This window comes from Lepidochelys kempii, chromosome 23, assembly GCF_965140265.1.
Source record: "Lepidochelys kempii isolate rLepKem1 chromosome 23, rLepKem1.hap2, whole genome shotgun sequence".
Lineage (NCBI taxonomy): Eukaryota > Metazoa > Chordata > Testudines > Cheloniidae > Lepidochelys > Lepidochelys kempii.
The window spans coordinates 2,745,601-2,867,496 of NC_133278.1; the positions used below are offsets into that span (position 1 = coordinate 2,745,601).

The 121,896-nt window shown below is 59.2% G+C and overlaps 7 protein-coding genes across 14 annotated transcripts; 2 read left to right on the top strand and 5 right to left on the bottom strand.

The window, feature by feature from the left end:
- Positions 1 to 6,527: 6,527 nt before the first annotated feature.
- Positions 6,528 to 14,977, bottom strand: LOC140901963 (ADP-ribosylation factor 6-like). The gene is made up of 2 exons (XM_073321469.1): positions 14,631 to 14,977; positions 6,528 to 10,957 (listed from the first exon to the last, which is right to left on the bottom strand). The coding sequence occupies exon 2, from the start codon at positions 10,923 to 10,925 to the stop codon at positions 10,398 to 10,400; it is 528 nt and encodes a 175-aa protein (XP_073177570.1). The 5' UTR covers positions 10,926 to 10,957; positions 14,631 to 14,977; the 3' UTR covers positions 6,528 to 10,397.
- Positions 14,978 to 25,557: 10,580 nt separating this feature from the next.
- On the bottom strand, positions 25,558 to 31,355 carry LOC140902373 (SPARC-related modular calcium-binding protein 1-like; the record flags this gene model as incomplete). Its single annotated transcript, XM_073322390.1, has 7 exons — positions 31,348 to 31,355; positions 30,960 to 31,075; positions 30,244 to 30,321; positions 29,412 to 29,604; positions 27,973 to 28,055; positions 26,883 to 26,982; positions 25,558 to 25,669 (listed from the first exon to the last, which is right to left on the bottom strand). Coding segments are annotated over exons 1-7 (690 nt in total), but the record flags the coding sequence as incomplete, so codon positions are not given.
- Positions 31,356 to 55,784: 24,429 nt separating this feature from the next.
- Positions 55,785 to 76,256, bottom strand: RINL (Ras and Rab interactor like). Of its 5 annotated transcripts, none has more exons than XM_073321330.1 (12): positions 75,156 to 76,256; positions 70,310 to 70,463; positions 68,312 to 68,477; positions 66,568 to 66,685; positions 63,443 to 63,515; positions 62,569 to 62,657; positions 61,781 to 62,143; positions 60,696 to 61,322; positions 58,661 to 58,975; positions 57,918 to 58,046; positions 57,311 to 57,474; positions 55,785 to 57,062 (listed from the first exon to the last, which is right to left on the bottom strand). In XM_073321330.1, exons 2-12 carry the CDS (start codon positions 70,369 to 70,371, stop codon positions 56,745 to 56,747), a joined length of 2,424 nt encoding a protein of 807 aa, XP_073177431.1. In that variant the 5' UTR covers positions 70,372 to 70,463; positions 75,156 to 76,256; the 3' UTR covers positions 55,785 to 56,744. The 5 variants fall into 5 exon arrangements, with proteins under 5 accessions (XP_073177431.1, XP_073177433.1, XP_073177434.1 ...); XM_073321332.1 differs by lacking the exon at positions 75,156 to 76,256 and adding an exon at positions 72,213 to 72,729 and having other exon boundaries at positions 61,781 to 62,140; XM_073321333.1 differs by lacking the exon at positions 75,156 to 76,256 and adding an exon at positions 72,213 to 72,729 and having other exon boundaries at positions 60,696 to 61,319.
- A 74-nt stretch (positions 76,257 to 76,330) lies between these two features.
- On the bottom strand, positions 76,331 to 88,830 carry SIRT2 (sirtuin 2). Of its 3 annotated transcripts, none has more exons than XM_073321335.1 (16): positions 88,733 to 88,830; positions 88,164 to 88,210; positions 87,404 to 87,452; positions 86,106 to 86,222; positions 85,247 to 85,288; positions 84,013 to 84,119; positions 83,232 to 83,288; positions 82,334 to 82,402; positions 81,800 to 81,929; positions 80,942 to 81,001; positions 79,486 to 79,541; positions 79,007 to 79,083; positions 78,872 to 78,923; positions 78,411 to 78,478; positions 77,703 to 77,769; positions 76,331 to 77,071 (listed from the first exon to the last, which is right to left on the bottom strand). In XM_073321335.1, exons 1-16 carry the CDS (start codon positions 88,746 to 88,748, stop codon positions 76,886 to 76,888), a joined length of 1,200 nt encoding a protein of 399 aa, XP_073177436.1. In that variant the 5' UTR covers positions 88,749 to 88,830; the 3' UTR covers positions 76,331 to 76,885. The 3 variants fall into 3 exon arrangements, with proteins under 3 accessions (XP_073177436.1, XP_073177437.1, XP_073177438.1); XM_073321337.1 differs by lacking the exon at positions 76,331 to 77,071 and adding an exon at positions 77,083 to 77,272; XM_073321336.1 differs by lacking the exon at positions 88,733 to 88,830 and having other exon boundaries at positions 88,125 to 88,164.
- A 201-nt stretch (positions 88,831 to 89,031) lies between these two features.
- Positions 89,032 to 97,058, top strand: NFKBIB (NFKB inhibitor beta). The gene is made up of 6 exons (XM_073321961.1): positions 89,032 to 89,595; positions 90,338 to 90,443; positions 91,330 to 91,558; positions 92,194 to 92,282; positions 92,404 to 92,637; positions 93,760 to 97,058. Exons 1-6 carry the CDS (start codon positions 89,198 to 89,200, stop codon positions 93,805 to 93,807), a joined length of 1,104 nt encoding a protein of 367 aa, XP_073178062.1. The 5' UTR covers positions 89,032 to 89,197; the 3' UTR covers positions 93,808 to 97,058.
- LOC140902176 (proteasome subunit alpha type-6-like) lies at positions 95,559 to 104,916 on the bottom strand. 2 transcript variants are annotated; one of them, XM_073321962.1, is made up of 7 exons: positions 104,761 to 104,916; positions 103,416 to 103,510; positions 101,376 to 101,457; positions 100,227 to 100,382; positions 99,616 to 99,791; positions 99,138 to 99,232; positions 95,559 to 99,053 (listed from the first exon to the last, which is right to left on the bottom strand). In XM_073321962.1, the coding sequence occupies exons 1-7, from the start codon at positions 104,834 to 104,836 to the stop codon at positions 98,996 to 98,998; spliced, it is 738 nt and encodes a 245-aa protein (XP_073178063.1). In that variant the 5' UTR covers positions 104,837 to 104,916; the 3' UTR covers positions 95,559 to 98,995. The 2 variants fall into 2 exon arrangements, with proteins under 2 accessions (XP_073178063.1, XP_073178064.1); XM_073321963.1 differs by having other exon boundaries at positions 104,765 to 104,831.
- Positions 104,917 to 107,887: 2,971 nt separating this feature from the next.
- On the top strand, positions 107,888 to 121,682 carry LOC140902374 (inositol-tetrakisphosphate 1-kinase-like). Its single transcript, XM_073322391.1, has 10 exons — positions 107,888 to 107,982; positions 112,936 to 112,960; positions 116,001 to 116,123; positions 116,921 to 117,032; positions 117,662 to 117,760; positions 118,552 to 118,592; positions 119,803 to 119,968; positions 120,525 to 120,592; positions 120,969 to 121,131; positions 121,408 to 121,682. Exons 1-10 carry the CDS (start codon positions 107,888 to 107,890, stop codon positions 121,680 to 121,682), a joined length of 1,167 nt encoding a protein of 388 aa, XP_073178492.1.
- The last annotated feature ends 214 nt before the right edge of the window (positions 121,683 to 121,896 follow it).

The following is a 121,896-nucleotide window of genomic DNA, read 5'->3' on the forward strand; positions in this document are numbered from 1 at the left end:
TAGCTCAGTTGTTCCCAGGGGGGCTTTGCCATCCCCACCAGGGGAGGGGGGGGGGAGCTACAGGACATCTGAGAATCAGCATGGGTTTAACGAGATCAGAACCTTTTCCTGTTCTTTTCGAAAGACGCCCGGCTGCTCCCCTCCCTGCAAACACCCAGCTCGTCCGCCACCGATTTCTGGCACGAGACTGGCTAGGTTCAAAGACTGCCCGGGCAGGCGTGTTCCTGGAAAACACGGCAGGTTCACGGGCAGGGACTTGGATTGCTGGGTTTAAACCGTCACTGCAGAGGTAGGCTAGCAGGTCATCTCCCTGATCAGCCGTGCTGGCCTTTTATTCTGCAGGTGGCTCTTTCCTAAATGACGGGCTCCGTTGCAAAACATTGCGAATGACTTTGAATCCCCCTCCTCCCCACCCACCCCTCAAACCTCCATCCGGAGCGACGAGGTGCAGTCTACAGGTTTGGCTTATCCCCTCATGCCCGGGTCTTTCCAGTCTTGCATTATCTCCACTCAAGTCCCCAGCAAAACACAACCGCCCCGCAACTCCTAGAGCTTTACAAACGTTAAAAGAGTAGGCTGCAAGCAGGGATGGTGGGGCAGGGTGTGTGGGGAGTGCTGGGGGGGTGTGTCGAGAGCATCAGCAGGGAGGGGTGTAAAGGGAACCCAGGCAGGGCTGTGGGGCGGGCTTGTGGCAGATCAGCAGGGCTGGCTGGGGTGGGGAATCCTGGGCTGGAAGAACATAGGGAGTTGCAAGTCAGGAGCAAGAGGCCGCAAGGGCCCTGAATGGGAACAGCAGGACACACAGGGGCATCGTTGCCCTCAGAGATCAGTGCCTTTCCGTCACTGGATTCAGCACCCTACAGCTGAGATCAGCATCTCCCATGACTGATCCCCCTCTCCTCCAGCCCCTGCTCCCCTTGCTGCCTCGCTCAGAGATTTCCTCTGCCTTTTGCAAACGCTGCTCTGACCTTTCACTTCACCCTAGCCTTGCTGAACAAGGGGAATCAGCTGTTCTGTAGGACAAAGGACAGTTCAGAGACTGAGATTCCCCCCCACACACACACACCTAATATTTGAGTTGGATCCACCCCAGCGGGACCAGAGCACACATCTGGCAGAGCAAACACCTTTCACATGGCTGCCAGCCCTGCTCTGGGGCCCTGCAATCTCAGGGCTCTTCAGCCGGGTGTCAGGCTACTGCTGCCCGGCTAGGGACTAGCAACTCTGCAGGGGGACACAGGGTCACCCCGACCAGCTGAAACGAGCGTATCCCGCAAGCCAAAGAACCGATTCAATAGGGCTTGTCCAGAAAGGCAGAACAGACACAAACACCCGCCAGGATCTGGTCCTAAGCACCTAACTCCATTGATTTCAGCAGATTGCAGGATCTGTGCCTTAGCCCTCTACTCCTGTTGCCAACGCATTACCGTTGGCTCACGTGTGAGAGGAGTTGGGCCGGTTTCAGCTCACACCCTGGCACAAGTGCCCCCCCCCCCGATTCCCTCCCCTCCCCGTTGGTGCTCGGCAGCCCCTTGACTGGCAACTTCGGCACAATGGCCAAGAAGCAAACGAGCCTGCCTCCTGGGTAGGAGCTGCCCATTCTGCATCTGGCCATGCAGCTTTCCACCTGCTGGGATCATCTATACTGCAACATAAGCCCCAGGTTCAAACTCGGGCTCAAGCTTCACCCCACTTCTGCCTACGCACAAATTGCACTGGTCCCGGGTCCCAGGACCCCATAGGGCCAGAGCATCTGAGCCGGAGTCAAGCCCCAACCCAGGGCTCAAGCCCTGTTGCTTTGCAGTGTAGACGCAGCCCCCCTCCCCGGACTCTGGTAGGCCCTCTGGCCAGTCAAGGTTGCCCACCCTACACCACAAACACAGGAGGTTTGGGATTCAGCTGATTGGACTCAGGCTGACGTAATGCAGTGTGGACGCTGGTGCCGCAGGGTTCAACGCGTCCTAACCTGGTCACAAGCACGGGCAAGACGCTCAGGCCCTAGGTTAACACACACAGAAGCTGCTAACTTGAATCCGACTAACCCTGGGCTTAGTTTGCAGGGGAGACGTTTCTAACGCGGGGCCAGAAAAGCAGGCTAGGGGAGCGTGGCGGGTAGGCCAGCGGGAAGCTTCGAGCACTCAGTCCTACAAAGCCCAGGGTCCCACGGTGAGGAAGGACGCCCCCCGCTGCTTCCCAAAGCCGCCCTGCTCGGTGGCGTGCGGCGAGAGGACTTTCCAAGCCTTGCCCAGCATCTGAAAAGGCAGCAGTGGGGGTGCGGGCGGGGGGCAGGCAAACCCAGCGGAGAAGATTCTGCTAATGGGGGGGTGCGAACTCACGCTTCCCCTGCAGAAGCCGGCTCCGGGGCACGGGAGGGTTTAAACGAGCGTAAATGGCAGATTCTCGGTCACTCGAGGACGTCCGAAACTCAGCCAGAGGTCAGGGCTCTGTTACAGGAGTGGGTGGGGGAGGTTCTGTGGCCTGCAAGGGGCAGGAGGTCAGACCAGATGATCACAATGGCCCCTTCTGACCAAGAGGGCCTGAGGAACCAGAGCCATTCCCCACCCTGAGCCTACGTAATCGGTCGCCCCCTCAGCTCTAGATCTTCTGGGAAGAGAAGCTGGGGCCAGAGCGAACGTGATAACCGCACGAGTGGCCGTGGGGAAGGGCGGCCCCTATTCACCAGTCGGTCTTGGAGCAGCCTTCACTTGGGAGGGCGTCCTGCAGACACGGCGAAGGGCGTCGGCCCTCGCGGCAGGCAGCCGCAACCCGAGAATGCTTGAAAGACAAAAGGGGGAAGGAGGATCGCTGGAGGGGGCCTGCCAGGCTGCCGTTTAAACTGGAGCAAAACAAAAACAAAAAGGGGGGAGGGCTGTTACAAATAGGGAACAAAAGGGGGACTGGGGGTCAAGGAATGGGATATGGGGCCTTTCCCCTTTAGGGGGCACTGGTTCGAATCCCGCCCCAGATCAGGGGGACTGGTGAGCTCAGGAAGGTCAAGGAATGGGGTACAAGGCTTTTCACCTCCAATCCAGGCCCAGGTAGGGGGGACTGGCAGGCTTGGTGGAACAGGAAACGGGATAGGGGGCCTTCCCCACAAGGGACTGGCTCTAATCTAACCTATATTAGCAAAGTCAATGACTATCCAACATCCAGTGATTCGTGTGGAGCAGGCTGCTAGGTTTGAGTCTCGTTCCCGGTGGAGCAGCCCCCCCAGCACCCCACACATCCCAGCAGGGAGGGCCAGGAGTAACCAGGACCCCAGAGACCGAGCCTGCTGGGCAACTGGCTGGGGGTAATGATTTGGGGGGGCAGACCTGTGCTGTACCTATGTGGGGGGTACACAGAGCCCCTCGTTCTCCAGGGCTGTTTGTGCAGCAGAACCCAAGTGCATGAAGAACGGGAGGCACAGGTGAAATGAGTTGTCCGGTCTCAATTCAGCGACTGCAGCTTGGCGGCTTTAACAGACCACAGTCCCCACCCCCAGATGTGCCGTTTGGATCCAAAGATGTGAACACAATAGACAGAGGGCTCCTCCGGGGAGAGCGCCCCGGCTGGCTAACCGCAGAGACAGGAAGCGGATGAGCGCAGAGGTACCAGCTGGCTCAGCCCAGGAAACGCAGCGGCTTGCTCGGCCCAGGCTGCTGCAACTCACTTCCAGCGAGCGGGGGCCTTGGCTTACCCCTCCCACCTGCCAGCTTTCCCCTTTCCACCATCTCCCAGTGGGGCACGCTGCCGACAGCCCCCCGTGCAGCTCCGAGCTGCACCCGTCCCAGGCGTGCAAAGCACACAGTGCCCGCCTTGGCGCCTGTAGAGAGGATCTCGGTCAAGTGGCAAGGGGATGGCAGGCGGGAGGCTGAGAGGTGGGGCAGCGGGTTACAGAACCTTCTCCGGTTCAAATCCCACTCCGGGCTAGGAGGGACCAAACATTCTCACCTGAGGCCGTTCGGTCTCCCAAGTGGAGTGAGTTGGAAGGTCTCAGCCTTGGTCCTGGTGGAGGAACGTCTCCCTCCCGAAAGCTGCCCCCTGTGCTGACTGCCTCAGAGTGGTCACTGGGCAGCAGCTTCAGAGATGTTAAGGGCAGACCCGCTGTGGGCACGAAGCATCCCTTCCTGTAGCACCCAGGCCAGAGTTCAGGAGGGGAGGAAGGACAGTCGAAAGCCCCCAAGACGGGGAGTGGGAACAGCTGGGTTCCCAATTCCCAGCTCAGCCCCAAACTTCCTGTGTGAACCTGGGCCCCTTGCTGATCCCTGGGGCCTCCCTTCTCCCGCCTTAAGAGGGATGATGGAGCAGGGACTCAAGTACCTTCCCAGGGGGAACGCAGCAGCTACTAAAGACCTCCTTAATCTAGCAGAGAAAGGCCCAAAGCCAGACCCAACAAGGCACTGGTTTTGAAGAGCGTGGGCAATTAACCCCAAGAACCAACCCCCAAAGGGAGAGCCGGATGCGGTCTCTTGACATCTTCAGATCCAGAGTGGCGTGTCTGGAAGAGCATGGGCCTGGCCCAGAGAAACCAGGGTGAAATTCTCCAGTCGCACATAGGCTGAAGATGCCCTTATGTTGCCTTCTGGCCTTAGAAGTCTACGGGCATGTCTATGCTGCCATAAAAAAAACCCATGGCTCCCAATCCCAGCGCCTGGGCCAGCCATGGGTCCTTGATTGCAGACATTCCCTACTTCCGGGGGACATCTGTCCATTGTGAGGCACTCCCTACCTTGGACAGCTCAGACTCAGACTGCCATCAATGGAGGGAAGTGGGGGAGGGGGGGGGCACAATGCAGGGCTCTGCTCCCAGGCCCTGGCAAAGCCTGTCCCGTCACCAAGCTGAAGGCTTTTGCCAGCGCGGAGACCTGCCTCTCTCCTTCATGGACCTGTGTGGTGGGGTGCAGGTGGAAGGGGAGTTTGGGTCTAAAAGGTTTGATCTCTCATTGGCCTGGAACAGCATGGCCTCAAGCAGCTCCCCTGCACTGGCCTTCCCCACTCAGCCCAGGATAATGCTCCCTACTGCTGCATAACCCCACGCATGGGGATATGAGGGGTGCAAATGAGAGAGATTCAAGAAACAACCTAAATATTCATACTCAGGTTGGGCCCAAAACCAGGGCAGGGTTGCAATGCTAAAAATGGGGGAATGGAGTCTAATGGATAGAGCAAGGGGCTGATAGAACCCAGGAGTCCTGGGTCTATTCCCAGCTTTGAGAATACAGTGGGGTCTAGTGGTTAGAGGAGCTGGGGGCTGGGAGCTAGGACTCCTGGGTTGTTCCCAGCCCTTCCATGGACTCTCTCACTTTAGGCAAGTCACTTGACCTGTTTCCCCATTTTCAAAACAGCCCCCAAGGATTGGCTTAGATTTCTGTCCCACTCCTTATGCACAGAGGGAGCAGTTCCCCTCTTCCCCCACCCCCTCTAGAACACAGAGGAGCCCACCTAGCAAAGAGGGAAAGTATAGCTCGGTTTTCAAAAGGGCCCAAGCCTGCTTTTGAGAATTTCTTGAGCCCCTCCCCCAGGTTGGGTTGGCAGCGAGAGGGGCCGCAAACTCCAAGATCAAACCCCTACTTGAGAGCTGAGCCTGGAACCCAGGAGTCCTGACTTCTAGGTCCCTGCTCAGTAGTTCTGCAGGAAACAAGCGAGGCAGTGAAAAGCAGAAGGACCCGCTGTACAGAGAGGAGGTGGTTGGCTTAGTGGGTTAGGTGCGGGGGGGGGGAGGGGTGTCACATGAGTGCCCAGACGTTGGTGCAATGAGATCAGCTGCCTCCAACACCTCCTGCGCCTGCTTCCACTCCCGAGTCACAGCCAAGCTTCGCCTCTCAAAAGAGGAACCGAAATGCTCAGTAAGACACCAGCCACTCAGTGCTTCCAACTGGCCCCCCGCAGCACGCTGTGAGAACCTCAGCCCCAGCTCAGCAAACCGAGCCAGAGAAGGGGGAGCCATACGGGGACAGAACTGCGCTCAGAGCCCACCTTTCGGGGGCCTGCTTGACCCCACAGGCCCTGTAGGTACCCAGGGGTCCCGTCATCTTAAAAAGAAGGGATGCTTAACCAACCATGCTTGCTCTGAAACCTTGGGCCTGGTTCACTGATGCTTTGCACCTGCTGCACCCTTGCAAAATCACCCCCATTCTGAGGCCGTCGTTTTGTACCCCCAACTCCACCCAGTGCCAGCCCCTCCGCAAGGCATAGGACATTGGGCTCAGGCCTTCGTTTGAGAACCACAGAGCGCTGCTATGGCAGCGTTGGGCTTAGCTGTGACATGGCCCTTTTCAGCCCCCGGATCCCACCGTGCTTTACAAGAGACGGGTCACAGCCCCCTTTTAAACAGGTGAAGAAACTCCAGCGGCCAGCGGGGAAAGCGGTCAAAGTGACAGAGCCGGAAACAGACCCCGAACTGCAGTGGCCCTGTCCAGAGCTCTAACCACTGTCCCATGCTGCCTTGTTAGAGACACTTGTGGGGAGGGAATAAAAAACCAGGCCCTTTTATAGAGGGAAATCTCTGCATGAAAGTGAGAAATAAAGCACAGGACGGCAGCCAATACGATTTTTAAAAAAGATTTTCATTTGCATAAAGATTAGAAAGAAAAAAAACCCCTTAAAAAAAACCCCTCACACAGTTTGAATGTCATGAGCCCTTTGAAACACACTGCACTTGCAGCCTCCTCTGGCTGCAGGGAGAAATTTACCAACGAAAAATGGGAAATGCTAAATCTTCCCAGGTTACATGTACAGTAGAGAATACTTCCCCTGTGTAGCATCTCCCCAAGTAGATTACAGCCCCCAGGGGTTTCCAGCACATCTTACAGCTGGCTCTTAAAGTACCTTCGTTTTCCTTTTCGCAACAGTGGTACTCCAGTAAAGGCACAAGAGTCTCCAATTCTCTCCCCTTCAGGAGGAAGGTTTTAGACAGCCCCACTTCACACAGGGAAGGTAAACACTCCACCAACTCTGGATCAGAACCAAACCTGACGCAGGATTACGGAGGCGGCCACCCACCGCGCAGCAGGATCAGCTCCCACACCAGCGTACGCTCTTGAGATGAACATCTGTGTAATGAGGAGACGCTTATTTCACAGCCCCAGCTCAGCCCGCTCCAGGGAGCGGAAACAGCCCTAGGACGCCCCCTTGCAGCAGCAGCTTCTGCTAAAGCCCTAGGGCCGGTGCGGCCCCCCCCCACGCAGCGAGGGTTGTGCCTCGGGAATGCAGGCTGGGAAAGCCGGCACGGACCGTTAACATGGCCGATCAGCTGAGTTTGGAGGAAGAGTACATGGGACTCATGCTCTGCAGCCACCCCTACGGTAGAAGCTGCTTGTGCCAGACGCATGCCCAGACTTAAGTGCTTTGGCCTGCTCACCCTGTACAAGATGCAGGAGCAGGGGGGTGGAAGGGGGGGAAAAAACCCGAGCCCGTTTCTATTTTCTGCAGGAAGAGGAGCCTGCCCAAAGAATCACAGCTGTCCCGCAGTAAACAATAAACAAGAGCCGCAGTCTCATCAATTCCAGCTTCATTTCAGCAGGGAGCAGGAGCAAACTGGGCCCCCTGTGCCAGAGGGGGAATTTTGGAAGGGGGTGGGGGGGAAGCAAAAGGAAAGAGACATGTACCAAACTGGAATGTTCGAGGAAATCTGCTCCTAAATCTGCCCATCACCCACTCGCCTCTAGCCCTGTGATGGAACCGGCACTGCCCTGTGCCTCGCTTCTACCGCATCACGGGGTTTCTCGCCAGCCAAAACGTGCGTCAGATGGGGGGGGGAATTGGCACACCTGCACCTTTAAGGGCTAGTCCACAGGGCAAGTGCCCCCGCCAAGAAAGGTAATGCTGGAAGGCTTAAGGACAGAGGCAGCATCAGGACACCGGCTAGTCTCCCCTCGGAGTCAGGGCACGTCCTGTGCCCTGCTCCGCACGGCCGAGCCGGGTTCGAGCGAGAGGCAGGGACAAAGTTTACAAGGCCAAGCCCCGGGGAGAGGCGGCATTTGCAGAGTGGGTGGCACCGGGGCTGCCAGGAGCCGGCTTGCAACAAAAAGGGGCGTTGACTCCTCGGTAATTAGACACTCGGACACCTGAGGGGGGAAGGCACTGCCCCTTTTCCTAGTTATGATTCATTCTCTCCCAGGGGGGCATGCCCAGGGAGTAGGTTGGGAGCCCGGCTGCAGGGATGGGAGTGTGGGATTTCCCTCAAGCGTTGCCCCCAGGACTCAGAAATAAGGAGGGGATGTGAGGACATGGCTCTAGGGAGACTCCTTCCCAGACCAGTCCCTGCTCAAAGCCCCAGCAGCTGGATCTTGGCAGGATGGGACGGCACATCTTAGTGGATGTGTGTGGCAGGCGGAAAGGGTGGGGTGCGAACAGGCCTCGGGCGGGGCAGGCAGAGGCCAGGCAAAACTCATTCCAGCACTGGGTTCGGTTGGAGCAGCACCCACGCAGGGGAGGAAAAAGGGAGTTTAATCCACTCCCTTGTCTAGCAGGTTTCGCAAGGTGGCAGCTTTGCCTTGCCCGCCTCCCCGACGAGCGAGAAAAAGGCCCACGAACCAGGGGCTGGGCGCGAGCCGCCTGAAATCAGAGGGGGCCCCAAGGGGGAAGCGCTGTGTGTGTGAGGGTTAAGAGGGAAGGGGAACAGCTCCAGTTTGGCATGGCCGCTTTGCACCCTCCCTCCAAGGAAGGGCAGGGCTCCCACCAAACGGTGCTACCCCCCCCCCCCATTGCTCCTCCCCTTCCACCAGGATCATCAGCCTCTGCTGGATGCAGTTTCCTTGGCAACAGCCCCTGCCACCTTGTGGGCATTGGAGGAGGATGCTAAGAGGACAGAGCGGGGAGGAGCTGGGGGGCAGAGCCTGTCACCCCATAGGAAGAGGGGCTGGGCCAACAGCTGCAAGCCAGTGCCACTTCCACTCCTCCCAGCAGAAACTGGGAACAGGACTTTCCCTAGCCATGGGGCCCCCCCCCAATGTGGTGGGGTCCTCTCTCTAAACACACTGGCCCCCCCATCCCTTTGCCCTGGGAATACCCCACCAATAGGAAGCGAAGTCATATCCCAGAGACTAAAGGGGTCCCTTCCCCCAAACATTCCCATCAGGACCCCCTTGCTTGGCTTCAGCAGATCCTTGGGGTATTGGCAGCCCATGCCTGGCCTGGTCACAGACTGGGAGGCCTCTATGGGCAGATGGCCTGGAGCCAATGCAGGGGGAAACCTGTACCCCAATTGATAAGCTGGGGGGGGAGGAGATGGACGCGAGGCATTTACCAGGGAACCCCCTGCCTCACCCCACCCAGGTCCCAGCCTGCAGCTCAGCAAAGGACAGAGCTTTGGAGGAGTCCCAGGGAAGGGGTGCGGCCACACCCACAGGTTAACTACGATCCCAGCTGGGCCTGATCCAAGGCCCACTGACATCCCAGGAGACGGACGCCCCCTGGATTTCCACCAGCCCCGTGGCCGCATTCCCCACAAACAGGAATGTAAGCCAGCAAGGACAGGTAGCCCCAGGATTCAGGGGAGAGCCACTCCTCTACGGCGGCTCTGATGAATGGGCTCTTTGATTCCCACCACCCACGTGCTGGGGAAACTGGTTTGGGTGGAGACATGTGGGCGTGTTTGCGTCTCCCTAGGACGCCAGCTCTCCTCCTGCCAGGGTAAGCTAGTCACCAAGGCGTGCACGGCCCAGTCCCCTCCCACACGTGGGACAGCCCTCACACCTCACCCGGGCTGGGTCACTGGCAGAGAAGAATGGCAGGGCAGGGGGATAAATAAGGATCATCCAAGATTGAGTTTGATCAGGGCACGCAGCTGTCACTCCCAACAGGCAAGGACATTCTTATATTCGTGGATTATTGGGCAGCTGGACGGGGGACCCCCATAAGCTGCTCCCATGAACCTGCCACTCCAATGCAAAAATCTTAAGTGCCTAGTATGAGAGATCTCCAACACTCCCACCGCCCCCCAGTTGGTTCTGCAGACCACCAGGACATAAGGAACGGGATGGATTCTGTGAACCACAGGTGAGAAGGGCTGCTGTCGAGGGCACCCCAATAGCACCAGATGATCTGCCCCTGTTAACATAGCTGCGGGGGAGGAGAAGGAGAGAGTCTACACCCATCCCCTGCTTCCCAATTAAATAATAAAACTACAGGATTTACAATCAGAAACGAGAAAAAAAACTGGCTTGCATTCAGATCTAAAGAGCCACCTCCCCCCCAAGCCCGCAGCATTCACAACACCCCAGGCCCCCCCATTTTAGAGGGCGGGTGCCAAGGTACCATAGCAGGGATCCAATCCCACCCCACCAGCAATTCTGAGACAGAGAGAGAGAGAGAAACAGACAAGTGGGGGAGGATGGGGTTATGGGGTGGGGATGGGGAAATAAAGTTTCATTGGTTAGAGACTCGTGCGCGGGCTCGGGTACAAAAAGCCAGGATTAGGATTTGTAATTGGACGTCAGCCACATCAGACCTTCGCAGAGTCCTTCCCCGGACGTCGCGCACGAGGGCTGGACATACCAATTCCTGTCCCTAATACGCGTCAGTCCCAATTTCTCCTGGATTTCGTGGGGCTTCATGGCATCGGGCAGGTCCTGCTTGTTGGCGAAGATGAGGATGATGGCGTCACGCATCTCCCGGTCGTTGATGATGCGGTGCAGCTCCTGCCGGCCTTCGTCGATCCGGTCGCGATCGGCGCAGTCCACCACGAAGATGAGCCCCTGGGTACCTGTGTAGTAATGTCTCCAGAGGGGCCGGATCTTGTCCTGGCCCCCCACGTCCCAGACGTTGAACTTGACATTCTTGTAGGTCACCGTCTCCACGTTGAAGCCCACGGTGGGGATAGTGGTGACCGACTGGCCCAGCTTCAGCTTGTAAAGGATGGTGGTCTTGCCGGCTGCATCCAGCCCTAGCATCAGAATCCGCATCTCCTTATTGCCGAAAATCTTGGACAGCATTTTCCCCATGGCTGCAGGCAAGCAGCAAAGTCCATACAAGGCTGGAGAAGGAACACAGAGAGATGAAGTGCAAGGCAAGGGCCTGTGATCTGCCTAGCCTCGGGCCCCCTTCCTGCACTCCACCCCACCCCACCCCGAGGCAGGTCACTGCAAGGCACCAGTACTCAGAAGGTGGATGGGCCGGGATGCAGGAGATCTGGGCTCATATCCCAGCCCTGCCACCAATTCCCACTTGAGCTCTCAAGGCCTCAGTCTTGCCCATCTGTAAAATGGGGAAAACACTGTCTCCCCACCCTTTGTCTGCTTAAATGGGAAGCTCCTTGGGGCAGAGGAAGAAGCAGGCCAATACGTCACAGCACCTAGGTGCTACTGGTAGCCATGAATCTAACACAGAAACCGAGGCCCTCCAAAGCATTCAGGCTTGGTCTAGCATAGTAACATTTCGCCCACCTGGATCACAGAGGATCTCAAAGCTCTTTAACTCCTCCCCCATTCCACAGGTGGGCAAAACCAGAGGCAGAGAGGACACAGCAGGTCACACAACAATCAAGGTCTTGTTCCTACAGTCCCACCTCCCAGTCCCCTGTTCCAACCTCTAGCCCTCACTCCCCTCCCAAAGCTGGGAATAAAAGCCAGGAGTCCTGACTCCCAATCCCTCCTCTCCTAGGAGCGGAACCCAGGAGTCCTGACTCCCAATCCCTCCTCTCCTAGGAGCGGAACCCAGGAGTCCTGAGCCACCCCCATCCTCACCACCACTCCTCATAAGGAGCCAGATATTAACAGCAAACCAGGAATGGATCCCACACCTCTGAGGACAGAAGCAGACCTGTAACTAGTTTAGCCAAACGCAAAAGCTTGGGGAAATGTCACACCATTACTGAGGTCTCTGGCCCAGATCCTCAAGAGGAATTTAAGCACTTGCTCACACTGAAATCAGCGGCGGTTTGGCCTTGCTGCAAAGAAGCCAGGATTACCCCAGAAGTACAGGCAGGGCAGCTCCTAACACCAGCTGTTCATTGCTACCCTAGGGGAAGGGGCCAATTTCTCCACAAAGTCCCTGGGGAGCAGAGCCTCCCTCCCCACATGGGATCCTGCTAAGCCAGCATCTGATTAGACAGAGAACAAGCCCAGAGCAGCCTTGAAGGTCAAACTCGAGGGAAAGTTTCCAGGAGATGGAAAATACCCATCATCTGGGCTGGGCTGCCTCACCCCCAGGGCACAGCAGCTCCAGCCGGCATCTGGCCCCCCTTTGTCCCACCCCGAACAGTTCTTCTCCTCGTCCGTCTGTCCTTCCCAAGCTATGGGAGGTGAAAGACTCCTTTCACCAAAAAGGAACCGGGGTAGGAAGGCAACAAACTCTGAGCCCAATTACCTCCAGAAGGTCAGAACACACAGTAGCAATCTCAGTGTCTCAAAATTCCACCTTGACGCCACACCAATCTGCACCCTTTTCGTTAAACTGGTTTAACGGGACACCCCCCTCCCCTTCACCTCCCATGTGGGCGACTCTCACGACACTTTAAGAGCATCTTATTTTGGTTTAGCGGGCCCCTGTCCCTTGTTTGCCTTGAACCGAAATCAGGCCATCAGAAATAGCTTTAGGCAAGCCCCTAACTAAGCTGTTACTCAGCACCTGAAATCCGAGTACCTGCCCAGGGGGCTGCTCCCAATTTAACTGGCTTCGTGAAACTGAGGCAAGTTTGTTGAGGTCCCCCAGCATGGCCCCTCCAAACCCCCTCTTCCCTGCATGGGGACCCGTAGGAACCCAGTCAAGAAAGGCACCGAGTCCCTTTCCCGTCTTACTGTCGGTCGCCCCATCACAGAATCCCACCCATAAACGGCTCAAATTCCAGCCGAAAGCCAGTTAGGTTGTTTGTCCCCACAGCCCCTGCTGGGGTGCTCTTCCAAAGCACCCCCCTCACTCTGATTGGTAGAAACCTTCTGACTTCCAGCCTCGGATTTCCTCCCAGCCAGTTTATCCCCATTCGTTCTTGTACCAACTCTGTCCTTGAGCTTTATCTGCTCCTCCCCCCCACCCCCCGACGTATTCCTGGCTCTGCCTCAGGCCTGCTGAGTTGCTGCCTCCTCTGTGCCTCAGTTTCCCCAGCTTGACACAGGGATAACGATACCGTCCTCTTTCAGAAAGGGCTTTGAGATGGGCTGATGAAAAGCTCTAGATCGATAAAAGCTATAGATTATCATACCCCATGTAGAACGCATACCAGTCCCCTGAACAAAATAAGTCATACCAACCACAGGGGGGGGGGGGGAGGTGCAGCGTAACTGTGTCTACACTAGGGCTTTTGCTGGTCTAAAAAAGTCCTTCAAACCCTGCTAGCTGATTTTGCTGTACTGGCAAAAATTTCAAGCGTAGACCTGACCTTTGAGCCACAGAAATTGCTCAATGAGGGTCCAACTCTCCAGCAACTGTCCCACCCCCAGCATGGTACAGCAGAAGGGACCTGCTTTGCGAGCTCCAAAATGGCCCCCACAAGGGGCCAGAGGGAATCCCGACCCACCTGTCAAGCCAGACCCAACCCAACTTTTATAGGTTCCCTGGCTCAAGCAAGCTCTTCCACCCTGCAAAGTGAGCTCAAAAGGCTGGCTGCCCAGTTCTGCACATGTGGCTTCCCCCCCACCCCCAGAAGCTTCTGTCCCCAGCAAGCGGGACAGCTGGGCCGAGGGTTGGAGGAAGACTGGATTTAATTTTTTTTAAACCTCCAGTAAGACACTGGAGAGAACTGGGGACAGGTGCGCCGTGCTGCCGGCAAACTCAGACAAATCACTGATTCTAGCAAGAGTCTCTCTGGGACTACATTTTAAACCCAGGCCAAGGAGAGAGACTCAGGACCCCCCCCCCCCCGAATTTGGTTGGGAAAAGGAAAAAAACATATCCCCTCCCCAATCAGCAGAGCAGCTGGTTGCTACCGGCACCCAAGTCAGCACTGGAAGGAAAAAAAAATCGACCACTTCCCCTTTCTTCCTGCCCCCACCCACAGCAAGCAAGTTCGGGTTTTTTCCGGGGGTGGGGTGGGGGGGGGGTGCATGTGCTGCTGTTTCCGGACAGGGAGTCGTTTCTAGGGCTCTTCCTGGCCGTTTTAATTCAAACCCCGCAGATCCACCCAAGCAGTTTCAACCCTTGGGCACACACACGCCTGTTCCTCCTCCGGGATGCGCTGGGAAAATATTTCACACCAAGGGGGGAAGGGGGGGGGGCAGAAGAAGAGACCAGGACACCCCTTTAATCGGATCACTTCCCCCTCCCCTTCCAAACTTGAATTCAACCCCCCCCCCAGCCCCACCCGTGAGAAGTTTCAAGCCTTCCCCCGTCAGACTGGAGTTCAAATCTTCCCCTCTCCCCCGACCACATGCGCCCATCAGAAGTTCACACTCGCCTCCACACCCCCCCCCCGCCTCACCCCTTAATGTGTGTGGGGGGGGTATTTTCAAAGCAAGAAGCCGGCGGGGGGGGGGAAGAGGAAGGAAACCCTTTAATTTGATCGTTTTCTCCCCCGCCCCATTCGAGGGCTGGTATTTAGGTTTTCACTAAGCGATCAATGCATATCCCGCCCCCGCCCGCCCCCCCCCACTGCACTGTATATGGGGGGGGCGGGGGGGTCCACCCCCTCGGTACGCGAAGCGGAAGGGGGTTTCCAGGGGGTACCCCCGCCCCAAGCCCCACTCCGGTTCCCGGCCGCGCCCAGCCCCACTCACCCGAGCGGGGCGGAGGTCAGCGGCTCCCCGCGGCGGGCTCCGCCGCGCCCCGGCGTCGTGGCCGCTTCCCACTTCCGAACGCGATGTAACAATTTTCAGCGTCTCGACGTTCCAAAGCGGGGCTGCCCGGCCGCGGCCGCCCGCGGGCTGCTCGGCATCGCCCCGGCCCCGAGGCGCGGCGGATCCGGGGGTGGGGGGGGGCGCTGCAGGGAGGCCCCGGCTGCAGGATCCACCGGCCGCCGTGTGGCCCCGCTCCGGCTCTCCGGTCCCGGCCTCTGCCTCCAGCCGGCGCCGCGCTCTGCCCGCCTGGGCGTCCCGGAATGGAAAGGGCGCGGACTGGGGAAGGGGGGGGGGGCGCCCCGCCCTTTTGACAGCCGTGCGCATGCTCCGGAGCTCTTAAAGGGACCCGACCTCTTCCCCCCCCCCCCTTCCCGCTGTTTCCACCCAGACGAGGGTGGTTAATGGGGGGCGGGGGGGGGGGGTTTCTGGTCAGTTTTCCTGTAGAGAACGGGGAGCATCGGGGATTTGCTGGGCTGCTAGGTGAATACGTGTGTATGTCTGTGTGTGTAGGGCTGCTGGGCGAATACACGAGTGTGTGGGTGCATCGGGCTGCTGGGTTAATGCACCCACACCTGTGTGTGTGTAGGGCTGCTAGGTGAATACATGAGTGTGTGTGTGTAAGGCTGCTGGGTGACATGACGTGTGTGTGTGGGGCAATGAGCAGAAGCAGCTGAAGCCAATAAGCAATTGATTAAGACTCCGAGCAGCTCATGGGGCCCTGATTTTGTTGTACCCCCCAGACCACCCATCTTACTGACCGTGGCAAGGAGAGTCTTGGCATGTGTTAGGCTGGGATATTGTTTGGTTTGTGGCAATAATGCAGGGAGTATTTTTAGGGGATTGGTGAGGGATTGGGGGGAGCCCAAACCATCCCTGCTCAGCCCCCACCCCTCCGGGGTAGCCCCCCCTGTGTGTGTGTTGCATTGTCCTTTAAGCTGTATTTCCCTTGATTAAAAAGAACGACCGAAAGAAAGAAAGGACCCATGAGAGGCTGGGGCTTTGCATGAATGAAAGTCGAATGTGACATGCAGAAGGACGAGTTACACACCAGGGTGGGGCTCAGGCTCCAGCCACTTACAGAGCAAGTGTGTGACACGAACATTGAGACTCGTCATACACCAGAGGTAGGGTGAGGGGGTGAGTCAGCTACAAGCCAGCTACCCTGTGACGGGTGTGTGACTCCAGCCTTTGGACGAGTTATACGCTCGGGACAGGGTGTGTCGTGTGTGTGACACTAGCATTTGGAATAGTTCTCCGCTGGCAGCGGGACTGGCTCTTGAACTAGCTGCAGACTCTTGGTCGAGTTACTTGTGCATGACACTAGTGCTTGGGCGGTGCACTGAATTGCCCGGTGCCTCAATTTCCCCACTTGTAAGATAAGGATAGTGATTCTTCCTTTACCTCATTTCTCTAGGCTGTAAAATGTTGGGGGCAAAGATTGTTTCTCACGATGAGTCTGGGCAGCATCCGGCACAATGGGGCCCTGATCTCAGTTGGGCCTGTCTCTGAGTTCTAGGATAATAACAACACAGGTAACAAGACGACTCTGAAGAGAAACTCAGATTCTCAAGGTGGGGGCAGGGGTGTGGGAGCAGGAGGATTCCCCTCCACATGCCCCCCTCTCAGTTTCTCACACACACGTGCACTGAGCTGGGGAGCTTGAAAGCAAATTCTCCAAGCCATGAGGCTGCAGTAACTGAAGGGCTGTTCGCGGAGGGTGGGGTGGCGAGGAGAAAAGGGAAGTAGAAGAGGCAGGTGCCGGTCTTGCATTTGCACATATTTCCTTCCACCACGCCCCAAACAAAACCGAGACGATCTTGCTGATGTCACTTCATTTTGCATCCGGAGGAAAGGCGGCGGGGAAGGTCCAATAAGACCAGCCAAGTGAGCTGAAGATTGTTTTAAAACTAAAAGGAGATAAGACCATGCACTAGGTACTGCACCTGGGTGCTAGGATGAGATAGATTCGATAGATGATTAGATTAGATAGAGGGGGTGTGTGGGGACAGATAGGTAGAGGGGGTGGATGGGGATGGATAGATAGATATAGATGATGGAGTATATGGGGATGGATAGATAGATAAGCTCCAGATGTACATGGGGATAGACAGCCTCAGCCGTATCATCCTTATATGCAATGGCTGGGAGTTGAAGCCAGACAAATTCAGACTGGAAGGAAGGCACGTGCACCGTTTTAACGGTGAGAGTAATTGACCATTGGAACAATTGACCAAGGGGCATGGTGGATTTTCCCTCACTGGCTGTTTTTCAATCAAGCTGGGATGTTTTTCTAACAGATCTGCTCTAGGAATTATTCAGGGGCAGGTCTCTGGCCAGTGCTGTTCCGGACTTGGAACCTACGAATCTGTGATGGATTCTGCTTGTCCATTGCACCGTGAAGTCCGTATGTAATTGGCTTGTTCACCATTCCATTTGGAGGCCTCCTCCCGTCAGCACCCCTCTCTGGGCCCAGAACGAGCCAGACTTGTTTTTACTCTCCTGCCACTTCAGATTGGTCAACCAGAGGTTGGCAGCTGGATTAGAGGAAGGCATCCAGCTGGTTGGTCTCTCTTCCCGGAGATCCAGCGCTCCTGCTGTTCAGGGCCAGCAAGTTAACCAGCCTCTGCGCTGAGTTGTATGATGTCACTCCCACGACATACCATTGAGGATCTGGGCCAAGCTAGGTATAGCTTAGTCCCCGTCTCACTCGGGAATAGGTAGGCCAGCAGAAAGTGTGTATAACGCTGGCTTGCAATGAATGGGAATTAAATACCCACACACCTTTAAAAATCTGGCCCTATGTTCACACGCAGGGGAGTTGTGTCATGACTTTCTAGTGTAGACAAGACCTTCTATTGGAAGCGCTTTGGGGCGGGGGCCAACTCTTTGTTCTGTGTTTGTGCAGTGCCAGAAGGGCCTGACCCATGACTGGGACACCTGGGTGCTACCGTATTACCCATAATAGCAATAAAAACATACCATACTTGGTACAATGGGGGCCTGGGCCATGAGCAGGGCTCTTAGGCACTGCCATAATACACCTAATAAATGACAATAGTAACTATAAGATTTGTTCAGGTTATGAAATCCCAGCAGCTGAGATCTCACTCTGGTAACTGACGAGGCACATTCCTCCTGGGATTTGCAGGCTAGGGTGGTGGGAGTGGGGAGCGGCAGGCTGGAGGGATCCCGAGATAACCCCGCTGGGCTCAGTCCCTCCCTTTGTACCTGGGTCTGCGGCTCAGTGTAAAAGGGGCAGCATTGATAAGGGTGCTGCGACCATGGGTTGACCCAGCCAGGCCAGCGTATGTGAACGGGAGGTCAGGCTCCTGCTCTCTGCTAGTTCCCTCGAAGTAACAATCCCCCACCTCCTGGGCCAGGAATAGAACCCAGGAGTCCTGGTTCCCAGCCCTGCCCTGCTCGAACCACTACATCCCACTCCTTTTCCTGAGCAAGCTTTACGAAATAAAAGACACGAACAGGCTGAACCGGAAAGTTTCTCTCCAAGTGGGGACAACAAATAACATTTTTGTAGAACACAACTGGTGCCCGTGTGAAGGAAACAGCTCAGCTCCTTGGCTAGGCAAGCCTTGGGGACGTGGAATAGCCATTATGCGGGGCCCTGGGGTTTGCCTTCCCCGTTAGCAGAGGGTCACTGTGCCCACCCCCACACATGCACGCCTCAGACCTCGCACGCACACTCCAAGTCCCACCATGCGTCACCCCGTCGCCATGCGACTCTGTCTCACACATACATCACAAACACACACACAGACTTACCATGCATGACACACGCACTCACATGTACCATGCAACACACACCCGCACCAGCTGTGCGTAACGCACATGCCCACACACCCGCCATGCATCTCTCTCTTTCTTACACATGCTCATACACGCACACAACCCTGCCACGCAAATGTGCGTATAACTTTTTACCCTCCCCTGCTCACTGGGGCTCGGCTCCTCATCACCTGTCTCTCTGGCTGCAGCAGGCGTCGCCAGGCAGCACCGTCACACACGTGCTGACCGAGTCTTTACTTAGCAGTTGGGCAGATGTTTCCTCTCTGAACAAACACTGCGGCTGGGATGAATGTAGCTGGTGCCGCCTGGTTGTGGGGGGAGCTGTTGCAAGCAGCAGGAGCCTCTCCATTCTGCTTTCCTCCATTTTTGATGCAAAGTCGCCCCCTGGGAATGGCGCACAGAAGTCGGGCTCCGATCCCTGCCGGAGGGGACTGGGCGCGTGTCGTTTGCGACCGCCTCTGCTCCAGGACTGGTGCATACAGTGTCAATGAACAAATGGCATTAAGAAAGTACCCAGGCTGCACGGCACTTTTCTCTCCTTCCTCAGGACCTGCCAAGCCCTGAAATCGGTGATTGTGCAGCGGGGGTGGGTGGGTGCAGAACTGCTCTGCTGTGTGTCCTAGACCCCTACATTGCTTACAGCTGAGGGTGATCCCCTTTAGCGCTATGCCCATGTTTAGGCCCGAGAGGGGCTAAGCCACTGCTGCTGCGAGGTAGCAAAGCACCGGCTGGTTACAGCTTTGCTGGCTGCTCACGTGGCTCTTGGTGCTGTACGGGACTCACAGGGAGCCACAACCCCCTGCCCCTCCAATCTGCAGATTGCACCCCCCCATGGCTGTACTGAGATCTCCCCCTGCCACCCCTGAACTCAGCCTAGTGTGGGAAGGAGTGCTGGGAACTGGGTCCCCCTTTAGGAGGGGAACGTGGCAGGGCTGCCAGGACCTAGGGCCCAGCTGGGGGTGCTGGGCAAATGCCCCTCCCTATGTCATTGATGCTGGCAGCCCTCACTTTCCAGCCCCTCTGCCTACCAGCACATCCCAACCTCGCCCCAGGTTAAGTAGCTGCCCTTTAAAAACTACCCAGCTGGACACCATCAGGCGGCAGCAGTGGGGTTAATGAGGCAACTTTCAACACACACAATTCCTGCCCCCCCCCCCCACCACTCCCGGCCCCAAGGAATCCTCTGTGGAAATGCTGGCAAGGAAGCTCCAGCAATGAGAGCTGCTTTGGAGTAAGTGAGAGAGGAGGGTCTAGTGGTTAGAGCAGGGGGGCTGGGAGCCAGGACTCCTGGGTTCCAACCCCAGCTCTGGGGGAGGGGAGTAGGGTCCAGTGGTTAGAGCAGGGGGCGGGGGGGCTGGGAACCAGGACTCCTGGGTTCTATTTCCAGTCCTAGTCAGAGGCGTGCATAAGCAGGTACAGCGCTACGCTGTTGAAAGTGGCAGAGCAGGTGTTTTATTTGGGGCCGGGGGCCTGGGAGCGCCCGGGGCGGGGGGCGGGTGACGAGGCCAAAAGAAGATTTTTGCAGCGGCTCTAGGGTAAAACGTCCCCGCTTTGTTAAGGCGCCGCGGGCTCGGTTAATACCGGAGTCAGACAGCAGAGGGCGCCCTTCTCCTGGGAATGAGAGGCCTAGGCAGGCTGTATATGGCGATTCAGGACCAGCTGGCGGGCCCCGGAGTTGTTTGGCAAACACAGAGAATAGAGGGCAAGGGGCCCTGGCTGCGGGTCGGGAGTGAGGGGCACTGGCAGAGGTTGGGGCGGGGGGAGCCCAGGGCTGGGCTAGCAGGGGGCTGCAGGTCGGGAGTGGGGGGCACCGGCAGAGCTGGACGGGGGTCAGGGGGTGGGTGAAGACCTGGAATAGCAGGACTGACCGCAAGCCAGGACTCGGAGAGCTTAAGGCCATAAGGGACCATCCAGTCTGACTCCCCCCTGCCCTGCCCTGGGAGCAGAGAGCTGGAAAGCTTTTGACACGGTCTCCCATAGTATTCTTGTCAGCAAGTTAAGGAAGTATGGGCTGGATGAATGCACTATAAGGTGGGTAGAAAGCTGGCTAAATTGTCGGGCTCAACGGGTAGTGATCAATGGCTCCATGTCTAGTTGGCAGCCGGTATCAAGTGGAGTGCCCCAAGGGTCGGTCCTGGGGCCGGTTTTATTCAATATCTTCATAAATGATCTGGAGGATGGTGTGGATTGCACTCTCAGCAAATTTGCGGATGATACTAAACTGGGAGGAGTGGTAGATACGCTGGAGGGGAGGGATAGGATACAGAAGGACCTAGACCAATTGGAAGATTGGGCCAAAAGGAATCTGATGAGGTTCAATAAGGATAAGTGCAGGGTCCTGCACTTAGGACGGAAGAACCCAATGCACAGCTACAGACTAGGGACCGAATGGCTAGGCAGCAGTTCTGCAGAAAAGGACCTAGGGGTGACAGTGGACGAGAAGCTGGATATGAGTCAGCAGTGTGCCCTTGTTGCCAAGAAGGCCAATGGCATTTTGGGATGTATAAGTAGGGGCATAGCGAGCAGATCGAGGGACGTGATCGTTCCCCTCTATTCGACATTGGTGAGGCCTCATCTGGAGTACTGTGTCCAGTTTTGGGCCCCACACTTCAAGAAGGATGTGGATAAATTGGAGAGAGTCCAGCGAAGGGCAACAAAAATGATTAGGGGACTGGAACACATGAGTTATGAGGAGAGGCTGAGGGAACTGGGATTGTTTAGCCTGCAGAAGAGAAGAATGAGGGGGGATTTGATAGCTGCTTTCAACTACCTGAAAGGGGGTTCCAAAGAGGATGGCTCTAGACTGTTCTCGATGGTAGCAGATGACAGAACGAGGAGTAATGGTCTCAAGTTGCAGTGGGGGAGGTTTAGATTGGATATTAGGAAAAACTTTTTCACTAAGAGGGTGGTGAAACACTGGAATGCGTTACCTAGGGAGGTGGTAGAATCTCCTTCCTTAGAGGTTTTTAAGGTCAGGCTTGACAAAGCCCTGGCTGGGATGATTTAACTGGGAATTGGTCCTGCTTTGAGCAGGGGGTTGGACTAGATGACCTTCTGGGGTCCCTTCCAACCCTGATATTCTATGATTCTATGATTCTAAGTGGGGGTCCCTCAGAGACCAGAGCAGCCCAGCCCAGGCTGCCCTTCCAAGCAGAGGGAGACTGGGGGAGGGTGACACACCCCATGGCTCAGCCCAGAGCAGGTGCCCGCAGCCCCCTCAGCCACCACTCCCCACGCCCCACTCTGCCTGAGAAACATGTGCTCTAGGTGTGGGGATTCAGGAACCCCAGCATCTCCCCCGGCAGCCTAGAGAGGGGCAGGCCCGGGACACCTGCACGCATCCCCTGTGCTGAAAGCAATGCAGCCACCCAGTGCTGCGTCTCCGCTCCAAGGACAACCCCGAGCTGGCTGGTGGCTTAGGGGGCACAGTGCGGCCAGGAACAGGGCGGCAGCGTGGGACTCTGCAATTCATCAGAGGTGCAGGAAACAGGATTTGGAAGCAGGCCGCCACCGGCTGCAGCAGGGGCCAAGGGCACCACAGAGCTGTAGTTAGCCCTCCCAAGGGCTCTGTCGGGCTGCGGGCCCTCTGAAGCCATCAGAGACTGGGCTCCTACAGCTTCTGGATTGGCAGAGCTCAGCTCCGGGCCTGGAACCGGTTGTGGGACCCCCCCCACCACCATCGGAGGTTGCTAAGAACAGGTTGGACAAACCTGGGTCAGAGCTGGGTTAGGGTTACGTGGTCCTGCCTCGGCGCCGGGGGCTGGGCTCAGACACCTCCCGAGGTTCCTTCCAGCCTGATGCATCTCTCTTTTACGCAAGAGATCATTTGGCCAGGATCCCCTTGCCGCCACCAATCTAGCGCACCGAGCGAGGAATTCCAGAGACAAGGGATGTTCGTCGGTTTCAGAGGCTACAGCACCTGCCCGCAGGATCGGTGCCTATCTGGCTACACAGAACCATGCCCCACGCAGAGGAAGCTGCCCCCCCCCGCATATCACCACCCAGGAAGGGCAGATTGAGAACCAGTCATGGCCCTAGGGGATGGATCCCTTCAGCACCAGAGCTTTAGGAGCCAGGTATAAGGGGGCTTCAGCCCCTCAGAAGAACACCCTCCCTCCTATAATTACACACGCAGGACTCCTGGGTTCCATTCCCAGCTCTGGGAGGGGAGTGGGGTCCAGTGGTTAGAGCAGGGGAGGGCTGGGAGTCAGGACTCCTGGGTTCTATCCCTAGCATCAAATGGGGGGTGTAGCATAGGGGATAAACACTCCTGTTACAGTAATCGGGGCCGTACAGTTCCCTAGATAGGGGGCTAGGCATCAGGACTCCTGGGTTCTAGGCTCAGACCTTCCCCAGACTTGTCCCTGGATTTTAGGCAATTGGCTTCTCCTCCCCTTGCCTAGTTTCCCCGTCGGTAGGGACTGAGGCGAGTCCCCACTTTAAGCTCCAGCTATTATGGGCCAGGATTGTGAGCGAGAGAGAAGGGGAGCCCGGCTGGCATGGACACAGGGTGCCTGGATCTTCCCTTGGGCCAAGCAGAACAAAACACCCAGGGCTTCACGCCACCAGGCAGCAACCGCATTATAGCTGCAGGGGGACTCAGCGGACAGACTCAGGAGATGCCACCTCTGGCCTGCTGGATGACTCTGGGCAAACCACATCCCTGGGTCTCTATCCCCATTCCCAAAGCTGGGAAGGGAACCCAGGAGTCCCCCCTGCCCCCCCCCAGCAAGCTGCCCTGCTCTGACCACTAGACCCCGCTGTCCAGAGAATTACACTTTTAAAAGGGAGAGGAACCTTTTAAGAACGCACGGAGATCTCCAGGTAGAAAAGAAAGCAGTGGGTAGTTACTCTGTGGGCAAAAAACCGAGGCATCACCAGGATACTTCTATAATTGATTGATTCAGGACACAGATTACAGGACTGTTGGGTTGTTTTTTTTCCTGCCCGTTTTCTGCTTTATAAGGAAGTGGAGGGATTATAAAGTAGTTGGAGCCAATTTTAACCCCCCCTCCGATAGTAAACAGTAAAAATAAGCAAAGATTGGGGGGGTTAAATAAAATAATAACCCTTAACGGCACTTTACATTTTGCAGGATTCTCTTTTCTACAGAAGAGAGGAAAACCAGGACTCGACTGCAGCGGAGTTGCCCAGATGCAAATAAATGGCCCGACACGTCCACATCCCTTAGATCGACCGACCCCCTTCTTTCTAAAAGGTCCGTCCGACTTTCTTCAGCGCCAGGGAAATAAAAATAAAATCCACATTCTACAGTTCACAGTGCAAATCGTCTGCCATCAGAGGTGGGAATGCAGTGCTGGGCGAGGCAGCGCCCCCTGGGGGTGGGAAGGGCGAAGCAGGGCGCGCCCCTCTTCAAGGAGACGCCTGGGGAAAGAGAAATGCCGATCAGATGCAGGTGTTTGCCGCGGTAGCAGCGTGGGGCCCCAGGGTGCTGGGCACACAGTGAGAGAGAGTCCCTGCCCCAGAGTTTGCACAGCAGAGGAGGGGCAGGAGTGGAACTGAGGTACGGAGACTGACCCAAGGCCGTGCAAAGCTGGGGATAGAACCCAGGAGTCCTGGCTCTCAGCCCCCTTGCTCTAACCAGCAGATCACGCTTCCTCCGACCCACCAAAGCCAGAACTTCGAAAGGCGGCTTCATACACAGCCCTGCCGGTGACCTTCAAGGTTGATCAGTTGCAGAGGGCTCGGAGAAGAGCCCCAGGAATGATCAAGGGCTGGAAAACCTGCCTTAGAGTGAGAGACTCCAGGAGCTCAGTAAAGAGAAGGTGAAGTGGTGACGTGATCCCAGGCTATCCATGCCTACAGGGAGGGGCAGGGTAAATACTTAATACTGGGCTTTTCAGTCTAGCAGACCAAGGTCTAACACGATCCAATGGCTGCAAGTTGAAGCTGGGCCCATTCAGGCTGGAAATAAGGGATACATTTTTAATGAGCGGAACGACTTACCCAGGGGTCGTGGTGGATTCTCCACCCCGGAGGATTTTTTTTTTAACCAAGCCGGGATGTTTTTCTAACAGATCTGCTCTAGGGATTGTTTCGGGAGCAGTTCTCTGGCCTGGGCTATCCAGATGAGATGAACACAATGGTTCCTTCTGGCCTTGCAATGAGCAAGCTGCAGCCCTTGCCATCCCAGCCCCAGCCTGCCCCCTACCCATCCGGCTCTCCGCAGCGCTACCAGGCTGAACTGCAGCTCTCTCACCTGGGCAGTGGTGGTGTAGGCATGTGGGTCCCAGGATATTCGAGACACAAGATGGGGGAGGTGACACCTTTCATCGGGCCGCCTTCTCTCTCAGCACAGAGCTTGGGCCGCGAGAAGACAATACCTCCGCCTTGGCTCTGTCTAACGTAGGGCGGCCAGCCGGGAAAGGCCAGCTCTGCCGTGGAGAGGCGGCAAGCTCAGGACTTGCCCTGCTGTCCCAGTTTGGAGGGACAGGACCATCCCCTGGCCAATGACCGCTGGAGACGAGAGATGCTCTGCCCTGAGTTACTGCTCAGGTGTTCTGAGTAAATCAGCTCTTAGCTGCAGGGGGCGACACTTGAAAGGCCCTTTTCTAAGACACACTGATGCCTGGGAAGGGGATTTTTTTCCCCCTGTCCCATGCAAGAGAACTGGGCTCTTCCCTCCCTTGCTTTCTGTGATAGCTTGCAGCCCCTGGCAAATCCGGGTCCCTCAGATACAGGAGGGGAGTGGGGGCGGGGGGTGGGAGCCAGGCTGCCCGAGTTCCAGTCCCAGATTGGCCCGGAGCAAGGGGCTTTGCTGCCACACAGTTCCCCCCAGCCTGCCCGCCCGAGAGCACCGGGAACTGGGTTCCACACCGGCCGACCTCCCCATCCATCCTCCCCGGGCTGGATTTGAACTCTCAGCCCAGGGGCTCTGCTGCCACCTAATCGAAAGCCAGCGGCCAGCCCTCTCGCTCACCCAGCGCTAGCTGAGCCCCAGGCAGCCCCTGAGCTCCTGCAGGGAGACGAGCCGGTTGGCGTCCAGGTCGCAGTACTCCAGGAACTTGCGGGCGCAGCGTTTGGGCCGCGTGCGCTGCTTCACGTAGAGCTTGAGGGGCCGCAGCTCCCACTCGCTCAGCCCGTCGCTGAAGTCCTTGTCCAGGCGCACAAAATGCCAGCGCGCTGCCCGCTCCTCCAGGCTGTGATCCGACAGCCTGCGGGGGGCAGAGACACGGTCACCTGCCAGGGCTCGAAGGCCCAGCCCCAGCGCGCAAGCCCCCCCCCCCCGCCGCCAGTGAGCCGTGAGGTTGCCGGGGCCGCGGCAGGGCGACGGGGACGCCTGCTGCACCCCACCACCCTGCGGGGACTTTGGGGCGCCAGCCGGGAAGCGCCCCAAAGCGCCGGGCTAGGGCAGAGGACTCTGGCAAGAACAGCTGTCAGGGGCTTGCAAAGAGAGCGGGCGTCTACAGCCTGCTCCCCGTGGGAGCACCCGGCCCTCGAGAATCGATGGTCCATCTAACTCAGCCCAGGGCGATTTTGGAAAGATCCACCCCTGTCTTCCAGCAGCTGGGGGTTTAGGGTCCCCCCGAGCTAGGCTGACCAGATAGCAAGTGTCAAAAATCGGGACGGGGGTGGGGGGTAATAGGTGCCTATGTGAGAAAAAGACCTCAAAATCAGGACTGTCCCTATAAAATCGGGACATCTGGTCACCCTACCCTGAGCCCGGTGTTACGTCCCTGCCAGCTTGGCTAATAGCCACTGATGGATCTATCTGTCCTCCAGGACCTCATCTAGTTCTTTTTTGAACCCAGTTGTATGGAGAGAATGGGGGGTGCACACGCTGGCTGAGGAAGGAGAGGCCTGGGGCCTTTTAGGCTTCTCCCAACTCCCTGTGGGGCAGAGCTTGGCCATTATCTCCATTGTACAGATGGGGAAACCGAGGCACGTAGCGACTCAGTAACTTGCTCACCCAGCAAGTCAGTGGCAGAGCTAGGACTTGAACCCAAGTCTCCTGAGCCCGGGAGCAGTAGCCTAGCCACTGTACCCCCCTCCCTGTCTTGGGGGAAGCAGAGTGGGAGGGAGTCTAGACTTATCAGATGAGCCCATCCACCTCCCAGCCATGGCCAGCCCTGGGCTGAATGGCTAGCCGCACCACCGTGGTCCCCCTATAAAACAGATTCCCCGGGGCCCTGTAGCGTCCCGGCCGGTCACGAGACTAAGAAGTTGATGAACCTTTGCACAGCGTCAATAGCACCGGCCCCGCCCCGCTTCTTCTTGGCCGCCCCGGGGGGATAGTTAGCCCTCCATCAGCCAGCAGGGGTCGCTACAGAGCAACAGGCCAGCCCCCAGTGTCGGGGGAGAGCCCGCCAGAGAGTCCTCGGCTTGCCCTTCAGCATTCACCGGGCCCCCTGCTCCGGCCCGGCTCACCTCCTATATGTGATGAGCATCAGCCGGGACTCGATCATGTCGGATGCCAAGGCCTTCATCAGACTGGACAGGAACTCAGCCTTCTTGGGACCCGGGCAGCCTGGAAGGGGGGTGGGGGGGGGTTATGTGAACTCTGGGGAGCTGCCCACCCATGACTCATCCCCACTGCAGGCCCCTCGTGGGGCCTCTCTCCGTCACCCACGCCAGGAGGGAGAGACCCCGGCACGATGCTCGGGGGGAGGCGGCAGCCAACTGGATTTAGAGTCTTTCGGCCTGGGGGTGGCCACGGACCCCCCAGCCAACGTCAGCGGGGAACTCGGAGCAGAGGGACACCCCGCTGTTCCTACAGTTACAAGCCCCTGTCGCCAGGAGGGCAGCATGGGGGGCTGGCTGGCTGGCTGAAGGAATGGGGCACAGGGCCTTTCCCCTGTAGGGGGTGCTAGCTGTTGTCTGGCCTGATGGCGGGAGTCTGGCTGGCTCAGGGGGGCAGGGAATGGGGCACAGGGCCTTTCCCCTGTAGGGGGCGCTGGATCTCATCTGGCCCCAGGGAAGGGAACTGGCTGGCTAGGGAGGTGGGGAATGGGACACGGGGCCTTTTCCCTCTAGGGGGAGCCGGCTCCCATCCGGCCCGAGAGTGGGGGACTGGCTGGGAATGAGGCATGGGGCCTTTCCCCTGTAGGGGGCACTGGTGATCTGGCCCACGGCAGGGGACTGGCTGGCTTGCATGGGGGGGAGGAATTGGGGCACAGGGCCTTTCCTCTCTCAGCCCCAGGGTGGGGGACTGGCTGGGTCGGGGGGGGGGGGATGGGGCCTTTCCCCTCTAGGGGGCACCAGCTCCAACGTGTGAGCTCTCACCCCCACACCCACTCGGGGAGCTCTGCCCGGCCAGTGACAGGCTCAGCCAGCTCCCTCGTGGGCAGCCTCAGGAGAGAGGCCAAGAGGACCAGACTCCCCGCTGCATGGGGGCCGCTCATTGGCAGGACACTGGGGGTAGCCGAGTGCCACTTGGCCGGAGAACCCAAGCCGCCCAGGCTACCCATGGAAGTTAGGGTGCCAAGGACATTGGTTTTCCCCTGCACCGCCTCCCCACCTGGCAGCGCCCTGTCCCGGAAGAGAGAGCTCATCTCTGCGCTCTTGGCCGCGGCATCGGACTCACAGTCTGGCGGGAAGTTCCTGGGTGGAAGAGAGACGGGTCAACGCCTGGACTTTCACAATTGGCGCGTGGCACTCGCAGCTCCCAGCGCTGGGGCAGAGGAGTCGGGGTGGAAAGGGGCTGCGCTTTGCAGGACTTTTGGTGCTTCCAACCCCTCTCTAGACATACCCCATAGGCAACCTCTCCCCCGCGTTTGCAGGAAGGGAAACTGAGGCACAGAGGGGGTGGGTGGGAGGAAAGTTTTGGCCCAGGCCACATGGTCAGCCAGGAATAGAACTAGAGAGTCCCAACTCCCCCCCCCTTTAACCACTAGACCCCACTCCCCTCCTAGAGCTGGGGACAGAATCCAGGAGTCCTGGTTCCCAGCCCCATCTGGCCACTAGTCTCCCATTATGACCACATAAGCTAGCATTAGCATTAGCCATAAACCGGGTGTTGGCTACTGAGCAATTCAGTAGTTCACACATTAAATCCACATTAAGTTCTTCTCTGCACACGTTTATGGGTTCGCTAGACCGACGGCCAATAACTCAACAAGGACTCTGCCTCCTCCCCTCGGCCTTCATTCCTTGGGACCCCTCGCCATCCCCCACGTGGACGCGCGGGGTCTGCCCAGTGCCATGCACCAGGATTCACCTGGGGTGACTCCGGTGAAGACCGTAATCCTAGAGTTGGCTCCAGCCATCAGAGTCCTGACTCGGGCAAACATTTTCCTTTGAAAAACAGAATTTCCCCCACAAAAGTGTGTCTGTTTCCAGCTGAAAAATTGAAGTTTTCATCCAAAAAGAGGAAGGCCTCAGTATTTCAATCCAGAGAGGCTGCCACGGTGCCTCATGGGAGCTGTAGTTTAGGTGTTTCATGCTTCCCTGTTCCTCTATGGGCTAGGCTCCCTGACTGGACTACATCTCCCATGATGCACTGGGGCCAGAAACTCCCTTGCAGTAATTGCATCTTCAAGCGGGGAGGCTGTGGTGCATCTTGGGAGCTGTAGTTTGGGTGCCTCAGGATCCCATTCTCCTCTATGGGCTAGGCTCCCGGACTGGACTACACCTCCGATGATGCACCACGACCACCCCCCTTTCTTGGAGAGGCGGTTGCATCATGGGACTCCCTGGCCCTGGTGCATCATGGGAGATGTAGTCCAACCAAAGCCCCCCAACATTTCCCATGGAAAATTCAAATAAAAATGATTCCCCCCCCATTTTCAAAATTTCCAATGGGTCCAAAAAAATTGATTTTTTTCCCCTAGCTCTAGCCCCCCCCCCCGCCTTTTAACCCCTTCCACTCCCAGGTGGCAGGAGACAGTCAAGGCTTATGCCAACCTACAGCCACGCATGCAGCAAGCTGTTCTGCTGCATCGGGCGCTGGACGCTGACCTGGTGGAGGTGCCAGGGATGGGCCGGCCGGTGTCGGCCTGCACACACCAGCAGTAGCCCGTGGCCTGGTGGCACTGCACGGGTTTGTAGGTGCCGTCCCTCTCGCACTCTGGGACGAAGGTCCCCTCCTGCTGGTGCTGCTGAATTTCCTCGAGGGCCTTCAGCCGCTCCTGCTCGCAGGACGGAGGGAAATCTGCAGGATGCGGGGAGCAGGGGGGATTATGGGGGTGCTTTTTACCTTTTAACTCTCCGGGCAACCAGTCCCCACCTGCCCCCCCTCCACCAGCTGGGATCAGAACCCAGGTGTCCGGGCACCCAGTCCCTCCTGCCCGCCCCCCATCCCTCCCCACCCCACAGCTGGGAGTGGAACCCAGGCATCCTACATCCCACCCCCAACTGTAGCATAACTAGATCAACCTTCTCACTCCCTTTCCCTTCCTCGCCCCACTTTGGGGTCAACGCCCTTGCCGAAATCCCAGACATCGTCCCCACCCCATTTGGTTTCGGTGGCACCAACGTGTCTGACAGTGGATCCCAGAGCTGGTTTTCTGGGGCTTTTATTTGTGGGGCATCGGCGCCAGACCCGGCCCAGGGCCCCATGGCACCCGGCGCTGTACAAAAGAAAGTCTCCAGTCTAGAGAGACCCAAAGGAAAAGGATCCTTCACTGAAAACAGCCCCCCCTCCCAGTTCTCTGCACCCCAGGGCAAAGCTGGGGATCAGAGAAGGGTCTGCGAACGAGACCCCCAAAGAATTCAGCCCCGGCGGCAGCTGGAGAGCCAGGGGGCAAAGCTGGGAACTGAACCCCGGGTTCTCTGCCCCCCCCCGAGTTACCTTGAATCCGCTTCACCGTGTGGTTGGGCTTGAAGTCAGGGAGGATGATGGGTATGAGGAACGGCAGCGAGGTCCCCTCTGAAAGCGGCAGAGAGAGATTCGGGGGTGGCGGGTGGAAGGAAACCCCCCAGGCTCCTCCTCCCACCCTTTCCACCCACCCCACCCCCTGCCTTCTCTGGACACACGCCCCTCCACCAGGGGGCAGCAGGCACCCCCCCCTTTCCTCCCAGCCTGCCTGGGCAGAGATGCCAAGGCTAAAACCGTGCCGGGGGGGGGGGCACAGACCTCTGATGCCTCTGACAATTCGGGGCTCTCCCCTTCATAGGTGCCGGGTGTGGCCCAGGGGGCAAAGCCCCCAGGGGAGGTATAAGGGGAAGAGCCCCTTATATTTGGGGGGGAACCATCCCCCCCAGATAGGAATGGCATGAGGGAGGGGTGGCTGAGCCAATTGTGGGATGGACAAAGGGGGCAGGAGATCACACGGGGTTAACAGCAGAGCTGCAGCCTTGCCCAGGGGAGCAAAGGGGACCCAGGAATGCCCCAGGTGAGGGGGGGTTCAGATGGCACCCCTGGGAGCGATTTGAGAGCCACCTGGGGTGGTGAAAGCTCCCCCACCCTCCCTGGCACGAGTGCAAAGTGGCAGACGTGCATGCCGTCAGCCGGGTACGTGCCCCCCCGATGAATGGGAGGCGGGGGGCGGGGAGAGGGTTGCTTACCTTCCTGCTTGTGAGGCGGGGGGCTTGCCGGGGTGGGCCTGGGTCTCCCGCCTTCTGCGTTCAGGGAGGAAAAGAGTTCGAAGGCCACTATTACAGAGGTCTTAGTGCCATCTATTCTGCCCAAAGAGTGGAGTTCACAGCACAGACCCCAGCACCAGCAGCCCTGCTGGGGAGAAGCGAGGTGGGGTGGGGGGAATAAGGGCTCCCCCCCATTATCACGGCCGCCAGGACACCGGGCACACACCACCCTGGCCCCCCGCCCTTCAGGGCACTTTCCTGTTGTCCTTTCAGCCTTGTTCTCACTGTAACCACCTGTGACCCCCCCGCAGCAAAGAGAGGGAAACTGAGGCACAGGGAAGGGGCAGTGACTCAGAAACGGGACTAGAACCCAGGCATCCTGGCTCCCAGTCTAAGGAGCTGGTGGGCAGCTGGCCAGTCCCAGGTTATAGGGCTAGAGTCTGGGACAGAGACCCGCACAGAACCCATTAGGAAGCAGGCTGCAGTACCTGGGTCTCCCTCTAGAAGGTACCCACTCACTGCTCCCCACTCGCTGCTCAGCTGGCTGGGGAAATCTGTGGGGTGCAGCAACCGCCAGTGGGGGACACCCCCTCGCTGCCCTGCCGGGGTGCTAGGCTATGCAGACGGGCATGGCAGAGGATGGAGCAGGGGTATGGTGAGACAGGCAGGAGTCATGGCACTGCAGTGGGGCAAGGGGGGAGATATAGCATTCATGGGGGGGGGGGCTGGGATGAGGGCTGGGGGGGGGTTACCTCTCCGTGAAGAGTTAGGGTCCTGCCAGGACGGTCGCACCACGTAGGACCCTGGGGATGAGCGAGAGACAATTCATCCCCATCGCCCAGGTGTCCTGATGCCCAGCCCCCCGTGCCCTAACCCCTAGGCCCCACTCCCCTCCCAGAGCTGGGAATAGAACCCAGGTGTCCTGATGCCCAGCCCCCCTGCCTATCTCTGACCTCTTCCTCCACATAAGACTTCCCAGGTCCCTGAATATGAACTCCTTCGGTGGGGAGGGCTCAGACCAGACCCCTCGCCCCATGGCAGGATGTTGCCCTACAGGGGGCGATTTCACCTCCTCCCCGACCTAGGAATACAACCCCTGCGTGCCCAGACCAGGCCCAGACGCAGCTGGGGGCTCAGGAGGACACAGGGTCCGTCCCAGATGTGTGGGGCCTAGGAAGATGCTGGGCCCAGCACACAGCAGGAGGCGGGGTGTATGTGTGTGGGGGGGGGGTGCACTGCCGAGGTGGGGGGGGTGGGGGGACCTGGATCACAACCTGGGGGCAGTGGTGGATTAGCCACTGGGCCGACCGTGCCCGTGCCCAGGGGGCCCTGGCCAGCCGGGGGCCCCTGGAAAAAAATCCACCACGGGGTGGCGGAAGCCCGGAGCAAACAAGTTGCAGGGCCACAGTGCGTGTGTTGGGGGGGCCGCGGAGGGAGGGGCAAAATGGGGGTGGGATCATGGGCGGGGCCTCAGGCAGAAGGGGCGGGGCCGCAGGCAGAAGGGGCGGGGCCTCAGGCAGAAGGGGCGGGGAGGGGCCCCTCACTTACTCCGGCCCGGAGCCCCACGAAACCTTAACCTGCCTCAGCCTGGGGGGGCTGCCGGGTACCTGTGCAGTTGGGCGTCTGGTTGAGCACGGACGTCCCGCTGACGGGTTTTGCCCTCGGCGGTGGCACACCAGCAGTAGCCCGTCTGCTTGTGGCACTGTACCTGGGCGGGGGAGGGACGCACAAGGCAGGTGACCCCCGAACGGGAGCTTGGGGATTTTCACGGGGGGAGGTTTGGACTTTTTGGGGCCGGATGCGGGACGGGGCGAGTCTCTCAGAAATTCTCGGGGGGGGGGGGTGGCGGGGGAGAAACGATCCCCTCGCGGAGCCCTGGCTGTAGGGAGCTGACAACGCGCCCCCCATTGCCAGGATCTGCCCCCCCCCCGGGGTCCCCTGAAGGGAGGCCACACCCCATGCACATGGCCCTGCAGGTTGGTTGCCCAGTTTCCACACAGGGGCTCTATGGAAGGGCATTCATGCCACCACCACCCCCGCACTAGAGGGTGCTGCATGGCAGGGGCCCCCCATGCCCAAACCCCACACACGTTGATACAAGGGGGGGCAGAGATCTGGGGTGAACAGTGGGGGGGGGCCCTCTGGGCAGGGGCGGTGACAGCCGGCGCATTGCACATCCTCCCTTTGCAGCCGACGAGGGCTGGGATGAGGGGGGTTCTCCAGGAAGGCTGTGGGGCGCAGAGGGACCCTGCTGTTCTCCCGCAGAGGAGGTGGGGGGGAAGGGGAGAAGCACGTTCCCCCCCACCCTCACCAGTACCTGCAAGAAGGAGCCGTCCTCGTTGCACTCAGGGACGTAGATGGAGTCCGCCTGGTCCCGGGCCAGCGCCGCTGCACGGTCCTCTTGGCACCGGGTGAGGTTCACGCCTGCAGGGGGAAAGGTGAGGGTTAGAGGGGGCTACGGGGGGGGGGGGCTGCTGGATCCCACAGGGCTGCCCAGGGTCTAGGGGCAAGGGGACACATGCCCATGGCCCTGGCATCACAAGCCGGGGGACAGGGAATTCCCCCACCCCACCCACGCGGCCGGTCAGAGTGGGGAGCGGGAACCAGCTCCAAGGGCACCTTAGCTGCTCCCCTGCCAGGGCTCTACCTACTGGTGGGGTCCCGGTGGGCGCCCCCACAGCGGAAGCGGGGCAGCGCCTCGAGGTGGGGCTCCTGGCACTGGGCGCGCTGGAAGACACAGTGGGATTTGTAGAGCTTGCCGTCGGAGGCACAGACGGGGCGGTGGCGGTCGTGGGGGCATTCGGCCGGGCACGGCAGCCCCCGCTCGCTCTCCGAGATGATGAACTGCAAGGAGAAAAGGGGCAGAGAGAGATGTGAGACGTCAGCATCCCTGCCCCCCCACCAGATCCACCCTGCACCGAACCCCTGGTCCCCCCCAGATCCACCCTTCATGGCCCCCTTGCACCCCCCAAATTCACCCTGCATGGCCACTCCTTATCCCCCAGATCCACCCTGCATGGCCTCCTTGTTCCCCCCCCCAAATCCACCCTGCACAGCCTCCTTGCACTCCCCAAAATCCAACCTGCACTCCGCCAAATCCACCCCCATGGCACCCCTGACCCCTCACTCCACCCCACACAGCTCCCCCTTGCTTCCCCCCAAATCCGTCCTGCACATCAGCCCCCGCCTGCTCCAACCCAACACCCCCCACCCCACCCCCACCAGGCTGCAGGCTCCACTGAGACAAGGCTGCTGGACCCCCAGTGGACCAGGTGCGTCTCTCCGGCACCTAACTCCTGGCCAGCAGCCCCCCAGAAGGGATCGGGGTGAACGCAGCACGCAGCCCTGGGGGCTGAAGCGTTGGCTCAGAGAGGCACCACTAAAACTGGGAGGAGTGGTAGATACGCTGGAGGGGAGGGATAGGATACAGAAGGACCTAGACCAATTTGAAGATTGGGCCAAAAGGAATCTGATGAGGTTCAATAAGGATAAGTGCAGGGTCCTGCACTTAGGACGGAAGAACCCAATGCACAGCTACAGACTAGGGACCGAATGGCTAGGCAGCAGTTCTGCAGAAAAGGACCTAGGGGTGACAGTGGACGAGAAGCTGGATATGAGTCAGCAGTGTGCCCTTGTTGCCAGAAGGCCAATGGCATTTTGGGATGTATAAGTAGGGGCATAGCGAGCAGATCGAGGGACGTGATCGTCCCCCTCTATTCGACATTGGTGAGGCCTCATCTGGAGTACTGTGTCCAGTTTTGGGCCCCACACTTCAAGAAGGATGTGGATAAATTGGAGAGAGTCCAGCGAAGGGCAACAAAAATGATTAGGGGTCTGGAACACATGACTTATGAGGAGAGGCTGAGGGAGCTGGGATTGTTTAGCCTGCAGAAGAGAAGAATGAGGGGGGATTTGATAGCTGCTTTCAACTACCTGAAAGGGGGTTCCAAAGAGGATGGCTCTAGACTGTTCTCAATGGTAGCAGATGACAGAACGAGGAGTAATGGTCTCAAGTTGCAGTGGGGGAGGTTTAGATTGGATATTAGGAAAAACTTTTTCACTAAGAGGGTGGTGAAACACTGGAATGCGTTACCTAGGGAGGTGGTAGAATCTCCTTCCTTAGAGGTTTTTAAGGTCAGGCTTGACAAAGCCCTGGCTGGGATGATTTAACTGGGAATTGGTCCTACTTCGAGCAGGGGGTTGGACTAGATGACCTTCTGGGGTCCCCTTCCAACCCTGATATTCTATGATTCTATGATTCTATGATTTGGGGATGTGGCAGGAAGGCACAGAAATACCCTCCCCCCACCACATCCAAGGATGCCCTCGTGCTAGGGGATGGCAGAGCCCCACACCCCGATTCTCAGGCTCCCTCCTTGTCTCAGCCCATAGCCGCCCCCCGGCCCCGAATTCAGGATGGCTAGAGAGTGCCCCCTGCAGGGGGGAAGGGGCACATGAGTAGGAGCCTAGCCGTATGAATGAATAAGGCCTCTCAGTTCATCGGTAGCTCTCCCAGCACGTGGTCAGTATCAGTCACACCATTTAACAGATGGGGAAACTGAGGCATGGGAGGGGGGGCGTGATTTGCACGAAGCTTCCCAGCTGGCAGGGCCAGGAATAGCAGCACCGTCTCCGTCACTCCTGTTCAGCGTGCTAACCACTAGGCCACCACGGAAAAAGCACAGAGCCCTGTAGCTTGGACCCAGGCAGGTGGTGACGGGAGGCCAAGGTGTTTGCTAGACTACCAACACTAGAGGTGCCCCCATGGAGAGGAAATGGGGGAGCCCCGCCCTGGGGTTCTCCATAGATCCAAGCTGAAATTCACACACACACCCCCACCCCCCCGGGCATTGCTCAGCCATCCCCCCTGCCCGGGGGGAGCCGAGCTCCCTGTGTGACTTGGCAGGGGGACAGGAGTTGGTTTAACTAATTGCACAGTAAATAAACGCCAGGCGAAAGGGGGGCCCATTAAAAGCCACTAAGTTTTCAGACTTCGGTTGCTTCATGCCGGTGTTTTTTCCAGAGCGAGCGCGCGCTGGGCTGGCAGGGAACAGGACAAGCCCGTCACTTAAAGCAGCTGGCGTAACCCTTTAGGTGCCCGGCAGGCACATGCCGCTCTCTACCCCTTTGGGGGTTTTAAAACCGCTGGATCTGCCTGGATGCCTGGGTTCCTCCAGCTCCTTTCCGACAAAGGCCCCCAATGCATGGAGGTCAGTCAAGCCACGCTTGGCAGGTGGGGGGCAGGAGGGATTTGCCCCTCTTTTATTGGGGGGAGGAATCTTGAGGTGCAAGGGAAAGGAAGCACTTGCAAGAGGTCACATAGGGGAGCCAAGAATAGGACCCAGGTGTCCTGGCTCCCCCCCCCCCCCAGCTGTCAATTCACAGGGACAGGGGGATCCCCCTCCGAATTAAAGAGCCACTTCCCAGGTCTGCTCCCATCCCTCCTGGGGCCAGGTTCTCAAGCCAGCAGTTCGCCTTGGGCCAAGGGGAGCGGGCGCCTTGTGTTAACAGAGGAGAGTTTGAAAGAGGAGCCACTCCTCCCCCGCCAGTGGGAAGCAGCGACCCCGGAGCGGGCCTTGGCACACCAGCCCAGGGGGGCCTGGGCCCCTCTGCCAGTCTCCGGTGGCCGGGCACAGGTAACATGGTAGCTGGGCTGGAGAGAGAGAGAGAGAGGAAGTCAACCAAAGGCCTTGCCCCAAACAAGAATTTCCTCTTTGCTCCCCGCACACCAGGGGCACCGTGCCAACAAGAGGGTGATTGGCAGCTGGCGGCTTGGACTCAGGGGAACCCTGCCACCTCTCCAGTGCTCCGGTGCCAGGCTGGAAATGGGAGGAGGCGGGCAACGTTTCAGGTCCGCAGGCGGATTAATGGGCAGGTTGTTGTTTGCGCTTGTAAACCGGGAGAGCGCCTGTCTAGTGCCCTGGCCCACCCATGTCCCCGGGGCAGAACCGCGGCTCCCTTCCCAGGCTTGGCTCAGCTGGGGTCCCCGGGCGGCCGCCCCGCCAGGAGCGCTCTAGGTCGGTGGTTACGGGGGCCAAGTCCTGGGGTGACGGTAAAGGGCTCATGTGTTAGGGAGAAAGGGGGAATGCATCATTTTCAACTATCAACTATCCCAGTCCTGCCCCCTCGCGCTTCTGATGCTCCTCAACCCGACCCACAGCCCCGCTATCCCAGCCCTGGGTGCCCCACGGATGCCCCTCAACCCCGACCACAGCCCCGCTATCCCAGCCCTGGGTGCCCCACAGATGCCCCTCAACCCGACCCACAGCCCCGCTATCCCAGCCCTGGGTGCCCCATGGATGCCCCTCAACCCGACCCACAGCCCCCTGCTAATCCCAGCCCTGAGCATCCCCCTGCCCCACTGATGCCCCTCAATCCCCGACTTGAGACACAGCACCCAGATTTCAAGAGCCGGGCTCTGCAGGATGTTCCATGGTAGGAAATGGGTCCATGCCACGATCCTCTGTCTTGGGGTGCACCAGACCAGGGGTTGGTGGGGCAGAGCCCCCTGCTCACTGGGCACAGAGCCAGGAAATCTTTGATCCCCGCCCCATCAGCTCACACTCTGCTCTGGCCCGCGGGAACGGACACTGTCACTGGCAGAGCAAGGTGGGATCTTGAGACAGGACAGAGAGAAAATCTAGGATTTGGGGGCGGGGGTGGGGGAGAAGAGGGGCTGATCATCCCCACTCTCAATCCTTGATACCCAGCCCCAAGGGTTTGTACAGCAGTGAGCATGTGGGGGCCCACTCCCTGACTGGGGCGCCTAGGTGCTACCATAATACAGCTAATAGCAATAAAAATGGACAGCGCCTGGCACAACGGGAGACCCGGGACCCCCCTAGGGGTCCTGCTAGGTGGTGTGCATTTAGGTGTATTACAGTAGCACCTAGGAGTCCAGACAGAGGTCAGGCCCCCAGGTGCTACCGTAATACACCTAATAGCAATAAACTTGTGCAGCCCCTAACAGGGGATTGAGGTGAAGCGGGGAGGGACCGTGGGTGGGTGTCCTTCCATCCTATCACCCCACCTCAGGGGGCAAGGGCAGCTGTCACTGGGGAGGGGGGGTCACCCAAGAAGCTCTAAGGTACCTGTCCGGCCCCCATGATTGAAATATTTGAGCCCCTCCCAGGGCTGTTGTCCCTGTTGTACAGAGTGGGAAACTGAGGCACAGAGCGGCTAAGAGAACTGCCCAAGCTCACACAGGGAGCCTGTGGCAGAGCAGAGGTGTGATCCCAGGCGGGTGTCCCAGCCCCTGCAATTCCACCTCCCAGCTTCCCCCCTCCTCCAGCTCTGCTGGTGCCCCTCAGTCCTGACCCGCAGCCCCCCGCAATTCCACCCCTGGCTTTGCTGCACCCCGACCCAAGCCCTCCTGTCGCCCAGAAGCAGGTAAGAGGCACTTGAGGGGGTTTTGGGGTGGGGGGTGGGGGCAGGAGCAGGGAGCCTTGCATGGGAATGGGGCACTTGGAAATACAGAGGCCTGCACCTCCAGGCTGCCTGTCTGATCGGCTGCTCAGCAGCCCCGGTGGAGCAAGCGGGCTGGTTCTGAGCCCAGTTCCCAGCCCCCTGCAACACCCAGCGCTGTCCACACGAAAGGGGGCTGCCGGCGGAGAGGCTGAATTCTGCCCTCCGGCCCTGGCAAGTGCCGGGCGCCACACCTGCACCCCGGCAGACCAGCAGCCTCCATCCTCCTGGGCCACTATCCCCACCCTGCCCAGCCAGGTCCTCCCGCTGGCGCCAAGGGGCTGGGATCCCGCAGGGCCGCGAGCATTGGTATGGGAAGCGGGTGGCGGGCCCCGAGGCCAGGAGCTGCCCTGGCTGCCGTGCAAAGGGCAAAGCTGTTGACAGAATGACGGGACGGTGACATAAACTGGCAGGGGCGGGTGGGCGCGAACTGGCCGAAGCTCCCAAACCCTCACGCGGAGAAGAGCCCTAGACGCACATGGTGCTTTTCAAAACAACAGCCCCGGGCCAGCGGCACCCCCCCGCCCGCTGCAAACAGGACACCAACTGAGGGCCCCCCCCTTAATAAATACACCCGACGCCTCTTTCCATCAAAGGCGTCTCTTAGCCGCACAGACGTGACATCACTCTTCCCGCCTCTCCATGAGACGGGTCCCCCACCCCGCGAGGAGCAGGGACAGCTGGCACGGACTAGCCCCCCCTCCCCACCGAGCCGCCTCCCCTCCCCCAGCTGCGAGTCCATCCCTGGCTGAGTCTCCGCTCCCCTCCAGCTCTCCCACGGCAGACGCTAGTCACCTCAGGCTGCTGGTGGACCTGACGCTGGTAGCAGCTCAGAGACCGTGGGGATGGGCATGCTAGAAGAACTTGGCTATAGGCCGCCACCCGCTCCCTCACGCTTAGACACTGTTCATGGACCAGTCCTCCTGATCCCAGTTCGAACCCCTGCCACCCACCCCTCTCCGAGAATTCACTTCCTCTTTGCGTCCCTCCCGAATATGCCACACAGGGTCTGAGGCTGCTGGCTCCAGCCACTAGAGGGGACATGACACACACACACATAGCCAGCGTGGTAGCAAAGTCACTGGGAGGGGGAGGGCGCCTCAATAATGAGGGAAGCTCCCCACCCCCACTATACAGCTGCTCGCAGGCAGGCCCCCCCACTCTTCAGGCCGCTGGTCCAAGCTGTGTATCACTGGCCACCAGCCCCCACAGGCCGAAGGCAGCTACCCCACTGAGACCAAAATATCCCAGCCCATAGCAGACACGACTGCCGTGGGCCCCCGGCAGAGAACAAGAGGGACTGAGGGGTGCCAGCACTCGAGACCCCCCAACCCCCACAGTGGCAGGGAAGTGAGATGGACCCAGGTAATCCCGGCAAGTGACCCGCACCCCCTGCAGCAGAGGAAGGCGACACCCCATCAGGGTCCCTGCCGATCTGAGCTGGGGGTGGGGGGAAATTCCTTCCTCTGGTGATCAGTCAGACCCTGAGCACACGAGCCAGAACCAGCCAGGCAAGCGCCTGCGAGAGACAGAACAACCAGTGCCATCTCAGGTACCGGCTCACCCAGTCTCGTGGCCCTTCCCCAGCCGGGGCCATCCCTGCTGGTTAAGAGGAAGGGGATTTCAAAACAAAACAAAACAACCCCTCCCAGAACACATGGTGGGGGGGACATCCCTTCCTGACCCTGGCCAGCAGAAGCCCTGAAGCATGAGATTTAGGAACAGAAGAAAGAAACTGGAAGTGAGCCCCAAGGCTACCGGGGCCTGCCCCCCCCCCACAAGCAATCAGCAGAGGGAGTTGGGGGGGGTGAAGACATCAGCTCAGCCCATCCACCCCCACTCCCACCAGAAGGGCAGTTTGTGACTTCCTCCAGGCATGCAGTCTCGCTGCTTTGTGGGGGGGAAGGTATCAGGGGTTTTCCACTGCAGGGGAAGGGAAGGAGAGCTCCTGGCTCTGCCACTCACCAGGAAACCCAGGAGTCCTGACTCCCACTACCCCACACTCCCACACTGTAGGGGGTTGCTGCAGGAACAGCTGCCCCCCCCCAGAGGCAGCTGCATCTCAGCGCTGGCTGAGGATCCCCGTACAAACAGCTGCCCCACCCCAGAGGCAGCTGCATTGGGCGAAGCCGGCCCACATGTACACAGAGGGGAACAGAGCCCTGCAGGCTGCTCCTCAGAGGGACATGGGCTGCCCACGTGGGAGCCGAGGCCAGAGAGCCGGCCTGACGGCTCCCGTCGCAGCTCGGGGCCCCTGCCACCACTTGCTTTTCCTGGCCACTGCTCTGCGGTTACTGAGCCAAGCTCAGAACCTCTTTGCCCCCCAGGGTCTATTTATTCCTCCCCGGCCTGCGGCTCCAGTGACCCCTGATAGGCAGGATGAAGGTAGCAGCCACTGGCAGTCCCCACCCCCGCTGACCCAGCCAGGCCTGGGGACGGGAGGGCTGCAGGGGGGATGCTGTATATCCTAGCCACCTGCACCCCTCCACACCCAGCCCGACGGCCCACGGGTGGGAGACCCCAGCTCTGCCTCAGACCGCACGGGCCCTTCTAGCTCCGCATCCAACCCCTCCTCAACCGCACCAGCCCCATGGAACTGGATCCAGCTATCCTAGCAGCTGCTCCCCATCACATCTGTGGGTCCCTCCAGCCCCACATTCCCACCCCCAGCCCCCACGCAGTGTTGCCAACTCATGATTTGGTCACAAGTCTCCTGCTAATTATCGTGTTCCTTAAAGCCCCAGCTCCTGGAAGCAGGTGGATGTGTGATGACCTCAGCCTTCGTTCTGAGTGGACCACCGCTGCCCTCACCCTCTAGAGCATCCTCTCCTCCTTAGCCTCGGGGGGGGGGAAGGAAACGCATGAATGAATGGCAAGCCCTGGAGCGCCCGCCTCGCCCGCTAGCTGGGGGACTGGCTGCCCGCTCAGTGGTTTGTGGAGATGGCCTCAAAACGGGCACATTTAGTGAAAGAACTGGAGTCAAAGTGCCCAATATGAGGCTTGGCGGCTTCCTCTGTGGCCCACGGGTTGGGATCCAGGAGAGCCAGAGTCCAGGCCCAGCTCTGTGCCTCAGTTTCCCCAGCTGTAATATGGGGATAACGATCCTGCCTTCGTCTAGTTAGACTGAGTTGTTGGGGGCAGCCCCCTGACACAATGGGGGAGCCCCCCCCCACCTCTCAGGCAGGGGTCCAGCCCTGATCATAACCCCTACAAATAAGCCAGGCTCCAAACGGTTTATTAATAATCGGCCGTTGGGCTTCGTTACCGTTTAGCTGGGAAACCAGCTCCGCTGAGTTGTTGTCTTTTCATCAAGGGTCGCTTAGGCCGGTTCTCACCTGGAGGTTAATTCTGGCAGCCGGAGCCAGAGACCACACCCCGTCCCCACCAGCCTCAGCTGCATCAACACCCCGCAGCCATGGCCCGGAGACAGCACGGCCGCCCACACGGGCTGGTCCAACCCCCGGGGGACCGTGGAGCCTGGCCCGAGAGTGCAATGCCTTTAAACGCCAATATTTGGTTAGATTCCTCTTCCCACCTCCACTCCATCCCTGGAGCGGGCGGCGGGGGGGGAACGCCCCCAGGGAGCGTGTCCCCCTCCCGCATGTGTGTCTGGCCAGCTCTTGGCAGACACCCGCTGCATGCTCAGGGCCCTGGCAAGCCAGCCGCATCCATCTCAGGGCCGTGTCCGTCCCTGCCACGACTCCCGCTGATTCCCCCCCCCCCCCCACGCCTGCCTCCTGGCTGCCAGCACTTGCCAAGGCACACAGACAGGCCCATACAGCTGTCAGCCGAGGGTAATTTGTTAGGGCCCCTGGTGGCCCTGCCACCGAGTCAAAGGGCCATTGTGTACCAGCCACACGCCGCGCCGGCCCTGCCCGTCGGCCCCCCCGCTCCCTCCCCCCCTCAGACAACAAGAGCCCTCGCTGTATAAGGCCGGCGTTGAGGCCTGGCTGCGAGCGACCGGGCCAGGCGGATGAAGGGGGCCTTAGTCTGAGAAGGGAAAAGAGGGGGAAAAAAGATAATCCGTGGGGCTGAAATTGACTCAGTCTTGAAGATGAGATCAGAGACCCCTTCCCTCCCCCCCGCTCAGGATTTCTGTCCAAAAGAGGCTTTTAAGCAACAAAGGGGAGAAAAGATTATTAATAACCAGGTGCTTGACAGCCGAATCTCCAGCCCTGCCTTCCCTGCTGCAACAGGGACAGCTGCGGGAAGGGGATGCTTCCGAGTTGGAGGGGGAAATTGCAAGGCTGGGCTAGCAGGGGGGCACCATCAGCAGAGGCTGAATAGCGACCTGTGCTTTCACCTAGTTACCAATCCACGCGCCCCTGCCTTGTCAGGCTACTCCAAAACCCCACGAAATGTGACAGGTGGAAGAGGAGGGGTCCCTTCCTGCTAGGCTACTCCTCCCCCAGCCTGCATTTCCAGCTCCCAAGCCCATGCACCCTATTCCCCCATACAGTGACCACCGGATCCGATTCTTTCCAGGCCCAGGGAGGCTGCCCTGATCAGAAGAATGCTCCTGTGATCAGGGACGCTGCCAAAGAACTGGGCCGGCTGGTGTTGACCAGCAGAGGTGCTGAGCGGCCGCGGAGGCACTGGGGCTGCCTGCAGACTCAGGCAGACGGGGCTGCACCCCTGGGAGACATTTGGAAGCGTCTCTGATGCCGCGAGGGCCGGAAACCAGCTGCTCAAAGATCTGTCTCTTTCGCCAGCACTAGGTTCAGCAGGATCAGAGCAGGAGGTTGGGGATGGAGGGTGTCCTCTTGGCTCCAGAGAAATGGGACTCTGGCCAGAGAGATTTTCCCCTTACCATGTCCTCAGCCCAACCCCTCCCAATTCGGGAAGGATGGAGGGAGGGGAATGAAAAGACCAGGCCTGCCCTCCCCCCACCCTGATTTCCCTGGCACAAGCGGCCTCAAATCAATTAATGGCCCTCCCGCACCTGAGGAGAGCAAGCCCGTGGGAGGCTAGCTGTCTGTCTGACGTTCCCCCTTCGCATGCCGCTGTTGCTCCTTGGCCTGGGTCCTGGGACAGCGCGTTCATTGCCCATGGGCAGCAGCACCTGGGTGGGTTCCCGCAGCCTGTACTGAGCTGGATTCTGCCTGGAAACGGGCCGTGGGAGGGTAGGGGAAAATCCCTGCTAATTTCCTGATTCCACCCCCACCCTGAGCTCGTCCTGCCCTGGCCTACAGAGACAGCTGGATCTGCATTGCATTGGCATGCGGGGGCGGGGAATTGAGCAAGCCAGAGGATGGGGGGGCCCAGATCTGTGATGTCACCTCTGCTGCTACCTGGGAGGGGGAACACGGAGCAGTGGTGGAGGGCAGAAAGCTTCCACCCACCTAGCCCGGGGGCAAGGCTGGCCTAGCCACAGCCCTGGGGGGAGGGATGAACCTGACGGTGGTGCGGAGACTAGGCCTGAGCCGATGCTACCATGAGCTCAGCTGGAAGCTTTCAGGGCCTGGTACCTAAGAGCCCCCACCAGATGCGCAAGATGAGGGGGCGGGAGGAGACCTTGGAGGGGTGGACGTGTTGCACGCCTACAATAGCGCCTCCACCCTGGGCACACACCACTCTCCCCTCCCCCCCAGTCGGACCTGGGTTCTATTCCTGGCTCTGCTGTGGCATGAATCCCTGTCCAGCTCCATGCCTCAGTTTCCCCGCTCTGTAAAAGGGGGAGAATGCTGCCTGTCTTTGTAAAACACCCCGAGATCAACAGACAAAAATGCCAGATAAAAGCTAAGGATCGTAGCTCAGGGGTGGGTAATAGATTAAGAAACCGGGCAGAGTGTTATCTTGGTTTTGTTCCCCCAAACCCCTCAATTGCATTTGGTCATTAGCCAAGAGCATAAGTCCTTTGGGCTAGGGACTGTCCCCCTACACACGTGTCCGTACAGCACTTGCCACCATGCCTGCCTTGCATGCTCCCCCCCTCCAATCCCCCTAGCGGCCATATAAACGGCTCCTCTCAGTATGCTTGTAGACCATCTCCCCCAGCCCCGCATGAGTCTCATGTGCAGCAAATCCCCAGGCCAGACCTAATCCAAGAGGGAATCTCCTCCCGGGAACCCACAGCCCCAAGCAACCCCAAAACAAACAGCTCCCTGCTGCCAAAGCAAACCGGAGATGTGAGGACACCGCTGGAGGGGACTTGATCCCAATTCAAGTTCCTATCAAGAGGAGACAAGGCCCCAGGCTGCACACCTGGCTCTGGCTCCTGCTATGGGAGGGAGGGGGGCAGGAACCGAGCCCAGAGATCGGAACGTCTGGAGTTCTGTGCTGTGAGGACCCAGTGTGGCCTCAGTGTCCCCCCCCCCCACACCCCCTTTCCGATCCCCACGCATGGAGAAGCAGAGATGCAGTGGGAGAGACTTTCAGGAAGAGGAGCCTAGAGACAGAGGCCCAGGTAAAGTGTTAGGAGGAGAAAAACAGCTCGACGGTCAAACTTGTTCGGTAGGAGCCTAAATATCGACCTGTGCACACGGATTGAGGTAGAGCTGGGAAGGAAAGGAAAGGAAATTCGATGAAAATGTGAGATTTTGGGGGCGGGGGGGGGGAATCAAATTAACACAAAAAACAAACAAACAAAAATGTGACCGACAAACCAAAACAAAAGATTTCAGTTCGAGTCAGAGTTGAGGTCAATCGAAACGTTTCTCTAACTCCTGAAACATTTTGATTTTGGCCCTTTTAGTGTAAACCAAAGTTGAATTTCAAAACACAAAGTTGTTTGGAACTAAAACACAAACTTTGAAACTTCTGAAATTTCAAAATTCTCCATGTCGAGTCAGGAAACCCATCAGGATCGACCCTTTCCCCAGGAACAGTCCCGCTCCCAACAAAGCTGCTTTTGGGGGGGCTTTTTGCCCCAAAATTTTCATTGAAACATTCCCCAGCCAGATCTAGTTTTTGGAACCCAGGTTTTGGACTCCTTTAGCCATATAATTAAAGTCCCTCCCCCATTACTGGGGGAGCCTCCTATTATTAAGGTTGGAAGCCAACTCACTTTTCATCCGTGGTGACCTCTTATGTAAAAATAAGAGCGAGGAAGAGAAGACTGAGGCTCGGGACCTGAGAACAGTTCTCATGTACATAAAAGGTTGTTACAGGGAGGAGGGGTGGAAATTATTCTCCTTAACCTCCGAGGACAGGACAAGAAGCAATGGGCTTAAACTGAAGTAAGGGAGGTTTAGGTTGGACATTAGAGAAAAATTCCTAACTGTCAGGGTGGTGAAGCACTGGAATAAATTGCCCAGGGAGGTTGTGGCATCTCCCTCACTGGAGATTTTTAAGAGCAGGTTGGACAAACCCCTGTCAGGGATGGTCGAGATAATACTGAGTCCCGCCATGAGGGCAGGGGACTGGACTGGAGACCTCTCGAGGTCCCTTCCCGTCCTAGGATTCTATGACTGATGCTACCTGCAGCAGCATGACATGGGTTTGGGGAGTGACATCCCCCCGCCCCCGTATCTTGGAGAGTTCAGTGGTAGCCAGGTGGGGACCTCAGTAACAGCTGGGTAGAAATTTGATTTTCCCTTTCCCAGGGAATGCCGGGATTTCAAATTGTTCTGTTTTGAGACAGAGAAGCAGGGAAAAAAGTTCCTCTGAACCAAAAAAAGCTGGGGGGGGGAACAACCCACCCCAGTTGGTTTGGGGTCAAAGTGTTTTGTTCCAGTTTTGACGTTTAAACTGTCTTTTAAAAATATATTTTAAAAAGTGAATTTTGTTTGGAAAGGGCAAAAATTTAAAATGTTCAGTCTCCAAATGGTCAAAACAGGATGTTCTGAGATTATTGGAACATTCATTTTGTCCTCTCCCCCCCCCCCCCCCAAAGATGAAACTGACAGGATCAGAAAGACGTCAGTTTCCATGAAAGTGGTACTTTCTTCCACAAGGATGCTGATGAAGAGTTTCCAGCCAGCACTGCTCAGCCCCTCCTCCGAGCCCCGCAGCTCGCGGCACGGGATCTGGCCAGACAACATGAGCTTTTGGTGTATTGTAGCAGCCACATTAGAGAACATTTGTCCCCAATGGCCTGAGAGGTGCAAAAGGCGGCTGGCACGCATGCCCCGACTCCTCATGCAGAGAGCTGCAGAGAGGGCCCGGTGGCTAAGCCAGTCTCTTGGGAGTCAGGTCTCCGTCCTCGGCTTTCCAGCAGCTGATATTCTAGCATGGGTAAAGCCGGGCCACCTGTTGCATCAGGGAGTCAAGGTCACATGCCAGCCAGCGAACCCAGCCCGTATTGATCGCTTTCCAGGGCACGCGCTGGCAGGGCCTGCAGCTGACTAAGGCCGATATATATAAGGCCCAAGAGGATGATGGCAGCATGGGGCTGCGATTAAAATTAGAAGGTGCATCAGCACCCAGACAGGCTGGGTCAGGCACTAAATACAGACGCTGCCCGTAGCTTGCACCACAGCCAGATCGGAGCTAAGCAACACCCCTGAAGCTATGTGATGCAGCTTACCTTCCTGTCCAATGACCCCGCTACAGTTCTGGGGGAACCTCCACCCTGTTACAAATCATGCTTATTTTGCATGCTGGTTGCCTATAAACTGCGGTTTCCTCGTTAAACCACCCCACTCTAATTCCACTGGGAGCTTGCCTTGTTGATGTGCCCAACTGGTGCCCGTCCCTGCGTCTTGGTCTGAGATCCAACCAACTCATGCCACCCGCCAGCCTCGCTTACCAGCCAGTTCGGCTTTCACCAACCTGGATGCTAGAGGCTCTGAGTCTTGCTAGGTGCTCACCAGAACCATGCAGTTGTAACCCACTCCGCGGGGTCTTTTCTACACCCCCCCGGCCTGTGCTGGGGATGGAACAGGCTCTCATTCTGAGCCTCGCTTTCTGCTCTGCAGTCCCCCCATCTGATCCCCAGTCTGGGGCATCACCCAGCCTCGAGAGTCACCCTGTGGTGTACATTGGTGGACAGACACAAAGCAAAAAAAACCAGACCCATCTCATTGTAGCTGATCCCACCAGGCTGTCCCCCGCACAGAGTTAATACACCCCTCATGCTGCCAACCCTGCAAAATTCGATACGCTCCCAGAACAGGAAGGTGATGTGGAACCGAGGGGGTGGTGGGCTAAGTCTATAGTTCTCCCCTTGCCCCTCGTCAATGCAGCTGAGAACAAGCTAATGGTTCCCTCCCATACTCAGCCCAGAAAAGGTTTTAGGAGACCACCCCCAAAGGGCTTCCCAGATTTAGCCACAATGCCTCAGTTCTCAAGATCATCCCAAGGGAGCAAGTCAGTCCCCCACCGACAGCTGCCGTGGAATAGAACAAGGGCTTGATGTTAACATGCCACACAACTGCCATCTACCATGGGCGGAGAGCAGGATTTGAACCTAGGATCTTCAGCTCACGTAATAGAGAACCGAGCTGGTGCTGCTTGAAGAGCGACTCCCCTAGCCAGGCGCAGCAGTAGGCTTTTATCCACTGTGGACTAGCTGCTAGAGGGAAACACTGCCCCAAATCTCTCTCACACTCTGCCCCCCTCCCCCCCGCGTCAGGCAGATCTGTTAAGCAATGGAGATTCACTACCTTAAAGCAGTATGGTCTACTGGTTAGAGCCTCGGCCTGGGAAGCTCTGGGGTCTCAGTTCCAGCTCTGCAACTGACCTGCCGGGCGACCCGGGTCAAATCACTTTCCAGCTCTGTGCCTCAGTTTCCCAGCCTACTCTTCATCTTGTCTAGCTGGGCTGTGAGCGCTTTGGGGCAGGGACGCTGACTAGGAGTTCGTGCCGCACCCTGCACAACAGGGGCTCCCGTGCACGGCTTGAGCCAGAATCGGAACCCAGCAGAGCCAAACGGGGCTCTAAGGGGAGCTGGACTCACGCAGTGGACAGCAAGAGAATTGGGCACTGGAGCTCCAGTATCCAGCCAGAACAGACCCAGCTTAATTCTCAGCTTCCACAGGCAAAACAAGAGAATACTTTTTTATACAGGGCCCCTTCTCCCCCTCGAGCTGCAGTTGAAGAGTTGGAAGACCCTGCCTTTCCTGCACCCCCATTTCCACAGATCCAATCTCAGTTATTCCCATTCCAGCAGCACCTACAGATCACCCTGCCCTCGCTATATCCCACCAGGTGCCGTGCAGACCCCGACCAAGATCGGCCGCCCTCCCCCCACAGGCGCTGCACAGACATGGAGCAAGACTGTCCCTGCCCTGAAGGTCTTTCCATCTAAATAGCAAGGGCAGCCCTCGTTTGACAGGTGGGGAAATCGAGGCACAAAGACCAAATGACTCCCCCGCCGGCCACAGAGAGCCGACGGTGGAACCAAGACTTGAACCCAGATCTCAAATCCCTTTTGTTCAAGTGAGGGGGAGAGTTACTAGATCCTTCAAACTGTGGATTTAACAGCATTGAATCCCACTAGGGTTCACTCCACGGGCTGGGAGTTTGGCTCTGGTCTTAAAAGCAGCGTGCTCAAGAGCCCAGGCTAGTGAAATCAGCTCCCCAGGGGTGGCACAAGCAGCTAGATAAGGGGTCTCCCAATGGGAAAGATCAGGGAGATTTGCGCCCAAGGGCGGTTGCTTGCTCTGTGCTGGGGGAGTTTCCTAGCTTCTCCTTCTAGCCCGCAAGATGGACTCGAACCAAAAACCAGAGGGGGCAAAGCACAGCCAGCGTCTCACCCAACACGCCTTACACGAGGCCAATTCAGAAGTCAATTACTTCAAGGCCTCGTTGGCCCTCTCCAGTCACGTCCGGCCACTTAGCCTCAGCACACGGCGCATGGCAGGAGCTCCCGGGTCACAGCTGCAATCAAGTGCCAACAGCCAGCCCCTTCTGCACGGGGATCTCAAAGCCCTTTGAGGAGCAGTAAGGCTTGCACCTGTTCTCTTCCCAGAGGGTAGGTAAAAAACATACCCTATTTTGTAGAAAGGGAAACTGAGGCACAGAGAGCAGAAGCTACTTGCCCTATGTCACAGAGCTGGTAGAGAACCCAGGAATCCACAAGAACAACGAGGAGTCCGGTGGCACCTTAAAGACAAACAGATTTATTTGGCCATGAGCTTTCATGGGTAAAAAACCCACTTCTTCAGATGCATGGAGTGAACATTACAGACACCGGAGACAGTGTTTCCACAGAACCCTCTGCACCCCACAAGCTGCAAACACAGAGCTCGCCCGGAGCTCCAAAAGGGAAAGCCCCTCCTTAGCAAAACCCAGGGACCTGCAGGAGGAGCTGAATTTGGGGGAGATCCGCTGGGGATTTGGGGGAGGGTTGCTTTTGCAGGCAATCAGGGTGATGTTCGGGGGCAGGGAGCTGGGCTATTGAGGAGTGAGGCGATCAGATTTTTTTTTCCCTTTAAAGCCCCGCAGGAAGAGGCTGCCCCTGCCCCACAGAGGTGGAAGCTATACGCGCCTCCAGACAGTGTCCTCCGGTTTGAAGCAAAAGCAGCAACCCGCCACCTGCAGGCTTCCATCGTCCCCGAGGGTCACAGGTGCATTCACCGGCTTTCGGCACCCCTACGAGCAAGGCTGGCCCAGGCCTCCGGGCGTCTCAGCGCCCCCCTCCAGGCCGATCCGCCTCCAGTGCCATTCTCTTAGGAGCTTCGATCCTTTTCCGCCAGGGTCTGCTCGGCCCTGCATATGGGACACGGCCCCAGCTCGACCCTCTCGCCGCGCCAACCCACGAGGCAAAGGGAGTTTCTGCCACAGGCCTTGCCAGCCGGGGCTGATCCCCCACCCCACAGATAACCCACCCCAAAAAGCCTGGAGGGGAGCCCCCAGCAGACCCCTCCCCTCCATAGCAGACAGCAAAGCAGCCCTCGAGACTAAATGCTAGTCCTTAAAGCACAGGGCACCCACAGCTACTCCCAGCCCCTCACCCCGCTCCCTATAGCCCTCCCCTGTTCCCTCCTCCTATAGCCAGAACCCACCTCTAGCCTCACAACCATGCTCCCCCATAGCTAGCCCCAGCCCCCTACCTGTAGCCCCACAACAATTACACTCTCCCCATGGCTAGCCCCTAGCCCCCCACCATGCTCCCTACTGCCAACCCCTACTCTCTCCACACCCCATGAGCCTTCCCATACTCCTCTCCCCGCATAGCGCCAGTCCCTCATCCCTTGCCCTCTCCCACACCCTCTGCCCCCCCAGAGCCAACCCCTCCCCCAAATCCTTTCCCCACTCTCCTCCCACCATCCCCGTGTCCTTTCCCCACTCTCCTCTTCCCCCCTCCAAAGCCAGCCCCGTGTCCTTTCCCCACTCTCCTCTCCCCCCAGAGCCAGCCCCATGTCCTTACCCCACTCTCCTCCCCCCCCAGAGCCATCCCCGTGTCCTTACCCCACTCTCCTCTCCCCCCCAGAGCCATCCCCGTGTCCTTACCCCACTCTCCTCTCCCCCCCAGAGCCATCCCCGTGTCCTTACCCCACTCTCCTCTCCCCCTCCAGAGCCAGCCCCGTGTCCTTACCCCACTCTCCTCCCCCCCCAGAGCCAGCCCCGTGTCCTTACCCCACTCTCCTCTCCCCCCCAGAGCCATCCCCGTGTCCTTACCCCACTCTCCTCTCCCCCCCAGAGCCATCCCCGTGTCCTTACCCCACTCTCCTCTCCCCCCCAGAGCCATCCCCGTGTCCTTACCCCACTCTCCTCTCCCCCCCCAGAGCCAGCCCTCGTCCCATGTCCTTACCTCACTCTCCTCTCCCCCCCCCGGAGCCAGCCCCGTGTCCTTACCCCACTCTCCTCTCCCCCTCCAGAGCCAGCCCCGTGTCCTTACCCCACTCTCCTCTCCCCCCCCAGAGCCAGCCCCTCGTCCCATGTCCTTACCCCATTCTCCTCTCCCCCCGCAGAGCCAGCCCCGTGTCCTTACCCCACTCTCCTCTTCCCCCCTCCAAAGCCAGCCCCGTGTCCTTACCCCACTCTCCTCTTCCCCCCTCCAAAGCCAGCCCCGTGTCCTTACCCCACTCTCCTCTCCCCCCCCAGAGCCATCCCCGTGTCCTTACCCCACTCTCCTCTCCCCCTCCCAGAGCCAGCCCTCGTCCCATGTCCTTACCTCACTCTCCTCTTCCCCCCTCCAAAGCCAGCCCCGTGTCCTTACCCCACTCTCCTCTCCCCCTCCAGAGCCAGCCCCGTGTCCTTACCCCACTCTCCTCTCCCCCTCCAGAGCCAGCCCCGTGTCCTTACCCCACTCTCCTCTCCCCCCGCAGAGCCAGCCCCGTGTCCTTACCCCACTCTCCTCTCCCCCCGCAGAGCCAGCCCCGTGTCCTTACCCCACTCTCCTCTCCCCCCGCAGAGCCAGCCCCGTGTCCTTTCCCCACTCTCCTCTCCCCCCCCAGAGCCAGCCCCGTGTCCTTACCCCACTCTCCTCTCCCCCCGCAGAGCCATCCCCGTGTCCTTACCCCACTCTCCTCCCACCATCCCCGTGTCCTTACCCCACTCTCCTCTCCCCCACCAGAGCCAGCCCTCGTCCCATGTCCTTACCCCACTCTCCTCTCCCCCCGCAGAGCCAGCCCCGTGTCCTTACCCCACTCTCCACTTCCCCCCTCCAGAGCCAGCCCCGTGTCCTTACTTCACTCTCCTCTCCCCCTCCAGAGCCAGCCCCGTGTCCTTACCCCACTCTCCTCTCCCCCCCCAGAGCCAGCCCCGTGTCCTTACCCCACTCTCCTCTCCCCCCCCAGAGCCATCCCCGTGTCCTTACCCCACTCTCCTCTCCCCCTCCAGAGCCAGCCCCGTGTCCTTACCCCACTCTCCTCTCCCCCTCCAGAGCCAGCCCCGTGTCCTTACCCCACTCTCCTCTCCCCCCCGAGCCAGCCCCTCCCCACTCCTCCCCCCCGGTCCCCGCCGCCCTCGGGTCACCTTACCGGGGACCGGTCCCACCGCAGCGGGGCGGCCAGCGCGGGGCCGGCCAGGAGCAGGAGCAGCCCCCAGCGGAGGCAGGACATGGCTCGGGGCGAGGCGAATCCCAGAGGCAGCTCCCCGGCGCCGGGCTCCCGGTTTATAAAGCCGGAGCGATCCCCCCCTCCCCGCCCCGCATGCCAGGGCTCTCCAGCCGCTCCGCCAGCCACGTGGAGTCACCGGGCAACAACAGCTGGGGGGAGGAGCCACGCCCCCTTTTCTACAAGCCACGCCCACCCCTCCCCCCACCTGGGGGGGAACTTACCCCCCCCCCCCCCCGCAGGCCTGATCCCCTGCGGAGTCTAATGCCCCTCACAGCAGGGGATGGTGACCTGCAGTGGCAGCTAGATAGGGCCGCGTCCAGCAGGTATTTGGCTTGCAGCGGGGTCGGTCCCAGGACGTTAGCGAGCCAAGGCGGGCGAGGTGATCTCTTGTACCCCCCACAACTTCTGTGGGTGCGACGCGCTTGCCTGCTGGCCCAGGGCTCTTCTTCCAGAACCCCAGCTCCAAAGACGGGCTCCCTGTGGCGGGCAAGCTCATCTCTTCCACCAGCAGAAGCTGGGCCCGTGCAAGATAGCGCCTCGCCTGCCTTGGGTCCGTGTAGATGGGCTCTGGCTACAGCGCCGTGGTGTAGACGCAGCCTCCAGCGCTGGAAGTTAATCCTCCTCTTTGAGAGGCAGGCAGTAGGTTGACGGATGACGGAGTCCTGTCTACACCAGGGCGCTAGATTGGGTGACCCTTGTGGTCGCTTCTATCCCTATGATTCTCTCCCCAGCGCTCAGGGGACAATGTTCTTCTCAGCCCTGAGCGCCGTGGCGAGGTTGGTGTAATTTTTAAATGTAGACCAGGCTCTAGGTTAGAGAGGCAGAGGACAGGCAGGGTGGCAGGTTGGAGGGGGATGCTTGGCCATAGCTAGGTGGCACAGCTGGGTCCTGGGCCAGGACTCGGGCTCCTATGCGCGGCTGCGATACAAATAAATGTGACTAATAAGGGACTGGAAGATTGCTAAACTAGATTAGACCAGCCAGCTAGCCCAGCTGCCCATTCCCAAGAGGGCTTAACCTGAGATGACCCAGGCCAGGACTTGGCAGCCTTTCCACACCTCTTAGAGGAACTGGTCTAACGCCAGGCGTTCACCTTGTCCGTGTGAAGCCTCGTCTACACCTAAAAATTAGATTGGCTCTGAGTTTTGTAGCTAGGCCGTGAAAGATTTTGTTGTTCGGTCGACCTCATAGCCATTGTAGATGCAGTTAGGTCAACCAAAAAATTCTTCCATCCACCTAGCTACTGCCTCTGAGGTAGATGGGTGAGCTACAGCGATGGACAAACGGTCTGTTGACGTAGGAAGGGTCTAGACTACAGCTCCCCAGGGTGCAGCTACTGGGCCGGAGCTGTTCTCCCGTAGCCACTGTAGATGGGTGGATACATGGCTAGACAGAGGGTGTGAATGAGGCTAGATAGATAGATGAGGTGTATGGGGATAGCTAGATAGATTGTGTGTATAGTGAAAGACAAATTCTGTCACAAATAGATAGATAATCCCCAATAGATTTGAAAGGGTTTCTTATCCTACACCTCAGTTTTGTGCCCGATTTTAAACAAAACTTCCTGCCATGGGAAGACACTTAAAACACACTTTCCCCCTTGTCCAGATCCTTTTAAGAGCCTCCCAGGGGTCTACAAATGGAGTACATCAAACCTCACCACCACCTGCTTAGAGCTACTCAGCATCTCTCCCATTTTATGGAAAGGTAAAAGTGAGGCACAGGGAAATGAAGGTATTCGCCCCAGGACACAGGGTCCGAGCCAGAGCTGAGAATAGAACCCAGGAGTCCTGACACTCAATTCCGCCCCGACACCACTCCCCTCCCAGAGGTGGGCTTAGAACCCAGGAGTCCTGACACTCAATTCCGCCCCGACACCACTCCCCTCCCAGAGGTGGGCTTAGAACCCAGGAGTCCTGACACTCAATTCCGCCCCGACACCACTCCCCTCCCAGAGGTGGGCTTAGAACCCAGGAGTCCTGACACTCAATTCCGCCCCGACACCACTCCCCTCCCAGAGCTGAGAATAGAACCCAGGAGTCCTGACACTCAATTCCGCCCCGACACCACTCCCCTCCCAGAGGTGGGCTTAGAACCCAGGAGTCCTGACACTCAATTCCGCCCCGACACCACTCCCCTCCCAGAGGTGGGCTTAGAACCCAGGAGTCCTGACACTCAATTCCGCCCCGACACCACTCCCCTCCCAGAGGTGGGCTTAGAACCCAGGAGTCCTGACACTCAATTCCGCCCCGACACCACTCCCCTCCCAGAGGTGGGCTTAGAACCCAGGAGTTGCCGGTGGTACCCAGCAAACCACAGGCCCCACCCTGCCCCCATGACTCAGGCCTAGCACACTGACAGACAGGCACTGAAGAGCAGACCTGGGCCCAGATCCTGAAAGCAATCGAGGTGCCCAACCTTGGATTGCTTCCATTGGCTGTTAGGAGACAGAGGGGCCGGGCCCCGGGCTAGCTGTCCATTTTAAGGGGTGGGGGGGGGCATTAAGCTATGGTCCAGGAGCTCCCCACTATTCATGCCTTGTGGGAGGAGAGTGGTGTGAGCTTCTCCCCCACTCCATGCACCAGCCCCCCACCGCAACTGCAGGCCACAGGGACTGAATGGAGAGCGCCCCTTACCGGGCCCCCCACTTTGCTCCCTGCAGCGCAGTGGCCCCTAGCATTGCACTGGGGCCAGCACACACTGCCAGGGGCGCCTCCCCCCCCCCAGAAGTAGCCCAGCTTTGGAGAGCACCGAGGAAGATGAGCAGGCAAGAGGCTAAAAGACAGCAGGCTGTTGCACTGAGACCCGCTGAAATGCCCCAGTGCAAAAACATATGCCAGGTGACTGTGGCCCTTGTCTTACCCCCTCTCAGCCAAGCTGCAGGCAACCGCCCGCTGCCATAAACTGTTACAGGGGGTGACAGCTAATTTATATGCATCTGTCCTCTTAAAATGGACATATACATATAAAATGATGGGGTGTAAATTAGCTGTTACCACTCAAGAAGGAGACCTTGGAGTCACTGCGGAGAGTTCTCTGAGATAATCCACTCTATGTGCAGCGGCCGTCGAAAAAGCCAACAGGATGCTGGGAATCATTAAGAAAGGGAGAGAGAAGAGGATGGAAAACGATGGGAGTGCTGTGCTCCACCCCAGGGGCGGCTGCATTTCAGCTGCAGAAAAACTCATTGAGGTGAGGCAGGGCAGCGTGCGGGGAGGCAGGACGCCTGGGTTCTATTCCTGGCTGGTCACTCCCCCATTTTGTGCCTCAGTTTCCCCTCCCCTCCTTTGTCCATTTAGGCCCAGCTCCTCAAAAAGAACTTGGATGCTTAATTTGCATTGCCAGGGGCTGGGCCTAAGCTCTTGGGGGCCGGGGCTGTCCCTCACCCTGCCTATGTACTGCAATACACTGAACAGCAACCACAAACCCTCCCGCCCACGGTCTGCCAGGCCTTGCGTTTTCAGAGGTTCTCTCCTTTTATTTAAAGAAAGAGTAACCAAGCGGGCAAAAGTCCTCCCTTTACGGGGGGAAGGTTATATAAATATATAGTCCCTGACGTAGGCAGAAGGTTGAGGAGTTTAAGGTCACTTCCCCTTTAAGCAGGGATTCCCATGAGTTGGGTTCCTGGCCCTAGAGAGAAGTGGTAAAGCTCACAGCACATTTGAACAGCCTCGAATTGTGGGGGGAACCAAAGGGCTGGTTAGTTACAATCATCTGGATTTGGGGTGTGGGGAGGTCTGGTGCAGCCCTTGGGACAGAAGCTGATGCAGGGACATCAGGGCAAGCTGCTCCCCCACCGCTGTGCCCCTTGGGCAATATATGCCAGTCCTGCCACGGAGAGGAAATTGGACTTGGTTTTCCCCTGCCCCTTTCCCACTGGGCTGCAACCTCCCAAACCCGTACAGCACGGGACCACCCCGCCCCTGCTCAGGCAGCTGGCTAGAGCAGAACGGTTCCTGTGCTCCGGACCGCAGCATCCCGAGCCATCCACGTCCCGGCCCTGGGCTGCAGCTGGGAGCCTAAACGACCAACACGGCCCCAAGGCTGGTAGCATTCCAAGACAGGGAAAGGCCGTCCCAGCTTGGGACACCTACTCCCCCAAGCTGTGCCCTGCCGAGATGAGGGACGCCCCGTCCGCCCCAGCAGGATTGTCCCCTCCAGTCAGCTCCTCTGGGCTTTGGCCGTTCCTAGTTATAAGTCAATGGGGCTTCCACGCTTTCTGCTGGCCACTCCAGCGCCCGTTTGCTCCGACCCTTGGGAAGTTTGGGTTTGTTTTTTCCCCAGGTGGCCCGAGATATTAGGACCCGGGAAGCTCTGGGGAGAGTCCGGCATCAGTCCTGAGGCCACTGGGCTTTGGCTGCACAGACTGGACGCTCCCATCCGGCCAGCCTCTGCTTGCACCGTCTCTCCCCCGGCCTTATATTGGTTCCTGAGCAGGAGCCGGGCCGTCGCCCTCAGACGGGGCTTCCTGCTCCTCTCTTTTCAGCTTGTAAACAAAGCAGCTGGAGGCGCTGTGAGATTTGAGGGATGCTGAGCGGATCTGCTGGGGCTGGCTGTCCTCCGCCAGGAGCCGGGAGGTGCTGTCCGTCACCAGGAAAAGACCATAGGCCTCCGGGTTGGGGACGCCATATTTCTTGCCGCAGACCACACACACTGAGGCCGCTGTCATGTGGGCGGGGACGGGGATGGCCTTCTGGTTCGCGAAGGGCTCTTGGAAGGAGACGTAGAGGATGTCCTGAGAGAAGGAGAGGGGGAAGAATAATAAATCAAGCAGTCCAGAGGCTATGGTGATGGGCACCCTGTACATACCATAGACAGATCAGATTACAGAGAGAGTGGGTAGGGCACTGGACTGGAACTCGCAAGATCTGGGCTCTGTCCCGCCCCGTTGTAATCAGTAGACGGCGCCAGAGGCAGGCGTAGAACCCAGCAGCCCCCTGAGCCCCCCTTAGAGCCGTGACCTCCCAGAGCAGCCGACCCTACCGGGGAGCGGCACCGGCTGTGTTGGTTGTGGTGGATGGTACGTCGACGCTGCCACTGATGGATGGAGTCCTGCGCTTCTACGCTGATTTGCCGGGTCACCATGGCCGACTGGAAGTTGCTGATGTGGTAAAGAGCCCCGAACCAGGTGGTGAGGTAGTAGCCGCCTGCAGGAGGGGTGGGGAGGAATGCGGGGCTCAGACGTCAGGGGCCTGTGGGCATGCCCGTCACCGCTAGGGGCTGGCGCGCAGAGAGGGTACAGGGACTAGGACTGCTGCCGGTGAAGGGAGACCTGCCCCCCTACCGTCTCCGTGGCCTCTTTGCTTCTTACGCGCTGTCCTGAGCTGCAAGGCAGCCGGGTGGCGCCGGCTTCCCCCCTAAGCCCTGCGAGCCCCCACCAGCTCAGCTCAGCCAAGGAGCCATCGGGGGGGCTGCGGGCGTGTGCCACCCGGGCACTGCTGACCAGGGCACGGTTCGACCGGGGAGAGGGGGAAACCGCTCAGCACCCGCTTTCCCACCCCATGAGCCACCGGGTCGGCCAGCCCGGCTGCAGGCTCACCCCTGCGGGTCCCCGGCCCGGCTGGGGGAAGGACGGGGTCAGGGCTCTGACCTTCTCCCTGCAGCTGGCTGGGGTCCAGCAGCTCCATCATGTACTCGACGTCCAGCTGCACCGAGACGATGTCGCACTTCACCAGGACGTAGGTCAGGACAGGCAGGAAGTCGTCCGCCCCGTAGACCTCTGAGCAGAGACAGGCAGGCGGTGAGAACGGCCCCCTTGGGGCCAGTCCCAATTCCCCGGGGTTGGGAGGGTTTGATCCCACCCCTTGCAGGGGCAAGTCCCAATACCCACGGGGGGAAGGGGGGGGAGGGGGCGGGGAGATTGATTCCATCCACCCTGGAGTGGCCAGTCCCAATACCCTGTGTGTGTGTGGGCTCGATCCCACCCCTTGCGGGGCCAGTCCCAATACCCCTGGTGGGGGGAGGGTTTGATTCCCCGCCGTCCCCAGCGGCCAGTCCCAATACCCTGGGGAGGGGCTCGAGCCCACCTCCCGCAGGGGCCAGTCCCAATACCCCAAGTTACGGGATGTCCACAGTACCCCACACAATCCCCCCCCCCCCCGAAACAGAGACCCATCAAGGCCGGGGGGGCAGAGATGGCAGCTCAGAAACACTTCACAGGGGGCAGGGGGAGACAGGGCTGTCTCAGGGAGGGTGTAGGACGCCATCTTTTGGGGCTGGGAGGCAGCTAAGTGGGGTCCCATGCGGTAGCGGGGGTTTCCCGGGACCTGGGTGCAGGTTTCCCTGGCAGCCTCGTGCCGCCCCCGCCTCCCCCCGCCAGCCAGCCTCCCCTACCCTTGCCACCCGTGCCGTGGTTCATGGCCTCGTAGATCAGCTTGCAGGCCTTGAGCAGCTGGGCCTCCTTCTTCTTGGGCGAGTAGGCCTGGTGCATCTGGACCAGCTTGGCCTGGATGCGCTCGAGGGCCGGGGCGTCGGGGACGTTGGCCGTCACCCCCAGCTCCGCCAGGCTCTGGCGGCCCATGGTCAGCTGGTGGTCGCGCAGCTTCTGCAGACTCCCGTCCCGGCTGTGAAACTCCAGGAGCTGGCCGTAGATGCAGTCCCGCAGCGGCTTCAGGACGCACTTGTACAGGGCCGTCTCCACCACGGAGCCTGAGGGGGGGGGGAAGGGGACGGAGAGAGGGGGGTCAGGCCGGGGGGCGTCTGGCACAGGGCAAGAGCTCGGGGGCTCCGGATCAGGAACCTCGTCTCCATTGGGCCTGCTACATTGGGTCAGGCAACTGGGGCTGGGGCCCTGGAGGGCAGAGGAAGCTGCAAAAGTGACGAGGGAAGGGGAGTTCAGTGGTTAGAGCAGGGGGGGGCTGGGAGCCAGGACTCCTGGGTTCTCTCCCAGCTCGGGGAGGGGAGTGGGGTTGAGTGGTTAGAGCAGGGGGGGCTGGGAGCCAGGACTCCTGGGTTCTCTCCCCAGCTCGGGGAGGGGAGTGGGGTTGAGTGGTTAGAGCAGGGGGGGCTGGGAGCCAGGACTCCTGGGTTCTCTCCCCAGCTCGGGGAGGGGAGTGGGGTTGAGTGGTTAGAGCAGGGGGGGCTGGGAGCCAGGACTCCTGGGTTCTCTCCCCAGCTCGGGGAGGGGAGTGGGGTTGAGTGGTTAGAGCAGGGGGGCTGGGAGCCAGGACTCCTGGGTTCTCTCCCCAGCTCGGGGAGGGGAGTGGGGTTGAGTGGTTAGAGCAGGGGGGGCTGGGAGCCAGGACTCCTGGGTTCTCTCCCCAGCTCGGGGAGGGGAGTGGGGTTGAGTGGTTAGAGCAGGGGGGGCTGGGAGCCAGGACTCCTGGGTTCTCTCCCCAGCTCGGGGAGGGGAGTGCGATACCACACTCTCCAACCCCAGAGCACTTTGTTCTCTCCCTTAAAGCATCACTAACGCTGCACCCCGCCCTGCCCCGCCTGGTGGAGGCGGTACCCGTTATCCGCTGCCCTGCCCGAGCCGCCCCCCTTCCCTGCCTGGCTCCCCGGCCCTGGCACCAAGCTGTCCTCCCCCAGGAGCGGGGGGAGCCTCTGGGCCCCCCCCAGCACCAAGGGGCCAGGCCCGGTTCCCCTTTAAGAGCTCTCCTCTGGCCCCCCCAGTCCCCCCCAGCTTCCTGCTCAGGCGTTCACTGACACCCCGGAGCCAGGGCGGATGCGGCAGTGGGTTGGGGGGCGGTTTGACCACAGTGGCCTTTCCGGCTGCATTTACAGACAGCGCTTCTCTTCCTGGAGGGGCTATTTATAACCCCGGGGCGGGGGGGGGGCCCCCGCTACTAGCTTACCCGTGACAGGCTCCATCTCAGGGGGGCAGGGGAAATCGAGTCAGGGGCCTTCCCCCCACCAATTGCCTGAGCCAACCCTGCCCCCGCCCCAAGATCGGGGGGAGTCTGGGCAACCTGCCCCCCGGCCCCAGCGCGTCTCACCCCCACCCCAGGGATGGAAGCATGTGGGGGGTGGTAAATGACTGGGGGTGGGAAATGACGGGCCGTAAGCCGGACCAAAGCGGTGACCTGAAGGTGGGATCCACTGAGCCAGCCCCCCACCTCCCTCACCGCCTTGAGAATTCCTCACATGGGGGAGGACGTCTGTCTTCTTCTGTATCCCGTACCCAGCCCCCAGCCCGCCCCCATCCTGCCACCCCCCCCATACCCAGCCGCCCCCATCCTACTGCCCCCCCATACCCAGCCCCCAGCCACTGCCCCCCACATCTTGAACCCAAAACCCAGCTCCCAGATGCCTCCCCTCCCCCAGCTCAGAGACAACCCTACCCCCTTGAGCCCAATGCCCAGTTCCCAGCTGACGCCCCTCACCCCTTTGAGTCCCCCATAGCCAGTGGACGCCCCCCGCCCCGTACCCAGGTCCACGTCCTCGAGGTCCCCGTACTCCCAGGCATCCTGCAGCTCCGAGCTCTCGCACAGGTAGCCCTTGAGGCTGCTGATCATCTGGCGGATCTCCTGCAGTAGGTCGGTGCTGGTGGGGTGCCGGGCTGCCCCGCCCCGCAGCACGTGCCCCACGAAGTTCTGCACCAGGCCCCCGACATAGGAGGCCGGCTCCTGCGTCAGCTCCTGGACCCGCTTGGTCAGCCGGCGCTCGGCCGAGAGGAAGCTGGTCAGGGCGCTGCCCACGGCCGACAGCCGGTGCAGGACCCGGCCCGGCAGCGCGGCTGGTTGGTGCTTCTTGCGGGGCGTGGCCGGGTGGGCGTCGGGCTCCTCTTCCACGCTGCTGACCGACAGCGAGTCCAGCTCGGGGATGGGCGGCAGGAGCAGGCTGCCCCGGGGGCCCAGCAGCGAGGACTCCGAGTGGGACTTCTTCAGCGCCCAGGGGGCGTCCAAGGCCCCCTCGATCCAAGAGACCCGGTGCGGGGAGGCCGGACCCTCCTGCCTCTCGGCCAGCGGCGGGGACACCTGGTCTTCCGACATATTCCAGGCCGGACGGCGTAGTAGCAGTTTCCGTTTCACCAAGGCCGGTGGGGCATCGCCTGCTGGGGGCGCGGACGGGGGGGGGGGGCGCTGAGGGGCTGGCGTCTTGCTCACCCAGTGGCAGCCCCCTAGAGAGCGGCTTGCGCCCGTTGCCCCACGCAGCGCCCCCCCCCGCCCCGGAGCATTATCAGGATAACAACCTACTACAAGGCTCGCCGCAAAAGGGAGCAACTCCTTCGCGTCTAGCTGGCCGCTAGGGGCTCTGGGGTGAGGAATTTACACCCCCTCCCTTCCCCTGATCCTGAGTGCAGGGCAATTCCGCCCCCCAGGAGCCTGCAATTTGGGGGGTGGGGGACGACCCCTGTGGGAGAGGAGAAAGGGAGCGGCCTAGGCATGAAGGCTTAGCCAGGGTGGGCGTGTTACACAGATGCCCCAACGCCATTGAGTCCCAGCACACACTCGCCCCCCAAGCCCGATCCCAACACCTCCACCCCCAAACTGATAGGCCACCGGCGCTTACCTTTGCCCGGCTCTCCCTCCTTCCCGGGCTCCGGGGCTCCCAACTGGCCCGTCTCGGCGTCGGCGGGCGCCGGCAGCTTGTCCAACAGGCCGGGGCCCTGCCCGTTTTTCAGCCGGATGGTGCCCCCTCTCTCAGGCAGGTGGAATGGGGGCGGCACCCCAGCGGGGAGCCAGCCCTCGCTGCTGTGCTCCGACAGGAAGAGAGGGTTGATGATGCAGAGCGCCCCGTCCTCCGACGTCACCCGGATGCAGCAGGCCGGGCCGCTCATCTCCGGGGGGTTGGGGAACTCGGGGCTGGACCCCATGTTCTCTTCCTCCTCCTCGCCTGTGTCCGACGGCTTAAAGGGAGGACTCCAGAACCCTGCTGGGGACACCGGGCAGCAGGAGACAGACATGAATGCCTGGGCAGATGTAACCCAGCTTGGGGGTGGGGGGGTCAGCGCTGTGTGCTGAGGGTAGGACACAGGTACCGTTCCTGCCCCGCTGTCATGCTCTGGGGCTTACTAGTTAAAGTGGGGTGGGGTGGGGTGGGGAGGGCTGGGAGCCAGGACTCCTGGGTTCTATCCCTGGCTCTGGGAGGGGAGTGGGGTCCAGTGGTTAGAGCAGGGGGGCTGGGAGCCAGGATTCCTGGGTTCTCTCATCCGACTGCATACAGAGGTCGGACATTGAGTGCCTCTTTACCCACGAGGCGACCTGACCCCATTCCTCCCTCGCCCCCGAGTGAGGGTGTCTGGCTTCCTCGCGGAGGCCCTGGCTGGGGGTGAAATCGCCCGCGGGCGAAGCACTCACTCATGCCCAGGGCCGCACAGCTGTTCAGCTCGGCCCTGCTGAGGTGTTGCAAGGCGGCCGGGAGCCGTAGCGGGAGGGGCAGCACATCCCTGCAAGCAAGAGAGACCAGGAGCCAGTTAGCGGAGGGCTGTAGGGAGAAGGGGCAGTGCAGGAAGGACCCTCCCGATGCCCGCACTGGCCAGGATCCTGCCCTCTGGCACCATCCAGCCCCCCGCACCAGACGCCCGCACTGGCCAGGGCCCTGGAGTGGAAGAAGCAGGGGTGCTGCAGGGGAGGGGCATGCCCCACGCTGGGTGGCTGCAGGAGGAAGTCACCGTGGCCACCCTGCCCCCACCCTCGCAGCTTCCTCAAACCCAGGCAAGCACCCATAAATTGCACTTCCCGGAATGCTGGGCTAGGGGTCGGGGAATGCCCCCACCCCTGAAGGGCGCCCCCATCACACACTCACATCCCCTCTGCGAGGGGGCTTTTCACCTGACGAGTGGGGTGGGGGCAGGTTATTGGGTCTTTAAAAGGGAGTGGGATGGGGAATCAGGAGTCCTGGCTCCCAGACTCCCTTCTGTAACCACTAGACCCCACTCCCCTCCCAGAGCTGGGATAGCACCCAGGAGTCCTGGCTTCCAGTCCCGCCCTGCTCTAACCACTAGACACCACTCCCTTCCCAGAGCTGGGGTAGAACCCAGGAGTCCTGGCTCCCAGCCCCCTGCTCTAACCACTAGACCCCACTCCCTTCCCAGAGCTGGGGTAGAACCCAGGAGTCCTGGCTCCCAGCCCATAACTGACAGAGGCAAAGGCCTAGCCCTGGAGACAGGAGAGCGGAGACTCAGGGAAAGTGTCACCTGCACGTTCCCACCCCTGACCCAGCCCCGCTCACCGGCTCACGGAGAGGAAGGCGACCAGTTCCAGGAGCCCCAGGAAACGCAGTTGGGACCCTTCCAGGGAAACAGCTGGAAGAGAGAGAGAGAGAGACGGGGTCTGAGAGACAGAGCGGGGCCCCAGTGCAGCCTAGGCGCTGGGGGCGGTGGAGAAGGGGAGGGCTGGGGGGTTGCAGGGGGCTTGCCCAGAAGCAGAAGCTGGCTGGAAGTTTTCCTCAGTCGGGAGATTCTCTTGAGCTCTTAAGAAGTGGCTTGTTCTGGGGGAGAGGGGGGGGGAGAGGCACGTCCCAGGCCAGGCCGGTTCCAAAGGTCGATTGTGTGTATGTGTGGGTGGATCTGCGTGACAGGGCCTCCAGTGCCAGACCCCCCTCCCCAGTCTGTGCTCCCCACAGCACCACACTGCCAGAAACCCTCCCCGATCCCATGTCCCCGATGGGGACTCAGAGGCTCCAAGAAATGAAGAAACAAGGTGACGCAGAGAGTCCATGGCAGAGCAGGAAAGGAACCCAGGAGTCCTGGCGCCCAGCCTCCTGCTCTACTCACTAGACCCCACTCCCTTCCCAGAGCTGGGGAAAGAACCCAAGAGTCCTGACACCCAGCCACCTCCCCACTCTAACCACTAGACAGTGGTTCTCAAACTTTTTTTTTTTCCCCACGGACCACTTGAAAAACCTGAAGGTCTCGGCGGACCACTTAATGATCTTTCCAAATGTTGTTTGTACCTTTAGCTAACTATTGCAACACGCTTTGGATAAAAGCGCTACTACTAAAAAAAAAACTTAATAATAACTAACTATTTTTGTTCTAGAAATAAAAGCCCACCACTCATATTTTCATATCAGTAGTTTTACCTTCCTAATGCGAGCTGGGGCTGGGAAGGAGGCGGGGGGGTGTCTCACCCTCTCTCCCCTGCCGCGGCAGCCCCCGAGCTGGGGCTGGGAAGGGGGGAGGGTCCCTTCCCGGCAGCCGCAGCCCTGGAGCTGGGGAAAGTTGCCTCTTTCTCTGGCCGCTGCAGCCTTGCATGTCCCAAATTCCCCCCACCCCCTCTTCTCACCCCACTGCTCCCTCCGACCTACCCTCTATCCTCCCCAAGGCCACCACCTCACCTTACATGTGCGTCTGTGCGGCTCCACTAATTCGGCGGGTGGTCCGTCATTCTCTCGTGTGCGGCCGCCCAGGGAATAGGGGCCCAGGGCAGTCCTTATAGGGAACTATCCGTGGACCGCCTGAATGGAGTTCACGGACCACTGGTGGTCCACGGACCACAGTTTGAGAACCTCTGCACTAGACCCCACTCCCCTCCCTGAGCTGGGAAGAGAGCCCAGGACTCCTGACACCCAGCCACCTCCCTGCTCTAACCACTAGACCCCATTCCCCTCCCAGAGCTGGGGAGAGAACCCAGGAGTCCTGGCTCCCAGCCCCCCGCTGCTCTGACCACTATCTGGCACTGTCCGGCACTCATTTAAATCAGGTACAAGCCTGGGCTATTTCCTGACTCTCCCAGCTCTGGTCTGCACTGACCCCTCAGGGGCAAGACCGAGGCCCAGGCTGGCTCCAGGTGGCCGTACCGCGATCTGTTCCCTTCAGGACTGCCCTGAGTAACCCCATCGCCCCCCCGCCCCAGGCACAGAACACGTCTGCAGCAGAGATCAGCAGAGATAAGCCGCCCCGGTTCTTCCCAGAAGCAAGGAGGAAGCTACGACAGGCTGCCCTGATGCCAGCGCAGGGTGGGGGTGTGGGGACGGCTGGGGCCTTCACATCACTGACCCTTGGGCCGATGGAGTTTCTGGCTGGGGATAGAACCCAGGAGTCCGGGGGGGGGGATTTTTCTATCCACCTGCTTGACCTTGGGCCCAGACTTGCCATCACTCCGTGTCTCAGTTTCCCCCCAGCCAGCTCTGCACCAAGCTAAGCTCTGCCCCTTCTCCACCTCCTGCAGCTGCCTCCTCACCCCATCACAGCCCCCCACCCTTCCAACACCCCCAGCCACGAGGATCTGTCCACAACCTGCAACCCCGCCTGGGCTGCCAAGCCAGATGCACCTTTGAGAGAAACCTGGCAGGAGCACCGGACAGGGAGCTCAGACACCTGGGTTCCATCCATCCTCGGCTCCTTCACCAGGAAGAAGGAAAGGAGTTGATGGAGGAAAAGGAGTTCCTGGCTGGGAATGGGAATCCAGGAGTCCTGGGTTCAATCCCCTCCCTTCCACCCTCCGTCTGACCTTGGGCCAAGAGCTGTCATCTTCCTGTGCCTCAGTTTACACCATCTATCCTAAAAATGGAGATGATTTAACCTCCCCACTACGATGTCTAAAAGGGGGGAAACTGAGGCACAGAGAGGGGAACAGAGTTGCTCAAGGCTACATAGTGAGTTAGGAGAAAGAGGGCCAGGAGTCCTGACTCCCAGCCCACTCCCTGGTCTAACCACTAGACCTCACTCCCCTCCCAGCACCAGGGATAGAACCCAATAGTCCTGGCTCCCAGCCCCCCCTGCTCTAACCACTAGACCCCACTCCCCTCCCAGAGCTGGGGAGAGAACCCAGGAGTCCTGGCTCCCAGCCCCCTTGCTCTAATCACTCGACTGAACTCCTCCCTAGCTGGGAGCTGCCCTTTCCTGCCCCACATACCTCACCAAGGAACCATGAGCTGGGGCAGGGGCGAAGCTCAGAGGCTGATTGCTATTGGGAGCAGCCGGCTGCGTCCTGGGGGGGGGGGGGGGGTGGGTCTAGCCCCTCCCCCAGGTCCCCGGCATGGCATCAGATCCTTCCCCCTCCAGGCTTTTGCTCAAGTGGATAGCTTGAGGCCCTTCCCTTTTCTTGTTCAGCAGGAGGAAACGACATCACTGACCTCAGAACTTTACGGGCTGGTTGTATCATCCAGCTGTTGTCGAAGCAGTGGGGACTAGAGGTTAGAGCAGGAAAAACTGATGTCCGGACTCCTGGGTTCTATCCCAGCTCTGGGAGGGGAGCGGGGTCTACTGGTCAGAGCAGGGGGCTGGGCGCCAGGACTCCTGGGTTCCATCCCTGGCTCTGCTGATGTGCTGCGTGAGCCCAGACAGGTGGCTCCCGGGGGCTGGGGCGCCGGCGGACCCCTCTGCAATGAGCCCAGCCGCTGCCCCGACCTACCCGAGCCGCCCTCCTTGATGTGGAAATGGCAGACGGCTCCGGCGTGGCGCCCCTCTCCGCTGCTCTGCACCGACAGCACCTTGAGCTCCCCGCTCCCCGCGCCGGTCACCAGGAACGTCTGGGGAGGGGAGAGAGTTTGGCAGGTTTGGAAGGGAGCCGGCTGGCGGGTCTGGGTGAGGGCCCCAGGGCCTGCCTCTGGAGGCTGGTTTGTGGGGTCCCAAGCGGAGACGGGGGTGGGGGGGCAGTCTGGCTCTCTCCATGCCCCACAGGGCCTTGGTTTGTCCCCGAAGCCTGCAGTTCCCAGTCTGACCCCTGCCCGACAGGAACGGTGCTAATGGCAGCCCCAGGGCATTAGCCACCCCAGTGCCAGCCCTCCCTGGGACCGGAGGGAGGAAAAGGGGACGGTGTAGCCCCTAGCCCCCCAGCCGCCTCCTTACAGCCCCGCCCACCTTCCAGCTTCACCCCTGCAGACCTTACGGCCCCACCCACCTTACAGCCTCACCCAGCCACCTCCTTACAGCCCCGCCCACCTTACAGCTCCACCCCCGCCCACCTTAAAGCCCCGCCCACCTTACAGCTCCACCCCTGCCCACCTTACGGCCCCGCCCACCTTACAGCTCCACCCCCGCCCACCTTACGGCCCCGCCCACCTTACAGCTCCACCCCTGCCCACCTTACGGCCCCGCCCACCTTACAGCTCCACCCCTGCCCACCTTAAAGCCCCGCCCACCTTACAGCTCCACCCCTGCCCACCTTACGGCCCCGCCCACCTTACAGCTCCACCCCCGCCCACCTTACGGCCCCGCCCACCTTACAGCCTCACCCAGCCACCTCCTTACAGCCCCGCCCACCTTACAGCTCCGGCCCCGCCCCACCTTACGGCCCCGTCCACCTTACAGCTCCGGCCCTGCCCACCTTACGGCCCCGCCCACCTTACAGCTCCACCCCCGTGCACCTTACGGCCCCGCCCACCTTACAGCTCCACCCCCGCCCACCTTACAGCTCCACCCCCCGGTCCACCTTAAAGCCCTGCCCACCTTACAGCCTCACCCAGCCACCTCCTTACAGCCCCGCCCACCTTACAGCTCCACCCCCGCCCACCTCCTTACGGCCCCGCCCACCTTACAGCTCCACCCCCTGGTCCACCTTAAAGCCCCGCCCACCTTACAGCTCCGGCCCCGCCCACCTTACAGCTCCACCCCTGCCCACCTTACAGCCCCACCCACCTTACAGCTCCACCCCCGCCCACCTTACGGCCCCGCCCACCTTATGGCCCCGCCCCCCGGTCCACCTTAAAGCCCCGCCCACCTTACAGCCTCACCCAGCCACCTCCTTACAGCCCCGCCCACCTTACAGCTCCACCCCGCCCACCTTACGGCCCCGCCCACCATACGGCCCCGCCCACCTTACAGCTCCACCCCCGCCCACCATACGGCCCCGCCCACCATACGGCCCCGCCCACCATACAGCTCCACCCCCGCCCACCTTACGGCCCCACCCACCTTACAGCTCCACCCCCGCCCACTTTACGGCCCCACTCACCTTACAGCTCCGGCCCCGCCCCACCTTACGGCCCCGCCCACCTTACAGCTCCACCCCCGCCCACTTTACGGCCCCGCCCACCTTACAGCTCCACCCAGCCACCTTCTTACTGCCCTGCCCACCTTAGAGCTCCACCCGGCCACCCCCTTATAGCCCTGCATGGTCCCACACCCACTGCCTGCCTCACTGGCCAGCCACTTACCCCAGGCGGCTGCATCCTCAGCAGCTCCGTGGCTTGCTCCGGGCCCAGGCTGAGCAGCTGCCAGAGCCCCTGGGTCAGCAGGAGCCTGTCCAGGATCGTCAGGGGGGGCGAGGGCTGGTCTCCCGCCGGGGCCTGGCACTCGCCATTCGGCAGCGGACGCTGGAGGCTGTGCACAAACACACGAGAGGCTCTGAAGTGTGGGTGGGCATCAGCCACGCCTTGGGGGTGCATCCAACCAATGAGAGGGCGTGGCAGAGCCTCTGGCTAGCCTCCCATTGGCCGATGCGGCAGCGCTGTCCCGGCTCCTGCTTGTGGAGTTGAATTTAGCGGGGCACGAAAAGCCGTGGCTGGGTGTCCCGGATGCCTGGGTTCTAGCTGGTCGCAGGAGGTCCCAGCCCAGCCCCACAGCTCCTCAGAGCAGGGGGAGGGAGGGTGGTTCTCTACCCCTCTGCCCAAGGCACAGACCTCTCTGCACCCATATCTGTGCCTAAGGATCTTAGCAACCACTAGGCCGTAGCTTCAAATACACACGCGTCTAGCATCGAAGGCGCTGGATGGGACTCAGGGCATGTTGGGTCAATCCCCAGCTCCCTGGGTGAGTCACGGCATCCTGCTGTGCCTCAGTTTCCCCACTTGTAAATGGGTGTCACGCCCCTTCTCCTTTGTCTAGTTAGATGGCAAACTCATTGGGGGCAGGAACTGTCTCTTACTATGCGTCTGTGCGGGGCTGGGCACAATGGGGGACCCCTGATATCTGGCAGGGGGGGAGGGGAGGGGGTGCTGCTGCTCCTGGCATGACAGGGGGATCCTGGTCTTTGTTGAGAAGGGTCTGTGCAGTGCCCAGCACAATGAGGGCCCCAATCTTGGCCAGGGGGGTTGGTGCAGCTCCCAGGATAACAGGATCCCCCCAACCTAAGAGGGATCAGTCCAGGTCCTGGCATCATGCGGGGGCAATCTTGGTTGGGGGGGGGGGGTTCTGTGCAGCGTCGCCCCCTTTCCCAGGGCTGCTCTGCCCCCAACTTGGATCCGAAACGTTGCCAAACGGATCCAGACGCTACAGAGAATTGCTTCTCCTGGCGCCAATCTGCGTGTGGGATGGACAGATGTGCACAAACCTCCCTGTCCTCCTGCGAGTGACGCCTACCCAACCCCACTTGGGAAGGAACTCAGCTCCGCCATGGGCTGGCTCCCTCCACCCACACACCCTTTGTAACGGCTGAAAAAGCCACCCAGCCAGGGTCTCTTTCCCCCAACCCCCTTGGCTGATTTCCAGGCCTCTAGGGGCTGGGGGAGGTGAAGGCCCTGCCCTGGGGGGCTCCCCGAAGCCAAGGGGGGAGGTAGAAACTTGCAATGGCCTGAACATGTGTTCAAAGGGCTCCCTGAAAAGGAAGGGGGGTCCACACACACGCCACCCCCTGCACTCCAGCCTACACCTCTCCTCCCTGCCCCCCAGACCCTGCATACCCATAAACCTTGAAATCCCATCAAACCCACTCCCAGCTCAACCTGGGAAGCAGCCAGACTTGTGCATGGGGGAAAAGCAGAACCACGAATGACCGTTTCCTCCAGGAAGGGAACATATCCGTGGCACTGCCCCTGGGCCTCAGTTTCCCCCATCCACCCCCTGTCTGGCCCTGGCCTCGCTGTCCCCATCCACACCCTTTCTTGGGGCCCCCAAAGGAAAAGTTTTGCCATTGGATGTCCTGGACAGCAGAGCGAGGACTGGGACAAGCTGCAAAGCTTAGCACAACCCCATGCAGGGGCTGACCAATCCACCATCCCTCCCACCAAGGGGGCTAGAACCCAGTTCCCTTTGCCCCAAGGGCTCAAACCCCCCTGACTCTCGAGTTAAAGGCGAATCCCCATTGACTGGGGGCAGTACAGGGCATATGACACGCAGGAGCAGCCCTGGTGCCATCCAGCAGAGGGCAGTGGTTGCACACGCACTGTCCGAAGCTTGGCTGGATACAGACTCAGTCCCGCCTCAAGTTTGCTTACCTGCTATCATTGTCCCCAGCCCCCGAAGGATCGACATCTTCTTCAGCAGACAAGTGAGGCATCCTTTATAGCCCGGCAGCTGTAACTAACCCATCAGCAGAGGCGGCTTGCTCAGAAACCCGTGTCCCAGGATGCATTTAGGCGCCAGATCCCTCTGCAAGGGGAGCAAGCAGGAGACAACTTTGTAACGGGGGGGGGGCATTGTGAGGGGGGTGTTGCCCCCCTGCCTGCTGCAGTGTTACTGTCACTCCCATTACCCCCTTCAGCCTCTACGTGTCTCTGCACAGCGCAGCGGTCCCAGCAGGGGCCTGTCCCCTGGTTAACAAGGGAGACACAGCGGGTGCGCGAGCTGTGTTGGGGTACATCGCTGCGGGGCGCTTCTCCTCAACGCACGTCTCCTGCTTCCGGAGGACAGCGATTCCTTGTGGCTCCACCACCGCCCACGGGCGGGATAACGGGCTCGTAGGATCGGACCCAGCCTGACCCTCTCCGGTCCCAGGCATTGGCTATTCAGCCTGGGAGCGCCTCAGTGGCTCTTCCTGGGGTGCCCTGGGCCTTGAGGCACAGACATCAAATAGGGGATGGACGTCTCTGGAGACCGGAGTCCTTTGTTGGTCGTTGGAGCGGGAGCTCCCCCCGACACAGAGCCAATGCCCCTCAGCCTTGCCTTGGACAGGACCCCAGCTGAGTCCTGGCTCCATGGCCCGTGTATCCCTGAGAGCCACCTTCTCCGCTGAAACTCCCTGGCATCCCCCTTGGTGCATCAGTCTCTAAAGAGCGCTTGGAGAGGGTTAACGGCCCCCTCCCGACCCCTCCATGGGCCTAGTTCCGGGGCGCTTGCCCCCCAGCCGAGCCCGAGGGAGCCTTTCCGACGGGTGCTTGGATCAGGGCCCAGGAGCCCCACTGGGTGCTTGGATCAGGCCCCAGGAGCCCCACAGGAACCCCCCTCCCCTCCCACCTGCAAGCCCATATTTCCAAACAGGGCCGCCGGTCTTCAAAACAAACCCAGCGCTGGTTTCAATCTGCCCAGCGTATCATCGGGGGAGGCGGAATCATCCCCAGGCTTAGTCACTGGGTAACGGCAACCCGCATTTCAGGTCCTCTGCTCTCTCTAGCATCTGGGCATGTTCCAGCATCGCCTCCCCTGCAAGCGGGAGCCCAGAGAGACTCTGGGGGGGTACGTGAGATTGGGCTCACAAATTGGTTTGTAATTTAAAAAGCGTATTATGGTAGCATCTAAAGGCCCCAGACCGAGACCGGGGCCCCGTCGGGCCGGGCGCTGCCCAGACCCCGACCGAGACCGGGGCCCCGTTGGGCCGGGCGCTGCCCAGACCCCGACCGAGACCCCGTCGGGCCGGGCGCTGCCCAGACCCCGACCGAGATCACAGTCCCATTGCATTGGCTTCTGCACAGACCCAGGGCGAGAGATATCCCCTTGACCCAAAGAGCTTCCACGCTCAATGGACAAAGGGTGGGAGGGGAAACCGAGGCATGGAGCAACAACTTGCTGGGGGTCACGCAGCAGAGCTGAGGCCAGAACCTAGCTCTCCTTAATCCCAGCCCCCTGGGCCACGCTGCCTCTTAGCCTGAACCACATGGAGGGAGCTGACAGGTGTCTGACCCCACAGATTGGGCTGTGTGTTGCTGCGGCGGGCTGTACCTTGGATGAAGGGCCCTGCCGGCTGGTAGACACCCGACAGAACGGGCTGGAGATACTTCAGCGTCTCTCTGATGCCCGAGGGCTCAGCGGAGCAACTGGGAGTCCAGTGGGCTGCGAATCAGGCCCTCTTGCCCCTGGGCCCCAGCCCAATCCGCCCCCCTTCACCCAGATCTCCCCGGTCCAGGCCCTTTGCCGGGAGCAAGCCAGGGAAGGAAGAAAGCAGCAAAGCCAGGGGGCTCTTACCTGGGGAGGGAGAAGTGGCGGCAGGGAGATCTCTGGCGAGGACGAGGGTGAGTGGGAAGGCGATGACGAAGGAGTGAAGGCTGCGATACCAGGGCTGTGGTTGTTATACCTCCGGCAGCCTTCACGTGGTCTCTGGGCCGTGCCGGGCGGAGGGGAAAGGCCACGGGGCACGGTGTGAAGGAGAGAGAGGAGGGGGAGGGACCAGTGTGTTGGGGTGTCACACTTCTGGCGCCCGCTGGGACCCGGGAGCGCCAGTGACTCGGATGGGTGCCCTCAGGCAACTCCCCCCAGGACAGCGGAGGCAAAGGGGCCAGGTTCATCGCCATCCATAGCTCAGGATGGGTCCTGGGCTGGGCTGGCAGGGGGCTGCGGGTCGGGAGTGAGGGGCACCGGCAAGGTTGGGGGGGCGGGAGCCCGGGGCTGGGCTGGCAGGGGGCTGTGGGTCGGGAGTGAGGGGCACCGGCAAGGCTGGGGGGGGCGGGAGCCCGGGGCTGGGCTGGCAGGGGGCTGTGGGTCGGGAGTGAGGGGCACCGGCAAGGCTGGGGGGGGCGGGAGCCCGGGGCTGGGCTGGCAGGGGGCTGTGGGTCGGGAGTGAGGGGCACCGGCAGGGCTGGGGGGGGCGGGAGCCCGGGGCTGGGGGGGGCGGGAACCCGGGGCTGGGCTGGCAGGGGGCTGCGGGTCGGGAGTGAGGGGCACGGGCAGGCCTGGGGGGGCACGTGGGAGGGAGCCCGGAGCCAGGCTGGCAGGGGGCTGCGGGTCGGGAGTGAGGGGCACCGGCAGGGCTGGGGGGGGCGGGAGCCCGGGGCCGGGCTGGCAGGGGGCTGCGGGTCGGGAGTGAGGGGCACCAGCAGGGTTGGGGGGGGCGGGAGCCCGGGGCCGGGCTGGCAGGGGGCTGCGGGTCGGGAGTGAGGGGCACCAGCAGGGTTGGGGGAGGCGGGAGCCCAGGGCCGGGCTGGCAGGGGGCTGCGGGTCGGGAGTGAGGGGCACCGGCAGGGCTGGGGGGGGCGGGAGCCCGGGGCCGGGCTGGCAGGGGGCTGCGGGTCGGGAGTGAGGGGCACCGGCAGGGCTGGGGGGGGCGGGAGCCAGGGGCCGGGCTGGCAGGGGGCTGCGGGTCGGGAGTGAGGGGCACCGGCAGGGCTGGGGGGGGCGGGAGCCCGGGGCCGGGCTGGCAGGGGGCTGCGGGTCGGGAGTGAGGGGCACCGGCAGGGCTTGGGGGGGCGGGAGCCCGGGGCCGGGCTGGCAGGGGGCTGCGGGTCGGGAGTGAGGGGCACGGGCAGGGCTGGGGGGGGGCGGGAGCTGGGGCCGGGCTGGCAGGGGGCTGCGGGTCGGGAGTGAGGGGCACGGGCAGGGCTGGGGGGGGCGGGAGCCCGGGGCCGGGCTGGCAGGGGGCTGCGGGTCGGGGGTGAGGGGCACCGGCAGGCCTGGGGGGGGCGGGAGCCGGGGCCGGGCTGGCAGGGGGCTGCGGGTCGGGAGGGGCACCGGGAGCCCGGGGCCGGGCTGGCAGGGGGCTGCGGGTCGGGAGTGAGGGGCACCGGCAGGGCTGGGGGGGGCGGGAGCCGGGGCCGGGCTGGCAGGGGGGCTGCGGGTCGGGGGTGAGGGGCACCGGCAGGCCTGGGGGGGCACGTGGGAGGCAGCCGGGGCCGCACCGACAGGTCAGAGCCCTGCAGCGATGCTGGCAGAAGGGGCCCAGCCCAGGGGCCCAAGCAGGATGCATGTTTCGCATTTCCTCCCGCGCCTCCTTTATCTGAGCGCAGATCTACGCAGCGAAGCTCAGGTGGGGGCCGGCCCGGGGCCTGCTGGTTCTGGTGCTCGAGAGCGGGGGCCTGTGCGGGGTGGAGGACTGGGGGTGGCGGGGAAGGAAGGAGCCTCCTGGAGCAATTCCCCCAGACCTTCCATCGCTGCCCTTCCCCCTCCGCCCCACATCAGAGCCATGCGCCCATCTAGCCTGGCATCCCGGCTGTCTGCCCGCACCGGGCTCTTTGGCCCAGCTGATCCAAACCCTCCCCCCAGCCCCCGGCGCGTTCTCCCCTCGCTCAGCATCTCTGTAACTTTCCGTCTCCTCCCACCCTCGGCCTGTGGCAGGAAAGCACGTAGTGCTTTGCATCCCCAGCTAAAAACGCCACTACGGGCCTCCGGCCGGGCCCTGGGTGAAGAGCGGGAACCGCCCCCCCCCTGCCCCTAGGACTATCCGGGCAGCGGGGAGCGGTCCTTCCCCGTCACCTCCACCAGGGGGAATCGCTCGGTTGCCCAGGCAGGGGGCAAAGCTGGGCACCGGGGACAGCCAGCGAAAGGCAGAGCTGCAAATCACAGCTGCCCCCCAGCAGGGAATTCGGCCTGTCCTAGGGGCAGCCCTCTGTGCAGCAGCTGACGCCGGGGGAGATCGGCTCACTAGGCGAGGCCGAGGCAGTAAGTGGGGCGGGGGGTGCAGCGGGGTGGGGTCTTCCTTCCGAGCAGCAGGAAGGGACGGCTCAGAAGTAAAGCAGAGCTCCCCCACCCCGGGCTGACCACGGCAGATGCTCACAAGCGCCAGACGGGGCTAATACCACGGTCAGCTAGACTTGGAGTGTCTGAGGCCTGCTCCAACCCATAGCCCCCCCCCTCACCTCCCAGAGCTGGGGTCAGAACCCAGGAGTCCTGGCTCCCAGCTCCAGCCCATAGATCTCATCCCCACTCCCAAAGCCAGGGGAAGAACCCAGCAGTCCTGACCCCCATCGCCCTCCCAGAACCAGGCAGGGAACCCAGGGGTCCTGACCCCCATCGCCCTCCCAGAACCAGGCAGGGAACCCAGGGGTCCTGACCCCCATCGCCCTCCCAGAGCCAGGGGCAGAACCCAGGGGTCCTGCCTCCCCCCCCCGTCCCCGGTTCTAACCACTAGCCCCTATCTGCCGATAACAGCTTTACTTCCCTTCTGCGGCTCAGGTTGGTCCCTGGCCCAGCACGTACCTGCTCCCTCCCTCCACAGCTCAGCCAGGGGCACTGGAGCCATTTTGACACCCGCTCTGTCCCTGCGTGGCTGGGAAGGGACGCCACAGCCCCCGGCCCCTCCCTGCGGGCCGAGCCGGGAGGCTGTTTGGTTTGCGTCTGTTCCGGTCTTGGAGTCAAAGGGGTTTCGTAACCCGGCCGCTCGCCTGGACCTGCTGCCTCTGACAGGAGCTCGCCCGGCCTGCTCCAGCATTGGCATCCTGGGCGGAGGAGAGGCAGGGCAGCTGGCGCTTGCCCCAGCTCTGGGAGGAGAGTGGGGTTCAGTGGTTACAGCAGGGGAGGGTGGGAGCTGAGACTTCTGGGTTCTCATCTTAAGCGTGCCACTGAATCTCTCTTTGGCCTGGGGCCAGTCACTCCTCCCGCTCTCTGCGTGCCTCAATTTCCCCATCTGTGGAACGGGGATAGAAATACAGAGCTGTCCTCCTAAAGTGACACACACCAAGCGCAGAGGGCCATGGTCTTGCCTGCCAGCGTGTAACCTCTGACTCGGGCCCTGATCCTGCAGCCTGTCCGCACTGCTGCCAGCGGGTCGAGTGCCACAAGGGGAAGGAAACTCGGATTCTGATCTCGGCTAAATCCGCTCCCAGTCACACCGGCGCTTCTATTTCTTCTCTACCGCTTGTCATTACCAGATCTCAACCAGCCTCACTCTCTTTAACGGACTTATCCTTCCTGTGAGGCAGGGCAGCTTTACCATCCCCCTTTCACAGATGGGGAAACAGGCAGGGAGCAGACTCAGGGCCACTTCCTGTGGCCACAGCCACACAGGAAGTCTACAGCAGAGATGGGAATTGAACCCGGGTCTCACTCATAAGCCACTGCCTAACACTGGCCCCCCCGTCCCCTCTAGGATGCACAGAGATGACACCACCCCAGGGTAGGCTGTGACAACTCTTTATACAAGGATCCCTCACTCAGCACTGAAATGCAGCCACCTCTGGGGCAGGACCGTTGTTTATACAGGGATCCTTTGAAGTCAAGAGAGTCACTCCGGATTTACACCAGACGGACAGAATATGGGCCAATACCTCCGCAGCACCAGGACCATCTACAGCTCTGTACGAAATTCGATTTCCCTTTATAAACGGGAATTCATTTCAGAGTGAGAGAGACCCAAAAGCCAACACAAGCCTACCTCCAAGATGCTAAAATTTAATAGTCAAGTGATACTTAATACACTGCACTAACTAATCCAAAGTAAACACCAAGCTGGGGTGGGGGGGAGACTGCGTAAGGTGCCAGTATTCGGTTTTCAGCCCCAATGCACCTAACGGCGACGCTTGTCGGAAAGTCTTGGGCCTGGTATTAATTAGCGAGATGGGTCTCGGAGGGAAACTGAATCCCAGCTGGGGAAACAAATTAGAAAGGAAATGCAATTCTATCTTGCGGTGCTCTCCTTGAGCCCTGGATTTCAGTTAGTTTAGCTCGGTGGGGAAATAACGAAACATGCGGTCAGCGCGAAATGACTCAAAGAAGCCCCAGCTCACCCGGGATAGGTGGCTCCAGAGTCAAACTCCCCTGAATCTCAACGCTCAGACCCCCCCCCAAGCCACAAACTTGGGGTGACCCTAGCTCCCAGCCCTCTTTAGATCAGAGATGGCTCTTGCCCCTCGTCGGGGAAGACTGTCCAGGCAGTGGCGAGTTCAAATCCACTCCAATGAACGGCCCTCGCCAGCCACGGCCGGGCTCCATCATTCCGTCTTGTTTCCGGCGTCGCTTTCCTTCTCGGGCGATGACCCTGGCTTCGCTGGGGGAGAGGAGGGGCTTGCCGTGGCCCCAGCCGGGGGAAGAGAGGGGCTTGCCCCGGCCTCGCCGGCCTGCCCCGGTTTGGCATCGATGGCAGAGTGCTCCTTCTTCACCAGCGCCTCCAGCTCGTTCTGCACAAAACCACAGGGCAGTGGGGCTGGTGAGCAAGGGGCAGAGCGGGGGAGAAGTTGGCTGCCCTGGGAAGGGGGCTAAAGCAAAGATCTCTGATCACCTTTGCCTTGAGAGAGGCGCTTTCCTCCTCCAGGATCTCAGCTCGCTCTGCCGTACCATGCGTACGGAGACCCCTCACCGGCGCGGAGATGCAGCCACCTCTGGGGTAGGGCATGGCAGCTGTTTGTACAGGGATCCTTCATCCAGCACTGGCATGCAGCCAGCTCTGGGGCAGGGCAGCTGTTTACACAGGGGTCCCTCCTCCAACGTGGAGGTGGAGCAGAGCAGGGCAGCTGTTTGTATAGGGATCGCATACTCCCCCTATGAAATGCAGCCACCTCTGGGGAGGGGCAGGGCAACTGTGTGTCTGTGAATCGCTCACCCAGCGCTGAAACACAGCGTCTTCTGGGGCGCAACGTGGCAAGTTCTGACGCAGGCCCAGAGCAAAGGCAGCTCCACGCGAATGGGGTCACCAGAGCTCGGATTCTGGCCAGGACACCCGAGCTTGACACCCTGGACTCTTAAGAAGAACTTGCATGGGACTTTGGGATGGTGCGTAGATGCAGGAATACACGGGAGAGGAGTAAATACCTTCCATCCCAGCAGCTCGGCCAGTGCTGTGCAGCCTTGGTCACACTCCCCGAGCCATGCCACATCCCTGGGGCAGGGAGGGAGAGCCCCGCAGGGGAAGAAGGCAACAAGCAGGTGTTAATGCAACTGCTTTGTGATCAGGGAGAATCTCACTCCACCCCCAGATGACCTGCCCTGGAGGCGGAAGAGCCCAGTGCCCGTCTCTAGCACCTATCAGCGACGGATCTGAAAGGGCTCTCTCAGAATCTGCAATTTCCCACCTTGTGAAGGATTGCTGGCCCTGTTTTACAGAGGGGAAACTGAGGCACGTAGAGGTTTGGCGACTTGCTCAAGATCTCAGCAACTCAGTGGCAAAGCCAGGGCAGGAAGCCAAAAGGTGTAGCTCTCACCATACCTGGTTCTAAACTCTAGCCCCTCCTTCCTCCCCCCCCCCCCCCCCCACCGAACCAGGGACAGAATCCAGGAGTCCTGGCTCCCAGCACCCTCTCTTGTAACCACTAGACCCCACTCCCCGCCCAGAGCTGGGGATAGAACCCAGGAGTCCTGGCCCCCCATCCCCTGCTCTAAACATTAGTCCATTTCCTGTCCCTCCATCCCAGGAGCTGGGCAGACCCAGCCTGCCCCCCAGCAACGAAATGGGCCATCCCTGACTGTCACCCCTCTCTCAGGGTGGGCCGTGCGCTGGCCCCTCGTCCCCAGGGAACTTGCCTGTAGGCCTTTTCTGAGTCGAAGTCCATGCCGGTGCTGAGGCCCATAAGGGACATGAAGGGATCGCTCTGCAGACAAGACAGACCACCAGTGAGGACAAACAGGCTCCCAGGCGGCTGCGGGGAAGGGGGGGGCAAGGGGGTGGGGGGCTCCTGGGGGCCATCGGGAGATCATACGAGCCCCCTGGAGAAACCCTAAATCATGTCCCGCCCCACTCCACTCCTGGGGCTGGCTAGGTGGACGCCCAAGATTTTGGGGCATGGGTGGGGGAAAAAAAGGCGGGGGGGGGATCATAACTGCCTCCTCCTCCCCCCCAACAGTGCTAATTTCACCCCCTTCTCCTGGCAGGATGCAGCCAAGCATGGCAGGCCGGCATCGTCCCGGCTGGCGCGGGAGCCTGCCAGTCAGTACCGCTCGAGCAGTCCATCCCCACAGCTCCCGGGCACCGAGAAAGGCCTCACCTGTCCCGTCTTCTCCTTGTTAATCAGCAGCCTTGGGGTGTTTGTGGGCACCCTACGTCAGACAAGGAGAGGGGAGGTCAGGAGGCGGCAACCCACAGCCAGGGGCCTTGCAGGCGGCCCCGGAGCACCACCCACCTGCTGACGAGGGAGGCGAAGGGCTGCACCTGCAGTGACGTGCCCATGACGATGAGCAGATCCACCTTCTGGAAATCCTGCAGGGAGCACGCGGTGGGGGGCAGGGGGTTAGTGCCGTCACCGTGGGGCTGGTAATCCCCCCCGCCCTGCCACTACTGCCCCGACGATCGGACCTATGGGCCCCCCCGGTGTGTCCCCCTCGTGTCAGACCAATGGGCCCACCCAGCCCTGTATTCCCCCCTCCCCCCAAATTAGACCAAGGGGCCCATCCAGCCCCATATATCTGCCCCGTCCCCAATCAGACCAACTGACCAACTGAGGATCCCGCCCTGCCACTGTCCCAGCTCAGAGCAACAGGCCCATCTATCCTGGTATCCCGCCTGCATCGAAGACAGATACCCGCTGCTTCAGGACATGTGGGTGGGGCAGGTGTTTATTCGGAAGCTGACGCTGGGAGCGCGTCTGGCTGGGGCACTTACCGACTGCATGAGTGTGAAGAAGCGGGGGGGCAGGCTCTCCCCAAAGAACACAATATCTAGGGAAAAGAGAAGCTGTCACACTCAACACCTTGGCCATGCCCTTCCCTGGGCAGCAGCTCCCCGAACGGCCGAGGAGAAGCCAAGGCGCTGGGTATGAGCAACGGCAGGCCGGCAGCCTCCCGGGGCCAGATCCTCAGCTAGGGTGGGTCAGCGACACTCCAGGGAAGTCAGGGGCGCTCCGGTTGATTTACACCAGTCAGGGGTCTGGCCCCACTGATTCCCATGGAGCGACATCAGCTCACGCCAGTTGGGGATGTGGCCCCACAGACTTCAGACACCCCTTAGAAACCTCCCAGCTCCTCTCAGAGCTCTTTGGGGCAAGGACCATGTGTTTGCTCTGTGCTTGTACAGCCCCTGACGAGTCCACGGCCTAGGACCCCAAGGCGTTATCATAATACAGCTAATAGCAACAAAAATGTACAGCGCCTAGTGCAGGGGAGCTGCAGGCACGGACCGAGGACCCCAGGTGGGACCCCTACACAAATAATTAAAATACCATCCCTGGGGAATTGATCCCGAGAGCAGGCGATTACTCTAGCGTCCTTAGCCAAAACTGGCTTTCCCGTCACTGTAGTGTGGGAGGTTTTCAACAGCGGCTGCCCTCCGTTCCAGGGTGGCTGCATTTCAGCCATGCTCTGCACCTATGTTTGTAAATCACTTTTGGAAAAAAGGGCCCCGGAAACATACAAGACTCAGGGGAATTTCATTCCACCTCCCTAAAAATCACTTTCCTCTCCTTGCCCTCCCACCGCCACCATTTCAATTGGATACAGGATTCTTCACTTCCTGTCCTCAACCGTTGATGCCTGCTGTTAAACAGTTGTTGCACTCTGCCCTAGAGATGGCTGCATTTTCAGAGGTGGAGACCGAATGCTCCTCACTGCTTTTCAGGGGAGCCGTGAGGCTTAATTCAGATTTGCTAAACCCTCCGAGCTCTCTGGAGCCGAAGGAAGATCAGAAGAGAAGAGCGTTGTTATTACCAGTTTCTGCTAAGCTGCTCTTCCAGACTACACTGCTGAAGGAGAGACATACACAAAGACAGACGTGAGGAGAGATCCATGCTCCAATTCTTAGGATACGTCTACACTCAAAGCGTTACAGTGGTGCAGCTACACCATTTCAGTGTGGATACAACTTACGCTGATGGGAGGGGTTCTCCCATTGGCGCAGGTAATCCACCTCCCTGAGAAGTGGTAGCTAAATCAACGGAAGAATTCTTCCGTCATCCCAGCGCTGTCTACACCAGGGGTTAGGTCAGTATAGCTATGTTGCTCAGGGGTGTGGATTTTTCATGCCCCTGAGAGAGGAAGCTAGACCAATGTACTTTCCTAGGGTAGACCAGGTTAGATTCATCCCCCATGAACGAATCACCAGCGGGTGAGAACTAGACACTCACCTGGCTTCACCAGACTCTGACATTGGTCGCACTTTGGGGTGACAGTCGAGAAAATCTTTTCTGAAAGAGGGAAAAGGAATGAAAGTCGGCGGCCGGATTCTCAGCTCAGCTTTGGAGGAGTCGGGAACAGACTGCTCTGATGGGAACCAATTGCAAGTTATGAACATTAGCAATTCTAACGGATTTTGGAAAAGATCTAAAAGCTTTGAGCAGATTCCTAACACTCAAGAGATCAGGAAACTAGCCAACGCGACAGCAGATCACACCACATCCGGACCTTCCTCTGCAGCTTTGGGCCACCGTCAGAGATGGAATACAAGCTAGACGGGCCTCTGGTCTGATCCAGGCAGGCAATTCCTGAGGTCCCAACTTTGTGCAGAGACCCAAGGGAACACAAATGACAGCCTCGTCCTCTTGAGCGCGAAGCAGACCTAGAGATCGCTAACCTCAAACGCCCAAGTTCTGCCTCGCCATCGAGTGTGCAGGAGTCTGTCAAAGAGATCGGCTACCACCCTGGCGAGTCCCAAGGTTTTTGCTCCCCAACATTAACCAGAGCTCCTAGCTCAGGCGCAAGCCTGTGCGTGACAGACTCTCCCCCAGCCTCGCACGGGCCGCCCATTCGCTGGGGAAGAACCCGGCAGGAGTCTTTGCTTCGCTCCTGTCACATCCTCAGGCTGATTTGTCTCCCCATGTCCCTTCTCTTACTGGCGGGGTGGGAGCACCCGGAACAGACGGGGATTAACCGGGCCTCATGGATTACGTGCCCATCTCGATCGGTGACGGACCGGGGCCCCACGGGGACTCTGAACGGTGTGGCCATTGATGGAGGTAGCTAAGGCGAGCCGAGGGAAGAGGTACCTTTCATCCAGTCCAGGGTGTACTGCTTCTTGCAGGAGGAGCCGAGACAATGAGAGGTGAAGAAGGTGCCGTGGGCTTCCACCAGATCTTCCTGGTCCAGGCCGGCCACCCGCTCCAACGTGTCAATGTTCTGCAAGGTACAGACATGCCCACCTGCCCCTTGTAACGCCGCAGGGTAGGGGCCGAGACCCAGGTAGCGAAACTGAGCAGGCCTGAACTGCCCCCAGGCTGAGCTGATGCCCCTGAATGCCCCACGTAGATCCCCCTCTGCCCCAAATCACAGTGTGGCTGGTCCTTTGAAGGGGGCGGGGCCCAACCTCACCTGGGACTGATCAGCTGGAGAGCAGGAAGTCAGCAAGTAGCTCAGCTGGGCTGGAGAGTAGCAGGAAGGCTCTTGGAGCATGGGGGGGCGTTGCTGGAATGAAGAGGGGCCATGCTCCCTCCCTTGGGCTGGGAGCCCCAGCCTGTTAAGTGTATTAAGCCCACCCCCATGCTCCCCACCACACCTCGCTGGGCCTTCCGGGGGTCACCCACCTGCGTGTAACAGCGCAGCAGCAAACCCTTCTCCTTCAGCAGCCGGATGAAATAGTGGCACACGGTGGGCTGGAACGGAGCAGGGGAACGTTTGAGGATTCCCTTGTAGGTCAAAAGCAGCTGTCCTTGCCTTTTATTTACACCAGCTGATCCCCAGCTTGCGAGGGGAGGAGGAAATCTGCCCCCCATACCCAAGTTTAGGACTGCCAGGGAAGGTTCATTAAGGGGGGGTTCTACACCTTACAGCGGGGCAGCGGTTGGAGGCCGGACATCTTCAGACTGGCCAGCTGGTGTGACCCAATGGGGAAAGAGAGAGGGGATACCAGACCAGCTGGGTCCATCTGTCTGATGGCTATGCCAGGCTAGGATCCGTGGATCTAAGTGGGGAGGGATAGCTCAGTGGTTTGAGCATTGGCCTGCTAAATCCAGGGTTGTGAGTTCAATCCTTGAGGGGGCCATTTAGGGATCTGGGGCAAAAACTAGGGATTGGTCCTGCTTTGAGCAGGGGGTTGGACTAGATGACCTCCTGAGGTCCCTTCCAACCCTGATATTCTATGATCTGGTCCAACGCAACCCAGGGGCGGGTAGCAGTGTGATCTGGAGTGAGGTGCGTGTCTGGCTGTGCACGGATACCAAGACAGCTGGGCCTTTTCGTCTGATCCACGATAGCGTCACATCTATTCCCCAATACCCTGCCATCCCAGTGCCAAGATCGGAGAGCCCAGGAGTCCCGGCTCCCAGTCCCCTGCTCTAGCCACCAGACCCCTTCCCTTTCCTGGAACAAGGAATAAACCCAGGAGCTCTGGCGCTCAGTCTCTGGGTCACAGCACTACACAACGCCTCTGTATTAAGATGCTGTAGAAAGTGAAGAGCATCCGACAGCTCAGGCTGGATGTACCTTAAACTGGCCTGGATATAGCTCCCTGGCAAGGGCAAAGAACGGCTCCGGGTGTTGCTGTGTGGAGGGAAACAGACAAACGTTTTGGGGGCGGGGTTAAGTTTGGTTTACTGATTAAGAACAAATCCTGTATGTCCCCCAAGATAATGCCTCACTGATCGGTCCCCCCAGTTTTGGGGTTTGGCAAACTGGTCTCAGGATCAGGCCCTCAAGCGGGGGTGGGGGAGTTCTTTGGCCACCCCCAATTCTCCCTGTGCCCCAGGATTTGAACTCCATGCCCGCCTCTGTGCAAAACGAGCGCAGCTCCCCATCACTGGCACTCCGGACGCCCCCATCCTCGCGTTAGGGCCGGTGCTGAGCTCCCATCGGCTCTAGCGGGGGGCTACTGGTGCTCGGCCCTCCCTTGTGCCAGGCTGCCTGGGTCTTAGAGAGACAGGGGTTTGGTTTGGCCAGTCGGCTAGAGACGGGAGGCAGCAGGTGCGAGTTTGTATCCCCGAGATCTTCAGGAGTTTGAACTGGGACAGTTTCCCCTAACGAGACTAGAAACACGAGCAGTTTAGGGAGTCCCAGTCGTGTTTTTAACCTCAATCCGTCCTCGCTCAGGGATCAAACAAGAATACGACGCGTCTGCAAGTGCTGACAATGGAGGGGAATTCTTTAGGACGTGGGTGGGTGGGTGTGTGTGTGAGACGCATCAAAGGGACTGTTCAGGTGGCCCACCGGGCAATGATCAATCATTATGGAAGGAGATCTCCAAGGTAGGAGGAATCCTGGGTGCTACCTTGAAGTAGTTGATTTCGAAGATGGCTTCAGGGTACGGAAGGTTGTAGCTCTGCAGATTGGCATAGAGCCCCGTGCCGGGCGACCGGAAGTCCGGGATCCCGGCAGCTGAGGGACACAAGGGGAGCTTGTTAGAAAACCCACCCAAATGCCAAGCGGTGTCGGTCAACGGGATGAGATGGAGAAGGGATGCCTCAATGTGGGGGGGGAGGGGGGGAGCCCTCTAGCCAGGGGCTCGTCACCTCCTTGTCCCTCAGCCTAGCAGGGGAGCAGTTTTCTAGTAACACTCATTTTCTGGGGTGCCACCAGCATAGATTAGATCAGCAGTGGACACAGCTATTAGGTTCTAGGGATTCCAGATTCTTCACCAGGACATGGGAACAGCCAAAGTCCCCCAACTCCCCACAGAATCCATCCCAGGATTTACAGGGAGCCCACTCCAGGTGCAGACAGGCCTTCTGCGAGTCTGGCCAGTGCTAGGTGGATGCCCACCTGGCATAGGCACATCATAAAGCTCCTGGCCACACACCTCAGTGCTGGGTCTTAGTGCCCAGGAGCCAGGTGCTTTGGTTATGAAACTCCGCCGATGTGCAAGTCTGGATGTGCAATAGAACCACGGCCCAACAGGGGGCGCTGTGATGCCAGAGGTGTTGTCTTTCAAACAAGACTTAAATGAAAGTCCTGAACGTTCCTGATCGTTCAAGGTCCCACAGCACCTTTCCCTCCCTTCTGCCCAGTGACACCCTGGCATTAGACACAGCGTTCCGGTCAAGTTCCAGCCAGCCCCATTCCATCCTGCCTCCCTACCACCCTCCTGCAGTTTCAATCAGATACAGGGTTCATCTTCGCTTCCTCTCCTAACTGCTGGGCAGCTGTCACGCTCCACTCCAACTCGGTGCTAGATGCGTGATCCCTGCATAAACAGCTACTGTGCCCCAAACCCAGAACTGGCTGGGTCTCGGCACTGGAGGAGGGAACAGTACGAACAGCTGCCAACCTCAAGCGTCATCTGCATTGCCGTGGAAGGGTGAGCGATCCCTGTACAAACAGCTGCCGCGTTCCACCCCAGAGATGGCTGTATTTCAGCAGTGGCTTGTAGACAGCTTTGGGATGGAAAGTGCTATAGAAACACTGGGCAGAACCGAGTCGTATCAGAACCCCTCCGTTTATTGCTATGCGCTGGTTTCTTTTCAACGTGATTGATCTACCGCCACCGTGTCCGCTGCTATACTCACAGGTCGAGATCCCAGCGCCCACTATGCAGACGACGTTCCTGCCTGCAAGGTAACAGAGGGAGGTGTCAAACCTGACTCTGGAAAGCTACCAGGAAAACAGCCCCACGCTCTCGGCGCCTGGGGGGGGCCGGCGTCGGCAGACATCATGGCAGCCATGTGGCCCAATTTGCAAACCAGCAGGCTCTCTTCAGAGCTAGTCCGTCTAAGAACTAGATCAAAACCGGGGTGCTCCCCACACTCCTGACCTCTGCTGGACCAGGCCCTGATCTGCAGTTACAAGCAGGCCCCTCTGTGCTGCTCCGGAGAGGGACAGCCCTCTAAGAGCATCCCTAGGGGCCTCCCCAGCTAGCATAGAGCTCACATCAAGGCCCCGCTCCCAGCATGGGGGACCAGCCCGGCCAGAGCACACTGCATTATGGCAATTCTCTGCTTCACAGGGGCCATGGGAAGCAGAGACTCAGCAGAGCAGCCCTGAGGCAGCTCTAACTTATGCTAGGACCAGAATACGAGCAGCGCAAGGGAGGTTTAAAGACACCTCCACCAATCCTGTCCCAAGTGCCGAGAGGGAGTAACTGCGAATCAGGCCCACAGAGGCTTGATCTCTCCCAGCAGCACGGAAGGAGAACCGATACACGTAGGAATGTGTAAGTCAGACTTGTCCCGCAGCTTGTAAATTACACCAACATGGAGTCCTTGCCACATCCATGGTCGGCTCCATGCCTCCCCCTCTGGCCCTCGGTCTCTCCCAGGCAGTTACCCGCAAGCACCTTCCCCTTCCCGTTTGGGGGATCAGAACGAGGGTTGGCTCCCTGGCTTGGTCTCAGGGAAGCTTCCTCCCAAGAAGGGAGAGTCAGCTTACACTTCTCGCTCTGCATGAAGCGGCTCACTCCATCCAGCGTCAGCTCATCCAGCACCTTCTCCGGCTTCTCGCTGCCCAGGCCCAGCGTCCGGGACAGGAGGTTTCGCAGGAAATCCACTGAAAGGGAGAGAACAAACAATGTTAGCCGCTGTGGACCCCTAGGAGCCAGGACTCCTGGGTTCTGTTCCCAGCTCTGGGAAGAGAGTGGGGGACTAGTGGCCAAAGCAGCAGGGGGCTGGAAGCCAGAACTCCTGGGTTCTATCACTGGCTTTGGGTGGGGAGTGGGGTTCAGTGGTTAGAGCAGGGGGCTGGGAGACAGGGCTCCTGGATTCTGTTCCCAACTGTAGGCGAGGAGCAGGGTCTAGTGGGTTAGAACAGGGGGCTGGGAGTCAGGACTCCTGGGTTCTGTTCCCAGCTCTGGAAAGGGAATGGGGGCTAGTGGTTAGTGCAGGAGGTGCCGGGGGCCAGGACTCCTGGGTTCTAATCCCAGCTCCTCCACGGATTTGCTGAGCAGCCTTGGGCAAGGTAGTCCCCCTCCCTGTGCCTCAGTTTCCCCCTCAGGAACCTATTTATTCCCATTTCCCAATCTCACAGAGGGGGATTATTGTGAAGATTAGTTGATGTTTGGAAAGCGCCTTGAAGATGCTACTTAAGAGGGGAAGGAGGGCTCCGTGGTTAGGGTTCAAGTCATAGCTCTGCAACTGACTCCTTGTGCAATGCTGGACAAGTCACCCAGGCCTGGCGCACGCTGCAAAGTTCTCCCCACATAGGTCTGTGGGCTAGGAATGTTCACGCCCACTAGGTGACCCAGCTGTGCCAGCAGAACCCGCAGTGCCAATGCGGCGAAGCCAGCAGAAGAGCACGCCTGTCAGTTTAGTTACCATCTTTTCTGGCGGTGGTGTCGCCGGACTGGCAGGCTCCAAGCCTCAGTTTCCCCACCTGTACACTGGGGATAATGGCGCTGCCCTGCCTCCCAGGGAGTTATGAGGACAGATATGTTAGAAATCACGAGGCGTTTAGGGGCCCGACAAGCACAATCGACACTGATTATTCAATCCCGATTCCTACCAGGTTTTGCCTCGAAGCCTGGACAGAAAAAGATGGCCTAAGTGCATTCACCCAACGCACTCCCGAGAGGAAGGAAGAGCCATAGATTAATAGACCCAGCTGGCTCTCGCAGGCTCTCTCTAGCTGGCTACGCCCAGTCCATCCCCTCGGTATGACAAAAGAAAGCCCAGGCAGCTTGGCCTTCCCACGCGCCCCATCCCGCCCCCTGGAATAATGCACAAGCAACTTACTTTCAGACTCTCCAGAGGCACCACCGTTTTCGGAGTCAGAATCAGAGTCCTGAAGAACAAAATATAAAACGATCTGTCGGTGAAGTAAGCCAGTGTGAACACAGAACTGTCTTCTATGTTTAGTGGCTACTGTGAGAAGCATCTCAGCCTGGGGTAGAATCGTCTGGGGAATTGGAGAGTCAGGACTCCTGGGTTCTAGCCCCAGCTATGGGAGGGAAGAGGGGTCTAAATGACTGGAGTAGGAGCTTGGGGGATCAGGACACCTGGGTTCTATTCCCAGCTTTGGGAGAGGAGTGGGGCCGAGCAAGTTAGAGCAGGGAGGTGGGGCGGGGTCAGGACTCCTGGGTTCTATTCCCGGCTCCAAGAGGGAGCGTGCTTTGGTGGTTCATCACCAGAGAAGGGTTTGGAGATCAGGACCAAACTCCGTCTCTCTAAGGACTTTCACGCCAGACCCAGAAGGGACAATTTGCACAACTGTTGGGTGAGACTCTCACCGTGGTCCAGCGTCACTGCTGCAGGATATGAAAGCCACACGGGGCTGAGCCCTGGGGAATAGACTGCAGGGAAAGAGTGCAATTAGGGGACAGGGAGGGAAAGGGTTAGCTAGGACCTGATGGGGTTTCCCCCTGTCCCTTGGTTGCAATGGGTTAGCTCAGAACAACTACATGCCCCGCTCCGAGCTTGCTGGGCCTCGCCACAAAGGGGAACCCTGGCTTCTTACCTAAAAGGGCTTCCACACACCGCACCCCCCAATACTCACAGGAGAGTCCAAGCCCCTCTCTGCCTCATTTCCTCCGGCACCAGCCGCTGTGAGACAGAAAGGAAAAAATCCAAGTTGCTATCGGAAGCCTGGGTGGAAAGGGGACCCCGCTGGGCCAGGGGGCACGGGGGGGATGGGCACTGGTGACTTGGGGGGCAGGGGGAAGGAGCCCCCCAGGAAAGGGGGGACCCCAGTGACTCAGGGGGGACAGGAGGGGAAGGGGGGTGCCTGTGACGAGGGGGAGTCATCCCCGGGCAGGGGGGGCGGGTGGGACCGTGGGGCACAAGGGGAGGAGCCCCAGACGGAAGGGGGGGACCCCGGGTGACTCAGGGGGGACAGGAGGGGAAGGGGGGTGCCTGTGACGAGGGGGAGTCATCCCCGGGCAGGGGGGGCGGGTGGGACCGTGGGGCACAAGGGGAGGAGCCCCAGACGGAAGGGGGGGACCCCGGGTGACTCAGGGGTGCGGAGGGGAGGCCCGTAACTCGGGAGGAGGTGCGGGGGAGAGAAACCCCAGGATCGGGGGACCCCAGTGACGCGGGAGGCGGGGGGGGGGTGTCCCCGCTGCCTACCGTCCCGCTCGGCCATAGATCCCGGCGCGGGGCTGCCCAGCTCCGCCAGCGGCTCGGGAACGGGTCCGCCCGCCGTGACAGAACTACAACTCCCAGGGCGCCCCGCGCCCAGAACGGCAACTCCCAGGGGGCCCCGCGCCCCGCCCCCTTTTCCCAGCGCGCCCCGCGCCACAGGACCACAACTCCCAGCGCGCCCCCGCCCCCTTTTCCCAGCGCGCCCCGCGCCACAGGACTACAGCTCCCAGCGCGCCCCGCGTGCCCCGCCCCCTTTTCCCCAGCGCGCCCCGCGGCCCAGGACCACAACTCCCAGCGCGCCCCGCGGCCGCCCGGCGGCGATTGGCTGGGGCGCGGGGAATTCCCCGGGCCCCGAAATCCCCTGCACGGGCGCAGCCTGAGCCAGCGGCGCCGGGCCGGGCATGGCGGCGGCGCCCCGCGAGCCGCAGCGTTAGGGCGGGTCCGGGAGCCATGGCGGCGCCGCAGCCGGCGGCCGCGCTCGGGGAGGCCAAGCGGCCGGAGGCGGGCGAGGACTGGTGCGACAGCGGCCTGGGCTCCCTGAGCGAGGGGCAGCTCAGCCAGATCCAGGACGGCCTGGGGGCCCCGCCGGAGAAGCCCCCCCCGGGCCCGGGCCCGGCCGCCGGCCCCCCCGAGGCCTGCGGGTCGGTCTCCGAGCGCCTGGACTCCGCCCTGGGCGAGGAGGAAGCCGGCTGGGGGGCGGCCGCGGGGCCGGAGCTGGGGGCGCTCGCCCGGGGCGTGGAGGCCGTGCGGCTCGGGGACCCCGCGGCCGGGCCCGGGGAGGCGCCCGCGGCGGCCCCCGGGGCCTGGCTGCGCCACGTCCTGGGCTTCGTGACCGAGGACGGGGATACGTAAGTGTCCGGGCGCCCCCGCTTTGTCCGCCGCGCCCCCCTCCGCGGCTTGGGGGGAGGGGGTGAAGCCCCCCGGCTTCGGGGCCGCCCCCCGGCTTCGGGGCCGCCCCCACACCGGCCAGGCCCCCTCCCGCCGCGCTCGGGGGCCCTCTCCCGGGAACGGCCCCGGCTGGGGCCTCGTGGTCCCCAGCCCCGTCTCCCCCACGGGTCCCCGGCCTGGGGGCGACGTTAAGGGGGGGGAAGCCAACTCCGGGAGAGCCGCTGGGCTGCAGCCCGGCTCGATGGGCCGTGAAAGTGCAGCATTGCGGGGGTCCGAGTCGTCGGCTCCCCCGGGTGCGCCTCGGTCCTGGCCCACAGCCAGCTCCCTGCTCTAGTTTCGGACTTCGGACACGCAGCTTTGTTGATGTGCTTCAGCCCTAAACCGCGTATTTCAGTGCTGTCTCCACTGACCCTGGCCCTCAATCCCTGGCCTCTCGGTCCCGGGAGGCTTTAGACGGCATCTGCAACTCGGTCACCCCTGGGAGCTTTTTCCGTTGCCTACGCTCCTACCAAGATTTGCCCTATGGCCTCCCTGCTATATCCCCAGCTCCTTGGTACGTGCTCGCTCTCTCTCTCGGCTGACTAAATCAATTCCTCGGCTTGCTAATCGCTTTGCTTCCCTTTCAGGTGCAGTATTTTCAGCCAGTTGCGCGGTACCGCTTTTTCATTTTGCTGGGAGTGGTGTCTGTTCTTCTCTCCCCAGAGCTCTCCACCTGGCTGTGATTCACGAACATGAGGCCTTTCTGGATTCTATCTTGCAGTACACGGCTGGGACGGAATACTTGGATCTGCAGAACGACCTGGGCCAGGTTGGGCCGAGACTGGAGCATTTTCTGTCTGTATCATCCTCCATTTTCCAGTGGGGAAACTGAGGCACGAGGGGGCAAATTGGCTTGCCCGAAGATTGCACAGCAAGTCGGGGGGCAGAACTCAGGAGTACTGGCTCCCAGTCTGGTCCCCGCATGATGCCACCTCCTTTATGGAATGCTTGGGGTGCTGGTTAGAAAATGAAACACAACCCCACGTTAAAAAACCCCTCGGCATCATAAATGACTTGTGGGAGCAGGGAAGAGTGTTACAGAGCACAACAATCTCTTTGGGGCAGGGACTGTTCCTAGCTTTGTGTTTGTACTGTAGCTAGCAGGATAGAGTCCCAAACTGATGGAGATGCTACTGCAAAATAAGTGTTAACAGGGGCTGACATCAAAACACATCTGCCCCTTTTGTGGCAGGGGGATGGGGAGCAAGCGTGGGGGTTTGACAGCAATGGACCAAAGCAGATACGGGGTCAGGGAAGGCTTTGTTTCAGGACATAAGCTGATCTGCACTCATCCTGGGGTCTTCGCTCATCCCAGGCAGATAAACTGACTTCCGTGCAGCTCCTCGTGCACAGGGAGGATACAACCTTGTCCGCTACTGCGCCCGAGTATTACAGGCGGCTTTTGTGAGAATAGTGGATTTACCCTGGCATCCTTGGCTAAAATTCCTGACCCTCTTGTGCAATTGGCTGCTGCCCTCCTGCCCAGAGGTGGCTGTTCCTGGGTTATAGGGTGCAAAGCTGTTTGGGAGAAGTTGGGGTGAAAACCACTGAAAGAAGTGATCTCTAGTGCTGTTGATGATGGTAGGCCAGGCCCCTTTTAGGGGAGATCTACCTTGAGCTTTCTCACCCCCTTCTCTCTCGCTGCCCTTCTCCAGACGGCACTGCACATCGCAGTCATTCTCGGCGCCTCCAACTTTGTCCGCAAGCTGATGGCAGCCGGGGCGGGGCTCTGCGTGCAGGAGAAAGCTGGCCACACCGCGCTGCACCTGGCATGCCGGGAGGGCTGCCAGGACTGCGCACAGTGGCTCCTGACATCGCTGAGTGGGTACAGGCCCTGCGAGGGGAATGATGCCTGCGCTCAGTTGGACTGCACCAATTATGATGGTATGGAGACTCTCGTCACCCACCTGGGAAATACACTGGGCCTGTTACACGTGGGACCTTTGTCATGAGCATTCTCACCCTCCTTCCCTTCCCCAGCCAATATGGAGCTGGCATAACAGCCTGGCACCAGCCCAGCTCCCGTGGCCAGAGCATGCTGCGCTCCAGCTATGCTCCGCTCCCTCCGAGCCTGCGGAGGGCCAAACGTAAGTTAGAGCAGTCCTGAGGCTTCTCTAACATACCCAAGAAAACACCAGAATTTGGCCATCACCAAAATGACTTCCATGCCCGTTTTCCCCAAGTGCAGAAATGGCTTAACTGAGAGAGAGAGGCCTGCCACTTTGGGGGTGACAAAAACCAAAAGGCAGCGTGCTGGATGGATACATAGTCTGTTGTGTAGCCTATAGTTAACCTGTGGAACTGCCTGCTGCCAGACATGACTGGAGCGAAGAAATCAATGAGACTGCTCCATAAAAGATCCCTCTAGTCTTGGTTCCCCCCCCTCAGCAGGGCAAACAATCCTCTCGTGCTGCCATGACAGCAGCCAGCTGGTCCACCAATAGGTTACTAGCTGGCCTGAGGGAGACGGAAATCAACTTGTGGGGTTGACCAAAATTGTCCGCTCTTGGTTTCCACAGGTTACACGCCGCTGCATGTGGCTGTCCTGCGGAAGGACCTTGAAGTGGTCAAGCTCCTTGTGGGTGCCGGAGCCGATCTCAACAAGGCAGTTAGTACTGGGCGCTGGGGTGGATCGTCTATGGGGAGGGGTGGGAAGAGATCGGAAGGCTTTTACCCTTCCCCGAGTACTCCATAGCAGCCTCGCTGACTTGTCTGTCCACCGCTGGCAGGAGCTGAGCTGTGGCCGGAGTCCCCTCCACTTGGCAGTGGAGTCGCAGAGCGCGGAAGTGGTGGAGTGTCTGCTGCGTGCCGGAGCGGACCCGAGGGCCCGGATGTACGTCGGTTACACCCCCATCTATAGCGCCCTACACAGGCCCAACCAAAAGGTCTTGCAGCTGCTCCGGGAGTTCGGCTCGGAGGAGCCCGACTGGGATTCGGAGGAGAGCCTGGCTGAGAGCAGTGACGTGAGTGGGGTGGGGGTGCTGAATTAACACCAGGCCAAGCTTCACCCCTTGCAAGTGTGGCTCATCTCTGTCCTAGAGCAACCCCTCCCCCTGTAGGAGTGACGGGGGACTTGAGGCCTAGACAGCAGTACTGGAAAGCCATTCCCATTCTCTAGCCATGTAGCATCCCCCATGTGGAACGAATTGGCAGGTCTCAGCCTGGTTCCTAGTTCGCTCTGCCACTAACCAGCCCCCTCCTGGGTAAGCCTAGTGGACGCTGAAGATCAAACAGGACCCACAGAGACTGAACCCCCCTGCTTAGAGTGGGTCCCTTTAAAACACAGTGGGTGGGGAAGCTGGCATTGCGATTGGCAGCAGTGCAGACCAAAGGGGTCTTTCACCAGCAGGGGATTCTCTTTTCGAAGGGATTGAGTTCCTCGAGTCTCTGGTCTAGTTGGATTAACACAGACCAGGTTAAGGGGTGATTGTATCGGTTTGTAAGTACGTACATCACAGTGCTTGATTTGTAGTAAAAGAGGTGTGACTTTTTTTTTAACATTCATGACTGACCTGGCAAGCCCCGAGATGCCGGTGCTATGAATTGCCAAGCCTAAAGGTGCCAGGACTCGGCCCTAGCACAAATTAAGCACTGCTATGTGGGTATAAGAAATTTGACAGTAGATGATCCAGCGGTTGGAAATTGAAGCATTCAGACTTGTCTAGCTTCAGGATATTCAGGAGAGAAGGGCAAATTTTTAAGAGTAATTAGTCCTTAATTTTCCTAGAGCTGTGATGGATTCTCCATCACTGACAATGTTTTTAAATCAAAATTGGAGGTCTGTGTCTCTTCTCCCCCCCACCCCCATCTGCTGTTGTTCAAACAGCAATTAATTCAGGGCAGCTCCAGGGCCTGCATTTTACAGGAAGTCAGACTTGATCACAGTCGTCCCTTCTGGCCTTAGGATCTATGAGCCTAATACAAGAAGGGAAGAAACCTGAACACGGGGCATCGGCAGCAACAGCCAACTTTGTGTTTCAATCTGGCCCTCCCCACCTGCTGCATAACAGTCTCTAAACACGCCCACGCCCCCTTCGATCCCGCCATACCTCTCAGGTCATCAGTGAAGCTCTCCCGTTTTTCAGGAGGAATACGACGACATAGTCATCAACAGTGGACACTATAAGAACTGACGGGGCCGGGCCGGCATCCCCTGCAGCGTGAGCCGTTACCCATCGTGGCAGTGAACCTCTCCGTAAAAGACTCGTGTCCTGCTCTGCTGCTGTGGGAAGAAGTTTGGCAGTGGCTCAATCTCTCCATTCCCAGCTAGTTCCGACTATTTATCCAAAAGCTGCAGTTTCTGGCAACGCTCAGTGTAAAGCTCCCACTACTTGGAACCGGTAGCCGTGAGCCTTGATCTAATCCGTTTATTTCCCCCCCCTTTGTTCGTTTTCTTTTGTGTTTCTTAGCTGTCAGTTTATATTGAGTTATTTTGATTACGTTAAAATAAAAAAAAGGTATTTCGGCACCTGCTGCTCTTTGCAGTCGCAGCTGGGATGGACTGTCGGCAGGATTTCTCTGCTCGCTGTATCCTTTGCCCTGTCGAGCCATTCAAAGCGGGAGCGTCATCCCTATCCATGCAAGGGGTCCTGCTGGAGTCCACAGATGCTGTTCACATAACCAAGCAATTCGGGTCAGTGGGGAGCTGCACAGCACGTTGCATTTCCGGCTGGGTTTTAGCTGCCTTTCAAACGTCCTGGGCCTGTTTGCTTTTATCTTGAGCAGCACTGAGCACCGCCCAACTCCAGTTGGATTTAGTACTTGGGAACAGCTAAAAAGAATCTGACCCCATCTAAGCACCTAAATGAGGTGGATAGATTTTCACGAGCGCCATGCAGCCCTGGTCTCCTCCTGCAGCCGTAAGGCCGAGGGTCGGTGAGTGCTCTTGAAAATCTGAGCCTCTGCTAGCGTTTAGGATCTATCGGCCAAGACAGGGCAAGAGCTCCGGCGCAGGGTAGGTGGATTGAAACAGGCAGGGTGGGGGAGGAATTCACAGGAGGAGCAGATGAGAGATGAGGCTGGTGGAAAGAATGGGGGTGGGGTGTGTGATGAGCAGAGGGAGTGACAGAGTGAGGAAGAGGAGGGAAGAGAGGCCAAAGAGCAAGACCTTTTAGATCTCGAAGGTGGGGGTGAGAGATTGGAAAGAGTCAAGGTGCGTTTGGAGCTGTCTGATTTGGGTCAGACATGGAGAAGGAGGGACTGCGCCTGTGCCCTGTCTGGGGTAGGAACCGCGCATCTCTTGTACCTGTGCATAGGGTCCAAGATGCATCTGTGTCCAGAAGGGCCAATCTTGGCTTCTTAGCAGCTAGCCAGTACTGCAGGGTGGGACCGTCTTCATTCCTTTCCCTGAGGAGTCGGTTTTCTTCCTCGGTGCCCGCTGATTGGCTGTAAAGCCTTGTTCGTGCTATCCTCGGCGCTGGGTGTCAATGGGGTCTCTTGGAGCTGTGTGAGAAGCAGTTGTCCCATCCCGTAACGTTTTTAGAGATCAACAAATTTGCCTGCTCCAAATTTGAGCTGAAAACTCCCACCTCGGCCTTTCACGAGCGGAACGGCTGAAAATAATTTCAGTTGCGTTGTTATATTTTGATCGTTTTGTCGTCTGAATTTATTCATTTCAAAACCAAAAGTTGTTTTGATGACAAAACTGGAAACTGTCCTTGTTAAAACAGGACGTTTCACTGGTTTTAAACCCCCAGCCGCCCCCCAGTGTTTTGGATTGAGCAAGTCAGCCAAAGCAGCCCTGTTCACAAGCAGCTTTGGCTCTGACAAATTGATGTGGGTTTTTTTCCGGGGGGGAAAACCGGTTTGTCAAATTCCCAACTAGCTCTGATCTTTGTGTCTAACGTGATGGAGATGGGACCGCTGGGTGCTGTGCTGTCTGAAATGGCTTCTGTTTGCCAGGGGGGGAAGCGGGGGGTAATTTTGGAAGAGCTGCCCTAGGCAGACCTGGGACTTGATTTAGAAACTGGCTGCATGAGTTACAGATGGAATGGGGGGGGGTAGGTCTTACTAATAAACCATTTGTGGTTTGGAAAGGTGTGGGGAGAAAGGATCTAATTCTAAACAAAATCCTCCTTCAACGAGGCTGCTGTTTTCTCCTTTACGTTCTCATACGTCTTGTAAATGAAAACACAGGCCAAAATGTAAGGGGAGATTGGGGCTCTCTGTTTTTAGGGGGCCGGGGTTAATTCTCAAGCTCTGAGCACCTTAGCTGACCTCAATGTGATCTCAGTACCAGGAGGTGGGGGTGGGATAATGAGGTTCTGGGTGTGTCTTTGGGGGTGGGGGGGCCTAGAATCAGTAGCCTCCCTAGGAAGTAGGGTTGGATTTTTAGTTCACTTGCCCCAGTGCGAAGGACTGAGGGACCTGACTGTTAAGAGTCAATAATACTTTTCCCAGCTCGCAAGTGGACCAGGATTGAGCCCTCTAGGCCTCCGCACTTATTACTAAAGGGCTTGTCTAACACACAAGTTGTAGCACTTCAACACCTGGCTCTGTGCAGCAGGAGATAACCACGGAGGTCAGTCTCATTGTCCCCATTTTACAGATGGGGAAACAGATGCACAATGAGTTGGCCACGGTCACCCAACGGGCCCGTAGCCAAATTGGGAGTAGAACCCAGGTTCACCAAGTCCTCTGTGCACTAGATCACACTGCCTCTTTGTGTCTTTCTAGTTCAAGTTGTACAATCCCATCTGTGGGCATGCAGTTATATTGTCACAAAGGTGCTTTATTCCCCTCTGGGAAGGGGAATAGGCTGTCCCAATATAAGGCACCTTTCGACCAGTCTAACTGACCACACTAGCGGTTGTACTGTCTTGCTATCAATTTAAAAACAAAACAAAACAAAAAAAAACCCCCAAACCTGTCACCCCGCAAATGACCTAGTTCTACTGTTACAAACATTGCTGCGTGGATCAGGCCTCAAACCTGGCCTTCTTGGAATGGACAGACCGATGCCCAGCCCCACAGATGGGTTTTGATCCATTGGATGAGGGACACTTTTGTTCATGAGGCTCTTCCCAGGTTAGCTCCTGAAAACAACCTGGTCCCTGGCTCATTCTTCTCGAACACCACACTGAAGAGGCTGGCTGAAGAAACTCGGCAGAAGGGAAATGGCTTTCTCTATGTAAGCATTGTCTCTTCATTTCCCCAGCTGGTTCTGTGTCTAAAGACCCAGATACCACATCACTCTCATCCAGTGCGTGTGGGTTTTAAGCTATGTTGTGAGTTTTGTGGGAGCTGTCGTTCAACTTTATACGGTTCTGTGTCTGTGTGTTCTTTCTCCCCACCAGTCTTTGCTTTTGCTGGATCCCGCTCTCTGTATCGTGTATGTTCTTGACCAGTGATGGGGGATGAGATTAAAGCTACTGCTTGAACTATACAGCGTGTCCGGTGTTCATGTGGCGGGCAGGGCGTTTGGACAGAGGACTGGACTCGCTGCATCACCGCCATAGTCCATCTCTAATAATACCCGGTTCTTACATAGCACATCCCATCCATAGAGCTCAAAGTGCTGCACAAAGGAGGTAAGCAGCATTTTCTCCCCATTTTACAGACAGGAAAACTGAGGCACAGAAAGGGGAAGTGACTTGCCCGAGGTCATGCACCAGGCCAGTGGCAGAGCTGGGCCTGGAACCCCTGGCTCCTGAGGTCCAGCCCAGCAGTCTACCCACTAGGCCATGCGTGCCTGATCGAGTCCTGCATGCTGCCCCCCACACAGTGCGTGCTTCCCTCTCCGGAGTTCTGACTTCGCTACCTTTTCAGTTTCCTCAAATACTTCCTTTGTTCTTGTGTTGGGAGAAGAGATGCTCCCGATCTCTGTGTCCAGGAATCTCACTGCTAGCATTGTGCCCTACTTTGGCCTTGTCTACACCCAGGGCGCCCCAGCTGCTGCAGGGGAGATTATTATGCGTAGCCAGAAGCAGTTTTTCTGCTGCTGTAGTTAATCTGGGTGGTGGTCGCTGGGTCAACAGAAGAATTCTTCCAGCCACCTAGCTGTGTCTGGGCCAGGCACTCAATTTTTCACACCTCTGCACACGTGACCCACGTGGCATTGACGGGCAGAGCTATTGTAGCCGAAGCTAGTCCGGTAGCGTTTGACTTTGCGGGTGGAGTAACTATTCTGCCGTAGAGCCACTCATTCCAGGATCGAGTATCCAAAGTGGGCTGTGATATTGAAATAGCTACGCCAGCCCGTTTTTACCTCCTAAATCCTTCAAAGCCCCTGGAATGTATCTAACAACTAGGCTTTATGTTGGCTCTGCCTAGGGTGACGTCAGCTTATTAGCTCTTACAGAGCGCTGTGTTTTCCAAGCACACAGAATCCGAGACGTGTCGGGCTGGAAGGGACCTTGGGTGGCCGTCTAGTCCAGTCCCCGGCCCGCAGGCAGGAGCAAGTCCAACCTGTCCTTAAAACCCTCCAGTGATGGGGATCCCACAACCTCCCTGGGACGCCTGTTCCAGAGCTTCACTCCCCGGAGCGTTGGAAAGTTTGTCCTGATATCTCACCTCAATCTCCCTTGCTGCAGATTAAGCCCATTACAGCTTGTCCTCCCACCCAGTTTTGATTTAAAAAGTGCCACTGGTGGACAGCCCTTCGTAGATTGTTCCAAGTGTTAACTATCCTCTCTGTGAAAAATTTACACCTTGTTTCCAGTCTGAATTTCTCTAGCTTCAATTTCCAGCCATTGGATCGTGTTAGACCTTCCTCTGCTAGACCGAAGAGTCCAGTATTAAATGTTTGTTCCCCATGGAGGTACTGATAGCCTGGATCCACTTACCTCTTCACCTTCTCTTTGTTAAGCTAAAGAGATTGTTCTGAGTCTGTCACTTCAAGGCAGGTTTTCTAATCCTTTAATCATTTTTGTGGCTCTTCTCTGACCCCTCTCCAATTTATCAATGTCCTCCTTGAGTTGTGAGCACTAGCACTGGACACAGTATTTGGTTTTACGAGGCTTGCTGCTGCTGCGAAGACTTATGCCCTGGCTTAATGTTACACACATCCCATAAAGATTAAGCATGTGCTCTGTCTAAATGCACCTTTTTCCATAACACAGACAAGGCCTGACCGAGAGAGAGAAACAGAGAAATCTCATGCTTCAGGCCATCAGCGGTCACAGGGGTCAGGAAGGAACTGGACTAGGAGGGTTCTTAATTAAACATTTTAAAAAGCACTGCAGGCTATCATGACATTAGCCCTGTTGTAAGTGGATTACTGTGGGGGAATCTACATGTTAATGTGATAACTAAGATCCAGGCTTTCGAGGGGTCCCTTTCAGAAGCAGTTTCTTGTCCTGAAGGATTCGGTGGTCATTGAGGTTATTCCCGTTCTGCGATGGTGACCAGGTGACGCTCGATCTCATCCTCGCTCAGTGTCCTGCAAGCCACCAAGACAGGGTGTTGTTAATTCGAGACTGCTCTGGAAATGGGCGGGAGGAACTTGTAAGCCAAGAAGTCTTACCGGAATTGGGGATGCTCTGATGTTACTATCCCCACTTCAATCTCACTGGCCTTGAAGTCTGTGGAGAGGACCGTCGATAAGCAAGTAATTGCCAACTGTCAGCCAAGGAAGAAAAGGAAAAGACTTTTTCTACTTTGCATGTGGTTGACCTGTGGAACTCCCTGCTCCAAGATATTACCGAGACAAATAACATAGGTCCTGATTCTTCCACTCTATGACCTGTGCTAGTTTTTTAAATGGGACGTGACACCCCTGGAGAGTAGAATTCAAAACTTTCACCAGACAAGTCACTGCTGAAGGGAGTGTTGCATTGTGGGATTGTTAGTGGAGGACTGCGTATACGTTCTAGCACCAGACTGATAGATCTATACCAGCACAGGGCTCACGTTGCTCCAGGAAGGGGATACACTCACCCAGTCATGTACGGTTGTGTGGTAACACACACAATGCACAGGCATGCATGGAGACACACACTGACCTCTACAGGATCCACAGGTGAGCCCTGTTTCTTCTTCAAGGTCTTCTCCAGGAAGCTGTTCGCTTCGGTCTGCTTCACCCCAGCAGTGGTCGCTTTATAGCCACAGTAGTAACCCGCTGGGTCGCATTTGAACAGCTGGGGCCCCAGTTCCTGGTCGATCCCGATCAGGATCATACCTGCTGCCAGAAGCGGGAAGGGAGGGTTCATGGGAAGGGGCGGGCTCCTGTGTCTCGAACCGTCCGAACCAGGGGCATTTAGAGCCAGAGTGTGAAGGGGCCCTAAAGGAATAGTCAGTGGCGGTGTTGGGGGAGCTCCTAGGGGACCACCGGGGTCCTCGGGGAGGTGAAAGGGGGGAGGGGGCATTTAGAGAAGGGGAAGAAGTTGGAGGGTTTGCTGGGGCAGCCATGCGGGGGTTAGCAATTAAGGGAGGGCTGAGTTAAGGGTGGGGGGGTCTGGGGTTATGGGGCAGGCTGTGAGTGGGGTAGGGGATGGGGGTGATCAGTGATTGAGCAGGGCTAAGTGGGGAACAGATGGAGGCTGGGTAAAGGAGAGGGGTGACTCTGGGTGAGTCCATGGTGGGGGGGGCCTCTCCCCTGCCCCCCATCACTCACAGCAGCCCAGGGGTCTCATCTCGGCGTTCTGCGTGTAGACCTGGGAGATGTCAGCCATGCGCCTGCACAGCATCGCCACCGGGATCTCGTAGCCCTTCTTGTACTTCCACTTGGCAGCCTCGTGCCGGGCGCGCTGCACCTGGGACCGGCCGTCGGCTGGGCGGGGAAAGGAGCCCCCGTCAAACGAGGCACAAGCAGGACGTGTGTGTGTCACCCTCCCTGCCGCCCCAGGCTGGAGGGTCTAAGTCCTGCTCTGTGTGTGTCTGTCCCCACCGCTAGAGGGAATCAGAGCTGTGTCATTCAATGAGTCCGTTGCTTTCTGCGGGCCAAACAGCTCACAAACAGGATAAAAGCCCTAATACTGCTACACCCAAGAGTCGTCCCCTTAGAGCCTGGCCGCTGCGGAGCTGGAGGACCAGGGTTCTGACCCCTGGCCGGCTCCCAAGGACGCGTGGGGCGAGTCACTCCCTCTCTCGCGGCCTCAGTTTTCCCATCTGTACAACAGGGATAATCACCCTGCCTGTGGCTATTTAGAGAGTGAACTCCTTGGGGCAGGGACTATAATGTGCTCTTGTCTGGGCAGCGCCCATCATAACAGGGGCCCTGATCTCAGTGTGTGTGTGTGTGGGGGGGGGGGTCTGGGCAGCGCCCGGCAAATGGGGCCCCTGATCTCGGTTGTGGGGAGGATCTAGGCAGCACTACATGGGCCCTGATCTCGACGGGGGCCCACAACAGGGGCCTCGATCTCAGCTTGTGGCCCCTAGGCGCTGCCGTAATACCGTGCATTTGAGATCTCAGTGCATCCAGGCTAGTGTGTTTCTAGAGGAGAAAAACTTGCCGGCCAGCCTGACGAGATCACCCCACGTACCTTGCTCTCTAGATCAGGACTTTGGGGCAGCCAGTGTAAGCGTCTCCGGGTCAGATCTAGATCTGGTTTCAGGCCGCCACATGGGAGGATGTGGGGGATTGAACCAGCGAACTCCAGAGCGAGAAGGTGGAGGGGCAGGGCCCAGGCCCTGTTCCGGGGGCGGTCTCAGACTCGTACCCCGCATGGACGGGCGCAGAGCAGGAGTCCCCAGGAATTGCTAACGCCAGGTCAGGATTCATCCCCTGGGAGGGAACCAGAGCCCGCCCCTGGCCCCGGCTTACCACTCATGCCGGTCATGGCACAGCCGATGGTCTCCGTCAAGCGATACAGGTTGGTGACCATGCTGGGATCCAGGAGCTTATCCTAGGGGTGGGAGTGAAGACACCAAGGCCAGGTGATTTCCCAGCAGGCCGCCCCGGCCCGTCACCTGCTGCCCCGGGGGTCAGGCTGGAGGGCGGTTGCCCTGGGGCCCAGGTGGAAATCACCCCTGCATCCTACGGCTGGACCTGCTCATCCCTGGGCTTTATGTGCCGAGCCGGGTGGGGAGCCTCCAAAGAAACCCGGCAGGGAGCGGGGGGGGGGCAGTCAGTGCTGGCCCCAGTGTGATGCTAGGGGGCGCTGTGCTGCAGTGAGCTGGGCAGGGGGCGCTCTCCCCACCCAGTCTGTGCTGACCCCAATGAGGCGCTAGGGGGCGCTGTGCGGCAGGGAGCCGGGCAGGAGGCTCAGCAGGGGGCGCTCTCCCCACCCAGTCTGTGCTGACCCCAATGAGGCGCTAGGGGGCGCTGTGCAGCAGGGAGCCGGGCAGGGGGCTCAGCAGGGGGCGCTCTCCCCACCCAGTCTGTGCTGACCCCAATGAGGCGCTAGGGGGCGCTGTGCAGCAGGGAGCCGGGCAGGGGGCTCAGCGGGGGGCGCTCTCCCCGCCCAGTCTGTGCTGACCCCAGTGTGGCACTAGGGGGCGCTGTGCGGCAGGGAGCCGGGCAGGAGGCTCAGCAGGGGGTGCTCTCCCCGCCCAGTCTGTGCTGACCCCAGTGTGGCACTAGGGGGCGCTGTGCGGCAGGGAGCCGGGCAGGAGGCTCAGCAGGGGGTGCTCTCCCCACCCAGTCTGTGCTGACCCCAATGAGGCGCTAGGGGGCGCTGTGCAGCAGGGAGCCGGGCAGGGGGCTCAGCAGGGGGCGCTCTCCCCACCCAGTCTGTGCTGACCCCAATGAGGCGCTAGGGGGCGCTGTGCGGCAGGGAGCCGGGCAGGAGGCTCAGCAGGGGGCGCTCTCCCCACCCAGTCTGTGCTGACCCCAATGAGGCGCTAGGGGGCGCTGTGCAGCAGGGAGCCGGGCAGGGGGCTCAGCAGGGGGCGCTCTCCCCACCCAGTCTGTGCTGACCCCAATGAGGCGCTAGGGGGCGCTGTGCAGCAGGGAGCCGGGCAGGGGGCTCAGCGGGGGGCGCTCTCCCCGCCCAGTCTGTGCTGACCCCAGTGTGGCACTAGGGGGCGCTGTGCGGCAGGGAGCCGGGCAGGAGGCTCAGCAGGGGGTGCTCTCCCCGCCCAGTCTGTGCTGACCCCAGTGTGGCACTAGGGGGCGCTGTGCGGCAGGGAGCCGGGCAGGAGGCTCAGCAGGGGGTGCTCTCCCCGCCCAGTCTGTGCTGACCCCAGTGTGGCACTAGGGGGCGCTGTGCGGCAGGGAGCCGGGCAGGAGGCTCAGCAGGGGGTGCTCTCCCCGCCCAGTCTGTGCTGACCCCAATGAGGTGCTAGGGGGCGCTGTGCGGCAGGGAGCCGGGCAGGGGGCTCAGCAGGGGGCGCTCTCCCTGCCCAGTCTGTGCTGACCCCAATGAGGTGCTAGGGGGCGCTGTGCAGCAGGGAGCCGGGCAGGGGGCTCAGCGGGGGGCGCTCTCCCCGCCCAGTCTGTGCTGACCCCCGTGTGGCACTAGGGGGCGCTGTGCAGCAGGGAGCCGGGCAGGGGGCTCAGCAGGGGGCGCTCTCCCCACCCAGTCTGTGCTGACCCCAATGAGGCGCTAGGGGGCGCTGTGATCCAGCAGTGGACGCTTTCTCCCCACAGCACTCACAGCCCCCCCGCCCCCCCCCCCCAAAAGCTGGTTGTCGCACATGATGTGCGAGAGCCGAGGTATGAGCCTTGGGGTCCTGGCCCAACTCCAGCTCTTGCGCCCGTGTTCTTTCTCCCCTAAGGCTCCCCACACGGCGGGTTCAGCTGGCACAAGGACCGGGGCCGCCAGCAAAGAGCCAAGGCTGCCCTTGTTAATGCAGGGCACCATGGGCCCGCCTGACCCCACCCCCCGATCTCCGGCCTCTCCCCCACACGCTGGGCTCCTACCGGTACTTTTTTCTGGGTGACCATGGCCACAGAGTCCTCCCCCCTCACGGCCACGGTGGTCAGCCCCCCCTGGCTGATGGCTTTGAAGGCATATTCTGCAACCAGAGACAGCAATCGGTAAATGGAAGAAGAGAGAGGGAGGTGTGGGGGTGATGGCATTTCTCAAGGGCTTTCCATCAGGGCTTCACAGACAAAAACCTGCATGCTGCTGCATGGGGAAACTGAGGCACACTGGGGGGAGGGGAGGGACTTGCCTGAGGCCATGCTGCAAATCAGTATGATGTTGGGAATGGAGCCCAGGAGTCCTGATTCCCAGCCCTGCCCCAGTCCTAATCCACTCTAGATCCACCCCCCTCCCCTCCCAGACCCAGGCATGGAACCCAGGAGTCCTGACTCCTAATTCCCCAGCTCTAACCACTAGACCGGGGTGGGCAAACTTTTTGGCCTGAGGGCCACATCTGGGAATAGAAATTGTATGGGGAGCCATGAATGCTCACAGAATTGGGGTTGGGGTGAGGGAGGGGGCTCTGGGCTGGGGGAGTAGGGTGCGTGGGGAGTGAGGGGGGGATGAGGGTTCCGGCTGGGGATGAGGGGTTTGGGGTGTAGGAGGGTGCTCTGGGCTGGGACCGAGGGGTTTGGAGGGCTGGGGCAGGGGGTTGGGGTGTGGGGAGAAGCTCAGGGGTGCAGGCTCTGGGTGGTGCACTGCCCTGTCCGCAGGCGTCCCATCCCCCCCCCGCTGCAGCTCCCATTGGAGCGCCGGAGGGGGCCATTGGAGCACGTAGGAGCCGGAGGGGGGCCATGCCGCTGCTTCCTGGAGCCGCGTGGAGTGATCCCCAACCCTGCTCCTGGGCTGGAGCGCCGGAGCAGGGCAAGCCCCAGACCCTGCTCCGCAGTGGGAGCTCGAGGGCCGGCTTAAACGGCCGCGGGCCATAGTTTGCCCACCTCTGCACTAGCCCCTGCTGCTTCTCAGAACCAGGACCAGCACCCAGGATTTCTGACACCAACCCTGTACTCTAGTTGCTGGACCCTACTCCCCTCCCAGATCAGGGGACAGAACCCAGGAGTCCTGGCTCCCAGCCCCCCCCCCCCCGCGCTCTAACCACTAGACCCTGCTCCCCTCCCAGATCAGGGGACAGAACCCAGGAGTCCTGGCTCCCAGCCCCCCCCCCCGCTCTAACCACTAGACCCTGCTCCCCTCCCAGAGCAGGGGACAGAACCCAGGAGTCCTGTTGATTATTCCAGGCCCCATGCTTGGGAGCGAGGGCGCCAATCCCGCTCTGGCTTCAATCCCAAGGGATGAGAAACGTGCGAACCCCCCACCCCAGACAGCACCCTACAGACTGACCCACTTGGTAGAGACGCCCCTCGGGGGAGAAAATGGTGATGTGGCGATCGAAGCCGGCGCTGGACCCACGGGACATTTTGCCGTCCGCCCGGGGGCAGCGGGAGGGAGACAGGCAGACAGGGCCCTCTGCAGAGAAACGGACACTCGCCTCTTTCCCTTTCACTTTCAGTTCACCAGTGGAAAGTACCTGCTGGGAAAGGCTGCGTTAATTGGGCAGAACTGGATGCTGCAGAGGGGGTGCTGGGAAAATATGGGGGGGGTGATCACTGGGGTTGGGGAGTGCAGGGCAGTCAGGAGGGGGTCAGGTTGGGGGCTCACTGGGATGAGGGTGCAGAGCAGCCCAGGGGGTTCAGTTTGGGGTGGCAGGGCAGCAGCAGGGAACCATCCTGCCCTGGCATCTGTCACATTTCTGGGCAAACTGCACCTCCATTTCCCACGTCGGGGGCTCCTCGGCCATCACCTCTCTTGGGCAGAGCCCTGCAGCTCTCCCCCTGCTGACCGGGGTGTTCCCAGGCTCCGCAGCTCCCTGCCCGGTGCTGGCAATCGCCCAGTGAGCCAGACGGCCTCAACGAGCCAACGGCCACGCTGAGCTCCCTCCTCCGGGGCTCCGGGCCGCGGAACGGCCCCTGCTTTTATTCCGCAGGTCACAGCATGACGGAGAAACCATGTAAACCTACACGCGGGCTAAAAAGCTCCCCGGAGATCCACCCAGCTCCAGCCTCACGTCCATCCTTCCAACCCTTCCCTACAGATTGGAGGCCCCCCTGCGGCTCACGATCCGGTGTGTTGCAGGATCAGAAAGCAGGTCCCAGATCAGGTTAAACCCGGGCAATTTAGCCAAGAATCCTTTCTTTGTTTGCTGCTCTCTGGGGAACCCAGTTTGAACCAGTATATGCAAGCCTCCCCAGCGGGGGGTACCTCTCTGGAGTGAATCTGCCTGATCCCCCATAGTCCTTAGCGGGCTCTGGTCACCTTCTCCCATGGCACTACAGACCATCCCTGGCCCCCCAATCATACAGAAACCTAAGACAGGGAGATCTCCCCAAGACAGTGCAGGGAATTGCCATGGCTGTCACAGCCCCCCCAAAACCTCAACTCAGCATTAGACCTGAGGCTGCATGTCGCACAGATGCAGGGAAATAGCGGGCTGGTGACATCACCTGGAGTCTAGCCGCCTGCCCCGAGGCAGATGAGAGACGGGGTGTGAAAAATCCAACCCCCCCCCCAAAGCCCCCGTGTAGACGGCGCTCGACGGAAGGGGTGGAGGTGGATTGGCTGCCCCCTCGGGGCGTGAGCGGCCTTTACACCGCCGCGGCACGGGATCGCGCTAGGCCTTTGTCAGGGCAGGGTTCCGTCTAGACAGAGGCGGATGGCGCCCTGCTTTGCTCTGCAGCCTGCGGAGTCTGTACCATCCCGGGTGGGCAGCGAAGAGGGGGCGTGAACGAGGCGGAGAGATGCAGAGGGGGCAGCGAGATCACGGGGCAGAGAGGGGGGCCGGAGCTGTTCAGCGCTGTGCAAAGGGAACCCCTGGCACCTTTCAAGACCCAGCAGGACCTTGATACAATGACCCCTGGCTGCGAGGAGCCAGGTGGGGCAATGGACTGGCTCATGCACCTCTGCCCTCTGCTGGCTGAGCGCAGACCTGTGCCTCCATGTGTCATAGTCCCTTAGAGAGCTAATGGGGAGATCCCCCTCTCAGCTCAAGCAGCAGCTGCTTGGGGTCTTGGAGTGGGAGGATGAGTTCTTACCCCGTGCAGCAGTGAAAATCCGATGTTCTTATAATCGGAGTGGAGGGGAGATTTTATAAATTTTGTAATGGCAAATCCAAGGCAAAGGCCTCTCTCCCTGGAGAGGGACCCGAGACACCCAGCCAGACAACGGTCAACGTTAGCCAGGTGCAACTGCATCTTGAGGTTAGGGGCAGGCTTGCCAATTTGCAGGCTGATGGGGGATCTCTACTGGCCAGCCAGCCCTGGCCAAGAGGAGGTGGCACTGAGGGTCATACCCCCAGCCCCACTGGAACGGTGGGGGCGGAGCATGGGAGGGCTCTTGTCAAATTCAGGCATCACAAAACGGGGGGAACCTGGGAGAGCAGGGAAAGTAAAGAGATTGATTAGAATTGTCCAACCTTTGTTTCCATCAGTAGATCCCAACACCCCTCCCATTTTTAGAGGTGGGGAAACCAAGGCACAGAGCAAGAACAGGCCTTGGCCAAGGACACGCAGCTGGCCAGTAACAGAACCAGGACTAGAACGCAGGTGTCCTAAACCTCAGGCAGGACTTTATCCCTCGAGACCCCGGCAAGCCAGAGAGAGGGGCTGTGAACCAGTCCGATTCAGACTGGAGTGGCAGGCAGCCATGGGAGGGGAGAGATTTTCACACATTCAGCCCCTGGGGAGGTGAGCTGGGCTCTGAGATCTTCCCCTGAACCAATTTAAGCAGCTTTTGATCTTCCTGCATCTAAATGCAGAAGAGACTGGGACTTCCACGCATATCCTCTTGCTCAAATTTCCACCTGTGTGTGGAGGGGAATAAACCACTAGATTTCTTCCCTGGCTGCTGGTGCAATATGATCTGAGCACCGGCCCGGGTGACGCACAGAAAGAGGGAGACCCCTATTTGATGCACGTACCAGAGATCAGGTGTTCGATGGCCCAAGGCTGAGGGATGCTTTCTGGGGTGGGGGCTCAGCAGAAATCTCAGCGTCAGCATTTGCAAGGCACTAGTTTGACGGGGTGTAACCAACCCAATGGCATCACAGGCCAGAGGTCTGGAGCGAAGTATGCATTTTGCGGCGTTTATCACGGCTCACAATCAGCCCCAGACCAGGCTCAGGTAACAGGCTCCTGGCCACGAGTTATTAAGCAACACGGATTGATATTTACGGCGCATCAGCTGATCAGAGGAAGATAGAATTTGCCACCTTGTGTGCGCCCTGCCCAGTTCCTGCTCGCAAAGGACTTTGCCACTCGGGGAGGGGCTGGTGCTTTCGGATCGAAGAGGGCACAGGCCCAGAGTCAGAGGAGACAATATTTGCACATTTCACACAGAGGGAGATTTCCACACTGAGAGGTGTGGGGCCTGGTTTATTTATTTATTTTTTAAATAAAGAGACGGATGCAAAAAGATGCCGAGCTGGAGGAAAGGGAAACGCATCGGCTACTGCCTGAACGACAAGAAGAAAAAGAAACTGAATTTCCAGGGGTTTGAGGATCTCTGCAGGTAAGGGACAGAGTCTCTGGCACTCAGCGCCTTGGGAGATCCTTGGGAGCAGGGCAAAAAGAGGGGGCAGGTAGCCCAGGGCATGCACAAGGGACTGGGCAAAATGGCTGCACCAGCTACCGGTCTGACTGGCTTTCTGCTTCTAAACCTCTTGCTCTGCATCTCAAGCCTTCATCTAGCTGTGGGGTTAACTGACCCCCAACCATCGCTGCGGGGTCTGAGCTCCACACCCCCTTTTCACGTATTTATCCCTGGGAGGCAGGACTGTTATCCCTACTGTACGGTTGGGGAAACTGGGACTGGGAATGGCTTAGGCCCAGATCCTCAAAGGTACTGAGACTCCTAACTTCCAGTCGCACCCATGCATCTCAATGCATTTGAGGATCTGGGCCAAGCAGGGGACTTGAAACCAGGTTTCCCATATCCAAGGTTAGTACCCCAGCTGCTGCCTACCCTAGCCATGCTAGTTACAGGGTCTGTACCCGCGCCGTAGTTTTTAGCCTCACCCCCAGGTTGCATTATGTCCGAAACGAGCCCCCAAGCAACACCCGCACGGCACCACCAAAATGCAGACACCTCTGGAGGGGAGCATCGCTCATGGCTGAGTGTAACTATCCCAGGACCTTTATAGGGGAATGGCTCCCACATCCTCCTGCTTTCATTGAACCCTAAGAACTAAGCATTAATTACTGTTTTAGCTGGGGGTAGAAGATTGGACGCGTTGGCCGAGGGCCCTCGATTAAATCTCTAGTCAATAACTACGCCCCACAGGGATCTGTAATAGTGATACAGAACAGACGGAAGCTCAGTTGCTAAAATCATATAAAATACTTGATGCTTACGTAGTGCCTTTCATCTGAGGGTCTCTGAGCTGGGTCGCTATCGTTATCCCCATTTTACAGATGGGGAAACCGAGGCACAGAGAGGCAAGGGCCCCTAGGGGACACAGCGAGTCAGTAGCAGAGCTGGAGATAAGACCCAAGAATCTTAATTCTAGCCACTAGACCACAGTCCTCCTAAACTGGTGAGGGATCCCAGGAGTCCTGGCTGCCAGCCTCTCTCTTCCTAACCACTAGACTCCCCTCCCTGAGCTGGGAAAGAACCCAGAAGTCCGGACTGCCAGCCCCCTTTCCTCTAACCCATAGATCACACTCCCGACCGGCAGCTGGGGAAAGAACCCAGAAGTCCTGGCCATTAGATAATGCGTACCCCATAAAACTGCTCCCTGCTTTAACCCAGCCCACCCTCCATAGATCTCACTTCCAACCCAGAGCTGGGGAAAGAACCCAGGAGTCCTGGGACGGATTTAAGGGGTGCCATTTAGGCTCCCAGCACAGGGGTGAATTTCACTCTGACTTTTCTTTGTGTTTTCCCCTCCCGCCCCCATTCCAGCTGCCAGAATTAAAATAGCCCCAAGTCTGTTTCGCACAACAGATGGTGCGCGCTCTGGGCCCCAGGGCTCTCACCTAACATCCTGGCTGGGGCGATGCTCCTGCTTGGCTCCGCGGGGTTGAGCTGCTTCCTTTTGGTTCAGATCAGCTCCCGGCTTGTGTTTTTGCAACATCAGTTGGTCCTTTGCCTCACTGAGGTGGAAATCTGGAACTGGCCAGCACACGCTGCTCTGAGTTCCAGCCAACCCTGCCACCTCAAGGCATTTTACCAAGGAAGTTAATATCATCAGCCTCATTCGGCAGGTGGGGGAAACTAAGGCACAAGATGGGGCAGGCAGGAAGTGACTTGCCCCCATTCACAGAGGCAGGCCTAGAACCGAGGGCTCCCGCCGCCCAGTCTAGTGCTCCGTCCACTAGGCCACGCTGCCTCTAGCGTCCTACACTCTAGGAAGCAAAGGGACTTTCTGGCCACCTGTGACAAATGTTTCATGTATCTACAAGGGCCCAAACGGGCCCACTGTGGTCTGGCCTCGGGACCCCTCTACAGCCTCCATTACCCTTCCTTCCCTGGTTAGTCAGATTCCCAGGCGGGGACGGGGGCTGGTTTCCCAGCTACTGTGCTGAATTAACAGAGAGCTCAAAACAACACAACTCTCTCTGTCCGTTCACAGCGAGCTAGCGCCCCCAGACCCAGACTCAGAGCCCTGTCCCTGAATGCTCAGAACCTCACCCCCGCGTAGGCTGCCCTTCTAGTCCCCCAGCAGGTCTGCTGCTGCGTCAATTGCTCCCTCCCACCTTATGCAACACCTTCCCCCCCTCCTGGGCTCATTCCCTTCACCTGGGCAGCAGGCTGCCTGGAGCCATCACCCTCTTAAAGAGCCAGCTTCCCCAGCAAGTAAGGGGAAACAAGCTGCCCTCGGCTGATGTCGGGGTGGGTCGGGGGATTGGCCCTAGGGTCTGATCCAGAGCTGCTGGGATCCGTTTCCATTGACATCGATCAGGACCACGGTTTGTAAAGCACTTCAGGAGCCTTATTCATTCTGTGACTTGCAGCAAAGTCTAGAGGCACCAAGTGAGATTGTGCCGGGCGCTGCCCAGACCCCAACCGAGATCAGGGCCCCGTCATGCCGGGCACTGCCCAGACCCCAACCGAGATCAGGACCCATCGCGCCAGGCACTGCCCAGACCCCAACCGAGATCAGGACCCATCGCGCCAGGCACTGCCCAGACCTCGACCGAGATCAGGGCCCCGTCATGCCGGGTGCTGCACGGACTCCGACCAAGATCAGGGCCGCTTTGTGCTGGTTGCTGGACAGGCCCCGACTGAGATCAGGGGCCCACTATGCCAGGTGCTGTCCAGACACCAAAGTGAGACATAATCCCTGCCCCTAAGCACTCACTATCTAAATAGGCAAAGGGTGGATTATCAACCCCATTTTACAGATGGGGAACCTGAGGCACGGAGTGATGTGCGTGATCCCATGCTTGCAGCATGAATCACAGGATCATTCACCCTAAGGGCACCTCCCTTGCATGTATTGGTTAAAGCCTCTCAGGGTTGGCACACTAAAGGCCCAGCCCTCCCTCGCTCCTTATCTTATCTCTCCACTTCCCTTATCTCTGGCTTTCCCTCCTCTCCTTTCTCCCTCCCCTGTTCTCCCTCACTCTCTGTCTCAGCAGGTTCGAGGGCATCGACTTGTGATGTTTGTATAGAGAAGGAATGAAAGTCCCTCTTTATTATGTGTAGCGAGACACTGCCTAGATGCCACAGAAGACATCAGGGCACTGCACAGACCCCCACCGAGATCAGGGCCCCGTCGCGCCGGGCGCTGCACAGATCCTGGCCGAGATCAGGGCCCCATCATGCCAGGCCCTGCCCAGACCCCACCGAGATAGGGCCCCGTCGCGCCGGGCACTGCACAGACCCCAACCGAGATCAGGGCCCCATCACCCCATGCGCTGCCCAGACCCCGGCCAAGATCAGGGCCCTGTCACGCCAGGCGCTGTCCAGACCCCCACCGAGATCAGGGCTCCGTCGTGCCGGGCGCTGCACAGACCCCGGCCGAGATCAGGGCTCCGTCGTGCTGGGCGCTGCACAGACCCCGGCCGAGATCAGGGCTCCGTCGTGCCGGGCGCTGCACAGACCCCGGCCGAGATCAGGGCCCTGTCACGCCAGGTGCTGCCCAGACCCTGACCGAGATCAGGGCCCCCCTGTGCCGGGTGCTCACAGACACATACAACATGCAAACTTGCACTGAAATAACAAAATCAGTGGTAACTCACACCTTTTGTCAATTGCATGCAAGTTTGTATGGCCCCTGATGTCAGCACAAAAGTTTCCTAGTTTGATAGCGCAATGAACTCAAACGATGACGGATAGTTCAGTGGTTTGAGCATTGGCCTGCTAAACCCAGGGATGTGAGTTCAATCCTTGAGGGGGCCATTTAGGGATCTGGGGGCAAAAGTTGGGGATTGGTCCTGCTTTGAGCAGGGGGTTGGACTAGATGATCTCCTGAGGTCCCTTCCAACCCTGATAGTCTATGATTCTATGACAGTTTTATTCCAAAATGACTGTCCTTGCAGATGCCCACCGAAATCTTGCCCCAGAGCGTGTAGGCCTTGTCTTCATGGGAAAGGGTAACCTTAATTCGGCTCCGAAGCTGCTCCAGGAAAAGCAGCACAAACCCGAGGGTGAAAGCTCCGGTTCCTGTTTAAGAGCCACATAGGTTCGGTTTAGCTTCCACCTGTTCTGATTTAAGCTGAAGCGAAAGAAGACGGGTTTAAACAAACATACGTCTCAAGGCAGGGGCTCGCGCCAGTTTAAAGTTACGCCGTTTTGCCAGTGTTCCCAGCCTTTGCAGAGTCGCTTCTGTTAGGAGGAGACAGTGGTGCTACAAAGCAGGTGTGTTCTTTGGCACCGTCCTGTTTATCTACAAGAAATGTACACACAGTCCTGGTCTCCTGAGCACGGTCAAAACAGCAGCAGGCAGCTTCCTTGCACCGAAATTCCCAAGTCTGCCTCTCCAGCAGGTCCTGTGCGCAAGAAACAGCGTCTCTCTGCATCCTCGCAGTGACTTCCATTGGCAGATATCCCGCAACCTGCAGCCCAGGGAAAACACCACTGACCTGCCATGCTTTGGGCAGTAAGCCCCCGGCGCCTGCAGCCTTCTTGAGCCCAGAGAGGGGCTTCATTCCTCCTCCCATTGAGCCTGAAGCAGGGAGCTCAGCCCAGCGAGGCCTGTGATTGGTGTTGGATCAAAGGCATTAGGACCTTTCAGTATGACACCCCTTAGGTAAAAGGGTGCCATATTCTCCTCTAGATCTAAGTAGGCAAGGACAGAATGATTATCCCCGTTTCACAGGTGGGGAAACTGAGGCAGGGAGCGATTAGAAGTGATTGGCTCAAGTCTGCACAGGGAGTCGGTGGCAAAGGTGGGGGGGTTGATCCTGTGACCCCTAGACCCCCAGTCCTGTTGGCTAACCACTGGGCCCTGCTGCCTCTCTCAGCATAATGCTCAGGTGCAAATCCCTGACTCGGTTTTTCTTTATTTTGTTTGCCCAGGCAACGAGGCTATGAAGTCATTGAGGTGAGTCTGAGCCATGGGTGGCCTGGGAGCAGAGGTGTGCATGGGGGCGGGGGTCAGGGGATGCTGGAGGAGCGGGTCTTATATGGGAAGCTGTCACCCCGAGGTTTGCTACCGGGAACTTTGGCCATGTGCCAGCAGGCCACGCTGGGTCTGGCCTGGTTGGATGGGAGACCTTGGCACACCCTGATGTTATAGGGAGGGGCGTGGGTGACTCGCAGATGAGTCAGTGCCGGGGAGAGGGTGGTGCCGCAGGGCATGGTGGGGCTGACCCAGGATGCTGGCGCTAGGGGGCGCTGCGCTTCAGGGAGCAGAGTCGGGGTCTGCACAGTTGTTGTGCTAGAACAGAGGTCCCCAAATTGTGGGGCCAGCCCCCACGGGGGAGGCAGGGGGGGACAGGGAGGGAGCGCCAGCCAGCCTCACTCCTGGCCCCATCCCCAGCCTGGCTCTGCTCCCGGCCCTGTGCCAGCCTCCAGCCTTGGCCCCCTTAATCCCTGCCCGCATCCCCCGCTCCTGGGGGGCACAGATGGGGTGAGGGGGGTCGTGACCCTCAAAAGTCTGGAGACCGCTGTGCTAGGGGGTCTGGATATCTATAGGGGAATTACTGCGGTCTTCATGCACCACGCTGGGGCGCTGGGACTCAGAGGGAAGAGAGCCCTCCCTACCGAGCTCTGCTCCCTACAGCACCCCCTAGCAACGCATTGGGGTCAACCCTGCGCTCCCCACCCCGGGTCTTCTTGGCCCTGCTCAGAGCAACGCAGAGCTGGCTAGAGGACAGGTGATAAAAATCAAGCGGGGGCGGGAGAATAGGTCAATGGCCCAGCTGCCTGGATACCAGGCTGATGGGCACCCAAGATGGAGCATGCCAGAACCCATCGCCTCCCTCTGCAGAGGGGCTGAGGATTTAAGTGCCCGTCTTTGTTTGCCTGCGCTGGGATTGGCCCCGTCTGTCAATAAGAACTGGTTTAAACTGACAGCAGCTGGCAAAGTCCACAGAGATAAAGCGAGAGCCGTTTCTGGGTGGCACTGGGTGAGGATGACCAATATGGTACGGAGTCAATAAGGCATTAACTCGGGTGGGCGTGGAAGAGATGGGTGCTTTGTTCGCTGGTGTGTGGTCATTCCCCCCCCTCCCTCGGGTGATGAATCATCACAACTTTCAGATAGCGTGAAGGATCAGAATAATTTACAAACTTACGGGCCTGGGGAGGATTCCCTCCCACCCCCGCCCTGCCACTGAAAGGCTTCCACCTCTGGGGTGGGGCAGGGCAGCTGATTATAAAGAGATCACTCCCGCCCCACTGAGATGCAGCCACTTCTGGGGAGGGACGCACTGCTTGCTGTCTTTGCCCACTACGCTGCAGTATTACTTTGCAGGGGCTCAGCAGGTCCTAGAATGTCTGTGTTCATTGGCGACAACTGGGTTCCTGGCGGTGCTGAGGGTAGTGGGACCAAAGGTGAAAGGCACCGCAGGGTCGAAAGTCAAAGGACGCTGTCAGAAGAGCGGGGCGGGAAGTTTTCTTGCCAAACCCAAACATCTCCTGGGGAAGGGAGCCTCAGGCCTGGAATTTCACTCACAAGAGTCAGCAAATAGCCCAGCAAATAGGGGCATGCACCTGGCATTCATAGGCCTGAAGGTACCGCTGTGCCCGCCTAGTCTGACCTGCATCACACATGCACTAATCCCGGTTTGAACTTCGGCAGATCTTTAAAAAGAAAAGCAGCAGCCCATCCCATCTTGATTTACAAATTGCCAGCGAGGGAGAACCCGCCAGGACGCCTGGCCAGTCGTTCCAAAGCTTCGCGATGCTCCCTGTTAAAAACACACGCTTTCGATCCCTTCTGAATTCGTCTAGCTTCACCTTCCAGCCGTCACCAGGGCTCAAATCCCTGCTCGGCCTGAGCTGGAGTTGGGGACAGGAAAGACTGAGAAATCACCCCCCGCCCCCCGAGAAGAGCTAATAGCCTCGAGATCGGAATCCGCTGCTAGGATGGGGAAGACCAAATTATGCACACATAGGGTGACTGGATGTTCCGATTTTATAGGGACAGTCCTGATGTTGGGATCTTTTTCTCACGTAAGCACCTATTACCCCCCACCTCCTGTCCCGATTTTTGACACTTGCTATCTGGTCAGCCTACGCACACACGAAAGGGGGTCCGTTTGTGAATTTGCCAGCGTGCCAGTTAGCGATTACAGCTGAAATCTACCGAAGCAGGTTTGCTGATATATAATCAGATCCAACAGCTATTGAGTCCAGGGAGTGTTAGCTTACTCGTTCAACGCTTTTCTTTTCAGATCAACTTTTAACTTGAACAGCATTTCTCAAGTCAGGACACTTGCTTATTCATAACCAACTACCAAATTATTAATCCTTTAGTACAGGGTAACCAGATGTCCCGTTTTTAAAGGGACAGTCCCGTTTTTGGAGACTTTTTCTTACATAGGCGCCTATTACCACCCACCCCCTGTCCTGTTTTTTCACAGTTGCGATCTGGTCACCCTACTTTAGTACCTAACACATTTGTCACCCTTCCAAGGGTGCGCTTGTCTTCCAGACACTTTGAAGCGTGTGGCTACTGCTCTCTGACTAGGCTGGCCCACCAGGGACCGGGTTCGAATAGTAAAAGCCATGGCTAAAGCAATTCTTTTCGAGCTCTCTTAGGCCACTTTTTACAAAGGAGTTAAAATCTAAAATAAGGTCCTTTGGTGTCTCACTGGAGAGGGTGGACTCAGCAAGGAAACCGACAGCTGGTTATAATGGAAGAACAGAAGGGGGAAACACAACCTTTGGAATTAAATCTCACCACTTCTTATCCCAAGTCTCTTTTCCAGAGCAGCGATGGACCCTGGGTGTCTCCCAGGCCTGGTAAGTGTGGTGACCCCCTGGCACTCTCTTTCTCTGCGTTTTGTTGGCCAAACATTTCCTAAGGTCTCGGCTTCATCCTGATGAGGGCTGGGAAATGTTGGGATGGGTTCCCAGCCTTGCTCTGGGTCCCAGCAAAGAAGGGATTTTAATCTCCACTTCTCCTCCCGTCCCAGATTGACTTGGCCAAACCCCTCTGTGAGCAGGGCCCCTTTGACGTCATCATCCACAAACTCTCTGACCTGATCCTCGAGTCCAGCTATGACAGCCAGTCTCACCAGCTCATCCATGACTTCCAGGTAAGGACTTAGTAGATTCCACCAGGATCTTCCGTGGCCCAGGCCAAGGCCATCCCCGCCTTCCCCACAATAATTCCTTCTTGAACGGGAGCAGATCTTTAAAAGAAAAAAAAAATCCCCCCTTGACTCAACAAATGGCCAGCCATGGAGAATCCACCACAACCACTGGTAAGTTCTTCCAATGGCTAATTAACCCTGTTAAAAATGGACGCCTTATTCCCAGTTTGAATTTTTCCAGCTTCAACTTCCAGCCGTTGGATTTTGTTAAATCTTCCTCTGCTAGACCGAAAAGCCCATGATCAAATTTCTGTTCCCCACATAGGTCCTTATAGACTGGGATCTTCTCTTTACTAAGTGAAATAGATTGAGCTCTTTGAGACTATCCTTATAGGGCAGTCCTTATTCCCCTGGCTCGTCTCTGACCCTTCTCCAATTTATCAGCGTCCTTCTTGAATTGTGGACACCAGAACTGGACACAGGATTCCAGCAGCGGTCGCACCCGTGCCAAATATGGAGGGTAAATAACCTCTTGACCGATACTCACGAGTCCCCTGCTTAGGTGCACGTGGTGTCTTTGTCTCCCACTAGTGGTAGCTCTGGTTACAGTGCTCCTTAGTACAGGAAGTGCCTTTTGGATTCCGCTCCCCAGAATGCGTAACGAAGCACTCGGACACGTCTGAGTCTGGACAGCACCTGCGTTAGCAGCGAGGTGATCAACACAAACCCACTAACTGGCTTTGCGGCTTTAAACCTCCCCCGCCCCCAGGGCTAATTACACATTTGCTTTGGTCCTTCAGACCTATGTGGAAACCTATTCCAGCATCATCCTCCTTGACCCATTTCCAGCTGTACGGCTGCTCCTGGACCGATTTGAATCCTATCGCCTCCTCCAGGACTTTCAGAAGCAAGGTATGCGTTTCTGGGGTCTCCTGGTAATATCCAGGTGGCCAATATCCAGTTGCGCTCTTCCCCCAGAACAGACTGAAGCAGTCCCCTAACTCGAATCACACACCAGAAGGAGGCGCTGTCGGACCAGAGAGGAAGGATGGCCTGGTGATCAGAGCATTAGCTTAGGCCTTGAGAGTTCAGCATTCCCCTGCTCTGAACCATATTCCCTGCAGGGCAAGGTTAGAGAGAAGGTGGCCAGTGTGAATGCGGTGATGACTCACGGCCCGCTAAGGGGAGCTGGGCCCCATAGAGCGCCTTCCAGAGGCATGGCTAAGAGCTTGGCTTTTGGCTCAGGCAGCAGCCGTGTGTGGGAGTCAGGGGTTCAATCCTAACGTGGGGTGGGCGGGGAGAGAGACCCAGTTCTATGGAACAGCTAAGATGTCAAGGAGGGCGGGAATGCAGGAGCTGAGTTGTGGGGGGAGGGCGTGTGTCTGGGGCTGTGTGTGTTGGGGGCCGGGCTTGGGGGCACAGGCAGGGCTGTGTGTGTGGGAGGGGTGGTGGAGCCTCGCAGTGGGGTGGGGAGCGGGGACAGCTCACACCCATGCAAACCACCCACTCCACGCTTATTTCTGCCCCACCCTGCTCTGCAGACAGCTGCATCTTCTCCCCACCCTACGTGGAGCTGAATAGCGGGACCGGGCGTGAGGCGGTGGCACGGATCCGGGAGCAGGGCCTCACCTTCCCCTTAAGTGAGTGAGCCCAGCACCTCCTTAATCCATGGGGCCTTTATACCTGGGGGGGAGGGGGAGGAGAACCAGCCTCATGGCACTAGGTGCTGCTGATGAACCAGAGCACCTGAAACCAATCAAAATACGTCCCCTCCTGCCACCTGTCCTGACACCCAGGGAGCTGCTCTGCACCCCGCCATGCTGGGCTTGCAATCCCACCAGTGCAATGAGTTTCCAGGCCTCGGTGCTCCCTGGCTCGCCCTGCCACGCTGAGCCGTGGGCAAAGCATGGGCTGCAGTGCGGTGGGGATAACAGCCTGCTGCTGCTGCTGCTGGCTTGTGGAGTTGCTCCTTTGGCTCAAGCAGTAGCGGCTTGTGCTCGGGGGGACCCGGGTTCAAATCCTGCTGGTCGCCTGGATGGGGCTGGTTCTTACATTCCCACCTAAGGGAACGCTGGCCAAATAAACTGCCAACTCAGGGCCTCACTGACTATGGGGCAAAGGGAGCCAGAGCAGAGAAGGGGCAGGGCGGGTGGGCAGGGCAGACCTGTGCTCTGGCTATTCTGTGTCCATGCACCGCCCCCTGGGGGAGGAGGTGGGAGCTGCTGCAGCCCCCCAGCCACTGACTGGGGGACGTGCTGGGGGGCTCGGCTTCTGTCACACCCCAACGGCTGGGAGGGGAGGGATTTGGAGTAGAAAGTTCCAGGCCCAGGAGCCCCATTGGCTCTTGTTGGATGAGTCAGAGCCCAGGGTGGAACAAGGGGCGGGGCTGAGTCATCTCACTCCCCACTGTCTCCTCCTCTTCCTCCTTCAGTTTGCAAAACCCGGGTGGCTCACGGACCCAGCTCCCACGAGGTCAGTAGCATCGTGTCCCAGAACCTGCTCGTAAAGGGTTGGCTACAGCTCCTTCTCCAGCAGCTAGGCCACGGGGAGGATAACAGCCTACTACTGTGGCTTGCTAATGGAATTACTCTTTTAGCTCAAGCCGCGGAGGCCTGGGTGGCTGCGTGAGAGGTCGTGGGTTTAAATCCCTCAGCTGACCCATTTTGAGGGGTGGGTATAAAAGCACTAGGAGACTTTGGGGTGGGTGGGTAAGAAAGGAGGGGCAAGTGCCCTCTTAACACACCAAGAGCAATGCCAAAGATCAGGGTGGGGTCAGCAGTGGGGCTGCTGGGAAGTTTTCCATTTAAATAGTTTTTGCTGGAAAAATCAGATTTTTAACTACACAGAAAGTGGCTGCTTCCCACTGGAAAAATCCAACTTTTCCTCAGAAAAAAAAAAAAAAGAACAAAGAACCCCCCCCTGCCCCCAGATTTGGCCCAACACCCAAAAATTTCTATTTGGAAATGTTGCCGGGGTACTTTATGGGAGTTGTCGTTTGGGACCTTTATTTCTTCATGCTCTAGGCACCGAATTCAATCTCCCAGGATGCACCAAGTTATTCTCTTCCTCAGCCCCCACAGTGCATCATGGGAGCTGTAGTTCAGCTGTTTTATGTCTCCTTTCTGTCCCACGGGCTAGCTGCTCAGGGGGACTGCATCTCCCATGATGCACCACTGTGGCTCAGGAGGGGAAAGCTTGGTTCATCATGGGAGACGTAGTCCAGCTAGGAAGCCCCACCAATTGAGGTATGAGGCACCAGGACTGTGTTTCTGAGCCCCTCTGTCCCTGCCACCCATTCTCTGACCCTCCTAGTCCTCGTTATGCAGCCACTGGGGTGTGTCTGGATGAGACCACACCTCCCAGCATGCTGTGGGGCTGGGCAGTGGCTCAGTATAGGGCGTTGCATGGAACTCCCCGCCTGCAACAAGTCGGTCCAACAGACAGCATTGCAGGCTGGGAGCTGTGCCCCATTCACAGGCCACACCTCTGGTTCCAGCTGCAATTGGCTGCTGGCAAGTTGCCATGGCAACCAGGGCTAGAGGGAGGCTAGAAGGGGTGGGGCTAAGGAAGCCCCTCCCCTTTCCCCATCCCTCGAGAGAGGCCCCCTATAGACACGTCCCCGCCCTATGGAGGCCCCTCCATCCGTTACCCTGCTCTTCTCCGCTCTCCCCGCCCCCGATAGATGGCGCTGATCTTCAACGAGGAGGGGCTGGGGGAGGTGAGCGCCCCCTGCTTGCTCCAGAGCTTCGTCAACCACGACGCTGTCCTCTTCAAGGTCTTCGTGGTGGGCTCTTCCCACTTCGTGGTGCGCCGGCCGTCCCTGAAGAACTTCCCGCGAGGGGAATCAGGTGTGTATGTGGGTGTGTGTGTGTGTGTGGGAGGGGCGGAGGGGGCACCTGGGCCATCTCCTCCTTTGGGGGCTGGAATTGGGACTCTGTGGTCCCTCCAGCCCTCGGTCTCCCTGCTGAGGCAGCCCAGGGCGGGTGGGGAGAGCAGTTAGCGCCAATCCTGGAAGGGGCGGTTCGGTGCCACGGGCTCCCGTCCCTGGAGAAACAGGGTTGAGGCCCAGCAAGCTCATTGCACGGATGACCATCCGGTTTGCTCTGTACTGAGCTGGAATCAAGCCGGGCAACCTGGGGTGCAAAAGCATTCACGCGCCCTCAGAGTAAGGGCCAGATCCCCAGCCGGGGTCAACCATCCGTTGCCCCACTGGGGTCAATGGGGCCAGATCCCCAGCCGGGGACAACGGGCATCGCTCGTCAGTTGCGTCAGCGACAGAGTGCACGGCTCTGAACCAGTGACAACTGAACCCGGAGTCTCTCTGGACCCCGGGGCTGGGGAATTTCCCGGGAGCACCCCGAGCCCAGGCGAGCCGGGCTCGCGACCTCGCTCTGTTCCTTACAGCCAGGAGAAGCATCTTCTTCAACAGCCACAGTGTCTCCAAGCCGGAGTCCTGCTCCCGCCTGACTGAGGTGAGTACGGGCATGGGGCCAGAGGCCGAGAGGAAGAATAAGCGAGCGCCGCAGACAGAGGGAGGCTGGGGAGGGAGCGAATCCACCCCGGGGGGCTAGAGATGCAGAGGGAGAGAGCCTTGCAGCGGCTCTGAGCTGAGGGGGCGCTGTGCCTCAGGGAGTGGGGTGAGGGGCTCACTAGGGGGCCACTGTCCCCCATGCCCCAGTGCGGCGCTAGGGGGCTGCTTTACCCTCTGAGTTATCTGTCCTAGCGGAGGGGATTTGTCCATCTCCCAGAGCTAGCCTTACTTCCTCGGCTTCCTTCCCGGAGACACCCCGCCGGGTGTCCCTCCCAGTGACTCCCCCAAGCCCATGGTGCTCTCTGCCCCTTTGCCAGCTGGATGAGGCGACCCTGGAGCCCACCCCGCCCTCTGACAACGTCATCTGCCGAGCCATGCGGGGCCTGCGCTCCACCCTGGGGCTCTCTCTGTTTGGGGTGGATCTGATTGTGGAGAAGCAGACGGGGCGGTGCGCCGTCATAGACGTCAACGCCTTCCCAGGTGAGAGCACGAGGGAGGAAAAGGGGGGCTCAGCAGGGGGCGCTTTCCCTACAGTCAGTGCTGGCTCTTATGCCCCAGTGTTGCACTAGGGGGCGCTGTGCTGCAGGGAGCAGAAATGGGCAGGGCGTGGCCGCTGTTGCTGCAGAGATCTCTTACTCAGCACCAAGGTGCAGCCACCTCTGGGGTGGTTCAGGGCAGCTGTTTAACATGCAGTGTTTGTAAGGGGCTCTGGGACGCCCTGGTACAGCCCGGATGACTCTTTGGTGGCCTCCGCAGGTTATGAAGGCGTCCCGGAGTTCTTCTCAGCCCTCCTGAATCACATCGAGACACTGTTGGAGAGCCACGAGCAGGCGGCCCGGGCCAGGGTGCTTGTGGCTGAGTATTCCCTGCACCAGCAGGCGTCACATGTGGACAAGGCCCAGGAGAGCACCCACGACACCAACCTGAGGGCCCCTTGGCTGGCCAATTCCCTCGAGACCCCCAAGTCGGCACCGGCTGAGAGCAGCTTCTTCACCTTCGCCGTTCTGCCTGCCGTGCTCTCCCGGCACTGACGGGGGTGCTGTGTCGGCTGGCCTCTCCGAGGGAGCAGGGAAGCGCTGGGCATCCAAAGAGAACAGGAGCGACGTCGTGCCTATCCCAGCGGGGAAAATTCCCAAACAGCCGGCATCCGGAGCCAGCAGGATCTCAACAGGAGCCACCTCTCTGGGGTCACAGAACTGCACCTCCCTGCTTGGACCAGACCAGACCACCGGTCCATACAGTCCA

Bases quoted from the DNA above. Each gene is read 5' to 3' on its own strand.
- LOC140901963 (XM_073321469.1), bottom strand. From the start codon at position 10,925: ATGGGGAAAATGCTGTCCAAGATTTTCGGCAATAAGGAGATGCGGATT.
- RINL (XM_073321330.1), bottom strand. From the start codon at position 70,371: ATGCCTCACTTGTCTGCTGAAGAAGATGTCGATCCTTCGGGGGCTGGG. The intron at 63,516-66,567 runs GTAGGTCGGGGC...TCTCTCTTCCAG, and splicing joins CATCAAGGAGGGCGGCTCGG to CTGTTTCCCTGGAAGGGTCC. The intron at 58,047-58,660 runs GTAGGGGAGGCT...GTCTCTGCTCAG, and splicing joins CCACGGCACGGGTGGCAAGG to AGGTCTACGGGGCGGACGAC.
- SIRT2 (XM_073321335.1), bottom strand. The intron at 79,542-80,941 runs GTGAGTGTCTAG...TCTTTTCCCTAG, and splicing joins TCAGAGTCTGGTGAAGCCAG to ATATTGTGTTCTTTGGGGAG. The intron at 78,924-79,006 runs GTGGGTGGTGCT...TGTCTGACGTAG, and splicing joins TTCGCCTCCCTCGTCAGCAG to GGTGCCCACAAACACCCCAA.
- NFKBIB (XM_073321961.1), top strand. From the start codon at position 89,198: ATGGCGGCGCCGCAGCCGGCGGCCGCGCTCGGGGAGGCCAAGCGGCCG. The intron at 89,596-90,337 runs GTAAGTGTCCGG...TTCTCTCCCCAG, and splicing joins GTGACCGAGGACGGGGATAC to AGCTCTCCACCTGGCTGTGA. The intron at 91,559-92,193 runs GTATGGAGACTC...TGGTTTCCACAG, and splicing joins GGACTGCACCAATTATGATG to GTTACACGCCGCTGCATGTG.
- LOC140902176 (XM_073321962.1), bottom strand. From the start codon at position 104,836: ATGTCCCGTGGGTCCAGCGCCGGCTTCGATCGCCACATCACCATTTTC. The intron at 99,792-100,226 runs GTGAGTGATGGG...TTCTGGCAGCAG, and splicing joins GATGAGACCCCTGGGCTGCT to GTATGATCCTGATCGGGATC. The intron at 99,054-99,137 runs GTAAGACTTCTT...GGTGGCTTGCAG, and splicing joins TCAGAGCATCCCCAATTCCG to GACACTGAGCGAGGATGAGA.
- LOC140902374 (XM_073322391.1), top strand. From the start codon at position 107,888: ATGCCGAGCTGGAGGAAAGGGAAACGCATCGGCTACTGCCTGAACGAC. The intron at 107,983-112,935 runs GTAAGGGACAGA...TTGTTTGCCCAG, and splicing joins GGGTTTGAGGATCTCTGCAG to GCAACGAGGCTATGAAGTCA. The intron at 112,961-116,000 runs GTGAGTCTGAGC...CTCCCGTCCCAG, and splicing joins GAGGCTATGAAGTCATTGAG to ATTGACTTGGCCAAACCCCT.